The following is a 144,179-nucleotide window of genomic DNA, read 5'->3' on the forward strand; positions in this document are numbered from 1 at the left end:
TCCAAGTTTTTGAGACAGAATCATTTTATGTCGGCCAGGCTTGAGCCTCTAGCTGTCTAAGTGCTGGGATTACATGCATACACCATCACACCTAGTTTTCTTCAATTCTTTGTGGTATCTTTACAAAGCCTTAGTCTGGAGACATCAGGCTGAGGACTTTATCTCTTGATGACAGATACACTTTACCTTTGGTAAGGGAGAAAGGACAGAGAATAATCATTTCTGAATATTTATTCTGTGACAAAAATAGCCCTGGATGGCCTGGTATTTGCTATGTAAGCAGCTGGCCTCAAACTCAGAGATCCTCCTGTGTCTGCCTCTTGAGTGCTGGGATTAAAGGCACGCACCACTACATATGGCTGATTCATTTTATTTCTAAATACGTGTATGAATGTGTGTCTGTATGTTGTATGCACATATACTGGGTACAGGTGCCTATGGAGGCCAGATGAGGGTGTCAGATTCCCTGGATCCAGAGTTATAGTTGGTGGGTGTAATTCTCCTGGCATGGGTGTGGGAACTGAACACAGGTCCTCTGTAAGAGCGGTATGAACTCATACTGCTGAGTCATCTCTCTAGTCCCTAAAATCAATTTAAAAATGTAGTATCTCTTACATGCTTAAGCATGTGAGCTAAACCCTACTCTGGCAGGCCTCTCGTTTGAAGTTTTCATAACAAATTCTGTTCACCCTTTGGGATGTTTCATGAGTATCATTTATACAGTGCTTCCTGAACTGGATTAAAGTCCTTCTTAAGAACTCATCTGGTGGACAAAATGAAGTGGCTATCATAAACCCTATAAAAAATTTTAAAAGATTTACCTTAAAAAAAAGAGCTCATCTGTATGGTCTAACCCTAGATTGCAAAGAGGATGTGAAGACAAAGGGTCTCCAAACTCGTCAATCACTAATTCAGAATTTGAATACCTTCAGCCATCTGATCCAAAGAATTCACCTATCTAAATGAGGTACTTACTAAGATACAAAGAAATAATGAAATTTATGCCCTGGCAACACTGAAGCATGCATGGGCAGCCCATATATGGCGGTTCTGTTGAACTTGTCCATATTGGGTTTCATGGTCTAAGTTGATGAGGATGACTGACCAGGTCTCTTCCTCAAGATACAAAGACTCTATTCACTGAGCAATTCACATGTTCCATGCATGAGGGTTAAAAAGTGATAGTAATTAGGTAATAAGGTGCATAGAATTATCAACAAAACCCCTTTATTGTTTATGCAGGTCCTGCTGCTACTCTTCCTCTGTCCCTTAACCGAAAACAAGTGGAATTTTGGGAGGACTAATTAACATATAGTATGTTTAGTCATTGCACAATGGTCATACTGGAACTGGCTTCTACTACTGTCTGACAAATATACTGATAGAGCACCTAAAAGCATATTCACGCAAGTAACTTTCTGCCCATTACAAAAAGGCTGGTGGTAGGAAAGATTTTTATTTTGCTGGGCGGTGGTGGTGCATGCCTTTAATCCCAGCACTCAGGAGGCAGAAGCAGGTAGATCTCTGTGAGTTCAAGGCCAGTCTGGTCTACAGGGTGAGTTCCAGGACAGGCTCAAAAGCTAGAGAGACCCTGTCTCAAAAATCTTTTTTTTTAAAAAAAGGATATTATTTTAGAAATTCATATCTAAGGCTGCATATGGTGAGGAATGCCTTTAATCCTAAAATCTGGGAGGCAGAGACAGGCAGATCTCTGTTCTAGTTAGGATTACTATTGCTGTGAAAACCACGGCCAAAATCAAGTTGGAGAGGAAATGGTTTGTTTGCCTTACACTTCCACACTGAAGCCCATCATTTAAAGGAAGTGAGGACAGGAACTCGAGCAGGGCAATAATTTGGAGGCAGGGGCTGATGCAGAGGCCATGGAGGGGTGCTGCTTATTGGCTTGCTTAGGCTTCTTTCTTCTAGAACCCAGGACCATCAGTCCCACAATGTACTGGGCCCTTATCCATCGATCAGTAAGCAAAGGATCCACAGGCTTGTCCACAGTCAATCTATTTATAAAGGCGTGTTCTCAACTGAGGGTCCCATCTCTCAAATGACTTTAGCTCATTTAGTTGACAAAAAACTAGTCAGAACAATGGCCATCCTGGTCTACATGGCAAGTTTCATATCAACCAGGGCAACATAGAGAGATGCTGTCTCAAAACAATTTATGTCTAGGGTAAAGAAAGGCTACTTTTTAAAATTACCCTGTATTTTTAGCTTTATTTTCCTAGTCCATTATTACTCGTAGAAAAATAATTAAGGATACCAACTATGTGGCCTTCATATATGCTATGGATATATGAACATGCTATTGATATTATGACCAGGCTATTTTCATGTCTCACAACTTCCTCCATATTGCTTTACCATGAAGCTATTTAAATATTTATGTTCTTAAATCTACCCATTTTTGATGGACACTTTGCCAATCTTATATTCAGAAAGGGCGTATCTGAGTCATGATGATACAAACCTCTACTTTAGGGCAGCATCCTTTGGTTTCATTGATAAAATGTGAACCATTAATCCATTTAGAATGTACTTTATATAGTAAAATGTAATGCAAAGAACTCCCTCCCCAAACCACTCCCAGAAATATTTTCTCAAAATGTTTCTTGATTCTATTATTCTTTCACTGATTCATATGTCCCAACACATGAAATACACATATTCATTCATTCACTTATAATATTCTGTTCCTCTATTTTGGTGGCTAAAATACTGTTTTAGTTGAGTGCCACTTTATTCCAAATTTTGCTATGCAAAAACTTTTTAAAATATTTATTTTGTTTTCTGTGTTTTGCATGCATGTATGGTACTCAGAACTGAAGTTATACATGGCTGTGTGCTACCATGTAGGTGCTGGGAATAAAGCCCATGTCGTCTGCAAGAGCAAGAAGTGCTCTTACTGCTGAGCTGACTCTCTAGGCCTCTTCTTACTTTTCAAAATTTTCCCATTTGACATCTTATTTCCATTCACTCATTTTAAAACAATTAAAAAAAAAGAGACCATGAGTTTGACAGCAAGCAAGGAAGGGTATATGCGAAGGATCAAAAGGAAGAAAATGGAAATATTATAGTTCCAAAAATCTTAAAAGTAGCTTTGTAAAAATGGGAAGAGAAAAGCACCTGCCAAAGCCACAAAATATGAGTCCTTTTTATAACAATCTCAGGGACAAAAACACTTAAATTATATGTATATTCTGATCTCACCTTTAAAGCCACAAAATATGAGTCCTTTTTATAACAATCTCAGGGACAAAAACACTTAAATTATATGTATATTCTGATCTCACCTCTATTAAAATATGCATTCATAATTCTATGAATTAAGTAGTAATTATGGTTATTTCGTGTATGCTAGACAGCCCCATTATACCTCACCTCCTTCATCCATTTCTCTTTGCTCTTGTGTACCTCAGGCTTCCCAATATAGCCTACATGTAAAAGGTCTTCCTTCTCTGGCTTCCAGTTTGGTAAAAGGGAGGAGGCTATCTATATACTGGGAAGACGCAGAAGTAAAACAGAGTCATTTTTGAGCTTGGAATCTTTGTTTTCAGGATTCAAATGTACATCACAACTGCTGTCCGATGGCCCCTTCCCTCACAGCTGTATACCATTCCAGTAACCTTTGCCCCACGCCATCCCCCCCTAAGAAATTTCTGTTCACCAGTCTATAGCATTGTTATGCTTGTCCAAACTAAATATATGCCATGACTCTGCCTCTCTGCCAATGAGAAAAAAACCTCCAGGACTGCCTGATCTTATAGGACTCAGGAGTCTTTCAATTTGCCCTTAATCACATTTTCCAAATTTCAACAAAAATCCTATTAATACTTTTCCTGCTTAAAGTGTAAAAACAACCATATGAGGAAAAACATGACCAGGAACTTTTCCTAAGACTTAGAAAAGCAATCTAGCCCAGAGAAGCCACACTGAGGAGGGAAAGTTTCCCAACAGAACATAACCCTATCTCCTACAGCAAGCATTTTAAAAAGATTTTCACTTTTAATTATGTGTATGTGTGGGCCATGTTCATACAATTACCTGAGATGGCCAGAAGGTACCAGATCCCCTGGGGCTGGTGCTACAGGTGGTCATGAATTGCTAGGAACCAAACCTGGGTCCTCTGAAAGAGCAGTACAGGCTGAGCCATCTCTCCAGTCCAAGAAAGGGACTTTTCTTCTGGGAGACAAATTCTTCTGTGCCACCACTGCCCGGCTGAGCCTGCATTTGTTAGACTCAGTAATACAAAACGCACATCAGAAAAGTTTTTGCTTTGAAATTTAGAAACAAGTTTTATTTAAGATCTGAAATACAATTCCTAAAATATCAACTTTTCAGAAAACTGTGGCTACACAATAATGCATTGCCTCTATCATGTTAGAACGTGCATTAGACTCAAATACAAAAACCAGAAAACAAATCACCATCCTTCAACAATTTAAGCAAAGATAGAATGAATGCCTAAGCAACAACAAAGATGGATCGCAGAGGATGGGCTGTTTACGTCAAGCACGGTAAAAAAAAAAAAAGAAGCACAAATGCATGGGTTTTCAGGTATATACATTAAGTTGAACCTTTGGCACTAGGAACCAGGGCATCTTATCACGTAGCATTAACACATATTAGAAAACCGTGTAGTGTCAAAGGGATAGAACCACCAGCATTCAAGCAATGATGTCAACTAGGCAATAAAATGTTCTACTGAATTTCTTCTTTGTCTAATTACTGCATACACTGGTAGCAACTCTGAAATGAGGAAAGGAGTCGGGCACTCCTTTTATTTTCTGCTTACAACAGAACAGGAAACAAACTGAAACATAAGCCCTGTTTTACACTGACAGCTTTAAAGAACATCAATTATACACTGAAAGGACTAAACAGAAGTGTTTACAGATACCAGACAATAGTGAGCGGTCAGTAGACCTTCACAGGGCTTTGCGATGATACTCAGCAGAAGCCACTTTGTAATCACTGGCAGTAAACAGAGAGGCAGAATTCTTTGCCAGATACTTAAGGAAATCATGCAAATAGCCCAACAGTAACGCAAGGCTTTTCTCATCAAGGGGCGTATAAGCCAACATTGCCCCAATTCTCACAAATAATCTCAGTAGGTGTGGTGCCCCATAGATCTGCGACATTGGCGCATCGGGGTGAGCCAGAAGGATCTCAGCATATTGGGGCCTCTCAAACTTGTAGAGCAGCTGAGTGCCCAGCATCACATTGAAATACTCTTTTATCCCTCCCACCACTTCATTCACTGCGTACTCCTTATTATCAACATTTCCCTGCGATCTCTTACAATTGGCATACTCCTCAAGAATGGCATCTACATTCTTTTTAGCAGGGAGCTGGAACAACTGCTTCTGCCGAGTAACCAAGTCCCAGTCCTCCACCAGCCATGGTTTTAATTCTTCAGGAATCTTCACTTTCACCTCCATCCTATTCTTAAATGCCTCCTCACTCTCCACAGTGGGGTCAGCCCGTGCCCTTTTCTTACGTGGGGGCTGGGGCATTTCGCTGGTGCTGCCGCCATCGCCGTTACCAGGAGCCTTCTGCTTGTTCTTCCGTGTCTTCCGCACCGAACCAGAAGGGGGGTTCTCAGCAGAGCGACCGCCCCATCTTCCTGGGAGGGCTGGTTCAAGACTCTTGGGCTGTGAACCAGCTGACTTCTTTCCGGAGGCAGCTCCCCTCATCTTACTTCTCTGCATGTTGCCTCGAGTTGGCTTCTTAAAGTTGTCTTCTTCAGCAGATTGTTGTCCACGAGTTTGAGAAGCCTGCTTTCTGGAACTCATTCAACCCTGTTTTTATTCCAACCACTGTAATATATAAAGTATTTAATTTGATTGTTTACTATGGTGACTTCGAGGCCCATCAGAACACAACACATGCCCAAATCTGTTGGCTATGGATTCCAGGTCCTATTTCTGGACCATTTATAAGTGCATTTCTATCTTCTCCTTTCTCTAATCCTTACTACCACCCACAACCCTTGCCTCACTAAACAACTCATCAGACATGCCCATAAAATCGTTTCTTGATGCTATTTAAAAGAAGGGATTTAATTTTAGAAAAAGATATTGTGACAAAACCATAGAAGGAAGTAGAGTTGAAATTCAAGACTTTGGAACAAGAATTTCAAAGTATAAGGGAAGAATGGTTTAACAGGTTGTAGGTAAGATGAATTAACAGTAAAGGTTTGTGTGTACAAGTCTAGGTATGCCTTAAGTAGTATAATGGCAAAGAGAAACGACACACACGTATGCACACACAACTCACAGAGGAATACAATAATTGAAGGTTAGAGTCAAACTGGCAGAGGAGAACCTGGGGCAGGTGGGAGCCACAACTTTCAGGTTTTGAGGATGGATCATCTTATTTGTACCATCATATGAGATGTATGCACAAGTAAACTGCTCAGAGGAGAAAGATGCTCGGTTGGGACTTTTTATATTGGGGGTGTGCACTTGAACAGAGAATGTTCACACTCAGGTAAGAGGCCAGAGCAAAGAAGTGGAGATTTAAGTAGTTGTTGTACAGCTGGTAGCATATACTATGAACCAGTGAACCATTGCATTTGAGAACAGAGGAATTTCACACATAGAATTCTGGAAAACCTAAGGAAGAAAGGTATTAGGTATTAAAAAGAATTATCAAGAAAGAGACCACAGATAAAATGGTGAGATCTTCATTGGAGAGGAAGAATGTGATTTTGGAAGCCAAAGTTAGGTTTCAAGAGAAAGAATGTTCAGTGAAAATGAGTTAAAAAAATAAATCTCCTGCTACTCTTATAGCATGATTCATTAAACAATCCCCTTGACTTACACAATCTTCCTTCTTTCCCTTCCAAGGACTCCTAGTAATTTCCCAGATGGAATCTTAGAGATCTCCTAGGATGGTCTGGAAGGATGGAGTGAGAATACAACCTAAAAAGGAAAGTAGGTATCCGCAATGAAGATGAACTTTTGTGAAAACATTCAAAAAAATTACAAATGTGTCTTACACATATGAAGGAAAATATTAAAGATTTTTTGATCTGCCAAATGGAGTTGGAAGAACTCAAACAAATGATACATGACAAACGATTTCCTGGTCTGTTACAGGCTGCTCTAAGCATGTCATGTTATGGCTGAACAGCTTAGCATAGCACGTCACACAAACATTTCCACATGTGAATGTGGATACAAGGATTTCACTCAAGTGGCTGTACATTTACATATTCAACAGGCAGAGAGTAATATGAACTACATACTACAGAATACAGGTTCATATACTGACACTTAAAACTCCATTGGTTAAATAGAAAAGAAGCACAGAAAGGGACCCTAAAATGGACAGATAGCACAGAAAGAACGAAGCCCAATTCTTATGACCAATGCAATCCCATTTGTTTTAAACAGGCGTTTAAATGTGTAAAACACGGCTGTTACACATACATTCATGGCAACCTCTGAGAATAGGACGACAGCCCATCTTTAATTAAAGCCAGATTTAGCCAATCATGTGGGTAGGTATCATGGAATTCCTGTGGGGGGGGGGGGAATTCAGACTTAAAGACTTGCTTAGAAATGAAAGCCACAGGTGCTTAGAATATTAGGCAGTTCAAGGAAATACCATTTAATTCAAAAGACACGAAGGAAGCTCCATGCAGATAGTGAAAGGTGATACCAGCCCTTTAAGCACTGAAATTGGTGAATACAGAGGTTAATAGTATGGGAATAAAAATCATTATGCTGAGATAAAAATATGCCCTGTATGTTTGGTTGTGATAGTAGCTAGAAATGCTATCTTTTTGTAAACTCTCATCATCACAAAATGCTGCTGCTAGGTTTTTTTTTCTACTTTAAAATGGAGATCTGTGAGTAGGAAAGAGTGAAATCCAGAAAGCTCAGTCTGGGACTATTTAACTAAAAAAAAAAAAAAAAAAAAAAAACAAAACAAAAAAAAAAAAAAAAACAAAAAAAAAAAAAAAAAAAAAAAAACACTCAGGAACCATTTTGGAAGCCACAGTAATCAGCACTTCTTTACCAATGAACTTGAGAATGACAGCTGAACTTACTACATTGCTATTGATTATATTCTATTATCCATACATATTCATATGCTAAATGCAATGGTTTGACATTTGTGATGTCAAATGATTTGACATTTCTATAGGAAAATTCATACAACATTCAGGCCAAGCTTATATGGCCAGAGTAAATAAAGGCAAGGATACAATAAAATTAAAAGTTCTAATGCAGTTAATCTTGGATCTTTTGCAGTAGTTAGAAAACAGGTCTTAGACCAGTACAACACTTTCCCACTAAATCCCTGCATACTAGCTCTAGAATAATTTTCTGTTTGCCCCTACTTGTGTACTGGAGTAGAGGTGAGCACATGTTATCTAATCTTGCATCTCATCCTCTAAAAAAAATAATCTTTTAAAGAAAATCATGTCCCCATGTTAAGGTTATACTATGCACCTTTTAGGCTATGTTCAGACATTTTTTCTTATATTTCTTCCAACACTCCAAGCTGCTTTATTTAGTGGACCAAGGTGCAACATATTTAAGGTGTTTTACCTGGTGCTAAATTGTTTTCCCTTAAAAAACTGTATGAATTTACAAGCCTGAGTAAAAATGATCAGTTATACACTACATTCTCTGGTAAACACCAGAAAATCTTTTTATTTTTGCCCTGCACGTAAGGCAAGTCTTCTACTGCCGAGTTATATTCCCGAACCTTAACACCTTTAATTCAGGGCCTCCCACACCTTAGGCAAGCACTCAACTGCTAAGGTAACTAGATCCCAAGCTGCAAACATTATTTGCTTTTTGCCAATCTAACTTATATAGTGGGGTATCTTCATTTGAAATGTATGATCTCAAGCCATCTTTTCTTATTTCGCTGGTCAGACCTCTTTTTCTCACATGGGCATTTTTATTTCCTTTTCTTCTAGGGTGCTTTTTGTTTCACATTGATCACACCACCATGTTTTTTTGTTAAGATCCCGGCTGGCTTTTCCTTTGCAACCTTTGGCTTTGTTATGCTCAGGGGAAATGATGCTAAACAAATTTTGTAAATTAGTTCCTCTATTATTTTTTTATGTTTTTAGGTTCTCCCAAATTTACAGATATATTTTCTCAATGTTCATTACTGATGAGCCCATTCTTTTCTCAATGAGAAGTGCTATTCTATAAATATAGGTATCCATAAGTATAAGTGACTTGACTTTTAAGGGGCTCTTTTCCCAAGCCCAGGCTAGCCTGGAATTTGCATCAAACCTCTGGCCTTTGCTTTCCAGCCACTGAAATTACAGGCCCAAGATGCCACACCCATTTGTAGGTCCTATCAGTGGTAATTCTGGTTGTGCTTGTAACAGTATTATGGCTTAAGGGCATAAATGTTGCTTTAGAATATTATCTGTAAATGGATATAAAAGGTAGTTTATGTGTTATTATTTTAACAGCAAAGTACTGGGGATAACCTTAGTGATCTGAGGAAAGGTGATACATTTGTAATGTGGAATATCATGTCAGATAAAGGAATGTCACTGTGAAAGAAATACCATGAAAGAAGTTAGACAAGAGATCTGTGAATGGAAAAAAAGACACTTAACGACTATTTGTTAAATAAATATAGGTAGTTAATAGTATCTACATTGAAACCAGTCTGTACAATAAAAACCATAAAATATTCTTGTGCATATCTGAACACATTTTAGATTGTAATTAGGTAATCTAGAAGGAAATGAAGAAAGCTGGTAAGTGATTGACTGTAGAGAGAAGGGTTAGTGAGAAAAAAAAAACAAAACCTGAGCCATACACATTATTCATGACTTTGCGATGTGCTCATCCATGGATTTTACATATATTTTCATTTCATTACCACTGCACACTGTACGCTTCATAGGCACACTACTCAGATGGTTCCCAAATGCCCAAGTCAAGAGCCTTTTCGTCTGCGAGGTTTCCCTATTTCTGAGCTCTCTGGCCCTTGCTTTGTCAGTCCCTATTGATCCACTTTCAGCCCCCAATCATTCTCTAAATTGCTCTCTTCTACCAGGGAAGCGCTCTCCACGGAAACCTAGCTTTACAAAGGAGAAAAATTAAAGAGAATTATGTAACTCCTTTAAAAAATGTCGCCTTGAATAGACTGGGACACACCCCTTCCTTTCACTGCTTCATGCAATCCGACTCCAAATGCAGTTTCGTGTGTGCATGTGTCACAAACACATCAGTTATAAACCTCGACAATTCACCGGCAGAAACCTTTATCGATTACACCATTTTTTCCATCTCTTGGTCTCTGTATAAAATCAGGCATATATAAACCTTCTCATTTGGAACACAAAACATTTCTTATGCTTAAAACCTTTTCTTTTTTTGAGAAAGGGTCTCATCTCAAGTGCCCCAGGCTAGACTCAAACTCACTATAAAGCTGAGGGTAACTCTGAGCCTCTGAAATCCCTGCCTCCACCCCCCCCCAAATATTTGATTGCAGGCATGTGCTCCCACAGTTGGCTTGTGCACAGCTGGGGATTCAAACGTGGAACTTCATATATGCTAGGGAAGTACTCATTCCCAACCCAACAGATCATTTGCAGTCTGAACAAAAGAGGAAAATGATATTAAAGAAAATGGTTAGCTGATGGATATGGTAGCTAAAATTATAGCTCTGGGAAATTTCCTCAAAAGTAATTGTACTTAAAACTTTGATCAGATAAAGCCAGAAGTCTTAATTTCAGAATTCAGTTCTAGTAGTAAATTGCTGTTTCTGGAAAATGAGAGAAACCAAAAATATTAATTAAAAAAATTCCACGAAAATTATATTCATCATTTCACAAAAATGTGTTCTTGTATGCGTGTATAAAATGTTTCATGACTACTAAAGCCAGAAGTATTATTCCATCAAATACTTGTATGAGGACATTCTGGAACAAAGGAAGTTTCTTGTTCACGATTACACAGTAAGTGGCAGAGCCGGTAATCAAATCCATCAAGCCCTCATTTGCTCTTGAGAAAAATATTCCATTATTTGAATCTGTGAAACCATTACATAGCACTAATTTTCAGATTTTTTTTTAAGAGATGAAGATTACATGGGCTTATATCTAATGTGTATCCTTACCCTTTCAGAATTTAGAGCACTTTCTCAGATGGGAGCTTATTAATTTTCAAAATATTCCTAGCCATTTAGGAAGGTTATGTGATATGATCTTGTTTGTGAACCGAGGCCAGAAGGAAAGCACTTACCCTGTATTCTGCAAACAGGAATGGTTCTGCAACCAGGGTCAGATCTCCTGATCCTTATTGTGTAGCAAACTGAGCTTTTCAGATGACCTAGAAGGTCAAACAAAGAGATGGAAAAGGACAGAAAAGATGTGAGACGGTGATTTTCTTTTCCAGCTGTCAACGCAATTTTATCTCACACAAAGGATATCAAAGCTGATAAATGCACAATTTTTATTTCCCCGTGGTTATTATTTTCAAATGTACTTTATTGTTTATCAATTTTTGAAAAAAAATGAATAATTTCTCTCAAGGATAATGTGAAATAAATAAAACTGTAACGGAACACCATTACAAATGGATGCGAATCCATCATCCAGCTTCAACAATTACTAACTGAAGGCCATCTTGTTTCATCTGTAACCCCACCCACTGCTCCCCCCCCCATTTTTTTAAGCTACCGAAAAAATGACTTAAGGATTATGAAAAATTTCAAATATATACCAGGGGGAAAAGACAAATACAGGAAGCCCCATCGGCCTACCCCTCAGCTTAAAAACGATTATTAATCGAAGGTCCCAGTTATACCCCTCCCATCTCTCTCCACCGCTGAAATTATTCTGAAGCAAATCCTAGTCATCCACGTATTTTGAAGCCATTTTCAGACATTATTTAATCTTTACGCAAATATATAAATATACATAGATTTCCACAAAATAAAGCAATCTGAAAACATAACCACATTGCTACCAGAAACGTCTAAAAAAATCTGACACCCGATTTCATTAAAGAATATTAATTCCGCATTTAAAAATTCCCGATGAATCTTAAAAGAAAATTTTACAATTGGCGTGCTCGAATCAGGATTCAAACAAGGCCTACTCATCGCATGTGCTTCACATCTAGCTTGTTCTCATTCTCCTTCCCCTACCTCCTTTCTCTCTCGCTCGCTCCTTTTTTTTTTTTTTGCTTTAATGTGGGAAAATTCCAATCCCCAGCTATTCTAAAGCGATTCTCGGCTAGCAAATTTTATCCGTAAAATAATTTAAAAAAAAAAAGGATGCGCCGAAAAAGAGTATATCGAGCGAATCTGCGTAATTTATAATTTTCTTTGGATAAGCAAATATCTATCTTTAATAACAACTGCTAATACCTTCCGAGAGACAGGCTTCACAATTAAAGCCGTACACGCACTATTTTACCGTGCACATTTGAATCTACGGCTCTGATATGGATACTATTATCGCCGTTTCACAAACATGGAAACCGAAACACAGAAAGGAGCCTTGCTCGAGTTGGGCGTTGGCGAGCAGGAATACGAATCCAGCTTTGCCTGAATGTGAAGCCACTAGCTAATCCTGTCTAAAGACGCGGAGAAAAGAGGAAATCATCGACCCTTCCTCCCCACCCCCACCCCGAAACCTGAAGCGAGAAGCCAGTTCTTTCCAGCAGCCGACGTGTGATCACCGCTGCTCCTCCAACCGCCATAGTAAAGCCAGGTTTCTCTGGCAACTGATATCCATAGGCAGACACGTCACCCTGGGGGCGGGCTTAGCCTTTCAGCCAATCACAGTCGTCTTGTCTCCGTTTTAGAATGTTCCATAACCAAATGATTGGCCCGCCGCCCCCACGTCAGCAGTGACGCTCCGCCGCAGTAAAGGCGGGTGCTAGCAACCTGCTTCTTCATGGTTCGGGCCGAAATCAAACCAATTACCGTCCTTCTTTAGTGCGATTCCGGCCAATGACAGTCGCCCTTTTAGGCTCTTAGCCCGCCCTCCAAATGCGCTACAGCCGTTGGGTCAGAAGTCTATAGGGCAGCGTGTTCACGTGGCCCGTTTTCAGGACCCAGAGTTCCCCTGACCGTGGTTTTTTTTTTTTTTTTTACCCCCACCTCCTTTCCCTCGCTCTCCCTTTTTCTCCTGCAGGGAGGCATTATGGGTTGGTGGGTCCGTTCCCCTCCCCCGCCCCCGCACCACTGGGAAAGGAAGTGTGTACGTGGCTTGCGGAAATAGGATAGGCGGAAATGAGCTAAGGTTCCCGCGAGTGGGAAGAGCGAGGTCAAAGCGAGGGCCACGCCCCCGAGCCTGTTGCGCAACTCTCGGAACAGGAGAGAAAAAAAGGAATAATGAAGGTTTTGATGTTTGTGTGTGAGGGTGGTGAGTGCCACAGGCGGATGGCGTGAGAACCTGGGTGTAGGTGCACGGGCACGCTCGCGTGGCCGTGGACTGTGGGTGTGGGCGCCCACCAGCCCTCGTGGCGCCGGAGGTGGTGGGTGTGCGCAGGCGTGCACTCCCTGCGGTGGCGGGAGGGGCCCGATTGTGTGTTGTAGATGAGATGCTTTATATTGGTGGATTGCTGCTTTTTTATGTTGGCAAACTGCATTAATGAAAAGGAAGATAATTAAGGCTAAGTACTAGTAACAGAGGTAAAGGGCTTTTGTTAGAAAAGGCCTGCGATTTAATTTGTTATTTACTCCCCTCCCCCCCTTTTTTTCTTTGAGACCCGGTCTCACTACGGGTCTTGGCTGGCCTGGAACAAGTAGAGACCCACCCACCAGTCTCTTTTTCTTCCTCTCGAGTACCTGGGATAAAGGCATGCGGCATTCCACTCAGTCTGATTTAATTTTAGACCATATAAATGCCCTTTATTCCCAGATACAAAACTAAATTAGCTACTTAAAAGGGCGCGTCTTTAAAATTTTCAAGTATACTCCCCTCCTCGCCATCACCCAGACCTCCCCTTTGCAGCTCACGCATTTTACTGCATAATTGGCAGAAATAATTTGTAACGAGAACATATGGAATTAAATTCCCCTCTGATAGAGACACCTCACAATTTTTGCGGGCTCTAAGCTTCACCTACCTTTTGTCCTAGTCTCCAAGCGTAGTGATCCTCAGGCAAATAGGCTTTCCGTCAGTTTTCCAGAAAGTTCACTGGGTGAGGTTTATATCTCTTGAATCTGCCGCTAGATGTCACCAAATTCCAGCAAAGGATTTGCTGTTTGGTTCCCGGGGATTGTGAGATTTATTTCTTTTTGCCCCACCCACTTCTTATTTGATGAACTCAATAACCTCTGGTTGTTTCATATATATCATAAATCCCCAAAGAAGAATGAAATCAAGTTTTGTAAAGTAACAACACTAGGCAGGGAATTATATATCCAGATATTTTTCTTATTTTCTTTCCTTACAAAGAAAAAAAGTCATCTGTTCTTCCAGATTTTCTTTCTCCCTTATATATATTTTTTGAACTCAAGAGTTGATAGGAGCCTAAACACGGATGCTAAAGTTCTCTGTGGGCTTTGGTGGTGCATCTGTACTAACAGCTCTCAGGAGGCAGAAGGACCCCAAGTTGAAAACCAGTTTAGATTATATGTTGAGAACCTGTCTCTACATTAAAAAAAAAAACCTAATGAAAGAATATCCTTTTGGGGTTTTGCCCACTTTATTTTTAAATACTGACTGTTCCTCCCAATGTTAATTGCAGACGACTATAGTCAGTCTGTAAAGATAACCTGGAGGTAAAGTTAGACTTCAGTATTGAAAATTATCGTCCTTTCCTCTTGAAATTTTTAGCAAATATGCGTGTTTGCTCCCTGATTTTATGCGATATTTCCGTGTTGCTAACAATAAGGTAGGTATGCTTAGTCGGCTTAAGAAAGTTCTATTTTCTTATGCGGAGGGCCATCACACAAAGTTCATACTTTTAAGTCTCTAATTATAGTCTTAAGCCTTTCTCCCCAAGGTTGCTCACCTGTGCGGTGTATCTTCGAAGATCAGATCCAGTCTCTGAGTAGAGGGACAGGATCCCGGGGAGACGCTCCAGCCGAAGGCTAGATCTAGGTGCCGTCTCCAGGTGCACAGAGGAAGAACAATGCTCCTGGTCTCTTTTTATATACTGCTCAGAGGGCGTCAGAGGATTCTAGTCCTGTGTCTGGTTATCTTGAAAGTGATGTCACTGGGTTCTGGTTATCAGGTATAGCCTTGGGTGTAGTGGACTTCCTGACGAAGCTGTTTTTGTGTGTCTAAAAGGCGTTTTTTTTTCTATGCTCATTGCATTTTGCATAACTTGATTGTGTCTTTAAAAATCAGATTGTAGATAGTGAAACATATTTCACACTTAATTGTGCTATGTTTCAGGGCAACTGATGAGGTAGCCCTGTGGGTTTTTTTTTTTTTGCTTTCTGTGTATGCACATGTGTGTAGAAGTGTTTGTGCATGTGCATGTTGGGGCTAAAGGTACACTTCATTTTAGGTCTCTTCCTCTATTTCTGTCCACCTTATATTTTGAGAGGCAGGGTCTCTCAGTGAACTTAGGCTGTTCTACATGGGCTATACTGGCTTGTCGGTGAACTCCTAGGATCTGCCTGTCTCCACCAATAGTCCCATTAAAACACTGGGCTTACAGATACGTGCCCCATGTTAGCTTTTATGTAGGTACTAGGGAATTGAACTGAGGTTCTCATGCTTGAGCAACAGACACACTTTACCCCCTGAGACATCTCCCCAGCCAGACCCTCAATTTTTAAATATTTTCTATATTTTAGATGTTGAAGTAAATGCTTTTTCTTAACAAAATGTATTCCATTTTCAACCAGCAAATATCTGCTCCAGTTATCAATGATATGTGCTTGTGCACATGTCGGTGAAGTTTTTTTTTTAGGATTTTAATTTTATTGTTTTTAATTATGTGTAGGTGTATATATCTACATATGGGTATGTGACATGAGTTCCGAGATCAGAGGCTTTGGATCCCCTGGAGCTGGAATTGCAGACTGTTCTGAGACACCTGGCATGCATGACGGGAACCTAACTCGGGTCTTCCAGAAGAGCAGTGAGTGGACCTCCTTTCTGAGCCCTCTCTCCAGCCACAATGGTGAAAGGTTTTTTACAGCAGCCTGCAGCTATATTTCCCAGGCCTACCGGAAGCATCAGTATCACCTGGTAAGTGGTCAGAAAATTAGACTCGTAGGCCAGACCTCAAATCTCATAAACCAAAGATTTTCTGGATGGAGTTTGGCAATCCATACCACTACAAATTGTTCCACTGAATCCAAGGCTCTCTAAAATTTAAGAACCACGGCTTTGTAGGGCAAAAATGCATCCCTTACATTTGTACACCACTAGAGGGCGCCATAGAATGCAAAGCAGAATAAAAAGGACCTCTGTGTTTGGACATACCCTGCATAGTATCAGTCTTGTTTTGCAGATTAAGGAATGTAGAAGTGTCACCATAAGTGTTTATCTTTCAGAGACTGAAGCAATCTTTGCATTACAGATTGTTCTTTGCTTTGACTAATGTTGACTGAACCGTTAAGAAGATAGTAGAAAAGCAAACTAAGTATGTAGAAATAAATAGCTTGGTGATTTTCATATCTTTCCTCCTCTCCCTTCTATAATATAACACAAAAGTCTAGGAGTAGCCTCCTTGCTATTGCTTATTTCTCAATGATCTTTCTGTTCTGTAGTTGCCTGTTTTAGCGTGCGTCATACTATTTTATATATAATAAAGGCCTGAGGGTGGTGAGTAAAACAGAAATTTGAAAACCCAATACAGTGGCTCACCTACTGTATGGCCCTATACACAGAAGTCCCAATAATAAGCTTATAACTTAGGTGAAACTTAACATCTTTTTATAGTGATGAGAGTGAGTTCTGGGGTCCAGTTGCTTTCATGCATCATATAATTTACAGGTGATAAAATATGAATAATCCCTGCATTTGTAATTCTAATATTCAGTTAAGCTTTCTAGTTCTCTGGTTTAGTTTCTGTTTAAGTGATTTTCCTTCTTTCTTATTTGTGAGACATTGATACTTTTTGACCCAAGAGAAAAATGTAGAGAAGTATCTCTCTTATGTTTTGGCCAGGTTTGATCTGACCCCAGATATGCACTCTCTGGGCCCCCTCCTCTCAGCCACTCCAATGGCAGGATTTTGGCTCATCCAAGCACTTTTTAGAAACATCGAGTGAGGCTGACCAAGTATTATGACACACCACATTGGGGTGCTTTGTAGAATAACAGTGTATTCAAGACAGAAGTGTTTCAGGCTTCAAAGTTAGTCAAATTTAAGTGATTTTTAAAAAAGTTTTAGATTTTATAAGTTTTAGTGTCATACCACCCATTAGATGGAAACAAACATTTGATTTCGTGATCTTAGAGCCACCTTGTATAATACAGTATCCAAGTAGCATATGTGACGATTAAAGTCACAATTCATTAGACCACGAAAAAGATCGGTTCAGTTGGTTGCTCTGACTGTATTCCGAAGGTGGCCACATAGTGTTCCTAGCTGTCGTGTAAAATGGAATGTAGACCGTTTCCACCGTCATGGCATGTTCTGCCGTACAGTGCTGGTGCAGATGACAAAAGGGATGGAAAAGGGTCGCATATATATAGCACGTGCCTTTTGACAGCTGTCCTCCAACGGTGATTTTTTTTCCCCTGCTCTTCTCAGGATCAGAGCTGGGGCGCTCCATCATGTTGACAGGGTCAGGAGAGGGAAGTAAGGTAGCCGAGGTACTTTAACAAGGGGTGTCCTGGTGCCAGAAGCTGTATTTGTGGCTGCTGTTGTAGTTTTCTCATAGGTCTGTCCTTGTGCTTTCCTGGGTAGGGTTGCAAGAGCAAGACCATGAATAATGTGAACCAGTTTTAGAATCAGAGTAGTAGCAAAAAAAAAAAAAAAAGTCCTAGAAACAATGTTTTCTGTATTCCAGGTAGCACAGGACTCAGCTCTTTCCAGCTGTTATCTTCGCAAATCCTCACGGAAGCTTGGGGAAGTTAAACAGTCACCTAAAGTTGCTCAACCAGTAAATTGCAGAGCAAGACCAGACTTGTTCCTGACTTCAAAGCCCAGGCTTTTTCGTGTTAGGCTGTGTTAGCCCCTCAATGTGACCATTCCCCTGCACCCTTAACATTCTAGTGGGATGGAGCCACAAGTAGATTCCTCACTTAGAGTTGGTTCTCAGAAAATGAGAAACTTTCTTTAGAATTTTCAGCTGCACCATTGTCTTTACATGATTTCAACTCTAAGAGAAAGATAGCTTAATTCTATTTGGTTCCAAGGCCCAAGGCCACACAGAAAGTATTTAAGGTCTTAGCCATCATAGGATATTCATTGGCTCCATGAACCCTATATTAATTTGCAAGAACAACGTTAGCTTATATAATGCCTTTGTGGTAATCAGAAGCATAGGCCACCTAAGGGCAGGCAAATTGCAGAGATACGTGCACTCCAGTGGAACAATGAGAAAATGCCCCTTTCCTTGCTGACAGCTTCAACCTCAACAAGGTAGTTAGCTGAAAAAGACATTCCAGTCAGGAGTTTTGTCCTTTTAGTTGAGTACAATTGTAACCTTAGTTATAGTGCTTAGTTGAGTAAGCATGTAACCTGCCTGCTGTTGTATGTAGTCCTTGCTTGTAGTACCTTGTGAAGAACAAAACCGTCCTTGGTCCAAAAAGTAGTGATCCGTAGTAGTCAGACTATTCTGTTGTCTATCCCCAGTGGCCTCCCATGTCTCATGCGTAGTAAACAAAATTGCTCTATCCTAAGCTTTGTTTGATATCATATATAATTTTATTTTTTGTATGGACACTTCATCTACACGCATGTGTGTGCAATGTGTATGTGCCTGGTACCTCTGGAGGCCAGAAGAGGGCATTGGATCCCTTGGGACTGGTAGTACATACAGTTGTAAGCCAATATGTGAGTGCACCAGCCCTAAATCAGAACCAAACTTTAAAAATATCAAGGAGAAGCAGGAGAAATGGCTCAACATTTACAAGCACTCACTGCTCTTACAGAAGACTACAGTTCAGTTCCCAGCACTTATCTGGTGGCTCAGAATCATCTATAACTTCAATTCCAGGGGATGTGACATTTTTTTAACCCCTGTGAACACCAGGCACACATGTGATGTACTTACTTATATGCAGACAAAATAGTCATGCAATACAATTAGATAAATAAATCCTAAAGTGTTTAAAAATTGGTTCTGATTATCTTATTTAATATTTCTTAAAATAATAATTGTTTAATATAGAAGTTGAAACCAAATCCTAATATTTCAAGGTAAAGCAAAAATTGCATTTCTACGATAAAGATGTCTTTCTATTTATACCACCTCATTCCGTAGCAATTTCAAAAAGCCATTCCTGCAAATTTCTCTGGATAAGTCTAGTTTTTTCGTCCATGACAAAGCAAATGGAAATAGTCTGGGGGGAAAATTGTCCTTTTAGTGATATCTGTTTTCTCTTCTGTAATTAAACTAACACCTCATGGCTCCGTTTGACGTAAAAAAGCTTATTTCAAATGACCAAACCATTGAGAATTGAACCTAGTCAGCGATGACCTTAGATGACCTTGAGATGCCAGAGTTGCACATGATCCCTTGTTTTTCTCCTTCTGAGTTAATAGTTTAGCTTGGAGCGTGCCAAAATTCATGGTTCTGTCAGCAGCACTCTTTACTTGGAAGGATCACTTTAAGCCACCCATGGTATACATTAACTCAGAAAGATAAAGACTGCTTCTCGCCCATGATTGCTTCTGTCTGTAGTTCGAACTTTGCATCAAGTGCTTGCTTTGAATCATTTTTCTCTAGCTAAGTTTGTTTGTAATTTCCTCAGAGTCTACATTTGACTAGAAGTGATAAAAATTACGACTTTTGAAACTATTAACTGCCATATTTAAAAGTACATGCCTAAACTGTTTTATGGTAGCTATAGGGTTGCTTGTACTATTTCCCTACTTTTGTGTAGTGCTGAATGTTTCCTTAATAATTCTTTAAAGAAGAAAAAATTGAAAAATACTTCATCAATCATGGATTAGAGTACAAACATGGCTTTCTCTTTAGCCAAGACATTGAGTATAATTTATACTCTTTAGTAGGGATGGACCATATCAAAGTTAGAGAAAGAATTAAATTGAAAAACTAAAAGAAAACCTCTTTAGTAGAACTTGATAAGGTCTCCTGAATGTACAGTCCCTTCCTACCTCTTCCCCTCCACCAGACGCCATAGGAAGCCTTGCTGTAATGAGCTGCGTAAGTGGCCTCTTCCAATCCCTCAGGCAATTAGGACCAGAGAGGTTGAAAGCCACAGGAAGAACCATGCACTCAGTGGTGAAACTATTAGCCAGAAGGCAGAAAAACACAGGAATGGAAGCTAGAGGCAAGAGAGAGCCCTGAGGAGTGCTGCGGAAGGCAGAGCTGCTATGGAAACAGGAGACAAGATGGTGGAATATGTGACAGAGTTCGTCTTATCTCTTTGGGGAAGATGCCTTTCCTACCTTATTTCCAGTTTTGAAGAGCAGGAAGACCATCTGAAAGCAAAATATTTGATCTCGCACATGTGCGTGAAAATGTAAGCATTTAAAGAAAAGGTGTCTTACCGCCCTGCTTAGAATGACAGGTTCGACAAACTATACATTGAAACAGTGCATTTGATCTATTTGTGGCAGTGTTTTACCATATGGGGAAGCAAATGAGACTGTTTATGCACTACTGTGACAGAGTAGATAGGGCTTAGGGTGTGGGGCCCTTGGAGGACATGTTCCTTCAAGGCCCTGAGGTTGAGGTAAAATGATTGGTCACAGAACAGAGAAGAGAGTAAGAGCAGCTCCTAAAAGGTACAAAGCTGAGGTACACCCAGCTGCTCCCAGCCTAGCGTTCTTGGAGGGACGTCAGTGGGACCCAGGAGGCTACAGCCAGCTTTCAATAAAGCTGGTCTGTGAAAGCTGGCTAAGAGGACAGAGGAAAATTGATGTTTGCTCCAGAGTGGGGCTGTCAGCTGTGCTCACCACCTCCCCAGGCTCCCAGCTGTAAACAAAAGTCCTGGCCCTTCATGGCACTGCAGAGCAGTCCAGGCTGGTGTAAGTCTCTGAGGACAGCTAGACCATTTTCTCATCCTGGCTGACAACCAGGAGACAGAAGAAACAATAGAAGGTAGAGAGGGGGAAGGGGCGGAATGCAAGGGAGCAGAGACCATTGGGAGGGATTTGTGTATTTCAGACCTTAGGTCTTTGGATGAAAGTAGTAGAGATATTGTAGGCAAACCAGACCCCCTTCCTTGTGTAACTATCCCAGATAATAGTGAATTACAGAGGGGCTTCAGAGCCTCCAGTGTATCACCCACTCCTTCAGTTGCAAGCATATGTGGTCCTCACCATGCTAGCTATTCTGGGTGTTGCTAAAGTAATCCATGATAGCTTACACATTCAAGGGTCTTATAAGGAGTTTAGGGACATGTGTGACATTGAGTCTTAACAATACCAAATAGACTATTTATTTATTTGTTAGTTTGTTTTGAGACAGGGTCTCATGTAACGCAGGCTACCTTTGAAATTTCTATGTAGCCAAAGATGGCCTTGAACTCTTCAGTGACCTGCTTCCTCCCTCCACAGTGCTGAGATTACAGACACATAATACTATGCTCAGCAAATAATAGACCTTTTAAAATACTAAGCGACTAACTTGGAATAGAAATATCGGAGCAACATGTCTGGCTGTGGTCACAGAAGGTGGGATTTGAGAGCACTGCAGTAAGTTAGACATGGTTTGGCTATGAAGAAAAGGCATCTGGAATTTCCGGTAGAACAACATTATTAGTAAAGTTGAGACTGGTTTTGGTTGAAGTAGTTGATTAGAGTGCCACAGACTCTGTTCATTTCTTACCTCCTTGCACTCCTCATCATGTCTGATCCAGTATTCAAGTCTCCCTTTAGTGTCACTTCCTGCCAGTGTTCCTACCTTATCTCTAGGAGCAAGTTAAGTACCTTGTTCTATGTTCCTATAGTCCCCGCTGGCTTTGCCTTTCCAAGATACCACCATTTTCATTTGATGAACTAATCATATTTCTCTGTATTATCAAGTAGGAAGATTTGATTGTTATTCCTCCTCTTTGCAAAATTTAAATCTGTTCTTTCCCATGTCCTTAAACTGTCTTGCTCCTGATCAGCTCTGGCAGCAGAGGCAGGCAGATCTCTGTGATTCCCAGTCGAGCATGGTCCACATAGTGAGTTCCAGGACAGCCAGGGCTTATAGAAAAGCCCTGTCTCAAAACAAACAGTAGCAGCAGCAGCAGCAGCAGCAGCAAAACCCCATCGTACTCCTGACATCTTTATTTCTTTGGACGTTTCTGTTCCTTTCTCTTGAGGTCACAAGTCAATGTCCTAGGAAAGACTTCTAGGACATCTTTCCCAGCTTCCACCACAGACAGCTTGTCCATAACACTTACATATTTTCTCCATTTTTCTCCTTCCTAACGACTTAGTTGAATTTTCCCTCTCCTGCCATGCTGTAGGACGTCTGAGGGCAGGAGCGTTTTTCTTCACTGTAGTCTATGTACCTAGTATAGTACCTGGATGTGATGGGAAGTGCTCCATGCACATTTGTGAAGGAATCCAAAGGAAATGACACAATATTGGTAGGTGAAAGGCAGCCGAAAGGTTGATTATACTCCTGTGCATGAGAAAAATCTTTAGAAGTTTTCAACTATAAGAGGAAAGAATTATTTTAAAATCACCGTTTTCACTTTTAATCCCAGTGCTCAGGAGGCGGAGGCAGCCAGATCCCTGTGAGTTTGATGGCAGCCTGGTCTGCAAAGTGAGTTCCAAGACAACCAGTGCTACACAGAGAAACCCTGTCTCAACTCCCCCGCCCCCAAGAAAAATAAACTCACCCTTTGGTTTTGATACTAGAAATGAAATTTTGATATATGTTAGGCAAGCACTAGTCTACATTTCTAGCCCCTGAAGGACCACTGACCTCTGTAAAAATAGCATAGAGAACGCAAACCTTAGCCTACCCTTGATTCTTGCTTTCCCATTGTCTTGTGGTTTCATGTTCTCTACCTCCCTCTTACCCCTATGACCCTCACTCACCTCCACAAACCTAAGATTTCGATATCAGTCCACCTAAACAGACAGACACTCATGTCTGGACAGGTGCACTTGCTCACTCAGTTGCTGGTATTGCCCACCTTCATGTCCCAAGGCTGCTACTGATAGCGGCACACGAAGAGCTTCTGTCTGTCTTAATGAAGCTCCTAACTGCATGAATACCTTACACTGGTCACTCACTGGTAGCTTTAAATTCCTGGTGAAGGAATTCACCTTATCTGGGCTCAGTGAGGGAGACTTTATAATACTAGGGCCTGAAAAGTAATTCAGTCTCCTAAGTAGACCTTCTATGTACCTGGGGACCCAGAGATTGGATGCTTATGCCAGTTTATGCCAAACTTTCCTTCTCCCCTGTAGATCTAAAATAGCATAGTAGAGAATGCCTAGAAGGGCATTCAGGTGGTAGCCATTACTTATTCTTTTCAGAGTGGTCTTATTCAGGCCAATAGTCCAATAAGTTTCATCTCTTAAATCAAGCGCAGTAGAGGAACTTACACGAAAATTGCCTGGGTTTCACAATATGCTAGAGGATCTCCCCTGAGTGGGCCTAAAGTAAGAATACCTTTAAGATAACTTCTGAGGCCACTTAGACATCATCCTCACATTGGGGTAGGTCTTAATGCCAGGGGATTGGCTTGTTTTCATCTTTGATTCGGGTCCCAAGCGGTTGGAAGGCTAGTGAATGAGAATGTCGGTAGGGCAATGCACACCTACCTATCACTGTCGGCGACAGACCACAGTGACTTATAATAATTCAGCACGTGACACAACAGGAGGGTCTTCTCTAATCAGTCACTCTTGTCTCCTTATCAGACATAAGGTTATTGAGGGCTTGCCTGAAAGCTCAAGCCCTCCTTTTACTTTCCCCAAAGATGAATAAAAAGAAACAGTAATATTGTAGCTAAACTAGTATCACTCGGTTGAAGAATAACATCAGACTGTGACATTTTTCAATACATATTTGTTAGTTTTGATCCCCCCCCTTTTCTTTTACTTGACTCTTTTTCTCCACCACCAGGATATTTTAAAGAAAGTTTGTGGATTTCACAGGTCGATGTGAAAGCACACCTGTGATTAATTGCTTTTCTCTCTTAGGTCTCTGTTGGGTCAGGACAGTTCGTCCTGAATCTCAGGCCCATCAAGTGGCCTAGGAACAGATCAAGTGATAGGAACAGATTCGGTTCCTATCATAGGGAAAGCTAAATGAAATAGAAATCTAATGGATCCCTAAACTCATGAAGAACCTCTGGTGAGCCGGGCGGTGGTGGCGCACGCCTTTAATCCCAGCACTCGGGAGGCAGAGGCAGGCGGATCTCTGTGAGTTCGAGACCAGCCTGGTCTACAAGAGCTAGTTCCAGGACAGGCTCCAAAGCCACAGAGAAACCCTGTCTCAAAAAACCAAAAAAAAAAGAAAAGAAAAAAGAACCTCTGGTGAAGGAAACTCAGAATTTCTTCAAGCAGAGCTCAGCATGATCCCTGGAATATTGCCCTAGATCAACCCAAAATTTGTGCTCTCAGGAAATGTGGCTATTTGGCTTTTATTTTTGTTTTTTGAGGCAGGGTTTCTCTGCGTTGTCCTGGAGCCTGTCCGAACTTGCTTGTGAACCAGGCTGGCTTCGAACAGAACTGTGGCAAAAGATAAGGAAAGCAGGGGCTGAGGACTAAGTGGTTACAATCCATCCCCACAAATTACCATTAGTATGACTCTGTTACAGACTAAGCCAGGGCAGTCCCCAAATGAATGTGTATAGCTAATAAGTGACACTTTGTTAGGGAACAAAGGGAAGTTAAGACAAGGGCCTGAGCTTTCAGTCCAGCCCTCAATAACCTTATGTTTGCTAAAGAGACGAGATTGAATGATGAGAGAAGACCCTTCTGTTGTGTCAGCTGCTAGGATTATAAGACATGGGGTTTCTTGACAGATGTCTTATGGGAAAGCCTATGAGATAGTAGTTTTCCAAAAGAGTCAAATATTTGTTACTCTGTATGAGAATGAGATGAGCATTAAATGCACTCAAGATAACCAATGTATTGCTGTGAGCAGTGTCTCAAACAGTCTTGCTCTTCTTAGTGGTTCAAGTCGTATATCTAACAATGAATCTCCTATCTGAAGTGGTTCAGGAATTGTGAAAAACTGGGCAGACAGTGGTGGTACACACATGTAATCCCAGCACTCAGGAGGTATAGGCAGATGAATCTCTGAGTTCTAGGCAGCCTGCTCTACAGAAAAAGTTCCAGGAGAGTCAGGGCTACACAGAGAAACCCTGTCTCGAAAGAACGGCAACAACAAAATTGTGAGACACTGAGGACTGATATGACAGAGATCAGCCAGTGGACATTGTTCGCAAGTGTAAAGGGAAGTCCGTTAGTACATCTTTTTAGACTTCTATAGGTTGATCGCTTGAAAAGGGAATTACAGTAAGAAAGATAACCTAATTATTAGTTTTTGTAACAGCTATTTTTTTTTTTCGCTTTCGTCTGTTTGCTCCTATGATGATTAATCTTTGTTGTCAACTTGGCTGGATTTAGGATCACCTAGGAAATTACTGAGGGCACATCTGGGAATATTTCCATGAAGGAATTCCCAGGGAGGATTAACTGGAGGGAAGATCTACTTGTAATGTGGGTGACACCATCCCCTGCTTAAACTGCAAGAGAAGAAAACCAGCATCAAGAGTTCCCTCTAGAGCTCTGCTTCCCATGCGCCATCCAGTGAAAAGCTCCCATTCTGGTCAGCCATGAAGTGGGTGGGTACTCTCATTCTTACCCCCAGGCACATGGGGTCAGGAGACCATGGACGGGAGCCATTGAAGTTGTGAGGCAGTATTACTCTTTCCTCCCTCAGCTTGTTTGTGTCAGAGATTCTGGTCATGGGATTAACAAGCCAGTTAATATGCCCCCAAGCAAGGCTTTCATATATCAGCCAAATGTATAACTGGAGCAGCCTTTGATATTAAATGGCTTATATCTGAAAGTCATAGACAGTACAGTTTAGATTTTTCAAAAATTTCAAAGCACCAGTAAAAGCAATAAACTATCTCCTCATCTCCACCAAACAAAATGCTGTAGTAAAGCAATTCTATGAGCTAAAAGTAGGGTTACTCTGCTTGAATATGTGCATCAGTGTGTGTGTGTGTGTGTGTGTGTGTGTGTGTGTGTGTGCGCAGATGTGGGAGGGTGCCTGCTTTTTCTTCCCATAAGACCATGGAGTCTGTTGAAGATGATGTGAAAATCTCTTGCCCCGCTGATAAGGCAATGTACTGAGAAACAGTAAACTTGAGTTTTGCTTCTGTTGTGAGACTAGAGTAAGTTACTTCAATTTTTTTTGTTCCCCACCCTCACTTCTTGCCTGGATACCTCAAAGGTTTATCTTCATGGTGAAATGCTACTGAAATGTTGGCAACTCCCCCACCCAAAACAAAACACGCAAAAATGCATGGCAGTCGAAGAATATGGCCCTTTTCAAGGGAAATATATTTGGAAAGAACTAGCATTGCAATTCAGTGGTTGAAAAAAAAATAAGAGCTACAGTGTCCATTACTTAAAATATTATATTGCAAACACTAATTCCTTTTATATATATATAATGATACATACATTTTAATTCCTAGCTTTAAACTCAGATTTCTGTGTGAGACACAGGCAAAACAGCATATATAATCTTACATATATAGAGCTACATACAGAGCATTATTGGTGAGTCTAAATCTGTCTGAATATTGGGCTTGAGCATACTTCACAGAAAACATGATTTCTGGGTAGGTTTCGACAGATTGAAAAAAATCCCTGAGGTGACAGAAGTCAAGGCAAGTATTTCAACACTAGCGTGCACAAAAGCATGGCGTGTGAGACAGGCTCTGTTTGGTATCTGTGGCGGGATTCAAGCTTCTATAGCTAGATCACCATGATTAAATGGAGAACACAATTTAGAGACAGGAGTGGTAAATGAGTAGACACGCTGGTGGGGCCCAGAAGAAAAAATCCAGGGTAGGCCATTTGAGGAGCATGGGCTTTTTCCTGAGGTGTGGAGGAAGCTGCTGATGGCTTGAAAGCTCAGATGTGTGAGAGATAGACCGTCTGGTGAAATTGACAACGCTGTGGAAGGTAGGACAACCATGGACTCAGTGCTTGAAGAAAATGCAGTCAGGGAAGATAGGGGAAAGGGGGCTATTTTAAAAGTAGAGTATTCAGTAGGAGTTGGTGATTGCTGTATTTGTGGGCAATGGAAGGAGTTGTTAAAGATCTTTGACTCTAAGATGTCTCGCTTTGGTGACTGGGTAGGTAGCCTCCTTCCCTACTTGTTAGGATTATTCAAGCCCCCCTTGTCAGGATTGAGAGGACTGGGCAAGAATGGCCAAGTTGGAAGGACATTATAAGTTGTTCAGTTCTGGGAATGTTGAATTTGGGATATTTGTGGAATGGAGTTAGTAATTAAGAACCATTAAGCATATTGGTTGTCCTAGCCATGAAAATGGTTACAAACATTGAAGCTTTAGTATACAGTGAAGATTTGTGAACTCGGGAATGAATAGAATGTCTGAAGAGTAAGAACTCAAGGGGCTGGGAAGATGGCTCAGTATGGAATACCACTAACTGCGTAATAGGAGGAGCTGAGTTAAATACCTCCAACAGCCATGATAAAAATCCCAGAATGGACAGGGTGGTGGTGGTGCTCACCTTTAATCCCAGTACCTGGGAGGCCGAGGCAGATGGATCTCTGAGTTTTTGGCCAGCATAGTCAACAGAGGGAGTTCCAGGACAGCCAGTGCTACACAGAGAAACCCTGTCTTGAAAAACAAGAGAACGGAACAAATTCAAGAATGTCTGGCTATAAATGCCTGTAAGCCCAGCATTTGTGGGGCTGAGATGGGCAGATCTTGGGAGCTGCTGGGCAGCCTGTCTAGTCAAAACAGTGAGCTCTCAGTTTAGTGGGAAACCTGGTGCCAAGGAAGTAAGGCAGAGAGTGATAGAGGAAGACACTTGACATCCTCTTCTGGCCTTCACATGCGTGCATATAGGTGTGCATACCTGCATAGTCATGTATATGCTCTATACACACACACACGCACGCTCCACACTCACACAACTAACAAATGGTCAGAGAAGCAAGAGATGGAACTGGAGACTGAAAGCCATGGCAGAAAAGATGTGGCAAAGCAGATGTGGCAGCTCTGACAAATGTGAGAGAGTGAAGCATGACAGATTAGAAAAGCTTTGACTTAATATAGCAATTATGAAGGCAGTATAAGGAATACGGAGAGAGCATTTGCAGATTGGGTAGGAGGAAGAAGCAAGAGATTACAACATAATAAGGAGTAATTGGTGAGGTAGCGTGTGGGAATCATAGTGAAGGCATTCATTTGAAGGAACTTGATGGTAACTGGAAGTGGGGCACTAGAATAAATACTTATAGAAAAATCCAAAGGCAGATTGATAGTAGTTTTTTGTTCCCTTTGGTTTTTTGAGACAGGGTTTCTCTGTAGCTTTTGGAGCCTGTCCTGGAACTAGTTCTTGTAGACCAGGTTGGCCTCGAACTCACAGAGATCCACTGGCCTTTGCCTCCTGAGTGCTGGGATTAAAAATGTGCACCACTGCTGCCCAGCGGATAGTAGTTTCTGTTCTTCATTTTGAGAGAAATTCATTTTCATCCCCCCATTTCTCTGTTATTTGACATTGGCAGCATGGTGTTGTGGTCTACAAATGTGTTGTCGAAATTTATGCCTATCCTGTGACATAGGCAGACTATTAGCTGCAGGTTGTACATGCCTGAAACCAAACAAAGCATAAAGAAACTGACTAAAACTCAGAGATTTTCAGCAATTTCCCATGGACAGTTTTTTAAAGCATGCTGTATCTTAGTGTCTGGTGCCACCGAAAAGACTGATAATGTAAGAGAAGTGATTTTTAGCCAGGTTTTTCTTGTGAGTGTGGATTTAGAGAAAAGCCCATACTTAATTTGGAAATGTGAAGTCCCAAACAGGTCCAAGTATTTGAAATTTGACAGGTGTAGAAGAGAGACTTTTAGGCAATAGCTAATTTTTATTGAGCAATTTACCGTGTGCTACATTCTGAGTTAAATACTTGCATTGTCGAATTTCCACAGTGACACTCCGAGGTAGTTACTGTTATCTTCCACTAACAGATGCGAGGACCGAAGTGCAGAATAGTTCAGTCATTTGGTCAAGGTTATGTAGTTACTGTGTCGTGGATTTCTTCAAGCATTGTAGAAGAAACTGAGGCTGAGGGAATTGTCGTTCAGATCTAGGCTCTGTCTGGTACTAAAGTACCGTACTGTCTTAGACATCAAACTGTCATGAAAGGAAGCTAGTAAAATAGAGACTTTGCTTGTATTTTTCCAGATCCATTCTGTAAGACAAGAATGGTCACCGGATTCAGGTGATGACAAAAATTTCCCGTTATTCTAGGAAATGAATAGTGAGACCATTTTTTTTTAAGTAACACACCACAAAGCATAACACAGCAGGGCATTTGTATAAAGCTTTACAGTGACAACAGGGGACAGAAAAGAGCTACTCAGTTGAGTTCTCATGTGGCTTCTTCCGGTGGCTTCATGTCAGCAGACTTTGCTTTCCACAGGGAAGATCGTTTGTGAGGGAGAATTGGCCCAGAGACTGTTTCTCCCTCAGCTTAAGGCCTGCTAACAAGCTGATCTGACTAATAAGCCATCAGCCTGCATTTGTAGACTATAAACATTCTAGCTGGAGACTGTGGGAGAACAGAATGTGAGGCTGGGAGGAACATCTTAATTGCTTTCCCTTCCAAGATGACTGTCTCCTAAACAGAAACAACATGTAGAACAGGCGGAAGCAGATGGTTGTGCTGCCTAAATTCCCACTACTCTACTCACGTGTCACTGACAGTGTTTATCTAGTGATTGGGATTTTAATTATAGCTTGATCCAAGTTTTAATATATGATATAGTATTAATGTTTAATAAGAACATTATAATTCTTTTTTTCAGTGATGAACCTCCAAGGTTTTAGTGTCTTCTTAATTTTGTTTCTGTTATACCTGGACATTGCATTGTGTACATATCTATATGAATTCTGATTTTGTAGGATTTCTTCCAGATCTCTTTTTCTGTGCTCGATAAATTAATGGAAAGGGAGCGAACAGAAACATATATGATATAGCAAGTGGAAAGAGGCTTTTATTCTAATTGCAGATATTGTGTATTACTAGGTACCAAGAGCTATGCAGGCTACCAAGTTATATAAAATGCATCTCTTGCCTTCAACCATTGAACTCATGAGTGGAACCTTGCTTTCTAATCCCTTGGGTGCTCCTGAACTAGATTGGTAAGTGTTCCTTAACAGTGCAGACTAACAAAATTAGTCCCAAAGTAGTGAAGTCCAGTTTTTGAGATTTTGGTAGCCAGAATAATGAGATAAGACTAATAATACCAACACTGATACAGACCATCGAGTGGTGGGAGGACGCATAAAAAAATTCAAAAAAAGTAATATATTCTGGATAAAGTTGAGGGAGGCATTTCACAACTCAGCACAAAAAAAGTAAATTTGAATCAGTCTAACACTTTAAACAGAAGGGTGCCTGTTCTTTTTCGATAGGTGGGGAAATGCTTAGATAAAGGGGGGATATATTTTATTCAGTACATTTCTTCCTATTAGAAAGCTCCTTTTTCCTTGGCCTGTGAATTTGGAGAGAGCAAAAGGACCTACTAGTAGATTAAAGGAAAGAAGAGGCTAAACCACCGGCAATTCTACAAGGCAGAACAAGCTGGAAGGAAGGTGGAGGTACCAATAGCCTTAACAACTGAATAAAGCCTTTCCTCTTAATATATATATATATATATATATATATATATATATATATATATATATATTTGGTTTTTCAAGACAGGGTTTCTCTGTGGCTTTGGAGCCTGTCCTGGAACTAGCTCTTGTAGACCAGGCTGGTCTCGAACTCACAGAGATCCGCCTGCCTCTGCCTCCCGAGTGCTGGGATTAAAGGCGTGCGCCACCACCGCCCGGCCCTTAAAATATATTTATGAAATATTTATCCAACATTAAATATTAACAAAGAATTAATGAAAATATCCCAAACACTTTATCTTCAAAGGAAGCTCCCATTTTCGTTTAAAAATGTTGTTTAAATCTCAGAATCACATCAGATGTGACTCAGGCATAAATTAGTATTGGTCTGGGGGTGAGTACTGCAAGAAAGCTGATAAAGTGGGCATGACCTCCAAGTGAGACTCTTCTGTCACCTTTTCTCAATTCATTGGTAAGAAGGACCAAAAATTTAGCAATTTTGTTATTGAACAGATTGCTAAATGTCAAACCCCCTCAGTGAGACCTGTACATATGTGGGAAGAATAAAAAAATTAAAATCCGTTTGCACTGGATCCGATGTTGGCATTATGCAAATACTTCCTCTGCTTAGGGCCTCTAGTGAGAAGGATAATACCTTCCACCTGGCATTGACTGAGTGGCTTTGTGAATTCCTTTGGTCTATTATGTTGTTGGTACTTTGGCTTCTTCAGCACCCAGCACCAGCTGATGCCCTGATCTGAGTCCCAGTTGGACAGCCTTGATTGCTCAGTACTGTAGCTGTCTCCAGGGCATTGTTCTTGAGACTTCCAACAGGGCAGATTTGTGTAGTTGGCCCATCTGGACAAGATCTGTAACAAGTAGAGCTCTGTGCAGTAAGCTCATCTCCATAGTCCACCCCCACCAGCCCCGCCTCCGGGCTGCAGCAGCCTGACACCCCAGCCCCTTTAGGGACAGTATCAAAGAGATACTCTCTGCTCCTTTCAAAGGGGTATTGCTTGTGGCTTCTCATTGATTGGCACTACCTGGGCAGAAATAGGAACACAGGAGCTCTCTTTTCCCTTTTCAATTTAATCTCCTCATATAATAATGAGTTCTTATATTTGATTCTTAGTATGTGAGTGCTAACGTGTCCGGTAAAAGTAATTTCTAGATCTGAATATGGTGATACATACTGTTAATCCTAACACCAGGAAGGCCGAGACAGGCGGATTATGAGTTCAAGGCTAGCCTGGGCTGCAAATAAGTTCCAGGATATCTTAAGATATACAGAAAGACCTTGTCTCAAAGAGAGAGAGAGGGGGGGGGGGGGAGGGGAGAGGGGAGAGAGAGAGAGAGGAAAAAGAAAGGAATCTAGGCCAGCTACCTTGGTCATTCCAAAGTACTGTCTCCCAAATCAAGGGAGGTCAAAGGGTGTCTCAATGAATAAGATAAATTCATATGAAAATGGAGAAAGAAGGCTGGTCTTGTCTGTGTACTACAGAATTTACATTGACCATTGGACTTAATTGACTTGAATTAGGAATGTATGTAGAATGGAGAAACAAGGAAGAGCTGAGATAGAAGAGAGGGAGATGGGGAGAAAGGTGGGGAGTTGGAAGGGAGGGAAGAGAACTCATATTACGTAGTTAATTATTATTCTGGACCCAGAGAAAACGACACAGTATTTTAAGAGGTTATTTGTCTGTGTGTTCCAACTGCTATCCTCATATCTGTATTTTTCTCATTTCATTTCTGTGTTCTTCATAGATCACTTCAACAAACACATTGTACTAGACCAATGCATCCCTATGACACAGAGCAACACACCAACCCACTCTAGGCTGACCTTTCTTGTAGCCTTATCTGAATCCTATGGACGAAGAAAGGGAAGGACAAAAGGGTAAAGAAACAACCCAGACTATGACTCTCTAAGTTGTACAACTACAACCCGAGGTAGGTTGAGTTCTCTAGATAGGGACACCCTCTGCATGCCTGATTTCTCCTCAGGAACATTGAAGCCTACGTGATCCAGAACAAGGTTTCATGGTGCCATTATTCACTTGCCAAGAGGAGGTGAAGTTAGAAATTCCTAGAAATTAAGAGACTTCAGAGAAAAAGAAGAAACAAATGTAAGCATCTCTCTAAAGATTGCTTCTGAACTCTACTCTTCCTAGGTTTTAGTACCTTTCATCTCCCCTTTCCTAGATCATCAAATGCATTTCTTAAAGACTCCCCCCCCACCCTTTTCCTACCCAGCAGCATAACAAAGCCTGTGGCTTCCCTAATTAAGGACTAGAGCAAATACTTTTGGGACAAGGAAGTTTAGTTATATCTGGAAGAGTAAACTTTCTGAGAGTCCTAGGTTCTTGCCCCAGTTCTAAAAATGGTAGCTTTTCTAGAAGTGAACCTCTCTGCTGGACCAGTCCCCTAGCCCAGAGCAGCCAGTGACTGCCACATCCTTGTTAAGTGGTGGGAACACGTGCCTTTGTCTCTCTCTCAGTAAGGGCCTCTCACTAGGTCATTCAGAGCAGTACTTGTGGACTAAAAGAACTCCATATTTGAGCTTGCAGTGGGAGGGAGAGAAGTGCTAAATAAAGGGCAGGCTCTGCATGGGAGTAGGAAAGATGAAGATGGCCAAACCCAGAGTCCAGTCTAAATATTCTTCACAGAGGGTCCCCAGCAATGACAGTCACTCTGGCATCAGGCACATGGACAAACTGAGAAATGCAGAGTAAGCAGGAAATCTGGATTGAGTAGATAAGCTGTGTTTGTAGTATAACCACCGTTGGCACTAGGCAGTTCTAGTATAACTTGGGAACTGGTGATTGCAGTTATGAGGGGGAAGTCAAGCAGAAACTGTTGAAGCTCCCGATAGAGTTTGATGGAAGGGAAAAGCCCACCCGGCTAAAAGCAGGAAGCCAGCAGCTGTATACTATAGCCCCCACCCTGTTCACAGTGCCTGGTGGATGTCTTCTGACCTTAGAACTTTATAGACAACCCAATAGAAGATATTGAAGACAAGAAAAGTAAAGGGAAAGACAGCCCTGGAGATGGTGTCGATTCTCTTGGCTCGGTCCACATAGAGTTTCCTCATAGTTTCTCCCTCCTTTTGAAGAGGAGCTGGAGGTTGGGGACTATAAATGCTGGAACCTTCCACTGGACCTCCATCCCTTGCTTGTAGGCAGTGTCCGAGGCCATAGCCACGAAAATAGAAGCGGCTTTCTCGTATGATGTCTTCTTCCTATAATTGCAAGAGATAAAAGGTGGTATTTGAAGCCAGAGTAAAAGCCAGACCACCCATAAATGCCTCATATCCAGTGTCATACAGACAAATGGCTTACTAAACTGGCCACTATATGCTTTTTGTTTACCACAAAATTATATGCTAAGCAGCTATATGTTGTGCATAAGTGATATGATTTCATTTAGAGACATGTACCTAGTTACCTTTTGAAAATGTGTAACATCATTTGGAGTCATCTAAAACCACCTAAGTGTCAGCATCTCAATGTCAGATTATTTTTGACAGGGAAACAGAACAACAGCCACAGTGAAGCTGAGATATTTTGACTTGATGAAATTGACTTCGATGAATTTAAAAAGCTTTAGAATTAGATTGTTTTGTATATAGTATTTTTAAAAGTGATTTTGACTTAAAGCTAAGAATTCTAAAAGTTGTAAGTGACCACCAAATGAGCTAGACAAAGTAGGTTACAGTTGATCACTCGTCGAAAGCTGGATGATTCTTTACAAATTAGCTGATCTGAAAAGGGAACCAGTAAATCTATAACACTTAGTACCCAATATGCATTACATTTCTGTAGAATGCATGTCTTTTGATAGACACATTAACAGAGAGGAGGTGTGTTTTATACATGTAGTAAGCAGTGTGTTGTAGACAGCAGAAAGTCTATTAATACAACCACTGACTTACAACATTGAGTAGCTGTGCCACAGCTGGGAAGCAGAAAGTAGGGACAGAAAGAGATAAAAGAAATAGATGGGGTGTGGGGGAGAAGAGGGAAGAAATACCCATATGAGAAATATGTCCTTCAGATAGAAGATGATTATATAAATGAAAAGTATTGAATTCTCTGCAGGAACAGCTTCAGCTAAGAGATTACCTGAAATAAAATCTCCTTTCTTAGGATGTTTTCACCTACCAACTCAGGTTTGCCCAGAACTGAGGAGGCCCCAGAGACTGGTAGTCTCTCATCACTAACACTGGAGAAGTTCAAGGTAAAACAGGAGGAGTAAGTCACCCTAGTTACCTGATGTAATTCTGTAAATTGATAAGAACAAGATACATGTATATTGTGTGGGCTTGCCACTTGTGTGTATATGTATGTGCTAAACATTTTGCACAATTCAAGGGACATTGAGGGATCTTTATAACAAGGACTGCAGCTACAGAACCCAACTGAAGAGTTGTTTTGTAGATGAGATATTGGTATGGCTGGTCATAGTAACTCCTAACTATTACATCACCCAAAAGTGAACTGTTAGGAGGGCAAGTCTGCTACTGGGCTTCAGTGGCACACAAACTCAGGCCAGACAATTCACAAACAAACCCTATCCCTTCCTCTGCCATCTGTTAACTCATATATAGACTTGTTCACTACTGGATTCCCAGTGACAGGTGCCATGCTTGGAACCTAATAGATACTCAGTAGATATCTGTTGAATGGATAACTGGGCTAATGAGCCATGCGCTTCAGGACATAAGGTATGGAGTAACCTTTTGTTTTGTGATGCCCATATCTTGTCAGGGTCCCAAACTAAAGAGTCTGCTCAGAAAGGATTCTCACTCAGTTATGAAATACTTGACAGGAAATGCAATTACTATTTGCCCCACTACAGTGGCTCCATAGCCTTTGGCTTCTCCAAAGGGAATAGCACTTTGAACATAGGAAAAAATTAAAGTCTGCGAATCAGAGAGTTTTGCTGTCCTATTCTTGATTTATCAGGGTCTTCATGGAGAGTTGTATGTGTGTGTATGTTGTATGTATGTATGTACGTCAGAGTGAGTTCACTATCCTACTCTTCAATTTGGAACGGTTACAGTTTTGCGGCCTGAAGGCTTTGCTCACCATTTTATCCTCTTTGTTATCAAAGATGTTGATTCATCTCATGCATTCTACAATTAATTTTCACACTCTTCCTACAGGGGAGGTTTGCTGGGTCCATTATACAGATAAAGAACCAGAGGCAAACAGAGTATCTCAGAAGGAATTGAAAAGTGAGAGTGGTAAGTAAAGTTTTTAAAAAAATCTTCGTAGTGATCTAGTTCAGGACCTTGTACCCCACTCTTCACCTAAGCCGCCAACTAGAAGAAACAACTACAGAATAGAGTTATTGAGAAAAAACTTTTAAAGGAGAAAGATCAAACTGCTAGTTCTGTTTTTATAAATCCTATTTTTCTCCTTTTATCCAGTAAATCTGAGGGAAATTATTTGGAAACATTTCCTAGGCTTAAAAATATATCCAGTAAAGTAAGCTGCTCTTGGCTCTTTTTAATTTTAATATGTATATTTTATGGCTGGCCCAGGAAAGATGAATAGCCTAAAATTCAAGGATAAAGGGGCCTGGGTTTGGATATTAGCTATTTACGACAGATTCTGAGTGGTAAGTATATATGTGTTGGGTCGTGTCAATGTGCCATTCAATATTACTTTGCGATTTCCATGGTTATTGAAATAGAATTGAATTTTTCTGCATATCTAGGAGCAGAGTGCTGAGAGGCTAGAGAAGGAAGCTAGACCCTAGCCAGCCTGGGAAATAAATGCCCAGTGGAGAAGGGGTATGAAGATAAGGAGTGATAAATGTCAAGGGAGACAAGCAGGGTAAGAAATTGGACATGGGGGGCTAGAGAGATGGCTCAGAGGTTAAGAGCACCGCCTGCTCTTCCAAAGGTCCTGAGTTCAATTCCCGCAACCACATGGTGGCTCACAACCATCTGTAATGACGTCTGGTGCCCCCTTCTGGCCTGCAGACATACACACAGACAGAATATTGTATACATAATAAATAAATAAATAAAAAGAAATTGGAGATGGGGTGGAGTACTCAATAGCAGATGGAAAGGTGAACAAGCTTCTGAAAGTAAGTCCCCGAGAGGATTTGCTGCTATTTTGTAATTTTTCTAGTTCTCAAGTTATTATTGTATTAATAATAGCAAGAAGTTTTGTCTGCAGTTTGATAGCCTTTGCCTTTAGCTGCTGTGTTCAGAGCCAGGGGCTTACCCTGCATGGATGGTGAGAATCCATCCTTTCCTCTGAATCATTTAGACCATCTGGGAAGACAAAGCAAAAGTGTGTGCAAAACACCCACTATTTTCGGCAGTGCTGCAGAAGAAGACCACTATGTAGGGGAGACAAGTGGTTGAGGAGAGGTTAGGAAGACAATGACTAGCCCTAGAGCTGGATGGACAGTTGACTGGCTCCCGAAGAACCCTGTCGTGACCTTGACTCTGGGCTCCTGAGAATTATAGTATTTCTCTCCTCTTCCATTGGGTTTTCTGAGGCTGAAGGTTTCTAGTTCTTTTACTGGAACATCAAAGCCCCAAAAGAAGGTCTAGACAAACATGAGCTCTCTGTCAAACTTCTTTAGCCAGTTTAGGGCCTCCAGGATTCCTGGATAGCCCACTGGGGTCACATTAGCTTTAGGAAACTTAAGAAAGGGATATTATTGATGGCACAAATTTCGGTTTCAGGCTTTATTCACATTAATAATAAGCCACAGCCCACTTTTAGGCAAGCCACAATGTCCTATTTAGGCACCAAGCAACTACTAAGTAACTTTGTAATAACTGTACGGTGGCACACTTCGTTTTAAGCACATGCCAACCTGCATATAAACACGAGCAGACAAAATGTGGGCAGTAGCTGGTTGAATGGGTACAGAATAGCAGGTGGGACTGAGGTCAAGCTGAGTAGCTCTGTGGTAACTGTAGCAGTCTTTGTTACTGGGACATCAACACAGGCATTTTAGGTAGAAAAGGGACTCGACTATTTGATGACCTGCTGTTCATTCCTAGGAAGGCAATGTTAAAATACATCAAAAACTCCCATGAATGATTTTGGTACCTGCAGACAAGTTTCACACAACTAAAGAATAGGTCAAGATAGTCTAAAATAATAAAGATATTATTTTAGAAAAGGGATAATTCTGTTTTATTTCCCTCTGCTAACTCTGTACATGTTTTCCTGTCCCCACTATGAGGCAAGACATCTTAAAAAAAAACAAACAACTTTTTTCATCATAATACCCAACCCAAATTCCCACTCCCTCCGCTCTTCGCATTCCCTCCACTCCAACCCACCCACCTTCCATCCACTCCCCAGAGAGAACAAGGCACACTGTGGCCCTGGGGAAGGTCCAAGGCCCTCTCCACTATATCTAGGCTGAGCAAGGTGTCGATCCAAAGAGAACAGCCTCCCAAAAAGCCAGCGCAAGCAGCAGAGGCAAATCCTGTTGGCAATTACAGTGGCCCCTTAGTCTGCCCCAGTCATGCAACTGTCAACCTCATTCAGAGGGACTGGTTCCATCCCATGCTTGTTCCTTCCCAGGCCAGCTGGTGTTATAAGAGTACTACTCAGCAGTAAAAACAATGACATCTTGAATTTTGCATGCAAATGGGTGGAATAGAAAACACCATCCTGAGTGAGGTAACCCATACCCAAAAAGATAAAGATGGTATGTACTCACTCATTAGTGGATACTAGCTGTAAACAAAGGATAGTGAGCCTATAGTTCATGATCCTAGAGAAGCTAAGTAACAAGGTGAACCCTAAGAAAAACATACATAGATCCACCTGGAAATTCAAAATAGACAAGATCACCTGGCAAAATTGGGAACATAATGGTGGGGTCGAAGTGGGGAGTTGAGGAGGGAACCATTATGGGGTTAGCAAGAAACCTGGCTCTAGAGAAATTCCCAGAGATCCACAAGGAAGACCCCAGCTAAGACCCTAAGCAATAGAGGAGAGGGTGCCCAAACTGGCCTTGCCCTGTGGTCAGACTGATGAATATCTTAAATATCACCATAGAACCTTCATCCAGCAACTGATGGAAACAGAGGCAGAGACCTGCATTAGAACACTGGACTGAGCTCCCAAGGTCCAGTTGAAGAGTGGGAGGAGTGAGAATATGAGCAAAGAGATCAAGACCATGATGGAGTCACCCACTGAAGCAGTCTACCGGATTTAATGAGGCAAGAAGTCTTATGGGCCAGTCTCTGGACGAATATATTCAAAGAGATGCAGTTGTAAATCCATCCACTAGAGGGCTCACTATTTAGGAACCGTGAATAAACTAAAGAGCAAAGAATTGGTATTCAGAAAAATATACATGAGATAGGAGCCATTTTCCCCAGAAAGAAATGTGAAATCATGCAGTTTGTGTGATCATTAGAAGTCATATGGGAGGGGTGCTCTAAGAGCAACCGAGGTGGGAGTTGGGTGTTAGGAAGGACAAAGTATTAGTATGTCTCAGATAGGCTAGAGTCAGAATTTGTGTGTGTATGTGTCTGTGTGACCCTATGGATCAAATTCAAGATTTATGTATATGCTAGGAAAGTACTTTGCCCCTGAACTACATCTGCTAACCCCCCCCCCCCCCAGAGTCAAGATTTTTAACAGTAGGCTTGGTTAATTTGTTTTTTGTCCTCCAAAAGTAATCATGTGCTTGGCTTTTTGGTTTTGAAGCCTCTGGATTAGGCAGAAAACAAGGAGTCAAAGCTTGAGACATTGTGCTTCTAAAGATTAAGCAACCAGGAGCAAGATTTTCGATTTTGCTGTAATTGGAGCTTGCTTTTCTCTGGGTAGCTCAGACATCTCTGTTGTCATGACAACTTACCTAGTGCCTATTGTCTGGGCAATTGAGGAAAAACTGCTTCTGTTGTCATGACAACTTCCTCTTCTATCTTCCCCCCCCCTTGGTGATCACTCTGCTATAGAAGGAATGGGGCTAACAAACAGGAGTGAGGAAGGACACCACTCAAGCCTAACAACTCCGAAGTGCCCGTTGAAGATCAGCACACATCCCACCAGTCAGAAGAGGCAAGTAGTTCTTTCATTTGCAATTCAAATATGGGGACCGTCTTACAGTACTCCTCTTGAAAGGTACTAGTGTCTGACTCTGAGTTCTTGCCAGTAGGACAACTTAGAGTACCTTTCTTCTTGATGTGAGGAAAACCAGAAACAACTATTATTATTACAACCAGAAACTGAGGATTGCAGCTCAGATGGAAAGGGATCCTGGCATTTGGGAGCCCAGGAGTACCACAGAGTCACCTGAAGTGTAGCAGCTTATAGTCCTGCCCCAGGAAAAGATTTGCCCAATGTAATAACTCTGCTCTGGCAAGGGAAGGTTTCCCCAGCAAAGTTGTTACAGTTCTTCTCAACTTCGTTCTGCTCCAGCCACTCCATTTTGGTGAAAGAAGGTCTCACCCAAACCTCATTCAAGAGATTTATTGGGAGGGAAGAATCCAGGAGGGTGGCTGCCTCTGCCAGGGTGGGAAAAGAGCAACAGCAAACTGAACAGGCACAGGGCTTATGGCTTCATAGGGGTGAAGATTTTCCAGGGTGGGAATTAGATTTCAATCCCTGAGTTTGGACAAGCTCAGATATTGGTTGGATTTCATGTTCAGGGATTGGTTGGTTTTTGTGCTGAGTTGGTCAGGGACAGAGTATGTTTCTTTGGCTCCTATTTTAGGACCAAAGTGTGTTTTTTTTTTCACTGACCCTTTTTAACCCTTTGGCTCTGGATTCAGGGCCAGGGTGTGTTTCTCTCACTGCTCTGGTTTCAGGGTCAGGGTGTGTGTTTTGGCTGGCCCTTTTTACCCTACAATTACTTCTGAAAGCAATAGCATTTGTGCTAAGTCAATAAGGATCTAATACTGGCAAATATGCTTTTGTTTATTTATTTTTTGAGACAGGATTTGTATGTAGTCCTGGCTGCCCTGGAACTCTCTTTGTAGATCAGGCTGATCCCAGACTCAGAGATCCTCTTGCCTCTCCCTCCCAAGTGCTGGGATTAAAGGCATGCAGCATAATCTTGGCTAACATGTTTTAAGTGCTTACTATATGCCATACTCTTAATCCCTCCACTACCTTGTAGGGGTTAATGTCCCATTGGATAGATAAAACAAACAAGTATTTAATTTTACTGTCACTAGCCTGGGACTAGAATCTGGGATTCCTGGTTGCCCAGTACTAGAGCCCTAGATTGGGACTTGGTTTGTGGGAGGGGTAATAAGGAGGAAGGAGTTCAAAGGAGAAAGGAAGTAGAACCCTCCCTGTTGGTACTCACCATGCGTTGCCGTCTCTGCCTTCTACGAAGTCTCATAAATTCCTTGTGCTGACGAGAGACAAAATTGACGGCAGCATACTCAAGCAGGGCAGCAAATACAAAGAGTAGACATACAGCCATCCAGATGTCAATTGCCTTCACATAGGATACCTGCAATATCCATCAATAGAGTGGTTATCCCTTCTGGAGTCGTTCCATGGACTATTCAGTGGATTTCCAGTCTATATCAATTGCTTGTTATTGTTCAGTTTTATCCTGAAACTTCTGTGATTTAAATAAGTCTGTCATGATATGTATGCCTACCTAAAGGCCATATCAATGAGCCTGGGCTCATCCTTTCTCAGCAGCCTCCGCCCTTCGTTTCTATGAGCCTTTCCTCCCTACTCTTCCTGTATTTATTCTTCCTGCATTCCTCTTTTGCCTTCTGATTCTTCCCTTGCAGTGAATAGCAATCATCAAAAATCATATTTGTTGGCTCTCTGGTGTCCGCTGAGTTTCTCATTGCCACAGTGATAATTAAGGAGAGTTCATAATTCCCATGTGAGGTGTGTGAACATTTAATACTCAGAGAGAAATGGTCTTAACAGAGATCATTTAGTTAGAAAGGCAGTTTTAGGACTGGGAAATTCTGAGCTTTCAAATCAATGACCTTGACAGTTACCTAGGTACAGGTTCACTGGCAGACTAGGAGCTCCTCCATTCCCTTTCTCTGTTGACCCTGTGAAGTTTGCTGCTGCCTTTTCAGGCCTCCCTGCTGAGGAGTGGAGTGCAATGGTAAGCTAAGCCTCCATCTCTCACCTTGTACAGAATGGCAGAATCCTGAGGGAGTGCCACCTAGCCTTTGTCATGACCTTCAGTAACTGCAAGGCACCCACCTGGTTCCAGCTGTGCTCCTCTCGTCCCTGCCCTCGGCAGCTTTTAAGAGTGGTTGACCACCAACCTCTCCAGGATCATGTTACAGCTAGGTGGGTCTAAGAGGAGGGACAGAACTTTAGTATATTAAGATCCTTTCACTTCCTTAACCAGGGGGATTCCCTGTTTAGTTTTGAGCTCTCTCCATATAGCTTCCTGTCAGGAGCAGAATTTCTGAAGAGTAACTTCTTTCTATCAGCTTCTGCATTATACGGCACTGAGGGTGCTGCAGATCCTGGGGAAGGAAAAGGTTCCATTGGGTAGGTTCTCTACTTACTAACTTTCTGTGGTAGTGGAGATTGAACCATGATTTCATGCATTATATGCATAGTGCTTTACCAGTAAGCTGTATCCCTAACCTCCTGTCTTAGTGGTTCTTAACTGGAAAAGACTGCTCCACCCACAAGAGCATTTAGCAATGTTTACCAAAAATTTTGGCAACGTGATTTTAGAGTGGTGCTAGCTACTTTTGCATCATGGGTAGAGGACAAGGATACTGTTAAGCATTCTAAAGTGCATACCATTTCTCCCTCTAAAGCATACACACACCAGAACTATCTGCTCCAACTGAGGTGTTAAAGTTGGTAAACGCTGCTTTCATTTCTGAACAGTTCCACAGAAAGAGTGAGTAGTATTGTGTTACTGGCTAACTCTGATTAAGAGTTCCTTGGTGCTGTCTTCGCTCTGCCACCTATGAAGACAGCATCTCGTTTAACTGTCTATCTGCCCAGGTCCACTGGGATCTCAGGGTTTTTAAAGACCTTCTATGAAGATCAGTAATGAGGAAGTTATAAGGGACAGTCATGAAGGGCTTTAGACTGTTAATAAAAGGTGCACCTATGTGTTTATGGCTTATTAATAACAAATGTGTCATTAATACATTTTAAAAAATCTCTGTGATCATATCACAACCCCCCAAGACCCTTTGGAGGTTCTCTATAACCCTTGTGATCTAGATGTGTCACACTTACTGCCTTTGATCTCTGCCTACCTCTTCAGCCTCAATGTGCCCCTTATAACCTATGATCCTGCAACAGTGAAATATTTCACTGTTTTTAAAGAAGCCAGTCTCCTCTCCTCTCTGTGATTCGGGTATCTTATTCTTTAGCTTCCACATAAGATGCCCTATTTTTGAGAGGCCTTCCACGATCATCCTAGTGTGTATTTTTCTCCTATATGGACTGGCTTACCTAAGCCTCTTTAGCATCCATCACATACCCAAGCAGTTCTTCCACTAGCCTGAGCTTTTCCATGTCAGGAACTATTTTTACGGTGTTCAGTGTTCTATCCCCAATACCTGAGTGCTTGGCACACAATAGGTAGTTTTTGAATGAGTGGATAGAAGATGTAGCCATGTGTTTGTCTTTGCCGGCTCCTACTTGCTGTCTCTTCTTTCCTTTCTTTGTCTCATGAGCTAAAGGCAAGATATAGAGAATTTTATCTTCCCTCCCTAGTGTAATTTTATATCATATCTTTCATTTAGCTTTTCCTCTTGCAGCTATGGATATCAAGAACCTGGCAAAGAGATGGAAATCGGTGCCTTTAGGGTGCTGCACAAAGCAATGAAGGGATGGTTTCTGGAGACCATGGAGAAAGACTACCCCAGCTGAGTTTCCTTTCAAAGAAATCTCTTTTGCTCTCATCCTAGATAATATAGTTATGTTTTGGGTGGGAGTGTTGTTGCTATCAGATGCCTCTGGCATCTCCTTTGTCTAATGTTGCACAGACTCAGGGTGAGCAAGAGCTCCATGGCTTGCTGATGCTTTGACTCCATGGATCTGGTTAGCAAGACTAGTCATTTTAGGGTTAATGGATCTGGTTAGCAAGACTAGTCATTTTAGGGTCCACGCCTGAATATTTTGCCTACTGGCTAATGAAGCTATTCAGAAGTCACAAAAATATGACAAGTAGTAGTCACGGTTGTAAACAAATAACCTCTTAGCAAAGTTATTTCTCTGCATGAGGAAGCTATGACACCTTGGAGCAGAGATGGATAGTGCTCACTTGCAAGGGGGAACCAGAAAGGAAATTCTTTTCAAAAGAAGGCATAATTACGGTATCTTTCTGGGTTATAAAGAATCTTCTTACTTGACAGAGATAAAAAATTGGGGCAGGGCTCATAATGCAGTGATCCCCATATAAGGCTATTATAATAATTATCATAGCCCAGGCTGGCCCAGTGGCTCTCCTCTAGAGATGGATGTAGTGTTTTTTTCATTTGTGTTTTAATAAATAAAACTTGCCTGATGATCAGAGAGTAAAACAGCCCCACTGGTCAGCCTTAGACCAGGCAGTGGTGACACACAACTTTAATTCCAGTAGCCACACTAGTTTGCCATAGAAACTGGGTAGTGCATGCCTTTAATCCCAGCCCTAGAGAAGAATATAAGACTGGAGGAGACAGCTCACAGACACAGTCTTATTCTGAGATTCCTGGAGGCAGGACCACTATTTCAGACTGAGGTAAGAGCCAGTGGCTGGCTGTTTTACTCTCTAATCTTCAGGCAAGCTTTATTTATTAAAATACAGATAGGCTGCCTCTAAGAACCTCATTAATACCCCAGTCCATTTAGGAAACACATATAGGAAAGGATTCCTGACAACTTCTTCTCAGGCGCTTGGTCCTAATCTGAACTTGATCCCTGTTTATCTCTATAGGGGCTTTGAGTAAATCAAAGGTTTCTTAGCAAATAAAAAATCAGTAGAAGAAATACCATCTGCTTTATTCCTAGATCCAATACTCATTCTTTTTTAACACTGACACCTGATAATTAATAAAACAATTAGCATTTATTAATTATTATGTGCCAAACACTGTCCTTGTATATTAAATCATACTTTATTTTTCATAATAACCTCATGGAGGGGGTAGAATTCTTACTTTGATATTATAGGCAAGGCAACTGAGAGATACTTTTAAGGTCATACTATTAGTAAATAATGAGGCTGGGATTTAAACCTAAATGTATCTGCCTGACTCTGTTCTTCTATTTAAATGCCCTATAGCAGTTTCATAAACATGCCATCAATATCCATATTACACATTACTTAAGTCTCCAATAAAAAAGTTGTATTTGGGGCAACCAATGAGAGATAGCATTTCTCAGGGCCAGATTCCCAACAAATCGGAATAAGAGTGAATGTGAATATATTTAAGGTAAGAGTTATTATTCTTCCATGACCTGGTCCGTAGTATGTGTTCAACAACTATTTATTGAATGAAACAAATGACTTCACTTCCTGATTTGCTCTGAGCCTTGCTGACCATAAGGACTTTGAGGTGACCTTTAACTTCCCTACATGATTACACATTGCAGGGAGAACTGTTCTTAGTCCTATCAGCACAATTTTTTTCTGCATAGTCAAAACATTAACAGGCCCCAGATGATCAGAGTCTACTGTCTTTAATTGCTATTATATTTGCAACCTCAAAATATTCTCCTACCCCCAAAATAAACACTATATTTAGAATACTTTGTAATAGTACCTTACTTGTTAAAGAAAGAGGACAGAATTTGGTTCAAAACGCAGCTATTTCTTTGGTTGTTTCTGGTCAGAATTGACCTTGAGGAAGTCATCTAACCTCTCTGATCTTCATTCTCACCTGTACTCTGTGAGAATGGGACTTTCTATGTGAGAAGGGTCTTTTGATATGGAGCATGCTAGTATTTCCCAAAAAAGATTAAGTAAGGCACTGACTCTGCTCATTCCCAAGCCAGCAACATTCACACTGTTATGCTGTTATTAATAGTACGTTATGGAGAAGAGGAAATGTTGGATGCCAGCTATTGCTTATCCCCAGTTATAACCATAAATTCAGTGCAGAGCATGCGATGCATGGGAAATCAGGGCTTGGTGTCAAGCAGGCTCTCTTGCATATCTCTTCACCTTGGGCAAAGAGGCCCTCGATCCAGAGCTCTGGGTTGTCATGGTGAGGACAGTGGTGATGCCGAGGCCTACACGGGCAGGGGCAGCATCCATGTTGATCCAGAAGGAGACCCAGGACAGGATAACAATGAGTAGGCTGGGAATGTACATCTGAATCAGATAGTAGCCCATCTGCCGCTCCAGGTGAAACTTCACTTCTATGCAGGTGAATTTTCCTGTAAGCAAAGAAATGAAGTATTAGGATGAGTCCCCAGACTGCAGCTTAGCCTGAGGGAGTGTGGGTCAGGAATAGGGCAGCTCTGCTGAACCAACCTCTGGGATCCTCAGCTGGCCAATAAATGATACTTTCAAAATGGCCCTAGGTAATGCCAGATACTGTACTATGAAGGCTCTCAAATCAGCCATAAAGATTGCCTTCTTGTTCCCGGAATTTTAGCATAGAGCGTAAGATCTTTCAAGTAACAATTACAGAAAGAGGATAAAGAATAAGAGGGCTTTAGACTCAGACTCTGGGGTTGAATCTCAGGTTTTTGCTTAATAGCTATGTGATCTTGAATAATTCACCCAAGCCTTTTGATTGTTATGCCTTTTGTTTTTGAGACAAGGTCTTTTTATGTAGCCCAGGGTAACATCAAATTTGGAATTCTCTGCTGTACCACCATGCCAAGTTCCACCCAAGCTTTTTAAACTAGTTTCCTTGCCTGGAAAGCAGAGTAATTAGCAATATCAACTCCATCATTGGGCTGTTAGAAAAGTTAAATGAAATATTGTAGTCGAGGTGCTGAGCACAGAAGCTGTTTCTATCATTAAATCATCGTTATGAAAGAACTAGTTTGAACTTCATTTGTATCTCACCATCCTTCCTTGTACTTGCTCATATCCCTGAATCTCTAGTAACAGCTGGAATAAACACTCCCTGTGTCTTAAGCAAGTGAGAGCAAGCTAGTATACAATGGGAAAGGATTTGCAACAGAGATCAGCTTTGGATACTGGAAAGCAGGTTCCCATAGAGGATAAGGAAGCACTATTCTGTTCCACCATAAAAAATGCATTGGTTCTAGGCACATATCTCACTGTTCTTCCTTTTCGCATGCCAGCCCTCTTTAATTTATCCTGCTTCCCACGCCTCTGAAGCTAAGAAAACAATCATTAACAGCTTTTCTCAAAGCTAGAGACTTGGGATAACACAAGAGGAAAAGCAGATTTGTACAGCCATCTCTAAATATTCACTGGGAGATGGCTTTCAAGACCCCCCCCCCACAGATACTAAAATCTGTAGATACCCAAATCCCTTATAGCAAGTGACATCACATTTGTATTTAAATTATGCATACCCTTCTATATACTTTAAATTACATCTGTATTGTTCATTTTAAACAATTATTCGTGTGTGTATGTGTGCATCATGTGTGTTGAAGTTGGAGGACAACTTTTATTAGTCAGTTTTCTCCTTCTACCATGTGGAACTGGTGGGAACTGAACTCAGCTCATTTATCCTCTGGCCGTCTTTTCAGCTCTAGATTACTTACTGTATAACACAATGTATGTTCTATGTCAATGATTGTTACACTGAATTTTTAGGTACTAATGATAAGGAAAAGGCTCTATATGTTCAGCACAGATGAAATTTATCATTAATGCTTGTGTTCTGAGGTTGGATGGACCCTTAGACATAGAACATGTAAACATGGAAAACCAACTCTGTGCTTTGATGTTATTCTGACTAAGGCTTAACTCTTATCTGATTACTCAAGACCAGTGATTTGAACTGTTACTGCTTCGGGCTTTGGCATGCTATATGATTCTATGACCTCCTACTCATTCCTGAGCCCACCGTGGGCTTCTTCCTGTGACATGCCTTTATTATATATTCATATTCTCTTCCCATGCTTTCCTTCATTCTCTATTGTAATAATAGTGTGGGTTTTAATTATAAGATTAACATTTATTTAATATAGAAGAGTAAGAGAAGGAATAACATTCTTAAGCTTGTATTTATCAAATCACGACTAAGTGACTGGATTTTAATACTTTAAATCATGTACCACTTTTGGGGGGTGGGTAAAATGGTTATCTCTCATATTACAGATAAGGCTACTAAAGCATAAAGAGATTAAACTAAATTTCTCAAGGGTACCCAGTCAGTATTTAAAGAAGCTAGAATCTAAACTCAGGTTTATATTACTGAAAAGTTCTTGCTTTATACATTGTATCATACTGCTTTAGAAACATTTAGTAGTAGTATTTCCTTTCAGGGTTTTTAACTACATATTTTTGCTTTATTTTTATCACAGTATAACCATGTTTTTTATGCAGCATTATATCGTATCCCTTTTGTAATTTTTGCTTTCCCATGAAGATCTGAGAACTGTGAAAGTATGTTCATGATGCCATACTATTTTACCCAGTAGGTACACTATTTAATTTGCTTCTACCGTATGGGTGGATATTTAGAACAATTCCACATTTTTGTTAGTACTAAAAGTGGCAGAGAAACCTTAGTGACTAAAGCCAGTGAGATATTTTGTAATTTCTTAAAATACATTCTAAGGGTAGAATTCTTGTATTAAATAAGTAGGGAAAAATTAGCTTCTAGACTAACATTTCTCAAAATATAGTGTTTCTTAAACTACCTGTATTACAGGCCTCATGATACTTGTTAACATGCAAATTTCTAGACATTTCCTCTAGTATATGTGATCAGAATCTCAGAGTTAGCGCATAAGAATCAGTGTTTTTAAAAGACTCCCAGGTGAATATATTGAGTACAAAAGCTTGAAAACAATTCCCCTGCATACAAACTGCCATTCTCCCACCTAAGTTTCTACCAGTTTTAGCTGTGGTTTCTAAATTCAAGGAACTCTTCCTCCCCTGCTCCCGCACAGCTAAGTTGCTAAAGGATATGAGGAGCCAGCAACTCTTAAGAAAACCAAAGGATTGATCTGTCCAGTGAGGGAAAAAAAAACAGTTCCTCTCCGCTTCCCATGCTCCACATTCAGGAAAAGAAGTTAGCTCAGGAGAGCCAGGCAGTGGATGTGACTGCAGAAAGTGTGCCTGGTCAGCTGCCTGCTCCCTCTGGCCTGGTTCCTCTCTATTTGTGCACAGCTCTTGACACCTCCTAAATGTAGACTGCCCAGCTTTCACAGGAAATTGGCCCTAAGAAAAATGAGACCCTTTGGCTGCTCATTGTCACAGCCTCTTTACTCTGCAGCATATGAGAGAGATACAAGCATGGGGTTTGGGATTGGATCTGGATTTGAATTTTAAATTTGACATCTTGTAATTGTGTGACAACTGATTCAATCTCTACCCCCTTCATAACTTTCTTTTTAAAATTTATTTTATATTTATTTATTGTTTTCTACATGCATATGTGCAAGTGTGTGGCTGTCAGAGAACAGCTTGTGGGAGTCAGTTTTCTCTTTCCACAATGTGGGTTCTGGGGATGAAACTCAGGTTGTCAGTTAACCTGCTGAGCCATCTCTCTGGCCTTTCTGTGTTCTCTTTATGAAAGTGATGCTGAAGCCGGGCGATGGTGGCGCACACCTTTAATCCCAGCACTCGGGAGGCAGAGGCAGGCGGATCTCTGTGAGTTCGAGGCCAGCCTGGTCTACAAGAGCTAGTTCCAGGACAGGCTCTAGAAACTACAGGGAAACCCTGTCTCAAAAATCAAAAAAAAAAAAAAAAAAAAAAGAAAGAAAGAAAGTGATGCTGACAGCCTCTGCCGCAGTGAAATAAGAAGTGTGTAGCATCGTATCTCTTCTATTCTATTGAGCCTCTAGTGGGACCTGGTTGCCTTGTCCCCTTGTCTCTCATTTTGAGACCCTCTAGTGCCTTATAAATGTAAAGACCTGCCTGAGTCTTACCTGTGTTGTAGTGCTTGGTACAATAACCTAGATCCTTCTCATCCCGCAAGATAAATTGGGGAAGAGTCAACCCGTCAGCCACTTGGACAGCAGGAGCATCTTCTAGCCACTCAAATACAAGGTCATTCATTGTGTAGCCAACTGCAAGTAACAAAGATATCAAAGAACTTCAGAGTGCATGTTTTAGCTGAGGACGGAGGTGCAGTTAAAGTTAGCAAGGGTGCGTAGTTGGGAAACAAGGTTTGAGGTTTAGAAATGGCACTCTAAATCTTGGAAAGGGGAATGTTTCTGAAGAGGGCATTTCCTTGGTTGTCTCACGGGCTTGAACTAAATGAGCAAGTCAGAAAGATCCTAGATTACCCTACTATGTACGTTTCAAGCTTGGTAAACGCCTAGAGAGAAATTACTATGTTAGACTTAGGAGACAGGCCAAGAAGTTTGGAAAGATGTCAAGGACCCCAGCTGGGAACCTCCTGGCACTTCTTAAACCCAGAGGAGTAAGCATGTGTACCAACCACATGTCCTGAGCTGAGCCTCAGAGCCAGGGCTTCTGCCACTTCACCTCAGGGAAGAGAGAGCTATTTCTGTCCCTCTAGTCATGCATGGGAGAATGTGGTCACAGACTCCTAGCCAGGGACTTGAATTGGAAAAAAAATTGAGACTTAATAGCTGAGCGTGCCAAATTGCTCACAGATTACCGGCAGTTCATGAAGGCTCCCGTCACAGACCTGACTGTGTTCTCACATGTAAGGACTGACTGAGGGTTACAGTATCTAGAGAGGTCTACTGTAACTCTGTGGCTTCAGATGGGTCATCTCAGACTGAATTCCCACAACATCTACTCTTCTGTCAAATGAGGCTAGCGAAGGCTGCTCCACTAGGTTTTAAAATTGTGAGGAATGATGGGAACCCGCCTGGAAAGATGGTGTATGAATTCTAGAGGGTGGACCATGGGGGTACTTTCTTTCCATCACTGTTCCCATGTGCTAGAAACAGTACAACATGTTTTCTTCTCTGAGGGATGTCTCCTGATCTCAGTTTTATCTCACCCAGGTGACAGATGAAGAGTGAAAGTAAATGATGACCCATCCTTGCCATCCTTTGGCTTTCTGCACATTTGCCTGCCCGTATAGGCTGACACCTTTGCATAGAGGACAGTGGCTGACTTGGCCACTCTAGACACTGTCCTATCTGTGTGCCTGAAGCTGCCGTCTCATTCTTCGCAATCAGTCTCTGTATTCATGGAGACTCAGAGCTCCTAGTGTATCTCCATCTTGCCCCAAGCTGGCATATATGGGCATCTTCAGTGTCTTAATCCTGGGAGGGTCAGGTAAAGTTACTTCAGAGACTGCAGGAGGAAATAGGAACAGAGGAAGTACCCTTCAGAGAGTGCCCATGGCCAGTTCAAGCACGTTTCTTCAGAAGGCTGGGAGTCATTATGTTCCCCAGCTTTATGGAATGATCAGCCCAGAAAGTAATGTGGGAACACAGAAACCATACTGGGCTAGGTGTCAAGGAACCTTGGCTTCTAGTCTCATCCATGACAAGAATTGATGGCATGTGCTTGGGCAAGTCCCTCTCCTGTCTGAAACATTATTGGAGAATATTGACTAGCTGTTAATCTAGGCCTTGCCTTGCTGTTCACTAGAGACACTTACAGCTTTCCAGCTGCATCGTGCAGGTCTGGATGTCCATTGGGAAGTTCTTGAGGTCCATTGGGCAGGACAAAATGAGGGTCAATCTGGTGGGAACAGTAAAAAAGTACATCAGTTTACTGGGCTGGCATATTGTATAGCACAAACTATCTTCCTACTCCTCTATCTCCATCTGGTTGCTGCTTCTTACTACAAAATCCTCTTGCTATATACTAGGTGTACCTGATGCTGTAGAGCACATTCCCATTCTTGAAGATGCGTAGTAACTTGTTGTCTGTGGTCACCTCATGGAAGTTGGCCCCCTTCTCGTTGGCAAAGAAGAGGTCTGGCTTCCAGATAGAGTCAAGCATGGAGGGGTCTAGGTCCAGAGAGTCATCAGGATATTCTCGGTAGGCCAGACGTGGGTCATTCCACTGTTGCCGTAAGAAGACATTTACCCTGTAGTCCTGGAAGGATGGCAAGGAGGGCCTATCAGAGGCGGTGGTTTTCCCAGGGGTCCAGTAAGACCAACATGAGCAGATGGGCCATGAAGAGGAAATGCTGGAGATACAGCTTGGGGCCAGTAGATATTTTCCAGTGGAAAAAGCCCACTTTGGCCAAATATGGCAAAGATGGGAAAGGAAATACATTCATTTAAGTATCTATTATATACCAGACTCTCAACTAAGTGCTTTTTTTTTTGTAGGACTGGAGGTTGAACCCAGGTTTGTGAGCATGCTAGGCAAATGCTGTATCACCGAACTTCTTCCTCAGCTCTAAGTGCTTTCCTCATAAGCATCGTCTTATTTAAGCCTCTCATCTTTCTTGCATAGAGAATGGTTTCATGATCTGCAGTTTGCATATAGATACAAAGACCAGGAAAGATTGAAGTCAACTTGCTTAACATGTCGGTGGCAGAATTAGAATTTGAACTCAGGTTTTTCTGATTGAAAAGCCTACACTCTGCATTGGGTTACTTCACATATTTGATGAACTGTTCTTTGACGAGTTTGCATTTAGTTAGGGGCAACCCTGGACTAAGAGTAACCTCTCAGTCATCAATTCCAATCTCCTGTGGCTTAAGCTGTGATCACGAAGCAGGAAGAGGGCAATAGAAAGGAAATGCCTGCTATCTGGTGAGCTTCTCCCATTCACACTGAAATGGAAGTGGGGAATGGGAAGACCCCTTACCATGGTGGTCTCAGTGACGGAGCCAAAACTGTTGATGAAGATGTTGCAGGTCACATTCACAGGTGGGCCTAAGGGTAGCAAAGCACAGCCCATTGGCAGGGCATTCCAGAAAGCTGAGCCCAGGTTCCAAAACTCCCACTCCGAGCTGCATGTGAGCTCACTGCTGAGAAAAGACTGACAGCTACCTGAACCCAAGGGCAGTAGGAAGCAGAGGCTCTTTCTGGGCTCGGAGATCTAGCCTCGGACTTCCAGTCTTCTTCCTTAAGGCTGACCACCAAGTACTGGCTAAGCAGTGTGCCACCCAAAGTAGGAAGCATGGAGGAGATTTAGTAGATGGCTGTTTCTTACCTTTGAAATTAGGCCTAATCCTGGCATCATATCCAGATGTTCGTCCCATCAGCTTATCCAAGAAATCTGAAGGGGACATGAGCTGGGACCCTTTGGGCCCAGATTTGACATCCTCTTTTGCCAAAGCCACACTGGGGAACAGGAGAAGAAAAGAAGTTTGAGGATAGTTGTTTCCTACATTTTTCACAGAATTTGCTTTCCCATCTCCATCCCCCTTTGATGAATCTGCCCCTCAGTCAGGAACAGAAGAGAATGGGTCTCTGGTGTACTAAACGAGTAGACAAACAGTTATGAGCTAATATGGCTGCCCAGCAATAGTCCTGGGAAATGGCTTTCCCATAGATGGTATGTTTTCACCCTTAATTCTCAATAACATGGCATTAGGACTGTTATTTCCATTTTACAGGTGAGAAAACAGGCTTGAAAGGTAGTTACTTGCCCAAAGTCTCAGAACTTCTGAGTGACATAGTTAGGACTCAAACACCGGACTAAGAACCTACTTAGTGATCTTTTCCTGAAGGAGCTTTGAAAGCAGTCAGAGAAGAATAGCATCTCATCAGTGTGTTGCTAATGTAGCCTAGCCAAGGATTGGAGGGGCTTTAGGACAAACAGCTTCCCCGAGAGCTGGTGTCAGCTGCTTGGGCTTGCTGTGAGATTTGCAGGACTTAGGACCCAGCTTCTGGTGGGGGTTGGGGGAGGCTTGGTTTGTGCCATTTATTTTCTTTTGTGCATAGCAAGAAGCTATGTTTAAGTATAGGGTCGTGGCTACTACAGGCAGGTGCATATGATAAATAAACAGTAATCTATCAACATGGGAGAGTTTCCAAATAGAGTGATCATGCTGAGGTAAACTCATCTTTCTCTACCTCACAGCTAGCTTTGGGGGAAAATGTCACTATGTTTTGGACTGGCGTAGAATCTAGCCTCTTTCTTTGGTCAGTTTTCCTCTTAAGAGAGCCGAGGAGCTGGATCGATGGATACAATGCTTGTTGCACAGGCACAGGGAATAGCATGCAGACCCCCAACACCCAGGGAACAATCTTGTGGGCATGGCAGCACACTTGGAATTCTTTCCCTGGGGAGTCTAGCTCTCCCGTGGCAAGCTGATAAGTAGACAAGCTGAAACTGGCTAGATAGATACGGGTTCAGAAAATGACCCTGCCTCAATATATAAGGTAAAGAATGATCGAAGAAAACATTTGGCATCAACATCAGGCCTCTACACATGTATGTACACATGCATGTCATTGTATACCCATACATGTTTGTGCCCACACATGTGCAAACACTTATACACATATAAACACAAGTTTTCTTCAAGGAGCAGAAAAGTCCTTTCACATAACCGTTTACTTGTGTACTAGGCAACACATAGACTAGGCACCAGGGACTCAGCAAAAGCCGAGCAGGGGTAGACGTCATGACTAAACTCAGGCCAGACTCCTGGCTACAGCAGGTACTTTATTGACTTTATTGATGCATCTTACTACCATCCCCACAAGGTGCCACAGGTGCTGCACTATGGGACTGAGCAGCAGGATGACAGCTACCTTTCTGTGTCCTAGTCTCATTTAAGCCAGTGGCTCCCTTTCCCCAATAAGTCCGTGTTCTAGTCAGTGACTGATAGACTCATTAAAGGATCCAAGGCACCACATTAAAGGCCTCATAAGCCTTATCTAGGTTAATTCATACCTGTAATAGATAACTTCCTGATTATCTATTATTACAATTGGCTCTCTATATCCAAGGGACATTGGTTCTAGAACCCCTTTATAGGTAATCAAATTTTCAGATGTTAAAATAGTATAGTCTTTGGATATAACCTGTGAATATCTTCCTGTATACTAGTAAATCATTTCTGGGTTCTTACACCTGATGCACCATGAATGTTATACACATAGTTGTTTAGAAAATATGGACAAGGAAAATCCAAATCAGACCAGTAGAGGTACTATTATGTATTTTGTATCTGTGATGCTTGAATCTTTGAAGATTTGGAACTGATGGATATGAAAGTCTGACTGTACATAGATTAGGAGATATAGGGGACCAATAAGGGGAAGGTTGTAGTGTGGAGCTGCGGGCAGGCCTGCTTTTCATCCCACCCGGCTCCTGCATGGTTAGCTTTACACCCGAAATAACAACACACAAATTGTATTCTTTTAAACACTGTCTGGCCCATTAATTCCAGCCTCTTTCTCACATCTTGACTAACCCATATCTAATAATCTGTGTAATACCACAAATGGTATCTTACCGGGAAAGATTCAGCACGTCTGACCTGGCGGCTGGCTTCATCCCAACTCTCTCCCTGAGCAGAGGCATGGCAGTCTGTCTAACTCAGGAGAGGCGTGGCATCTGACTGAGCCATCTACCTCACTTCCTTCTTCCTGTTCTGTCTACTCCACCCACCTAAGGGCCGGTCTATCAGATGGGCCAGGCAGTTTCTTTATTAATTATCCAATGAAATCATCAGATAGATAGAAGACACACCTACATCAGAAGGTGAAGTGACATCTCTAGGAGCCTACAGCTAGTGAATTGTAAAGCCAAAATTCAGAGCCAGAGCCAGTAACTTCAAGCCTCAATGTGTCGGTCATAGAACTATTACAAGGCAAGTAGCCCAGGAGGATCTATCAAAGAACCAGAGTGAGGAACAGTCAAGACCTGTCCCACCGTGACTTTCTAGACTTCTGCCTTGAATCCCCAAAGCAGGCAAGAATCCCTTGCCCTGGAGACAGAGGCCACCCTGGCCCCCGGCAGGAGTAGCCAGAGCAGGTGGCTTAAGCAGGTTGGGGAAATCCAAGGAGGTTGGTAGTAATGCTGGAGCAGGCAGAAGTCTGCACCTTCACCATAGGATGTCCACACTAGCCAGGTGCGTTCTGCTGCTGCTGCTGTTGCTGCTCCTGTTGGCCATCTGCCACCTGCCTGCTGGGAGGCCATGTGGCCCTGCCTACAGAGCAGCCAGACCTCTCTACTGTCCTCAGCCTCACTCAGGTCACCTCCACTAGTCCCTGCCCTAGAACTCTAGGGTAGGCTATGAATCTTCTGTCTTTCATCCCAAACCTGTTTTGGTCCCCCATCTCCTGAGATCACCTTATTTAAGGAAACAAGACCAAGAGTTACTTCGTGAAACCACTCTATCCACTTTTTCACTCCTGAAAGTTCGCAAACACTGGCGGGAGCTAGACAGGTCAGGAACTCATACAAGGCCCTTGGTTGGTGTGAGGAGAGAACTTTGACTCAGCTCCTGGGTGGCTGAGCAACCTTGAGCAGGTCACTGCCCTTCTCTAGGCTTCAGCTTCCATCCGTGCAGTAAATGGCTTGAACTTAGGACTCTTTAGAGCCCCTCTTCCTCTAATGACCTCCAGTTTCTGAGTACACATGCTGCTTCTACCGCTTGTTCGTGGATCTTGAGGCAGTCTCCCCTCAACTAGGGTCAACTCCATGACCCCTTTATGTCTGTCATGTTTGTATCCTTTCAGCTCCTCTGAGCTGCCATTCTACTCTGAGCTGCTTTCACTTCCACACATACTTGCCCACTTTACACCCCTTCCTGCCTGCCATTGACTTTGTCCACAAGCAATGGGGCAGAAAGCGAAATGCTCCAGGCCACCCCTTGGGTGAAGAGGAGGAAAACAGTGCTCCGACACTCTTTCCACTTTGAGTTATTCCTTTGAAGAGCAGTTCAGCCAAGCCATAACCATCATTTCTACCCAGTGTACCCTGTCAGCCTCGACTAGCTCTTGTGATAATGGGAAGGGGCAAATGGTCAAGGGACGTTTACAAGGAGCCCCAAGAATTCCTTGCTTGCAAACCCAGGGAATGACTGCTACCTGGTTTCTCTAAAAGGACAGTGAGCAGCCATGTATACAAGGGCAGGGAGAGCACAGAAAGCTAAGGTTCAGGTAGCCCAGCTCCATCCTGCAGGGATCCTGTCACAAACCTGTGCCACCTGCAGCCTCATTGGCAGGCATCTGTCATATGTTCCTGTCATTTTAGGGATCTAGCTGGCAGGGAGATGATAGGGTTCAGTTACAGGACAAGCGACCTCCATTTTAGATTTTAGGACTCAGCTACCTAGCCCCTACCCAGGCTCATGCAATTTATTCATTCATACAGAAGAAACTCCACCCGCACGGCGGCCTGACATCTGTACTGGACAGCTCCTGGGTCCTGACTAAGGAGGGTGTGTCCTCCCCTGATGTCCTCCCGACTTTTTTTTTCAAACTTAGAAGAAAGTGTGACAGCTACCCCGTCTGTTAGCACCAGCCCCCAGTTAGTGTTTGCATGCACCTCCTTCTCAGCCCCACTGAGCTCACCTGAGGAGGACCTTCCCTGGCAGGGTCCAGAGAAGAAGGAAGAGGGTTGCAGGAACAAGAGTTGCCATTCTGCAGGACCTTGGAGTCTTTTCTCAGCCTGGCTGCCAAGGTGAGAGCAGGTATTCCTGTGGGAAAGGCAACAGTATAGCGCCCTCCTCCAACTTGGGCTAGAATAAGGAGCCTGTGTGGCTGGGTTAGGGGTTGAGCCCTCTTTCCTCTCCTGCCTCTTTTCTGCCCTATCCTTAGCAGTCAGGCTCTAGAACTATTATTCCCCTGGAACTGAACCTGACACGAAAAACCCTACCAGCTCCAGCTCCGGCTTGGACCTGTCTTGGACTGAGGAGGGCCTCAGCCTGCCGGTCAGGGAGCCAGAAAAGATTCTCTTTGGGTAGCAATCACCCTGCAAACCCTGGAGAGTCTTGGAGGGGAGGGAGGAAGGAGACGGGCAGAAAGATGTTTCCCTCCCTCCCACATCCCCCTAGATGCACCCTCCGAAAGCAGCAATTTAAAGGCACAGTCGCCAGCAGCTGGAGTGGGGTTCCCAGCTTGTCTGAATACTGGGGAGGAGCTTGGGCTGCTGAGCTGCCGCTTGGGGAGAGCCTGAGGTGTCAGGTCCAGCCTCCAACTCTCCAGGAGGAATGCACACATAGGCAACCTTGTTACCCCTATGCCCAACAGCTTTCTTTTCAGCCTGGAGTCAAGACGGGGCACTAAAGTAAAGTCTCAATGCTTTTTTTAAGGGGAAAAATACCCCAGAGGGGTCATGGGGGGAGGACCAGGGTATCCTAATGATGACAGCTTCGGGTCAAACAGAGATGTAGAGGGGTTGACTGTAGGGGCTGCCTCTCTGTACCCTCTGGATGGAGGTACAGATGATGGCAGCCCACAGCCTGCCCCTCTCTCTCTTTCTTCTTCCCTTTCAGCCTGGTAGCTGTGTATTCTCTCCTGCTTGGTTTCCCTCCCTCAGGTAATCTTTGTGGAGCCTGGCACCTGTTTGAGCTCTCAAAATCCTTCCTCCTCAGTATCTATCTCTAGGCTTGCTTGTGGGAAGGACAACTGTCCTAGGTGGAGGTAAGGGACGAGCCTGGCTGGGACATTGGCTTTGTAAGCTTTAGAGAAATCTGAAGTGGGAAGGACAAGTCTAGCAGCCCCACATCCCTGGGTGGAGGAAGAGAGATAGAGTGTGACCTAGCTTCCTCCCTGGCTTTCTACACATTTGCCCTTGCCATCCAGATACATAAGGAGCTCCATTTTCTCCTGTCTGCCTGTTTGTCCACTTTTCCCCATGCAGCGCCTAAAGAAAAGCAGGGACTTCTAGTGCCCTTCCCTCCCTGCTTCCCTCCCTTCTCGTCCCCTCCCTGAACTTTTCCATCATCCACCTTTTTTCCATCTCAGTTTTCCTTCCTTCCTTCTCTGTATCTCATCTATGTCAGTCTCCTCCTCTTTCCCCCTCTCTTTCGTTGTTTTCTTTCTCTAGCTCCCCTGTATCTTAAGTCTCTCACACTCTCTTCCTAAATCATAGCAGTGAAAACCCAAAGACTTCCTTTTCGTTAGTGGAAACTCTCCTCCCAGCTCTGCAGAGTTTGGGTGCATGCTGGGGGAAGGGATCAGTGCCACTTTATACTGATCAATTTGTCATCTGCCTGGCCGTAGCCTTTCCAGCCTCTCCAGAAGGAGATTTGGGAAGATTGGATGCTCTTGCCAGAGGGTCCTATTGCCTATATAGAGGGATTAATAACAAGGCATTTGTGTGTAGAGCGTGTAACAGCTCCTTTTTTTTTTTTGCTGTGTTATTATTAAGGAAGAGGATTTTTCAAATTACAGATGAAAAGCAAAGAAGAGAATTTTCAAGATTAAATGCTGAAATATTGATGAGTGAGCTGAGCTTTTGGAATTGGGACTGAGAATGTTATATGCTTCAGTGCTTATATGGTAGGTAAAAGCAAAATATTAATCATCCTGGTAGCATTTTTAGCCGCCCTTTTACCTGCTCACCCTTCTTCCTTGTTTCCCTTAAGTGTCACATAACCCACTTTTAGGCAGGAACAAAACCTGAAACCTTTCAGGGCAGAGCAGCAGGCTGGGAAGCTGAGAACAAGGTTGCACTGGTCCTCCTTTGTATAACTTCCCCAGCCTCTGACAACCCTGAGCCTGTCTCTTCCCTTGCCTCAACAGTACCCCCACTGCTCTCAGGTTGTGAGACAAGACCCTATAAAATTATCTAGTCATATTTTTCACTTCACTGATTTGTCTAACACTGTTCTGTCTTCTCAGTTGGGGGGTATTTTCACCGGTTGCCTACCAAGTATTCCTCCCTGTAGTCTTACCCGTCTGGACTTAGGTGTTCTTGTTGCTTTGTCAAGGAAGATGTATGGAACCACCGTCACTGCCCCTAGGTTTGAGTTAGGAGACCCTTTGTGCATTCTCTAGGGTCCCTCTCCTTCTATCTCCTCAGCATACCACACCCGCCGATTTCCTTCCCTCTCCCCAACTCTGTCAGGAGCTCCCAGAGAGCAGAGACACATTATCTGCCAAATCCACGGCACAGGAGAGGCAATGGGGGAACACATTTTAAAAGATGCACCCTTGGCACCCAGATCCTCAAGATTACCACCTATGAATCATTCTCTGTCGAGTTAGAACGATAAGTTCAACATCCAGAGAAAGGACCAGTGTGAGGCAATGGTGAGAAGGAGAAACGAGGAAGCAGGTTTTATTCCCTTGCCCCTTGGGCTCCTGGCCTCACAGTCAGTCATCTGTAATTCTTGGCTAATGGAAGGCATAGTCCCCTGGGGACTGATCCATTGTTGCAGGTCTCACCTCCTCTGTGCCTCATGGGATCCCTGCGAGCTGAAAGCGTGGCTGGGTCAGCTTCCTGGGAGGACAGGGTCTTTCTCATGAGAGGCTGCAGCAATGAGCAAATGTCTGGCTGGTCTGATGAAGAGGTCCAACCTTCCGAGGGTGCCCAGGGGCAGACTCTGAATAAAGAAGGAAGCAAAAAACTAAGGTTGCTGCTGCTTGGTATTGGCAAGAGTCAGCTGAGATGTTAATTTTGAAATTTACTGTACCAAAAGGGAAGCCGTTTTTCTGAAATGATGGTGGGGGAAGGATATAAAGTTATGTCCAGCCTTGACCTGTAGCTGTTTTGCCTTCTCACTACCACACTATGATGCATACCAATCTCCACATTCCAAAATGTACTCTATCTTTTCCAGTTTGGCGACTGGAAGCTACTTTGGCATGAAAACTGGCTTCCATGCGTTGCTGAGGTGGTACAGAAGTTACAATAAACAGTGTGGTTTTCACATTTTGTCTTGAAAAAAATCACTTCTTTAAGTGTAGTTTTATAAGTGCTAAAAGTGCATTAAACACGTTTTCACAAATGTTTAGTTCCACAAAGGGGAGCCATCAGTTTTGGTCCTATCCAGTGAAAATTGTAGCTGTACCCTGCTGACCAGCAGACTTCCAGAAACTTCCATGCGAGCAGCAGCATTTCATTATTAGAATGGGTATTATTTGCAAATTCTGTGACTTCTGGACTTCATTTGGGGTGGCAAAAATGGAGAATGGTTTGGCATAAGTTCCTGGACCTATCCCAATAACTGTGGATATTGTGGTCTGGATACTGCCCATCTCGCTTATTGAAGTAAAGAGTGAACTGAAACATACTTCAAAAAGTAGGCTGTATTCACAGCCTGAGAAAACTCTCAGGCGTAAGCAAGTTTTTGGAAGCAATGGGATAGGAAGTTGAAAGGGAATGTGTGTGGAAATGAAAAACACACCCTTTTAAGAAATCTGCTGCTGCCCATCAGAGTATTTCTGTTAGATCTCCAAGGAACATGGCTACATCATTTTTCTGTATGTGAAATTTTCTTTTCAGAATCATTTTTAACTTTCAGGAATGTGATAGTTTACGTAAAAGTAGAAGTTCCACTTGGTGCTTGGGAGCATTGGCAGCAGAGACAGGAGGCCATTTAGCCCTCCACATATTGGAAGATGGGACAAAGACTATGGCAGAGTACAGCATCAAAGATGCTGGGATTCTCACAGTGCTAGATTCAGGTGGGACAAGGGAGAACAAAGTTGTACATGTTGCATGTGTTCAACCAAGCTTTAGAGAGTGATTGGTTCAAGTTTGATGCTTTATTTGACCTGCTTTTCATGAAACATTTCAGGCATGGCCTTTGCAGGACTAATGTGGGATTATAAGCTTCTGAGAGGCTGGAGGTTAACGGAGATCCTTTCAGTCTTCAAGGACGGGCCAGATCTCAGCACCAGAACAACATGAGTGGACAACCCTGCCTTTATTGCTGGCTTCTGTACTCAGTGGCCAGACTAGGACAGTGTGCTCATGCTCTAGCTAGAGAATACGTATTGACGTGCACAAAGGTGTGCACAGAGGTGTGCACCGTCTCTCCCCCACTACATTCTCAGAATCATCATCCACTCCAGTATTCACTTGAGGGCAATTGACTGGCTGTGCAGAAGTTTCATTAAGGTTTCCCACAGAGTTTGCTTTGATTCTCCTCGACTCTTGGCTTTTACAACTCCTCCACATTCTTCTTGTTCGGAGTTGATAGGACCATATCATGACTCCCCTCGAAGCTAAGTCTTCTTTTGTTTTGTGGCCATGCTCGTGGATATCTTATATTCACTTGTTTGGACGTTGTTGATAATCTGTGGCTGTGGAAAGTGAGGAGCCCTTACATAGCAAAAGCAACAGAATTTAGGAAAGTAAGTATTTATTGTATCAAATGGATTTCGTTTCTACTAGTTCATGCATGTGGCATGCGTTTCACAAAGGTGTATTGAGGGCAAGTCATATGCAGATGTTCTAGATACCAGAGACATGATAGTGAACAAAGCAGAAGTCTGTGCTCTTCCGTAGCCTGTATTTTAGTGGGTAGTAATATAATTCCTTTCCAGGAGGGTTCCTGCATGGATTATCAGGTATAGACCTGAGCGCCTCTTATAGCATCTGAGCAGATTCCATATTACAGGGCCTAGAAAACAAGCATCTTTTCAACAGGCAATAGTGCATTTCCATCTATTGCAGGATCTACCTGCTCTTGATGACGTGGCTCATCATTCTCCAGACTCCCTGCCAAAGTGCTTATCCTCAGTCTAGTAATCCAGCCATAAACACATTCTCCTCACTGGGACAGTTAGGTGAGATTAGCAGCACTGTTTACTGTGGGACCTCTCTAAGTAGTTTCTCATCGTTTAGGATTGTGGTTGCCTTCCTTTCCCGTTCTTTTCCACCTTTATTTTAGTTTTTCTACCTTCCTTTTCCTTTTCATCATGATTTAATTAAATGCCCACTGTGTTAGTTAGGACACCAGATACTGAAGCACCAACAACTTTACTTGGTAACTACATAGAGTTATCTACAAAGTTGAATGCCAAGAGTTAGAAATTTAAGTGAATGAACATTGGATTAGCCTAACCTTGAACTCCCATAGGGCTCGTCATCTGTGCATGCACATATGTGTACATGCAGATAGCCTGAAGGTGATACTCCTGCTGCTAGCCACTATCATGCAAGAGTGACTAACTATAGCTGAAGAATTTGGATTTGATGAGTAAACTTTTGATTTCCTGCTGTGGTTTCTACATATACTGTGCTAATGAAGTCCTGTTGGCCAGAATAATTGGAATCCGTAGGTATGGTACCAAACGGAACCACTTATTTTTGTACCAGGGATGATTACTCATTTTTGTGACATTTGACTGCATATGGCCCCAAATAAAATATTCTAATCAATATCAAATACTTACCAAAGATGCTAGTCAGATAACAGGCTGCTCCAAACGTCAGCAGGTCACATCAGCGTTTGCTGCCACCTACTCCTGCAGTGTCAGCAGCAGCATCCTTCGACACTGAGTGTTGCTTTGAAAACTCTGACTTCTCTTTTCTCCCCATTGTCGGTTTCCTTCTGTAACCTTCACATTGCCTTTCTACCATGTATTACATCCCACGTGTTCTCTAATCCCCTCACTTTCCACAGCGGTGTGCCCACTGCTGAGTCAAAGGCAGGTGCTCTTCCACGACTGCACACCCAGTACAACTGCCTTCAATTATGGTCCAGTTTCAGGAGAGACAAATAGGATGCTGAGGTCTTGAGATTTTCAGGCAAGCAGTAGCACAGAGGCAGGAAGTCTGCTCAGCCATTTTACCGTAAGCAAAGGGACTTGGGGGACCATGTGTTCTCCATGTATTTCGCCAGGTCTACCTATGAAATAGTAAAATGGAATAGAAGACAACTGTTTAGAAAGCTCACTTAGCAGGGATGAGCATTATAACCCTGCGGAGAAGCACCCATTAGGAAACTTGGAATGAGAGCAGGGGAGTTCAGTCTAGGCAGGTGTGCTAGAAGGAGAGAATTTTCCTTGCTTTTTTTTTTTCTTTTTCTGCTTTTTTAATGGCTCTGATGCCAACAAAATGCTTGCTGTAAATCCATTCAAAATGAAATAGCAGTCAGCAGCAGTCAGAGGAGAAAGCTGAAGTGTTAAGCCTCGGATTGTCATGCATGCCTGCATTCTCAGCACTTGAGAGACAGCAGCAGCAGGAAGGTAGTATGTTTGAGGTCAACCTGGGATACATAGAGAGGATGAGGCCAATTTCAGCAAGGTAGCAAGACTCTGTTAACAAAGCAAAAAGATAATAAACATGTGCACAAACAAAACCCACAACAAAAAATACTCCACCACCACCAGAATGCCAGGATCCAGTCTCCCAGAGAAGCTTTTAACCAATGCTGAAATGTTTGCTGTCTGGGGATTCTCCATTCATGAGTCATGCTATAGAATTTAGTCTACTGTAGCCTCTAATGACTCCAAAGGATGCTCCCCGTGACACTGTCCTGAGTGGATTGATTACCTTATCCTGTAGAAACGAAAAAGGAAGCATAGTTATTATGAGAAGTTCCAGACATTCAAATGGGCTTAAATTGTTAGAGGTAAGGAAGTCATTGTTCCAAGTTGGTGGGGTACAGAACAATTATCTAATACATACCCCACTTTGATTTCCCCATACATAGCTATATAATATTTACAAATTGGCAAAAGAAATCAAGATAGACAATAGAAGATAGTATATAAAGCTTCTATTCTGTAGCTTGTGGCCAGGAAATATTTAGATACCTAATGTTTAGTTCTGTGCTCTGTCTCTCCACTGCTCTGTACCAGCAAGCTCTTTCAGAGTGTCATCTTCCAGAGATGGACTGAGTTCTTCTGATGCCCAGCAAGGGCTAAAGATAATCTTTTCATTAAGAAAATCAGGTAGTAGAAAGTATAAAATGTTTGATTCCACCATACATCTCCCGTGGTCTCAGGAGCTGAGTAGAAAGTGGAAAAGAGACAGCATTCAAGTTTTGAAGGAGTCTAAAGCCACCCTGGAGGCTTTTGTACGAAGAAACTACATCTTCCAGCCTGTGTTCCCCCGGAACGTGGTTGTAGAATAGGCCTTTTTCCTAAAATCAAACAAGTTGTCGTTACCTCAGGAGGTAAAGCCAGCCAGGCTTGACTAACTCTTCAAGGTCAAGTAAGACTAAACTGGATTCTTAATGTTTGCTTAAAGTATTACAGAGCAGTAGTCAGAACCAGTGTTTGCTTCCTTACCAAACTTTGCTGTGGTTAGTGATGAAGTTGTCTCAATCCCAGTGAAGATATCCTTTCTTCCACAAGATAAACCATGAAGAGAATAACTCGTTTTTCAAAAGGGCTTATTTCTTTTCTTTTCAACGTCTCGTCCCCACAATGCTAGTCCCCTTTAGTCCTGCCTAGTAGCTTGCCTTACACTAACCATGATCAGAAATGTCAGTAAAATTGACTGTCCTCTTAGGTGATTTAGACATGCCTTCTGACTTCTATTTAATGGTTGAAACATTTTTTTTAATGAAGAATGGGGAGAAAAAATAATATTTGACAGAAGAGGATTTTTTTTTCATGTGGCAAAAGAAAAAAGTTAGACTTTCCTATACTCTTTAAAATCTTACATAAAATTAAGTAAGGTGTGGCCAGATCTTTAAGCTCAAATGCAAGTCCTTCTTTGTGAAAGCCATGGGTGTGACCAGTAGAGTCACTGAGGTGAAAGGCTCAGGGTGACCCAAGGAAAGCTCCTCAACATAGTTTTGTAATGAGGTGCCATACTCCATCCATAGTGGGCAGAGAGGCTCTTCTTTATCCCCAAGAAGTAAGCAACCTGTAGTGAGGTGTTTCCTTCTCCAAGAGACAAGAAGTAGGTACATGATGTGGGGAACTGTTGAGCTCCCTGCTTTAAGAAAGCCCAACCTTACTGGGCATGGTGGTACAGGCCCATAATCCTAGCATTTTGGTGGTAGAATCAGGTGGATCAGGAGTTCTAAGCCAGCTTAGCTATATAACAATTTTGAGGCCAGCCTGGACTACATGAAACCTTGTCTCTAAATGCACAAAGCAAAACAAACAAAACCCATCCTAACAGTTGGTAGATGGCCTGGTAGCAGAAGATCCATTCTATCTCTGGGAGAATGTAGCATCAGGAACTTTTGTATGTAGAAGGGATTCTGGCCATACAAAGTTGACTGCTGTGTGCTAGACACTTTCTATGATACTTTTGTAGTCATCAATCATTTTGTTTGACTCATAAATATCCTTATTCCTAGAAACAAGCTCAGAAATGGCAACTGACCATCTAGATCTTATAGATAGGACTTTTGGCCCCTACCAACTTCTCAAGTGTATGTGGAAGTCTCTGACCACCAAAACCTGGCTTATAGGGCACAATAACTGTAAGTATGTTGGGTGAATGGGAATGAGTGTTTGCACGCACTGCCTGAAGAAAGAAGAGGCACACAGCTAGGGTTCCTCCACACCTTTTCTGCTCTACTTCTATGGACTTCAGCAAAAGACCTGTTGTTTTGTGCTGCTGCTGCTGCTGCTGCTGCTGCTGGTGGTGGTGGTGGTAGTGGTGGCATTGGCGGCAGTATTTGTGGTTTTTTGGGGGGGTATTCTTTCTTTTTACAATACTTTTTTATTGGCCAACACATACTTCGAATAGTGCCAATTAATGCATTTTATTTGACCCCCCATTATTCTCACTAAGTAAGTCAGAAAAGTATGTTCCTTAGTTCTCTTCAGAAAGTAGACAATGTGGCAGTCTTTGGGTAGCCTATTTGGGTTCAAATCTTTCTTTTGCTCTTTATTATGTGTCTTTTTACAAGAATTTTAACTCTCCTAAGTTTCTGTATTCCCAGTTTTTGTCTTGTTTGTTTTGTTTTGTTTTTAGACAGGATCTTGCTATGTAGTCCATGCTGCCCTGGAACTCTATGTATCCCAGACTGCCTTGGGCTCCTGACCCTCATGGCCTGGCCTCCCAAGTGCTAGAATTGCATGCACGCATCACCACACCCCATTCTCTACCCGTTTGTTAACTGAGCAAATCAGCTCCAGCAGGGCTGTTGTGAATATTAGGTGGACTGAGAGACATTGAGCACTAGAGCATGGTCAGATACACAGCAGTTCGTTAATAATGGTTATGACTTTCAACCCTGGGGCCCTTCTTTCCTTTCTTTTGCTCTGTGGTCTGAGATGGTTTTGCTATACTGTGTTTCTAGCTCAGTGGTGGGAATATATCAGAACAGAAAATGTGATCCTTACAAGAAATACCATTTAGAGCTCAGTTAGAACATCAGCCAATACTTACTAGGCCATTGGTGCTATGGCTGATAAAGCATCCTGAATGAAGGTGTGAATCTGAAAGAAGAGAGATAGAAATATTGCTAAGGGTACAGAGGACTGGAAATTGGGAGATCAGAGGGAAAAAGGCAAAGGAGACATAGTAGGGAAGGGAAAAATGGGGAGACAGGAAGAAAAGGATTGCAAAAGACAGTGACGGGGTAGAACTAAAGAGTCACTAAATTGCTCCTGGAACATTAAACACAAATGAGGGAAAATAAAATTAACATCTTTATTGAAGAGGAAAACAAGGAAGTAGGAAATATTCTTGTTTAGGGAAATCTCATATAGAAAGGAGCAGGTGCTGGGGGCCTTTGGAGGTTGGTTACCATGGTGATGCTATATGTCTTCTTTTCTATTACCTTGTAGTTCTGTCAGCAGATGGTTTCTTTCTGCTTTAGTTTCTCACACCAGGGCGTAGCCCTTATTGAAGCATTGGTGTTCCCCTCGACAGTGCTTTTGTTACACTGTGAGACGTACTGGCTGTTGTCTAGCTCCTTTTTGCTAAGTTGCAAGTGTAGGAAGACAATGGAGAAACTGCATACTAAGAAGCTGAGAGGCAGAAACTTGTGGGTACCTCTTTTCAGATGAGTGGAAAAGCACGTTTAGCAGGCCAAGAGCACTTCATGTCTATTGAGACTGAGAAAATTTTGTAGAAGCCTGTGTGTACCTCTTTTCAGATGAGTGGAAAGGCACATTTAGCAGGCCAAGAGCACTTCATGTCTGGGGAGACTGAGAAAATTTTGTAACGTCTCCATTTAAAAAAAAAAAACTTTTTATTGCTTTTTGTGATGGATTTTACCTTATGCATCCTGATCCCCTTCATCTTCCCATCCCTTCATATCTGCCTTCTACCCTTACAACCTCCCCTCAAAATAAAACAAAATAAAATTTAAAAGAAAAGCAACAAACAAACAAACAAGCAAACAGTCTCAGCAGGGAAGCTGTAGTGTGGCCCAGTGAGTCACATTCACCTTTACTTGCAGGTGTTCATTGCAATGAGTCATGGGTCTGGTTTGAGGCCTCTGGTCTCTGCTACACCACTGATAATGAGCTGTCACTGGGACTCCTCTTAGATATCCTGTTGTGCTGTGTCATGGAGATCCTGTAGCTTTGGATCTGAGGTCTGTCCCCTTCACATGCTCTAGCAGATCACAGATGAGGTGGATGCTGAGGTGGACTACTTCATAGCCCTGGTTCTGGGCCTGGGTGGTAGCTGGGTTGATCAGCCTGCCTACTTTCCCTTATCATCACCACCAGGGCAAGTTTTCCAGCACTGCCCTGGCCAGCTCACCCAGTGCAGTAGGTAGCAAGGAGCGGGGTCAATTCTCCTCTCATGCCTGGGGCAGGCTTAGCCATACCTACTCTACCAGGGCCAACTCTACTGTTTTCCCCAGGTGAGGGGCAGGAGAAGCTCTCATGCTGTGAGACTAGCTAGTTCTCCCTCCTGCCACAGGTAGCAAGGGTGGATGGGGAGGGCATCTTTCCCTCTCCCATGTCAACACATGGCAGACGGAGGTGGGCAGGGCCAGCTCTCCAGCTCACACCCTCATCGCCAGCTCACCTGTTCCCCCACTCTAGTGTGCTGCCTAGGTGAGATGCAGGATCCACTCTCCTATGTGCTGCAGCTGGTGAGGGGCAGTAGCATCTCTCTTTTAAAGATAAAGTAAGCACCTCCTTGGAAAACTTGGGTTAATAAACATCTTGGGTTGTTCAAGGCTAAGGGATTTCCGTGGAAACAGAATTTTCGATGTTGTTATAATACTGAGCAGATACTAGGCAAAGCAAGATGGTTGTCCCTACTTCCTTCTCTCCCCTATGGAAAAAAAACCCTAAGTTACAAATAGACACTGAAAGGTTAAAGAAGGCTCAGGAGACCAACTCACCATTTGCCTGTGGTACGCAAACATGGGTACTGATTTACTACTAGTTAATTACTGCTAGTTTAGATTTTGCTATCAGCTGATCATCCTCACAAGGTGATTCTCTGAGATCAAATATTGAAAGCAACTGAGACGTGGAAAAATGGAAACTTCAAGACCCCATTGTGATCTGCTTAATCAAAGTCACTGTCACAGTGCAACCCAGGCGTCTGTACTTTCTCAAGTTTTTATGATTTCCCCCAAATCTGATATGGGTTCAAATGGGAGGATGCTTTTTAGACAACTAACACCCAAAGGGCACACAGCCTTCAGAGAACTTAAGTCCTCCAATGCAAAAGCTCTGCAAACACCTTGGCCCCAGGGTGGATCCCTCCTACTCTTGCCATCTGCACTCACCTTCCCTCCACACTTACCTGAATGTTGCTTTGTTTTTCGTGGGAACGAGACTAAAATATCATGTTCTCAGTTCTTTCCTGGCCCCCTACTTTGTCTTCCACCATGTCACTTTGTGTCATTGCCCTTGTTGAATTTGTGATCCCACACATTACTGTATACATGAGTCTTGGTTCTCAACAGGGTCGAGACCAGGCCTGTTTCTCTCACTCCTGCGCATTTGCAGCATCTAGCATGGTAAACATGACAGCTAAGTATTGCTGAATCAGTACACACATGACCAAGTTGACAAAGAGGCACTGGGGTCCATCTTAGCCTGTGGAACAGTGCTAAAAGGCCATGTTTCCATAGGGCCAGTCCTACGTGGTCTCTTCGCAAGGCCTCTAGCAAAACTCCCTTGTCCAGATGGGAGGATGGCTACAAGCCATCTGTGCCCTCACATGGGAGAAGGAAACAAGAGAAAGAATGAGACCCCCAATTCTGTTCTCTTTCTCCCATTATGACACTAATCCCATTGGGAGGACCCCACATTCATCACCTCAGTGAACCTTATTAACCCCCAAAGTCGTCGGATTTAAATAATCGTCATGCTGAGTGGGGGCAAGGGCTTCAGCATATGAATTTTATGAACATCCAATCCTTAAAGTCATTAATAGGTGGAGAGATAGCTCAGTGGGTTAGAGTGCTTGCTTCACAAGCAGGAGAACCTGACTTCAGATCCGTAGCACCTACCTAAAACATATGGCCTGTCTGCACATTTCTGTAACCCCAACATTGAGGCAGGAAGGGGTGGAGAGAAGAGGATGCCTGGGTCTTGCTAGCTGCCAGCATAGCAAATAAAATCTCCAGGTTCAGTGAGAGACCTTTTCTCAAGAGGATAAGACAGAGAGCAATTGAGGACACTCTGGTTTCCACACTTGCACACCCATCCCCACACATACACAGACAAGTATGCACCACACACATAAATAGCAAAGTATAATGGGCTGAAAGGTGACTAAGCAAACAGTCAGAAGCAAAAGAGCCTTACATTGCACCCCAGAAGCATAGCAAGCAGCATAGCTAGTATCTTTGGAAAGAGAAAAGGGAACCCGCAGCTCCTGCTGACCAATACCTGAGAGCGGGAGAAGGGAATCTGCTGTTTCTTGCTGCATCTCTTGGCCTACCTGCTCCGCGTTCTTGGCCAACAGCCCTTGGCATTTATTGCCTGCAGTCTGGTGAGAGATGGGTGCACTGGTCCCCATGCAGTATTTCCAAGACTGAATATATTCTGAAGGGCCGCCTTAGGCAACTCGCCAGTGAATGTCATGTTCCTTCTGCAGAGACAGCTGAGAGCACCTTGCAAGGTGAAGCTCTAGGGATCAAGGGCTGAGGCCTCTAATGAGTAACCCACATTTCTGAGCATTCACCAGGGCCCAGCACTGACTGTGGTATTCATGTCTTCAGTAGTCTTCGAGATGGGTACTGCTGTTGTCCTTCCTTACGGATGAGAGGCAGAGAAGATGGGTTGTCACTGTCATGCACTCAGAGGAGCCAGAACTATACTGTGATCCTCGTGTCCTGTCCATAGAGCTCATGATCAGAATCCCCTTGCAAGAGTGTGTGCTATCTGCTATGTAAGGAGAGGACTCGGGCTAGGGGAGGCCAGACAGGCAGTTAATGCTAGCGCTGGAATCAGCAGTTAGGTCCATTCCCCTCTTCAGCTCTTCTCTATCTCAGGACCCCAGTGTCTCTAACTACAATAGTGATAACTTGTCCTGTGTTTCCAGCCACATAGGGTGCAGCCAGTCTAGACAGGGCACGGAGGTCTTGTAAGTCCCAGTGCTAGATCACCCGTGAGTGCTCAGTGCTCAGAAGACTCCGGAACTGTGAGTCCATGGTGAGAGTGGGCCCTTCAGGTCAGACCAAATTAGTGGAGAAGGATGTCAGCCCCAAGCACCACCATGGTCACCCCACAGTCACTCTGTGGATGGCAACTTCTAGAGGTTCCTTTCAGCCTTCCTTTTGTGCTAAGGTGACAGCTGCTGGCCTTGCTATCGGCCTTCCTCTTAGGCTCTCCCTCTGTCTAGCTGTGGGGGCTGGATGGAGTTGGTCACCCCCACCCAGGGCTTTTAATGAGAGGTATCTGGTTATGCCCTGGCAGCAAAAATGAATAATTCAGCAAAGGAAGCCCAGGAATGTTAGTGTTTTCGAGCGGATTCCCTTGACAATGGGAGAAGCAGAGAACCACAGCATCTTATGGGGGTGGGGTGACAGCCACCGAGGGAAGGAGCAGGAGGAGGGGACACACAGGAATCACTAGTGGAAATCGAGGAGAGCCTTGTCAAAATCTCTGTCATTTTGGAATTAAGCTGATTTAGGCTGGTATAAAATGCCCATTAAGCTGTAGCTTTTGCTTTGTCAAGGAGGGGTCTCTTAGTGGACATTGTCTGTCTCCAGAGAGCGGTGTCATCATCTCTGGGTGGGAGTTAACCTCTTTTCTTAATTCATTGGACTCTCCAACTGATTAAGATGATTGGAAAATTTTATACAATGTATTTTGAACTCCTCCTGGTACCACCTTCCCATGCCTTCCCACCCATCTTGGTGATTTTTTTTTTTGTTTTTACCATCTCCCTATTGAGTCTGGTTTGTGTTGCCCAGCTATTCTTAAAGTGGGGCCTGTCTTGGTCTGTGTCAACCTACCAGGGGTCACCTCATTAAAGAAAACCGACTCTCCCTCTCCCTGCAGCTATCAAATGCCAGTAGCTCCTCAACTAATGGTGGAATTGTATGCCTCCTTCCCCCCTCGTATGCTGCAATTCTTTCTGGCTGTAGCTGGTGTGGGTCTTGTCCATGCAGTCACAATACCTGAGAATTCATATAACTGCTCTGTCATGTCTGGAAAGCACTGCTTCTTTGATGGTGATGCCTCTTCTGGTCTTTTCACTCCCTGTTCCATGAAGGTTGATATGACAGCCCCTCCCCTGAGGTTCAATTTCTTGTTTAAGTACCAGGGCAGAAAAACAAATAGCACAGAAGCACTTTGCTACTCGTACTGTATCTGAGCATGAGCCCCTCCCCTGTTGTGCAGCTATTGGGGTCATTCTTAAACAGCACTGTTGAGGCTAAGACATAAACTGATTCTTCTACAAGGTGATGTGATTGTCATTCTGTTGGGGCATGGAGAGTTTCTTGCCATTAGGACAACGCACTGAAGCCTCAGCTGTTTGGATAAAAAGTGGCAGTCTCTTAGTGGGGAGTCAACATGACAAAGGCAGACTTTTCCAGGGCTTTTGGTGCCAGTCGCATAGGTTCTGGTGTTCTAGAATCAGAAAAGAATGATTTGACCCCAGCTCTCCGACTCTATTACTCCTTAACCAAGTGACCTAGGAAATCAGTGTACTCTTCCCAAACCTCAATGTTGTTATCTATAAAACAAGTAACAGCCGGGCGGTGGTGGTGCACGCCTTTAATCCAGCACTCGGGAGGCAGAGGCAGGCGGATCTCTGTGAGTTCTAGGCCAGCCTGGTCTACAAGAGCTAGTTCCAGAACAGGCTCTAAAAAAAAAGCTGCAGAGAAACCCTGTCTCGAAAAACAAAAAAAAAAAAAAAAAAAAAAAAAAAAACAAGTAACAGCGTAACAGCAGAGCACCCTTGGACTATTTGATAAAAGGGGTGGGGTGTGTGTGTGCGTGTGTATGTGCGCGCGCGCGTGCATGTGTATATGTATAAAACTAAGATGTGGCCCTTGTGTTTGGGATATTTATATAGGAAGAAAGGTGCAAAACCTGAGACCCTTTGGGCAGACTGGTTTGCTCGAGGTCAGAGCAAAGAATGTGGCTAACTAATACACATGTGCCAAGCTAACACACATGTCAAGGTGCCAGTTTAATAACTTTATTACTAGTGGTACTTCCTCATCACCAGAGAAACAGGAGAGGGAAACTTTAGAGTCTAAGGGACCTGAGTTTGGTGCCAGACGCTGCCATTTTTAGTCATGTGAGTTTGAAAAACAAATCCTTGACCCTCGTTGTTATTGATGCAATGGAAATAATAACACTTTCTACCTCATCATTTTTTTTCTGAGTGTTAAATTAGAGTGTGCATATACCCTGACACATAGTAATTGCTCAATAAATAAGAGTCCGTGTCTAGATGTTATTTCTATTTAAAGTGATCAGGCTTTATATGTGTAATAGGCTTAACTTTTTTTTTAAATTCATTGAATATTAAATGTGTACCTAGAAGTACTGGAGACAGAGGTGAACAAAATCATTTGCCGTCACAGAGTCTAATGACTCTCAACAAATGTTTGATGGATAAAAGCAGAATCCCACACATACTCAGAAAATAGTATGTGTAAGATATTAGGTACCAGGGGTTGAAAAGATGTTTATTTTTTTCAGATTGTGAGATTCCACCGTTCACTCAAGATATGAGAAGAGTATGCAGATTCTACCATGCACAGGGCGGGGCACAGAAGAAGGGAGATGCATTTTTCAGGAGGAAGCTATATCCATTTACAAATGTGGACATCAATTCCATTAAGAAAACAAAACAAGTAAGTAAGCTTTTACTGTCTTTGCAGATGAACAAAAATCCCAGCCCCCTATCCCTGAGTTTTTCCTCCACAACTTACAGCCTTCTTTGTTAAATCATTGGGTTTGGGAATGTTAGGGATTCATCCATACCTCTTCAATATAGGACTAATGGGGACTATTCAAGCATTAGCCTCATGTCTGATTTGTACATAAAAGCCTTGGTCATAGTGTTGGCTGCTGATTCTGCCTCTTACCCCATTTCTAGCTTCAGTCTCAATCTCTTGGGGTAAATAGTTAGGTAAGCAGTGAGAATAATACATCCTATGACATCTTGTTAAAGCAGTGGTTCTCAATTTGTGGATCGTGACTACCATGGAGATCACATATCAGATAATCTGTGTGTCAGGTATTTCCATTACAATTTATAACAGTAGCAGTGAAATAATTTTATGGTTGGAATCAACACAACGTGAGGAACTGAATTGAAGGGTCACAGTATTAGGAGAGTTGAGATCACTGCCTTAAAAACTGCCTACCATGGCACATGCCTGTCCATCCATGAGGCTCAGGGCCCTGTAATGGTCAGACAGAAGCAAATTAGTGTTGTGGCAATGGTGCCTTTGGGAAAGTTGGTGAGGAGAATTGGGGGTCAGAGAAACGAATTTCCTAAGGAATGTGCTGCTTCTTCATTTCTTAGTTTCTTTTACTCTATTTCCTTTGCTTGATCTTGGAAAAGGAAAGAACAAATGGCCATGTGTTGACTGGTCCCCACACACACTCCATTTTTTTCTTAGGCTGTAGAATCTTTTTTGGTGGCTTAGGGAAGAAAATGGTCAGGGTTGGCCTTTAGCAAGAGTATTGAATTTTTACACAAGTTGGCATTGGAGACCCTCACCATCCTCCGAAGAGATTTCCTTAGGGGTGCTATCTAGTAAAAACCTGCAGGTCCTAACCTCACTCTTCCCTTTGTTCTCTGGCGTTTCCCCTTTCAGTTTTCATACATCCCCAGAACTGGCTTAATTTACCACGTATTGAAATCATCCCAGGCAAGGCAAAGCAGTCAGCCTCTGTTCTTCACTATCGGCTGGGTTGAAGTCAACCTGGAAACGTACTGGTTGCCATGGTGAAGAGTAGGCCCTGGGAGTATTAAGCTGGAAGCTTGAGCTTTCTTGTTTGTTGGTTTTGATGAGTTCTGCTTTCTTTGCCCCCCCCCCATCTCCTTCTCTTCTGCTCCCCTTCTGCCTACTCCTCCAGAGTCTCAAATCACTAAAGCAGTAGGTGCTTACTAGGAGTAAAAGCAGGTCCCGATGCAGGTTATACTAAATACAGGCTGCCCTGCTGAGGATAATTGGGGTTTAGTTGACAATGCAGACTCCTGGGAGGGCCAGGTTTGGAATACAAGTTGTTATACCTTTGTGGCATGGTGCAGCATCCTAAGACAGGTAAGGACGCCTATGGAGAAAGGGAGACAGCTTAGTCCTGGAACTTTTGGCCTGTGTCTTCATACCCTGAGGGATTTGGGGTTTGGTTTGGTTTTGACAGGTTCAGGCATCCAGTCCTCACAATTTTCCCCAATTAGTTATATTCTCTCCCACTGCTGACCTGGGTAGAACATATCTGTAGAGAAAGTGTGGGTTCTGCAAGGACCATGCGCATATTATGTAATAATTATTGTTATCCCTATTATTATTATTTTATAAATAATTCCTTTCAGTTCCATCCATGCATCTGAAAAAAGGGAGACAGCTGACTCAGGAAGATTTTGTGAACTGGACTGCAGTGAAAACTGACCTCGCTTCCTATTTAATTGGTACCCTGGGGCTGAAGGAGGAGCAATCTGAAGGGAAGGAAACCCTGAGCACACCAGCAAAGGCAGATCATGGCATATGTAGGAGTTTCAGTGTCTGCTCTCTCTTGCACTTTCTGCTAATTGCATAATGCTACCTGAAATGGATGAGTGTAGCAGAGTAAAAGTTTCAAGCATTATTCTCATACCCTTAGTCCAGCGCTTTTAACCATCCCAGCCTAGGAATAATGGTGTTCCTTTTGTCTCTCCAAATATGTATTCTCAGATTCCAAGCTCTTTTTTTATCTTCACATATTTGTGAATTTATAACTATATATTCTCGAATCCTTTTCTTGTATCCGTGATTATTATTTCCAATAGATGGCCTGTTTCCTGGAGGCAGGTTCTGTACCGTAAAATCCACCAGAAATGCTCTTGAGGGATCTACATGCCATAGGAGCTCATGGAATGGATGTTAACTTTCTGCTTATGATCTGAGAGTCACAGGGAAGGTTTGTGCTACATATAATGTATGGTACTGGGAAAATTGATTTGTTATGTACATAAAATAAGATTAAATTCTTGTTACTTGCTCGATATAAAATCATCTCTGGAAATATTGAAGACTTTAGCATGAAAGGCAGAATTGTGCAATTATTAGTAGAAAATGTAGGGGAATTTCTTTACTATGTTAAAGTTCAGAGGTTTTCTTAAAGTGTAGAAAGCACAACCCATAAAGGAAAAGTAGATGTGTTTTTACTGTAGCCCATTAAAAGTGAAGATCTTTGTTCCACCGAGGAAATAAATGGGCAAGATAGAGGAAACCAAATAGAGAAAACAACACATGTACAGACAGACAACAGAAAAGGGAAGTTCAGGTAAGAAGTCAGTCAGTCTCATAAGCTATAAGGTGTTATTTTGTACACATCAGACTGGTGAAATAGTTAAAAAGAATAATGTAGTAAAGGTTGGCAACAAAATAGGGGGATCGGGATCCTCATAGTCCCCTAAGGATTATGCAAAGGAGCACAACCATTTTGGAGTGGAACTTGGAAGCTTGGGAGGATGGATTTGAGTTTTTATCTAACCTGTGACAAACCAAATCTATTTCTGGCTGTACACACCAAGAACTACACTCAGATTACACTAAGTGATTTGCATGAAAATATTTCTTAAAGTATTGTAATGAGGTAGTTTGGAATCTACCTAAATGTAGGAGGAGGATGCTTGTTTGTTCCTAGCTGCTTAGCCCAAAAATAACCACACAGAAACTGTATTATTTAAATCACTGCTTGGCCCATTAGCTCTAGCTTCTTATTGGCTAATCTCTTACATATCAATTTAACCCATTTCTAGTAATCTGTGTATTGCCATGCAGCTGTGGCTTACTGTCTAAAGTTCCATCTGTCTCCAGCAGGGCTCCATGGCTTCTCTCTGACTCCGCCTTCCTTCTCCCAGCATTCAGTTTACTTTTCCCCACCTAGCTCTGTTCCCCTATAGCTCTGTTATAGACCTAAAGCAGTTTCTTTATTCATTAACCAATAAAAGCAACACATAGAAAGACCTTCCACCTAAATATCCACACATGAGAATGGATGAGAATAAAATGTATAAAACATGGTATGCTATGCAGTAATTCAAACAAACACATTAAATCCATAGAAAACAGTACAATTAGTTCAATAGTGATTGTATTACATAAAATGAACAGCAAGAGATATACAGAATAATACTATGTATGTAATCCAGATAGATAAGCATACTTACCATAAAGTCAATGTGGCTAGGACTGATGATAAAGAGAGAAATAAATGAAATAAACTTAATTGAAAACTAACTAGAAATCAAATTCAATGAAATAGATTATCAGTGAGCTATTAGTAATAGTGTGACTCTACCAGAATTTCAGTAAAATTGCAAACCTTTGCCCCCGAGCAACAACCCCAATCCTGGAAGAAGGCAGGAAAGAAAGGAGGAAGGAAGGAAAAGATAAGCTTTAGTATGGAAAAGTATTCAAAACAGTATCTGCCTCCAGGCATTTGCTCAACAAGTGTTTCCTTTCTTCTCCTTCATTTCTTTCTTCTTACAACAGGAAGCGATAGTGAACAGAGAACCCTAAGGGACATGATACCAAACACCTGTGCTTAGTATATTTTCTGCTGCACTAACAGGATACCACAGACTGGAAAAGTAAAACCAAACAAAAACTCAGAAATTTCTCACTGTTTTCAAGACTAGGAAATTCAAGTTACAGCGGTGCAAATGGTTCAGTCTTCAGCTCCTAAGGTGTCGCCTTGCTGTTACTTCCTCCATAAAAGATAACTATTACTTCCTTCCTCATATAGAAGAAAGAAGAAGGGCAAGAAATGATGAATTCGCCCCAGCAATCTTACCACTCATGAATGCCACCTCCAAACATTGTTTCTTAGGCACCTAAGTTTCTAACACGTGTTTGTGTAGTACACATAGTCAGGCTAAAGAACCTGGGTATATGGACATGTCCTTGGATCCGTTTGGTCTTCCTGGTGGAAGTGTCTCTGCTCAAGGGCCCCTAAAGTGACATAAGGAAGATGCCTTAGCTAGAGACCTTTCAGGACGCTCCACATCCTCTGTGTCCCATTAGATGTAAGCTTTGCCTTTTTGGGTTCCAGTCTCCATTTTCAGTCTGAGAACTTGAGTCAAGGAGCCTAGCCTGTAGTGCTGTCTGTCCGACAGAACTAAGCCAGTCTTGTACAAACTAGGAAAACAGTGTCGACAGAAAAGGAACAGGTCCATTACATAGCGACATAAAAAGGAAAGCTTCTGGAAAGAGCACTTGTTTCTCTTTTCATTTCTTCTGAGTCAAGTCCTCTGGTTAGGATTCCCACTGAACCAGTGAAAGGACTGAATTTTAGTGGTATTAAGAGAAATGGGAGTCCTGGCCCACAAAGCCGGTCATCTTCGGGAAAGCAGACTCCATCATGTGATAAGCCCCCAAATTTGTGTACACATATCTCCTTGCTGTCGCTTTTTCTCTCCAGCTCCTCCCCCACTCCCAAGCTGGGGGCCCTTAGTCCTCCTGGCTCTACAGCTGTTGTCTTTCTGTCTGTCTTTGCCTCCAAGGTCAAACAATTGGGATTTGCTGATTTTAAAAAATTTGTAAATATTTTGTAGGCTGCCTGCCCAGGAACACAAATGGCACAGGGAGTACTGTCCACTTTGGATACTCTTGCCCAGTGTCCTTGGCAGATTAAGGGAGGAGGGAAGGGGGCTAGCACCAGATGACAAGGGAAACCTACCAGTTGTGTGTTGCAAAGTTCTGCATTTCAGTTTTTGTTATCAACTTCTCCTCGTCCTCCTCCTCCGGTTAGATTCTTCCTGGAGAGAGGCACCAAGGATAGGAGAGTGCAGAGAGGAAAAGGCCTATTGAGTAGAGGAACGACAATGTTTCTCTAACTGTGATAGGAACTTTATATCTGTTTTGCTTGATGCTCACCATGGCTCTAAGATGTCAATGGTATTATCTTTCCTTGGGTTACAATAAAGAAAGCTAAGCCTCATAGAGAATAAGCTACCTCCTCCAGGTTTCATGTGGAAGCTGCCATTCAAACCTAGCTGACTTTAGGTACATTGCTATTAATCACAGAGTTGCCACATTAGGAACATTAACTTATGCTTGTGGCCATGTCACAATGGCTAGTAATGGAAAAGTCTTCCTGGGCCTCAGTTTCTTCTGCATAAAATAGGAAAAACAACCTTTGCCTTCCCAAACTTGGGGTCAGTATTGGCTGGTGGATATGGAATAAGAGTAATTCCTTAGGATGGGGATGAGGGAGGAAAGTGAACACTGGTCCTAGATCTAGCTGCCTGAAGTTTAGTGATGGCATTGCCCTTCACCGTTTCTGTAGTGTTTGATGAGTCACCACAGGTTTCTGGGCCTCAGCATAAAGTCAAGAAAGGGACATTGAATGTACTGTCCAGTTCTGTGGCTTTCTGATCATTTCCCTTATTTTGATCAGCCTCTTTCTTTGGTATGCTTGTAATGACTGAGCCTCAAATGGTTTAGAATGAACAGGAAAGACTAAACATGCCCTATATTTGCTATTGTCCCTCTTATTGCCCTCGCCCATCAGAGTCTTGATCTTAAGAATTACTCATCCTCTTACCTTCTTGTTATTAATCAGGGAGAAAAACCTGTGCCTTCACTCAATCTTATAATTTAGTACCATTCCATTTGTCTCTACTCCCTATATTAGAATGAGTGTCATTGTCTTCATTCTTTGTATCTGATAGTGATCTTAGGGAGATGGGAAAGACCTAGTCCAAGGCTTGGGTTGTAAAATAGAGGCTCGACAGTTCTGGATAGTCCCAGTAAAATCTTTATATCATGCAACATGATTCTGTGGCAGATCTACTCTGTACAGAGTACTCAGTATTTGGCAGTAAGAAAGGAGTCATCAGACAGGTGAGAAGCTTGCTAGCTGGGGCTGAAACAAGTGAGTCTCTTAGCATAGTGTAGCACCCTGTGACCAGGCCCTTCAGAATTCCTTCTCATCCCCTTCTCAAAACCTTTTTTTGGAAATAGAAGAGTATCATCTTCATTTCTCAGATGAGGAAACTAAACCTTAAGTATAATCCTCGTGAAACGGTTTGCCTATGAAAGTAAGAGAGGAGCTTCAAAAAGTGTCATCTGCGAAGAGGTTTAATAGTGTGTGATCCGCAGATTCCAGACCCAAAGTGCTGATCTGCTGAAAGAAACACAGCGACAGTTTACTGTTGAGCTATCTTACTCTTCGGGAACTGGGGGATCGCTCACACACTGTGTGAGCACACACACAAGGAATGAAAGCTTGGAGAACTGATGGGGAGTGAGCAGGATGAGCAGAGTGAAGAAGGACTGGGACTTCTGGAACTGTCCATTGAGCCTGGCTTAGGGGACAATAGGAGTGCATCAGGCTTCCTACAAACTTCTGCTCACAGTGTCTTAAATGAACCAGTCATGCTGAGCAGCTGATGGTTTCCTCAGCATCGGTCCTCACAGGAGGTATCCTCTGAGCCTCAGGAGTTCTGCAGGTCACCCAGCCCCCAACACTCTGGCCTCTTTCAAAAAACATGGCTGGAGGGCGCATGTACCAAGCTCCCTGGCTAACAAGCAGTCTCTTCTCTGGTAGCCCTTGTGCTGGGGGAGTGGTGCAGAGCAGCTTGTGCATGCGATAATGTGCATGTACTCGTGTGTGGGCAAAGTGGGTTCAGCAGCTGCCTGCCTGCAATGACGTGAGGCTTCTTCCTGCTTCCCAGTTACCTGGCAAGCTGCTTCCTTCTCTAGATATTTGATTTTGCTCCCTTCCATTCTTTCATTTCCTGGTCCTCCTCATGGTCTTGTTAGGGGCTCCCTGTACCCTTAAGGGCACACTTTCCCAGAACCTTACCAGGGTAAACTCTAGGACTTTCTCTGAAATGGATGATGCTTCCAGGAAATGGGAAAAGATCCTGAGTGAAGAAGATTAAGACTAACTCAGGAGGTACAGGGCACGAAAGGGGCATTCTAGTCCGGTGATGTGCTAGTAGGGATGTAGGATTTAGAGGTAGATTGTTTAAGAAAAAATGTTTTATGTCCTCCTGGCTGTGTAACCTTATATAGCCCGAATTATCTCTGCCTTTAAGCTGAGAGATAATAACAATATCTTCCTTATACACCTTTCAGTGGATTTAAATAGGTTGGGTCTGCCTTCTAGGGGCAAGAATCAGGAGAATTTATTCCCAACTTCCAAGCTCCAGGAGCTCTCATTAGACACATTCCTGCCTAGGGGAAGATCCATGACAACTTCTAAAGGTTTCTGTCTAAGGATCAGACACTAGCTGCAACCCAGTGTAAGCAGCATTGAAGCTCTGGGGATCTCTAAGAAGTGCTTCCTGAGCCAGTTCCACTGCTGTCATTGTCTGAGGGACTTCTCCACTACAGCACAGAATAGTCTCAATTATGGAAGGGTCTGTAAGCCTTATAGTCAACAACAGCAGGGGGCAGGGTGGGGAGGTGACCATTGACTGTAGGAACTCGGGAGAGGTTGTCTCTTTCCCCAGTAAGAGCAAGCTCTGCGACACCACCTACCAATGTAGTTCATATGAAGTGGTTACCTCAGGAGGTTTACACAGCCTGGGGCATAAGGGAATGCCAGAGCCTCTAATCAAGGCTAATTCCAGTATAGAGGGAAGAGGAGAAAGATGAGAGATCCAGGCCAACTTCCAGAAACAGAATTTAAAATAGCTGAGCGCTCTCTCTCTCTCTCTCTCTCTCTCTCTCTCTCTCTCTGTGTGTGTGTGTGTGTGTGTGTGTGTGTGTGTGTGTGTGTGAGAGAGAGAGAGAGAGAGAGAGAGAGAGAGAGAGAGAGAGATTAGGAAAGGGAAAGCATTGGGGACTAAAGCTAGACAGTCACAGAACTTTTTCAGGTTGTAGCTATAGTGTAGTGGTACAGCATTTGCCTAATATGTAAGGCACCTTAGAGTTGATCCCCATCACCACAACAAATGTCATGCTCCCGTAGATGGCCAGTTATCCACATACTAGCAACACTAAGTGAACAGAGTGGGTTTTTTTTGGGGGGGGGGTGTTGAGACAGGGTTTCTCTGCAGCTTTGGAGCCTGTCCTGGAGCTAGCTCTTGTAGACCAGGCTGGTCGCGAACTCACAGAGATCCACCTGCCTCTGCCTCCCGAGTGCTGGGATTAAAGGCGTGCGCCACCACCGCCTGGCTCAGAGTGGGGTTTTTAAAAAGAGAGAGAAGAATGGTAGGGGGATCAGGAGGATTTGGAGGGGAGAGAATGGGGGGATAGGAATAAATTTAATAGCTTGTCTTTTAAAACATAAAACTTTAAAAAATCTTACAAGACAAGAAAATAAACATTTATTACGCTTTTTCCAGGAATAGGTAGATGAGTATGAATTCAACCTTTTTTTTTTTACCGCTGTACACAGCTGTCATGTAGCACCCTTGATCAATGATTCCCCTTGTTACCAGAATTGTTTTGCGGTAACCAGTCTCGCTCAGGCTCTCTGACTGTGGGAGTCGTGTAAGTTGTGTTCTTCGCAGACTTCTTGGGCATGTCTTTCTGCTCCACTCAGTGGCATTGTGTTGGCTGACACTCCGTCCACAGCTGATCCCCGAGCAGTGATGCTAGCATGAGATTGAACACTGAGAGTGGAAGAGAAGCAACAGAGCCCTGGCCTATTCCAGCCGTAGGAGTCAGCTCAGAGCATGCCAAAGGATGGGAAGCCAACAGCCTGTGTCTAGCAGACACACAATTAACCCTGCCAAGCCTTCTAAGGAGGCAGGTACTCAGTAGAGTGTAGCTTCACTTGGTTTTTTTGTATTGGTCTGGAACAAGAGGAGGATGGAACATTGAGTATCAACTAGTTCCTAAGGATGAGGTAAAGGAAGATGCTGCTTTAAAGACACTACCCAGGAGGGATCTGGAAAGGCAGTAATTGAGGCAAGTGCATGCCAAGTATATCACTTTGTTATCAGGATTTTGGAAGGAACTACAGAACTATTATTGTTATAAGCCTTAGTATTATTAGGCATCACTTAGCATGTCAGGGCTTCCTAGAAATGATAATCATTACTCTTCCAATGAGCAGCTGCTGTGTGCAAGGCACTTTCTGCATACAGTCTCATTCAGTCTTTCCACCAGCTCTGTGAGCGGGCCATTAACACCTTCACTTTTAAATCGAACAGCACAAACACAGTCGATTGCCTGCACAGCTGGGTGCATTGGGATTTGAATACAATTCGGTCTGACTTATATTTGCTCACTGTACTACACTACCATTCCTCAGGAAGGATAAACACTTCAAAAAGCTTTTTCCCAGGAGAAGCCACAGGAAAGAAACAGTGTCCTGATTGTATTGGCCATAGGTGAATAAGATATCGGTAGTGATTTCATAGTCTAGTCGCAGTCCAGTGCTGCCTAGAAAGGGAAGAGATGGGCGACATGGTAGGCCTTAATCTTCACACACATTCTGGGACCAAGGTCTTTCCATAGTATTGCTTGGCCATGTTTTATATCTTTGGGGTTCTTTGCTGTGTACTCCGAATTCTGACAGTGGATGAGAAAGAATTCAGAGGAGGCATACTGTTCTAGTTTCAACTCTGTGGCTGTGACAAACACGACTACTAAAAGGCAACTTAGGAGTGGAAAGGATTTTTTTTTTGGCTTGGTTTTCAGTCATAGTCTGTCATTGGGGGAAATCAAAACAGAAGTCCCAGAAGTCCAGCATTAACCTGAAGGCAGGCCTTCTTGCTATTCTGTACATCATTACCTACCTCTAATTGGGGAATGCAGAGCCAAGGAAGCACAGCTCAAATCATGGAGGACTGCCACTTGATGGCTCGTTCACATACCCACCTTAGCTAGCGTTCTCTTACAGCCCTTGTTCCTTTGTCCCACAGTGGGCTGGGTCCTCCTAGAGCAATTACCAATCAAGAAGCCCCCCACACCATGCCCACAAGTCAGATGATCTGGAAAATATGTCAGTTGAGAGTATCTTCTTGGGTGTGACTCAAGGCTGTGTCAAGTTTACAGTTAAAGGTAACCAAGACACGCACCCACTCTTAAATTTCCTTGGGCTGGACAGGAGTGAAATAATTCTACTCACATTCTGAAGATAAGCCAACCATCTCCTTAACAAGGGGGTCGCACCTTTTCCCTGTTCAATGGAAATGTCTGTTCTCTGAAACACACTTTGGGAATTCTTCTCCCTCCAGTGAGGGGCTCTGATAAAATTTATCAATGCTTTGGGAATATTCTCACTGGGTTTTGATTGACAATTTTTTTTCCTTTTTTTCATTTTTTTAAAGCAGGGTCTTGTTGTGTAACTCTGGTCATACTGGGCCAGGCTGGCCTTGAACTTACAGAGATCCACCTTTCTTTGCCTCCCCAGTATTGGGATTAAGGCCTGTCCCAATATGCCTTACCTAGGTTCCTTTTAAAATGCAGACTATCTTCACAAGAGCAAGCCAGCCAAATCCAGTATGGATGGGGAAGGGTCTCATGAGTCCCCAGGCCTAGCTGAAAAGCTATTGATAAATGAATGGTTGCTGAAGGGGAGAGTCCCCTTTCTTTGACAATGTGAACCTTTAAGTTACCTGTTCTCTAGTAGATGACCCCACACTCATATACATATAGGCAGCACTACATGAATTCAGTGGGTATTAAGTTTTATTTTCAAAAAAGCATCTGAGGTTGGAAGGGAAAAGTGATAGAAGGGATAGGAGAGGAATTAAAGGGAATGGAATTGGAGATGGGTGGATCAAAACACATTATATGCATATGTGAATATCAAATAAAATATTAAAAAATAAATGCAGACTGCATAGGCTGGGCTGCTGGAGAAGGACAATGAAGAATTGTGTCTTTGTTGAGGTTGGAGCTTTCCACTGGTAGGAGCAGAAACCACATTGGTAGCTGCATGTGGTGGCTCAGAGATAAACAATAGACTACTAGTCCAGATGGACAAAGTCAGCCCTCCACTCTAAACTTTGTGACTGAAGTCCAGAGGGTGAAATCTCTGGAACACACGGGACATCCTAGCTATCCCATGCCTCTCATTATCTGTGGTGCTCTCCGATTCTTTAATTAAAGAGCCATGCCAAGGAACGTACTAGTCTATGACCTTAAGAGGAGAGGATCTCCTATTAGAGCCTCTGCATGTGCGATTGGCCTAGCGCAGCCCCTGGCCCTACGACTACAGTGCCTTTATGGGAAGGTCCTGAGTATGGTCCTAGGGAGTCCACAACAGCCACTCACTCTCCCACCTGAGTCTCAAGACTGTATCTGAAATAATTCGGTCCCCAATGGCTCCCTCGTAACACCTGAAAGCATGGGTGGCTGGGGGCATCAGTTCTACCCTAGTGTAAGTGATCACCTGCTTACCAAGGCAAACCAAAGAATCCAAATAAGGGAGATCGAGATAAATGCAGCCCCTAGGCAGCCTGCCCCCCCTTCTCCTAATGCACATTTCAGATTACTGTCCCTGAGGCTTGCTGAATAGACTTTGTTCCTCTCCCCGTATTCCTCCCTGACTGTGGAAACTTTTGTGCACGGCAGTTACCCTAGGTCAGTGAGTCCTGACACCTAAGTAGGAACCCCATGCCTGGGTTTCATGCCTCGTCAGCCCGTACACCTTCCCTCCCTCTTACCAGGAGAGCTTCTTTCAGCATTTCAATACTGTTCCCAGTTGGGGAGGAGAGAAGAGAAAGTCTTTCCCCTGGGGCAGGCAGGAGTCTAAGGTAAGTTGCACAGAGCAGAAGTCATGTCGTACACTTCTTCCTAACCCCCGGTCCCCATGTCTATCACAAAGTGACCAGCAGCCTGACAGCAGAGGATTCACTCAGTCTTTGTTGCAAACCTAGCTGGAATTCTCCTCCATCAGCACTAAATAGACCTTCTGCAGTGGTAGCTCTGGCCCCTCCCTTCCTTCTCCCTGGAAAGTCCTGTGCTGAGCTAGCAGCGGCCTTACCATGGCCTGCAGAGCTCCTAACCTCTCTCAGCACCAGCCCCGAAGAGACCTAAAGCAAAGAGCTTTTCCTGTTTATGTACTGTGCAGACATGCTCACAGTAATTCTGTTAGCCAGATGAAATTCCCAAAGAAATCAGGCAACACATCAGTATGAATCACAAACCATAACACACATAACATGAATGCATATATGTACACACACATGCATATATGTATACACACAAGCCACTTTCCAGTTTTTTGATTAGCAAAACACACTAGGTTTATTGTAACATTTTCCTGATAAATGTTACTGTGGTTTTTTTTGTTGTTTTGTTTTGTTTTGTTTTGTTTTTTTGAGACAGGGTTTCTCTGTAGCTTTGGAGCCTGTCCTGGAACTAGCTCTTGTAGACCAGGCTGGCCTCGAACTCACAGAGATCCACCTGCCTCTGCCTCCCGAGTGCTGGGATTAAAGGCATGCACCACCACCCGGCCTGTGTTTTTTTCTTACTTGCCCCCTTTGCCCTTCCTACCTGTCTACCCCTTTGCTGGTCCCTTTCTCTCACAAGGTCCTCCCCTTGCGCTTTAATGTTCCATTCATTCCATTGCCTTCTCTTGTCTTCCTCTTCCTCCATTTAGTACTCTTTCTCCCCTCTCATAGTTCCCTTTCAGTCTCCATGTCCTAAACACACATGTTTGGAGCGGCTGGAAGGAGGTGCCTTTTTAAAGAATACGGACTGTATCCGTAGTATAGATTTAAACCTTAATTCTGCATCTGGAGAAGACACGCAGCGTTTGTCTTTTCACATTGTGCTTGTTTCATTCACTATGTTCTCCAGTCCCCTACATTTTCCTTCCAGTGTCATGATTCCATTTTCATTCACTGTTGAATAAAATTTCTTTGCGTTCATGTACCACATTTTCTGCATATGGATATATACATATATCCCACTTCTATGACTCACTGCTATGATCAAGGCTAATTTGAGCTTTTAAAATTGCTGAGGACAATCTTTTTTAAAGATTTATTTTTTATTATTACAAAATAGGTGGCGGTGTATATGGGAACAGAGCAGTTACCCACAGACGACAGAAGAATGTGTTGATTCTCTACAGTAGAGTTACAGGAAGTTGGGAGCCATCTGATCTAAGTGCTGAGGATTGAACTTGAGTCCTCTGGAAGAACAGTTTGCACTCTTAATCACCAAGACATCTTTCCAGCCCCTGGCAAGGCCATTCATTGAAGGTATAGTAGAAGCTTACCATGTAACTTGTCAGAAGGTGAAACTGTCTTTTGAGGAGCTGCCAGGAACATAATAGAATTTCTACTTATGCAGTCTTCTAAGGGCTATGTAACCTAGTGCAAAGAGCAAATCCTGAGTTTTTGCATGGGTTTCTTTGTTTATTTGCTGAATAATTTGAAGAAGATATTTAAATTTAGGGTCTTGTGTTTATTATCTGTAAAATGAGAAGCAGTAAAAATGAAGTAATAGATGTGTTACTCATTGCTGCAAAGGAGAATTAGGTTATACCTTAGTAAGATGGCATTAGGGATGTCATATAGGATTTGGGTTTGTCTTAATATAATGGTGAGGAGGGCCTCTGGGTAGGAACAGGACTTTTCTCTAGGTTGAGTGCTTTCAGGAAGCAGAGTCTCAAAACATGTCTATTCTCTTTCACCTCGCTCCCTTCTTCCTTCATCCCCCTGTGAATGTGTGCACTTTATGTTTGTCTATGTATGCATGGATGCACGTGTATGCATGGGTATACATATTGCGACCCACTTTATTTATACATTTGTGTGTGTCTCTGTATTTGTGTCTATGTTCACACGCATGCATGCATGTGCATATATGTGGTATATGCATGTGCATGGGTGTGCTCACTCACGTAAGTGTGTATGGAGGCCAGAAGCTGACGTCAGGATCTCTTCTTCAATTGCTTCCACACCTTAATCTTTGGGACAGGTTCTCTCACTAAACCAGCAGCCGACCATTTTGTCTAAGGTGGCTGGTTAGTAAGCCTCGGGATCTTCCTATGTCTGTTCCCTAGTGCTGGGGTTGCACGCATGTCTTACCATGCCCAACTTTTCCTTGGGTGCTGAGAATCCAAACAGTGTTCTTCACGTTTGCACAAAAGCACTTTACCTACTTTACCTCCCCAGACTTTAGTTTTTGAGGCAGGGTTTTTCAATGAACCTGGAGCTTATTGATTCAGTTAGGCTGGCAGGCTGATGAGCTGAAGGAATCCCCCGTCTCCACTCAGGAAGCAAGCATTTCCATAATAAGACATCTTAGTAATGTTCTGCTATGAGGAGAAATATGAAAGCCAAGATAAAGGAACACCCGTTCATATTAACAAAGGTAGCAGTTAGTTCAGTAATGTCTGTGGTTTAAATGTTGCTCATATTTGTCTGTGTTCAGGACTAGTTACACCATAGTCTTGATCTTTCATAGTCACTGAATGGCCTTATTTGATGTTGACATTTTGTGACTTTGTTTAGCAGGGGACAGCAAAGGCTAACTGGTATGCCTAGGGAAGTTCTAGCATTAGGAGCTGCTGCTTTTCTGTCCTAGTTCCTCATTTATGGCCTAGGGTAAACATAGGCAGTCTGCAGGACCAGAATTAGTGATAGACAAGCTTCAACACCACCAAGATCTTGTTTCAAGAACATAGTCTGTAGTTAGAATGACCTTAGTCTCTTCTGTTCCTTATGTTGCAGGATGAGATGTTGAGCCCCTTCATAAAACAGTGGGTATACAGCAGCATTTGAAAGTGAACAGCATATGTTAGTTCATCACTGCATAAGTTTTCAAAACTTTCAACTGTTTTGCTTATCTCTTAGCATCTAGGAATGGCAAGAATTATTTGTTACAACATATAATTCCCCTGACTAGTTAAGATGTTAAGTGAGGACAATGTGACTGCTCATACAAACCATAGGTTCTGGATTTAGAATAGTTTGCTGTGCTTTCAGAATAGAATGTTATTTATGACTTTTACTAGGGGTCAGAAGTAACCATTCCTGTTGGTTGTACTATTCCTACCATGAGATTCACAGCTCGTGTAGTGGGAATGAAGAAGAAATTGGGCTTCCCTTCTGGGAGTTCTAAAAAGAATCCCATGTGTGCCTCACTTTGCAAGTAATTGGATATTTGGGGGTAATTTTTTAAAAATATGAATATCCAGGTATGGTGACATATGCCTTTAATCCCAGCACTTGGGAAGCAGAGGCAGGCATACCTCCATGTACTTGAGGTAACCTGCTCTACACAGAGTTCACAGTGAAACTTCATAGTGACACCCTGTCTCAAGCAGCAGCAAAGGTTTTTGGAGACACTGTCCTCTGAAGGACTGAGTTTTAAAAATATCTAATAGTCTCTAAAAAGTATTCAGAACCTACAGGATGAAGTAGGATGTAGTATGTCTGATGGAATACATAAGGAAAGACATAGACTGTATTGGAAGTAAAAACATCATCTATAACAAATTGAGTGAGCCCTCAAAAATAATGTATTTTCCGTGCTAGGAATGGAACCCACAGCTTTGTATTTGCAACATCAGTGCTCTGCCTCCCCCAGTTACTTAAATTCTTAGTAGAGTTAAGCTGTTCCTGTGAAGCAGGCTGAAGTGTCTCTGAGGTTCTGCACAAGCTAACAGTAGTGGCTACGATGAGGACGCACTCATGTTTAAAGCACAGCAGAAAGAGTGGAAGGAGCACCAAGGAGTTTAATAAGTGTGCAACAAGCTGAGGAGTGATGAGGGTCAGTAGCACTGAATTTGTACAGCATAGAGAACCCATAGTTGAGTGGAAAGCTAGCCCTAAGCCAGTTCAAGATTTTACAGTTTGCTGTTGCTCTTATGACTCTTAGACAAAAGGAACTGTGTCTTTTCTCCTGCATCTCTTGAAAGCCTGAAATATGCGATGACTTCTGACCATTTTTATCAAATAAATACTCTTAGCACATATGCAGAAACTGTATAAATAGAAATGGAATAGAGGTTCTGATCTAAAATCCCAAGAAAGATTTTGGCACCCAGGTATTTTACAGTCTTTGTATTTACATTCTCAGTAAGGTTTTGCACAGTGTGCAGTCGCTGAAATCTGTTTCTATTTGCATACTTATAACTGCTTGATAAATTCTTCTAATTTGCCAGATTATTTTGAAACTAAATATGACAGATAAAATTCTTTTAATAGTTGTACTTAACTCAGAGAGAAGCTTAGATAACTCTAATTGACTTTCTACTCTTTCTTCTTTTTTTTTTTTTTTTTTGGTTTTTTCGAGACAGGGTTTCCCTGTAGTTTCTAGAGCCTGTCCTGGAGCTAGCTCTTGTAGACCAGGCTGGCCTCGAACTCAGAGATCCGCCTGCCTCTGCCTCCCGAGTGCTGGGATTAAAGGCGTGCGCCACCACCGCCCAGCCTCTACTCTTTCTTTTATAGGGTAAAGTGTTAAATCATTTTGTCATCGCAATGGCCACTTTAGAAAACCCAAAGAGAGCTAAGGCATGGAAAATACTGTAGTGATCGTATTATTCTTCAGTCAGAAAGGTGAATTAGCTACTTTCTGTTGCTGTGATAAAACACCATGATCAAACGCAATTTACAGAAGAAAGAGTTGATTTTGGCTCAAGCAGGCTAGAATCCATAGAATGGAGGGGAAGGGATGGCATGCTGACAGGAGCAGGAGCTACCCAATGTTTTTGTCCACGCACAGGAAGCAGTGAGAACAAACAGTAAATGAGGTGAGGCTCTAAACTTTCGAAATCTCCCTCTGCTGATGTTCTTTCTCCAAGAAGGAAGGGTCCACTTCTCAAGGTTCACTAGCCTCTCTCCAGCACTGCCACCAATAGCTGACCAAGTGTTCAAATATGTGACCTATCAGGGACATTGTCCCCGCAAACCACTTGAGGGATGTCAAATTAGGACTCGTTATTATAAGAGACAAGATATAGCACATAAATGCCATAAGAAAGATTTATAGTCAACATTGGAAAGTCATTCAGCAATAAACAGTGCTATCTTTATATCAATTTTTGGTTTACTAATCTGGATGTCAAATAATTCAATTACTTTGTGTAAAAGTGACACATGTTGAAATTTTACTTTCTATACTTTATTCTTATAAAATTTATAGGAAATTAATACTTACTATACCTTTATATGTATAAACTTATGCATACACAAATATATAAGCAAAATAGATTATAATCTTAAGGTTTTAACTATGTTTGAATATTAATGATGTTAATTGAAAATATTAGCCACATGAAGAACTTCAATGGGACATCACTTCAATTCACTGTGGACAGTTTTCCAATAAATGTGGTAGACTGTCATCTCAAAGAGGCAGATAGAAGGAATTTCAAGTGTGATCATTATTAGCTAGTGTTATGTTATAATGGCTATGAAAGATATTTACTATTGTTCTTTAACTGGACACTTACTGATTATCCCAGCAGTGGCCAATTTCAGAGTGAAAAGGGAAACCAGTTTCCTCCATGCCCCACTTCCAGACCCCTACTCCACCATGCAGGGCTGATCTCTCCTCAGAGTCACGCCATGTTTCTGTCTGTCTATAGCGTTTCCATTGCTTCTAATAAATCTCTAATAAAAAAAAATCAGTCTACCTCAGTGTTCTTCTTAAACTTTAAATGTGAAATCTTTTGGTCACAAAATGGAAGATGTGGGTCCAAGGTAGAGATAGTTCAGGTGAATGTTGCCCAACCTCCATTTCTGTCCATGGTTTCCAGCCAAAGATCACTAGTAGTACATTTGTGCTTGATACCGTTTAGTTTGTTGCTCACTACTTGAGGGGAAATGCAGACAGTGAATGAGAAAAGGATGTGTCCCTTTGCTGCAGTGAACAACAAACCTAGCTTTATCAACTCCAGGTGTATTCTTCGTCATCTTGACTGATGCTCACTGACAGACAGCACTCTTACTTCTGCCTCTTACTAGATGGGAAACATCACATTGAGTCTCTGGTGCTCAGATTTCTTCTGTTCATTACATATAGGAGCAACATCCACTTTAGACTGCTGGGAGACCTCAAAACAAAATTGGTTTCCAAACATGTAAAGTGGATCACTAGAGCTACAAAGTGGCATCTCCATGAAACAGCTCAAGAATGCTGTGACATAGTAGCTTTGTAGGGGTGGGATTTTGCTCTTCACAGAGAGTTTTGCAGTGCAAACTCTGGGAACTGGCCAGAGGAAGAGGCTGTAGACCACAGCAGGTAGACTCTTCCCTCACAAAGAGCTCTTCTACCAGGGGGCAGATCTCCTCCTACCATCTCTGGTGTGCAAAATATATATGTGTGTGTATATATTTATTTTTTCTCCAGTTATCTTTAATACATAATTTAGTACTTTCTGAAATAGTTTCTCCCCAGCAACATCTTTGGGTAATGGAAAGAACAGTAGACTTAAAGAACCAGGGTTGAATTTTATTTGGGTCTCCCAGGGTTACTTCAGAAGCTTAGCTTCAGGTTACTCATGTGTGAAATAGGTATAGCAACCCTGTCTTATATGTTGAAGATTGTAATAAAAACATGATTATTTCCTCAGCTCACATCAAGCTTTTGCTTAAGGAATTTCTTTCCTTGGGGGAATGATCATGCATGTCTGTGATTGTAGCACTTGGGCACTGAAACAGAAAGATCTCAAGTTCAAGGCCAACCTCTGAAAAACCAAGATACCCTGAAAAGAATGGGAGGAGGAATCTGGTGAAAACATGTGGAATATAGTAGATATGGAGCTGAGATGCTATTTGTTAAGAAGTGAGCGGGGATTAGTGGTGAGCCAGAGAAAAACCAAGAAATGAGAGATAAGAGGGAGGAGCAGGAATAAATCTAGACATAGACATTGGAGTTCGCAGAGAAATTTCAAGTGACAATGGAACATCTGGTAATCAATTTTAATTGTTTATATTGGTATAACATATGCCTCCACTTGTGTAAACCTTGATACAGTATGTAAGTTACAAAGGCCTTCATATGAATGAGTTTTTAAAAGTTATGAATCAGGGAAGAATGATGTTCCTGATAGTTCCTGTCATCTGAGTTGTGAAATCTGAAGTTTATTAGAAGTCCCAAACTGAACCTCATAGGATTCTGAGCCCTTGAGATTTCTGAGAAATAGCTAAGGGAGACACTTAACTTTCCTGACACAGTTAGGGTGGAGACTTAAACCAACTTTATTTGAAATCGAAAGGACAGGCTGATGCTGTGCTTACTTCTGCTCAAGTATTCACCTAACACAGGGCCAGCACAGGCATCCTCCTCTGTGGTAGCTGTATCTGGTTAAGTGTTTCTAATAGGTTTTCCAGATGGGGCCCTAAGCTCTCTATTGACAAAGCCTACATTTGCAGACCGTTCCATTTTTCTACACTTGACTCAATGGCTAATAAAATGACAAGTACAAGCCAAGAAGGGGAGAGAAAAGAGTAATGGTAGAAGATTGTAAATGGAGACTGTTCATCGGTTTCCCAGCTGCCCAGACCCAAATAATCACAGAGAAACTATATTAATAATTACAACAGTATTTGGCCAATGGCTCAAGCATGTTCCTATCTAGCCCTTCCATCTTAAATTAACCCATTTCTATTAATCTGTGTATCACTATGAGGCTGTGGTCTACCAGTAAGGTTCCAGTGTTCTTCTCCTTCAGCAGCTACATGGCATCTCTCTGACTCCGCCTACTTTCTATATCTCTTCCAGCCTGGCTGTATTCTGCCCTGCTATAGGCCAAAGCAGCTTCTTTATTAACCAATGGTAATAAAACATATTCACAGCATACAGAGGGGAATATCACATCAGAAGATTAGTATTAGCAGTAATTGCCACTTACTGTGCTATTGCCTAAGCTGGAGTGGGTTAGGAGCCCAGCTTGATTGACCACAAAGTCCAGTGTCCCAAGCATTGTGCAGCCTGTCTCTGGGCCCATCTTGACTTCTCTTACCCTGGAAGAGGTCTCCTAGATGAGATTAGGGCTGAGAGGCCAAAGGCAGGCCTATCAGATGAAGGAACTGGGGCTGAAATTCAGAGTAGAGCATCTGTCTATAGGAAACGATTTTTTTGTTTGAGGTTCCCTTAGCAGCATTTCTGGCACTTTCCCCAGAAGCCAGCTTGGCTTGCCATTGCCAGCTGACTGCCCTGACATGTAGAATTGCCAGATTAACAAATCAAAGAACACCCAGTTACACTGGATTTTTGGATAAATGATGGGTTTTAAAAATATGAGCATGTTCCATCCAGCATTTAGGACACACATATTAAACAATAATTCAGTTGATCCAGAATACCAATCCAATTGTGCCTTGTGCATTTAATCTGGCAGCCCTGCTTTGTCCAGACATAATGTTGGCTGGCAACTCTTGAGATAGCTGCTTAAAGTGTAGAGTTTGGGTAGTTCTCTGGCACTGGTGGAAGCTAACCAACCTGTCTTGGGTTTCCCACAAGGTGTACCCAGTTTTCACAATGAAAAACCTGCATCCTGGGAAATGGTTTTCTTGCTGGAAAATCGGGGGCTGGTGATGGCGTTCTGTTTCCTTGCTGGAAAATCGGCGGCTGATGATGGCATTCAGCTTAGAGGAGGTGGAGTCTTCAGGAAACAACCAGTGAATGGTGAAACTGGCCAGTGGGTCCTGAGGTATTTCACTGTTTCTACCAAGCAAAGTTGCTAATTGTCTCTTTTCAAGAGAGACAAGTTCTGGGGATCTCTAGAAGGCCTATATCTGAAAGGTGTTGGTGCCAGAGATCACTAAATTCAGCCTCTGCCTGTTGTTTAGGAAGCATTTGCAGGGTCCGTCCTCTGACCTGGTTGTTATTACTGTTGCTTTTGTACCATAGCAGAGCCAGTGGACTAAGAATTTCATGTTTGTTAGCTTGTATGGATCCTGATGGTCCCTGCACCCTGTAATAATAAAATAGAAGGGCGATCCACTGTGAAATCTGAAGTTAGTAACCATATCAGGTCCCCACTGTAATATCTTTTTAGGAATGAGAAAGCAAAGACTTAGAGTTCAATCATTGCCTAGTGTCACAGAGCTGATGTCCTAGCAGGTCTGACTCACCCAATAGATGGTTGTTTCGAAGGAAGGAAGCTGGAGTTTGGAGTTGTTTCTAGTGATAGGTTCTGAACCAGAAATTTTGCTATGCTTGGCAATGGTCACTGTGCTCCACCTTCAACCCCTCAACCTATGTTTTAAATCACTCTCCTGTCTGTTCATATAGATCCCTGAGCATGTGAAAGGCCACTTGATGGCTAGCTAAAATCCTGAATGTTGCCATGCAAAGACCTTTCTTTTTGCTCAGTTATCGTGGACAGAGGGATGACTACTAGGGAACCAAGAAAAGTCCATTTTTCCAAGTACAATTTTTGAGGAGGTCCCAGCCATCTCTCTGTTGTCCCTTTTATGACTGAACAGCTTCTAACCCCAAGATGGGTTTCTTTAAACTTAGGTCTGGTGCCTCTTTGTAAGGCCATGACTGTAAAGCAGTGTGCTGAATAGACTTTCTTAGGACAGGCCAAGATGGTAGACCCAGTAAAAAGTACATCGTGGTGAGGGTTTTCATGTCTTTCTAATGGTTAAGCTTCAGGCAGGCCTGAGGGGCTGCAGGAAACTACTGGAACTGTACTCTTTCTGAAAAGTCCTTCTGAAAACTTGCTGGATTCAGTCTGTAGAAGTAATTGCAATCCTTCCAACATTCTGAAGTATGTTGAAGGGTCACCTAAGGACCTAAGGTCCTCCAAGAGGAATGCTTCTTAGACTCTGCAGTTTTTGACAGTTACACTTTTAAAACAAAAGCATTTTCCCTCGAGGGCCAGGGTGGCCACAACCTCAAAAGTTAAGCCAGGGTAGAGGTTATATTAGCATTAGCACCTCCTGATTCAGGGGTTGGCCATCCACCTGGTGTGTCCCTGAGGTGACTTCAGCTCCAGTGGCCAGAGCCCCTCATCTTACTCCTGGTCTCACAGAAGAAACCCAGCAGCAGTGACGTCCCTAAGCAGCAGTAGTTTGAGAGTGGGGGAGCTTAACAAAGACGAAAGCCCGCCCCATCCTACCTAGACACAGAGGAGTTCTTGTCTTTCCCTGTACCAGCTCCTAGGCTGTCACTTCAGCCCAGGCGTCTGGGCAGAGCAGCTGCCCAGCCATGGCTTAGCTGGGGCATAGAGGAAGCTAGGAAAGCAAGGACGCTGTGGCGGGTGGCGTTGGGGGGGGCACTTGTCCTAAGCTCCAGCAGCATGGCATGCACTTACCTGAGGCATTTAGTTCTCAGCAGGGAAGACTGAGGTTTCCCCTGCTTATTTCTGCCTATTGACCTGGTTTCCCAGGAAAAGTCCATTAGCTTCAAGGTTGGACAGTCTGCTCTGTAGCACCCCAACTTGGAGCTGCAGCGTCACAGCTCAGACCCTTCAGCTGGAACTGCAGATGGATGCTTGACCACGTTCCTCTCTGAAAGGCCCAGAACATTTTCTTACTTGCTTTCGTTGTACCAGAAGGGATTGACTCATCTCTGGAGAGACTGCCCAGGGCTGTTGTAGCTAGAAGAGGTCTAGGCAGCTGCTAGATCCCGTCCCTCAAGGGACGGATGCAGCCTTCAGTGAAACCGGAGGGAGGCAGAAGGCTTTGTGCTTCTGGCTGGCTACCTCCTGGGTGAAGGGCTTCTTGGATAGCAGGGGCACATGTTTTCCCCCACGGAAAGCAGACCTAGGCAGCCACTCCTAACCCCAAGCAGCTATGCCCTAAGAAGGTTTCCTGAAGACCTCAGCTCACCATGCCATTTTCATAAGCTGTGTATCGGAATCCAGCAGGCAGAAGGGTGTAGGCAGGGTGAATGTCAGGTGGGACAGTGGAGGGCCAGCTGTACCACTGTGCTAAGGGCTACCTGAAAGCAGCGGAACAGACCTGAATGGCCTATGGGCTGTTGTCTGATGGAGTTTTCAGATGAAAATTTCACTAAAGTAGACATGAAATGTACGTAATTATCAATATAGCCATGATAAAGCACATCGAATAAAAAGGCTTCTCTTCAGCTCCAGATTTCCACCCCTTTCTCCAGGCTAGGTACACCCTTCCAGAAATAGACATCCCTATTGGGAACGGTTTCCTTTTTGTTTCTGGCTTAGTCTGAAGTTTAACAGTAATGACTCTTCTTTTTCCGACTTCATATTTTAGTCATACCCAGATAGCAAAAATAATAAGATAAACATCCATGTTTTTATGCAGGTGTAACAGTTATCAAATTTTGGCTGATGTTATTTCATCGAATGTTGCTACTATAATTTTCTGGAGTGGGCACAGCTCGGGGATTGTGACATTTGGCCATGAAGATTTCTAAAATAAAGACTCTTTAAAAAGCATCCCTGTACTTTAATCCCAGCACTCGGGAGGCAGCAGATCTCTGTGAGTTCGAGGCCAGCCTGGTCTACAAGAGCTAGTTTCAGGACAGGCTCCAAAGCCACAGAGAAACCCTGTCTTGAAAAAACAAACAACAAAAAAAGCATCCCTACAGCTGGGGATGCAACTTGGTAGTGTTTGCCTAGAATCCCGAGGCTCTGAATCAACCCTGAAGCAACACACACACATTCACACTCAGTCCTCCTGTTACGACCACACCTAACAAGCACCCAACAGTCTTTCTGTCATATGGCCCCTCCTGACTCCCACTTCCTTCAAATCCAACAAGATATATAAAAACCACTACATTTCGAACATTCACTTTGTACATTGCTTTGAGGAGTATGAAGGGTTAGAAACTTGGGCCATAGCAGCTAGAAGCCGCCCATCCTCCCCCTGGCTATTCTTGTTCAGGAAAGAGGCTCTGTATTCAAACATTCTTTCAGAGAAGAACAATTGTCCCAGCAAGTTCCAAGCAATGAATCTGGATAGAGGTATCTTCTAAAGGTAGTTTTGTCTCTTGCCTATTAGCTTTCTCTGGGAAAGCTGCTTCTGTGTCCCCCACCCCCCTCCCTCATTACTCAATTGGAAAAAAATAAAATATGTTCCTTAGAGTTAGGTGAGCATTGATAACCACAGAAATAATTTTAATTCTGCTGCTGTTATAACTCTATGCATCTTCTTTATAGGGGATGCCCCAGTAAAGATGGCCAAGTTTTCAGGATTCTAAGTGGGTCATGTGGACAACTGCTTTTTCTGCACTGCTGCTGGCTTCTTGGCATTCTTCGGGTGCTCTTTTCCTGAGTTTGTCTGAATATTTTGGCCTTTAAGCTACTTTCTTTACTCTATCCCAAGCTAGTAGCATCTCTCCCTGGTAAATACCCACACAATACCACACATTCCTGTCTATCCTTGCACTGCTCTTTCAATTACCAGAAAAAAAAGAGTAGCATCCTCCACCCCTGCTCCCTGCCCCCCACACCCTGCATGATCAAAGAATGTGACATCTCTGGCCCTCAGCCCTCATTTCTCTTGGCCAGAAAGGCATAGCCAAGCCAATTGGCATAAAGTTGGGTATGGAAAGTTCTATCTATCTGATGTGCACAGCACTTGATACATTGCCTGCCATTCTGCTAGGTTTCTGTGCCAGGACTGGGGGAAAAAACTGTTAAAAGTGGCCACTCACCTTCCAAATGTGGCCTATAATGACATGGTCTTGGGTAGGACCAGAAAAGGCTCAGCTCTAGATTCTCAAATAGCACCAGATGAACCCAGGAACTCTCTGGTACTGTGCCTTCTCTGTTTTCTTTTCCATTTCTTAGTGGACACGGAGAAGTGTCCCACCAGAGTAGGCACTTGTGTGCTTATCTAGTTTTCAGGGCGAATGCCCTAGCTCAGCAGAGCAAAGAAAAGTTGCCTTCTTTCTGACCTTCAAGATCTGGTACTGTGTGACAATACAGGAGAGAATGGAGGTGGTAGCCAAATATTTTATAGATAATTGAAGACAGTCACACAACTAAACCAAGCTGTGATCAAGGAGGGCCAGATTCTCTAGTGGCCCTACAAGAACAGTGTGAAACACGGTGTTTACCAGTTTAATACAATCCTGTTTTGTTCTTCCTCACAGGTCCCCAAAGCTGGCCGCCCACTACGACCATGAAGGCTGCTGGTGCCCTCTGGAGGAATTTTTGTGCATTGCAGAAGCCCAGCTGGAATGGAGAACATTTTGTTTCCCGTACTTAGGAGACTCCGTAAAAGCAGAACCGCAGGAATAGGTAGGGTAGATGGAGTTTATGGGGTCGGGAGCTTCTTTAAGACCTGAAAGAAATCCTCTAAGGATTGTATGGAGGACTTAGAACAAGGATGCAGAGGGAGTATCCAGGCAGAGTGTCAGATGGACAGAGCCACTACAACACACTTGGAACTGGGAACCTTAGGGCACTGGGGAGAGTTGACATAATCACCTGGCTGAGTGCCTTTCCTAGCCATTGGCATAAGAGCAAGGCAGAGACAGGAAGATCTGCCCCTGGGAAGGAGGTAGAGAGGGGGTGACAAGAGAAAGAACAGAGATGAACTGAACTGTAAGACAGTAGAACTGGTAGAAGAAGAAAAGAGAAGATGCCCCAGGAGAATATAGTGGATAAGGTGGTGTCTGGGAGTTTACTGGGGAATTACTTTCTTCTGAGGATATAGTCAGTCCCAGAGATGCTGTTGAGACTAGATAGGTGTAGAAGACGATTCAGGCTGAGTGATTTCTCCTGTACATAGATCTGCCTTGGCTATTTGGGCTACAAAGAATCTTGTTTCTTATGCCTCACATCAGAATGCCCAAGTTTAGGGTCAGTTACTTTTGCTATCATCCCCCTCCTCCAGGGCCATTACTACAACTGCACTGCCATGGCAGGCAAGTCTTTGGCTGGACAGCATGCCTCACAAGGCATGGGCTTGAGACCCTCAACAATCAGCCATGGCCTTAATCTGGTCTGCCCTGGGAAGCTGCTACTTTACTGTTCTGCAAGAGGAATATACAAGGCATATACAAGGATCCCTTCACATCGGGGCTTGTATAAGAGCAAAAGATTTATTCTGGAGCCAGTATTGTGTACTGTGCAGACTCCAGTGTAACCAGCCAGAAACACGGAAAATCACAACCACAAAAGACATTCATATTCACACATATATTTGATCTTTTCCTCCCCAGAAAATTTTAGGTTCTGCATAGTTTTCCCCCTCTGTTGTCTCTTATGACAAGACAGAAGAAGACCAGGTTCAGGAGGACATCCTTATTTCTTAGGAGGATAGAGAGGATAGTCTCTGCTCTTGTTATAGTCCGACGACTTGCCCTGGAGCCACTCAGGAAAAGACCCTTGCTTCTAGATCAAGAGGGTTGTAACTGTCTGAGGCTTCTGAACTGAGAGAGAAAATTGACAAAGAACCCACATCAGCACTTAAGGCTCACCTTTTCTAGAAAGTTAGAGAAAACTTTCCCCAGCTAACATCACCTTTTATATTTGGCACTCGGGTCCCTTCACAGTCTTCAGAAACCACTCTTACCAGTGTGGACATTTCATATATTATTCCCGTTTTCACTGTCTGCTCTTTTTTTATATAGACATTTCTCTGAGGCAAGGACTGTATTTTTTTCTCCACACCCCACACCCAACTGCTGCACCCCTTGCCTCCCTGTGCCTAGTCTTCACTGCCACACGAGAATGCTACATTTCCTGGGCAGAATTTTGACTAGCAGATTCCCAGATTGTGATAGCGTCTTGTTAATTCTCCATAGAAATCATCTACAACTTCACTCTGGCCTTTTTCTTTCTGAGAAAATGGTACAGCTCTTTCCCTCTCCTTTGTGTCTCTGTTATCAAGCTATATAATCATTATAATACTGGGAGGAGGAAGAATGCTTTCTGCTAACAAACAGAGGGACGGGAAAGGTTCCAGGGTCAAGGGCAGCTAGGAGTAAGGATTGTTTGGGGCATATTTGGTCTCGGAGCATGTAGGTCTTTGATCCAGACCCCATCATCAGGGCTACCATTTCACACAGCTTCAGCGTGCTCGACTGAGGTCTGGCACATCAGACAGACCCAAGGATTAGTTGAAGGATTGCAGGACCCCTCCATTTAATTCCCACCCCCAATTCACATCTCCAGATGCCTTTGTAGCAAAATGAAAGTCTAGAGAAGCTTTAGAAAAAAGGAAAAAAAATGAAACAACCGGAAGTAAAAGGCAGAAAGAGAAGATGGAGCCCTTAAAGAAGGGAGTATCCCAAAGGAGGAGGGGACAAGGGGAGGAGAAGGGGAGGAGGAGAGGAGGAGAAAGCAAGCCTGTCTCTTTAAGGGGCTTGGCTGTCAATCAGAGAGCCCTTTTCATTGCAGGAGGAGAGGACAAAGATACTCAGAGAGAAAAAGTAAAGGACAGAAGAAGGAGACTGGAGAGACCAGGATCCTTCCAGCTGAACAAAGTCAGCCGCAAAGCAGACTAGCCAGCAGGCTACAATTGGAGTCAGAGTGCCAAAGACATGGGTGAGTCTCAAAAACTTTAGTAGCAAAGATGCAGGCACGGGAATTCAAAAGAGAATTTCCAACTTTGGGGCTCTGGGTTTCCAGTGGTTTAATAAGTTGTGTTTTGGCACTTGTTTTCTGTTTTAATTCGTTAACATTTAATTGTATTAATTCCTTCTCTGCTGTACTGAGCATAATGCTTTATTGTCAACAAATTCCATCAAAGCACATGAAGTCCCACAGATCCTTGGATGGATGCGACCATGTGGCTTCTTACCCCTTCACTCCCTTCTGCTTTCTCCTTTCCACTGATCTTAAGGCCCTGGTTGTGGTGGGGTTATCTGGAACCCCTGGTTCCACTGGAGGCAACTTGAATATTGACTAATCCTCAGATGTATCAACTACGCACTTCTGCTATACAAACTTCAGAGCCTGTTTGGCATCAATAGGACGGAGGAATAGGGAAAATTGAACTCAGGCATGGCAGTGCCTATGGTGGGCATTCCAGGTTCAAAAAATGAAAATACAGTTCACAATAGTTTTACCATTGTGAATATATATGGATTATCTATTATCTATATCTAATCTATATCTGTCAGGAATAGGTAGGGATTGTATGTGTATATGTGCGTGTGCCTGTGCGTGTGCGTGTGCGTGTGCGTGTGCGTGTGTGTGTGTGTGTGTGTGTGTGTGTGTTTCCATGCAGCTCGACATTTCTAGTAAGTATCATGGACCTAGCCTGAATCCATGCTGTATCAAGAAGGTTTCTGTCTCAGGGCTCTTGTTGACTGAGACCGGAGGGCTTTTCTATGTTCCATAAGTATGGAAGCTGTGAAGTTCTGGTGTCCAGCAGTGTCTATTCAGAGAAAGGTGTGTGCAACATAAAGATCTTTGCCTAGGCAAGATGCTGCAGATAATGTACATTTTGCTCATGTTTGGGAAAGATAGAAGTAGCATCTTGAACACATCCTGAATGAAAAGAGGTTCAATTGCCCGGTGTAGTCACCATGCGACATAGTAGCCAGTAAATTGATAGGATCCACAGAAGTAGTTTTTCAGTTAGACTGAACTGTTGTTAACCTTGGCTTTTTCCCATCTTAAGTCACTGAGGGAGCTATTAGAAGTGTATATGTTGGTAGAATAGTTAAGAGGGTGGCATACTAGACTAGAAGTCGAAATAGCTCAGTCTCTAATGAACTCCACAAAATTGGGCATGTCACCATGAATCACCACTTCATCATCTGGAAGACAGGGGCAACAGTAACTGTTTTGTCTGCTTTCAGGGTGGAAGATGGAATAATAATGCTATGGCAGTCCTGTCGATGTAGACAAGTTCTAAATCCATTATAAATTCTCATGCACCACCTCTTATGGAACAATGCGTATCTAGGCTGGTGCTTCCTCTTTCCAAGGTTGTTGGGCTTTCTTTGTGCACACCCTGTATGTTTGTATAAGAACCATTTGATCACTTGAATGCAGCAAGCGGAGAAGAATGGTGGGAAGAAGTCAGTTTCTGCTCTGGACCGGGAACCCTATCTGTTGTAAGTGCAGCTGATTGAGTAAGTTGTTCCCTCCAAATAGAGAGGTAGTGCAAGTTGAATTTTACTTACTTGGGAGGTAAAGCCTTGAAGAAAAGACAAGAAGAAAGAAAATGACATAGGCCAGATGATTTCCTCTAGAGGAAGGTCAGCATGTGCGCGCGCACACACACAAGGTGCCACTAAGGATGTATATTTAGGTAAATAGTACATGTACTAGGGATACATGATGGGGGAGCAATCGCCTCCACAGTCACTCAGTAACACAGTATCTGAGACAGTGTGACTATTCAACCATATCTGACAAGACAGTGACGTGCTATTGCTTTGGATGTGGAGCGCACTGCTGTTTAACTATTAACAGTAGACAAGTCAAATCATAGAATCTGGAATTGAAAGGAACACTGGAACTTATCTGAGGTGAAGCCATGCCTATAACACCCTAGGAAGCTGAGGCAGTAGGATCACTAGAAATGGCCAGCTAGACAACATAGGGAGACTGTCATTCAGAAAGTTATGTGAGCCAGCCCTCAATGCAGAATTTATTTCTTTGACAATAAATTAAACATATATAAGTCTCTGCTTAATCACCACCAGAAACAGGCAGCTTATTACCTCAACCACAAAATTTCTTAGGATTGGAAATGAAGAGGACTGAATTGAGTGGTCTGAGCAAAAGGTTTACAGACATTGTAACGGCTTATTAAAACTTTGTTCAGACTTGGCAGGGAGATGCTTCAGATGAGTCTTTGGAATAACAGTGGAACTGAGAAAGAGCCAAAGAGCCATAGTGAATATTTTCTGCTCAGTAACAATGCCATCACTGAGCAGCAAAACATCCACTTCCTCAAGCTTGCTGTCATCTGAGAACAGTGCCTGTTACCCTGGCAACCAGACTGCAATGCTTCCCTCCAAGAGTGGAGGAGGCAGAGCAGAGGCTGAGTGCTGCCAGGTACTTGAAGACTATCTGAATCCCATGAAGGCACCACAGAATGCCCGCAGATTTCGACTCCTCCTAGAGACACTGAAATGGTAAAGCGTAGCCTTCACCACACCGCTTCTTATCTGGCTCTGCCTAGCCAGGAGCTCTTGAAAAGCTACAGAGATTAAGCCATTGCCCTGCTTTGAGGGGCTTCACCTTGGCCCTCAGCCAGGACACCAAGAAATCTAGTTCACATCCTGACAATAGTGTTCTCTCGGAGCTCTCAGTAGTAACATCTTTAACCTAGGGAGGGGGGTAGAAATATCTTCAGGTCCCACCTAAACCAGTGACGTATTTTTCCCTGTCCTTTGGGGTGTGTGTGTGTGTGTGAGAGAGAGAGAGAGAGAGAGAGAGAGAGAGAGAGAGAGAGAGAGAGAGAGAGAGAGAGAGAGAGAGAGATTGTATAGCTTTGAAAATCATCCCTTGGTTACAGTTCTTTAGTCTTAAAAAGATCATGTCAGGGCTGTAAGCTGGTAAGGAAAGGTCATACGCCATGGTCAGTGAACAGAGTTTTCTCATCTTTTCCCATTCACAGACGCTACCCAATGTCAAAGTTACATCAAAGGTTCAGCGAGTCCTTCTTTAGCCTTTGCCAAATACTTAAGCGTGATCTCTCAATGACCTCAGAACTCTTTGCTGTACAAAGCTTTGAAAAAGAGCCAACGGCATCCCAAAGAAGAGGGTGAGGTTCTGCAGGTCAACTTCACACTTTAACAAAGGAAAGAGGGTGATCTAGTAGCATACGGTATGGCTACCTTTGTCTCTAGTGACAGATCGTTCTTCATTTCCCCACATGGACAAGGTAGAGACTCTGTGTGTGTGTGTGTGTGTGTGTGTGTGTGTGTGTGTGTGTGTGTGTGTGTGTGTGTGTTGGTCTGTTTCTGAAAAAGAACATTCGAAGTAAGGCGGACCAGATGCGGTTCCTGGTGGTGGTAGTAGAAGTTACCACTAGTAGAAGCAGCAATGATAATAATACCTGTCCGATAAGGAGGTTGGAGTTCTTTTTTTTATTTAACTTTGTCTATATGACTTGACTATCAAGCAGGCTTGTGATCTCATGTCCCAGTGCTTATTGAGCTTTTGACTATGGTATAAATGCTAATATCATGCAGGAAAGACAAAGTCATAAGCAAGGCTTTGTCCTAACAAGATGAGACCAGAAGCAAAAGTCTTTGTCTCTGTCGCCTCCTAATAAATTGTTGTTTTACTTCTAGAACCCTACCCACTGATCGCCATCTATTCCTAGTACCAGTCACAGCTGTTCTAGCATCTTGGCCATGTTAATGGCTATAGGCGCTGATCAAGGAAACCTCTGTTTGTGGGTTGAGGTTAAGGGGTGGATTCTGGGAGGAGGGGAAAACTGCAGTGCAGATTAGAGACTTAGGGAGATGGGACCAGTTTCTCACTCAAAGAGCTTGCCTGTTGTTTAAGCTCTATTGTACAGGGTTCTTCTATCTCTCCCTTTGTCAGCTGGATTCAAGAGACAAGCTGGGAATTGTGCGGGCTACAATTGGTCTCTTTCTACCATTCCTTTCTATGAAAGCCCTTCCTCTCCTCCCTTTGATGAGTTCCCAGATTCACAATGAATTTCCATCATGGAGCTGGTCCTTGAGGTGTGCCCCGGGGCACGGGAAAGGAGGGAGTGCTTTAGAGCACTTGGCTCCTACTTAAAGAATCAGAATCAGGACAGTCACTGGGATGGGCCTTAATCTGAGAGTCACAATGGTACTGTTGATCTCTGACAGAGAACGCTGATGAGAAGGGACGTTCTTAATAGATTGCTCATGCTGGCTTGTTTGGAGGATTTGGAGATGAATATAACCCATTATTAACTAATGTCTTTACTTATATTTTTTCCACAGGATTTGGTTACATCCATTTTAACACTAGATAATAGGTAGCTTTGGTTTTCATTTAAGAAATTAATTTGATCTCCCAAACAAGAGTGGAAGCTTTCTGAGAAAAGGGACTTGTGTTCTTAGTTTCTTTCTATTTCTTGAAGCATCTGTGTTACTAGTAATGCATTTAATATTAGTGTTCTCAAGCTGCCCCAACACAAAGGAAAAGAAAGCATCATTAATTTTCTCTGTGATCAGTCATCAAAATGAGACATTTAAATCTCATTGAGTAGCAGTTGTATTATGTAATTCTTTTATACTGACTCCACTACATCACAATTTATACTTAGCTGGGAAATGATAGGATGCCTTTTAACATTCAAAACCCTCTTGACCCTGAGGTGTTCTGAAACAGAGAGCTTATGGTTTTAGGCTGTTGCTCACATGTTCCCAAGTTCATTTCTTGGATTGTGAAAAATCAAAATGAACCCAGTGGACTTTTATTGAGAATGCTTTGACTGGCAGCTACTGCTTTGATGAAAAGACAGTCTCTTATATGTTCTGAGTTTTTTCCTGTTGGAATTCAAATTTTGACTTTTGCTTGGGCAGATTAGCTGAGATTCTTCACTTCCGCTAAACTTGAATGCCCTTAGAACAAATATTTCATCTGAATTTTTGAGGACTTTTAACATGTGGTGCTTGTTTTGATGTTGTTGAACTATTTTATAACCTAACAGCAGTACATCTATCTCAGGGCATTTGTGTTGCATTCCACATTAGAGAGAGACTTTGCTAAAGTCTGTGTCCTTGTTTCCTGCTTTGAACATCAGTACAGCAGAAAGGGGGTGTTACATTATTATCTGAGATCTAAGAAAATAAAGAAAAATGGGTGTAAAAAGATAAAGTATCAGCTGGTGATTTCGAGTAGCTCCCAAAGTTTTCTCATCCAGTAAAAACACGGAATGTGACATTTTCTGGTTATTTTGATGACCACCAAATAATCATATGCCCAGGATGAGAAATCATTCTTTGTTTCATCACTTGATGATAAGAGGGGAAAACCATCCTAGTGTAGAGGATAGAGATTGGCATCGGCTAAAGCATTGAGTATATTTCTCTGTTTGCCTGGCAAGAGCTTGTGTTCCTGATCATACCTGCCTCACCATTAGGCCGTGCCCTGGTGAAAAAGCTGGGGTGAGTGAATGGGCACAGGATGACCACTTGCCAGGGTAGATAGCTCTCCTTACCCTGGGCTAAATAAACAGTCCTGCCATTGTTTACTGGATCTGACCCCCCTCCCCACCCCCAGGCATGCAGGGCCTTGCAGAATACCAATGAGGCTCCTGAGATCTCAGGAGAAAACAAGGCTTCTTTGTTTAGGGAAGTTATGGAGGGCTGTGTCCAAGGCTTGACCCTTTGCTGGAGAGAGAGGGAACAGTAGGGTCACTGACCTCCCCTCCCCCACCTCAGGCTTTAGAGACCTTCTTTACTAGAAGAGTCTAAGAGTCTGAGGGTGGAGAGGAGTTCAGAGGGCAGAGAATGAAAATGTTGGGGCTGTTTACTTCCAAGTGCTTTTCTTAACTTACTGGATACATGTAGTATCTTAACCTAATGATAAAAAGAAGATTCAATTTCTGGAATGTCTCCCCCAAGACAGTGATTGGTTTCAGCTGTTTTGCTTTTCTTTGGCATACTCACGCATGCATTGTACACACCTGTGCAAGTGTGCACGTGCACACATATCATAAGCCAGTAGTGCACATCCTCTCTTGCAAAGTTCACGTTGAGTAAACTCAGCATCTCCTCACAGCGGCAGAGCTACAAACCAATTGATTGTCTCTCATGGAGTGCTTGAGATTGGAGAAAGCAAAAGGAACCCAGTTCAGCTACATATTTTGGCTTGGGCTTCTGAGCCTTATCTCTAAAGTAAGGTGCAAGGATCTTCAAAGAAGACACTGTCTGAAGTCCAGGATAGGCTGTCTTTTCAGTGAATGGTGGGTAGTAGGGCTCACTTATTCTGTGGTTCTGATAAAAGAGACAAATGCCTCCATCCCAACTTTTCCGTGATACACGTAATTTGATCTTTCAACATCTGTTGACATTATTCAACTTAGCTGTGGAAATCACAGCATTTTAAAGTATTTTTAATAAAAAACTGAGCTCATATTAAGGGAACCAGGCAATGAACTTCTATTTCCCCTGGTACCCTACTGTAGATAATTGAACTTGGTGTGGAGAAATACATGAATATAAAAGTTCAAACTTTAAAAAATTATTTTCATTCTATAATGAGGTAAGAAGTTACAACATACTTATCACAGACTAGTACTTCCTCAGACACATGTCCTGATGATCTGTATGCACACTTAATATAGAAATAGATGCATAAAAGTCAATTGACCTATATATGTATGTATGTATATGCACACATTATTAAATATATGTGTGTATATATATTTTATATATCATATACATATGCAAATATTGAATTTATACTATGTCTACATACACTATCAATTAAAGACCTTAACATTTTCATCTTTCTACCTCTTGCAGATCTGGTCAAGAGGCCAGAGGGAACCACACGTCTCTCTGTCTAGTCAGCCATCTGCTTGGCATTTGGTCAGTTTTATTTCACATAACACCAGAACTCAGAACATAGCTGCTTCCAGAGTCTGTGACTACTTTATGTACCTTTCTTGTTTCTCAGCAGCACGGGCAAGGGCTTGAGAGGTACCTGGTCTGGGATCTCAGGTATTCTTAGTACTTTAAGGCACCTGTGTTTCTGTCGCCCAAGTTCCATACCAGGAAGCTTCTGTGGCCATTACAGAAAGTCTCTTTGTGGCCTTACCAACAGAATCTCAGTGTGATCTGGAGGGTACACAAACTGGACAAGCTTTGGTGGTGTGGAGCAAACAGGCAAAGCATTGAAAAATAATCAAGCCTTTATTAAAATATATTTTTGTAGAATAGGTTATTAAATACTCCAAAACTGAATTTACAGGCAGTTGTGAGCTGTCTGACATGGATTCTGTAGAAGAGCATCGAGCACTCTTAACCGCCAAGCCATCTTTCCAGCCCTGTCTGCAATCTTATTGTTATTATTATTTTTATTATTATTGTGTGCAAAAGCACCCTTCCCTGTCCTGTGCCGGTTTCTTCTCTGGGTTATTCCCTTCTATCTAGACTAAGAACTTGGCATTCCTCGCAACAAATATCCATGTGTGGGAATATACATGTGTGGGAATATACATGTGTGGGAATATCCATGTGTGGGAATATCCATGTGTGGGAATATCCAGAAACATGCAGTTTCCATCCTGCCTTCCACCTGGAATGCTCTTGCGGTTCAAATTGTGTCTGAAAATACTGACATCTATGGTTGGCACTCTTTCTTCTCAAATTCTAGATATATTTACTCTTGGGAACCATTTACTTGGTTTCCTGCAATTGTTGATGGAAAATATTACACTTCATTCATTTTTCTTCAGTAAAGTGGGGATTCCAAGCTGGCAGAGTTTGTAGCTTTTCTGTTTTCATATCCCATGGACAGTGCTGCGCACATTTATTCCATAGTTGGTGACTAATGAAGCTAAGTCAACGGACTCCAAAAGAAAGAAAAGAGGTTGCTCTTATCTCCTCCCTGGATTGTTACTTGAATTATTTTATTCCCTTTAAAAACCCATACAGTCTGTGTTCTGAAGGTAAGGGTTCATTTTTAAGAATGAGACCAAATAATGATTCTGGGTCAATCTCACATTCCAAAAGCTAAAACCTGCAGGTTCGCCTTTATAACTCCCCAGATAACCACTCTTGTGCTTGCCAGCATGGGCTGCTCGGCCCAGGGGTGGGTGTGAGTGTATGAGTTACCTGTTATGCATACCTGACTCCTGCTCTCCTTCCCTAGGCTTGTTAGAGTGCTGTGCAAGATGTCTGGTGGGGGCCCCCTTTGCTTCCCTGGTGGCCACTGGATTGTGTTTCTTTGGAGTGGCACTGTTCTGTGGATGTGGACATGAAGCTCTCACTGGTACAGAGAAGCTAATTGAGACCTATTTCTCCAAAAACTACCAGGACTATGAGTATCTCATTAATGTGTAAGTACCTTCCCACTCCCAGACCCATGTCTTTTCTTTCCTTCACCCTGTCTTGGAGGTACCAAACTCATCAGCATCTTAGTAACTAGGAGGGCACCAGTGTGGAGCCAGCTGGAATTCCTGACCAACCCTCTGCATACAGATTCTCCCGCACCATGTTGGAAGCTTGTAGTGAGGGGACAATGTCAGGTTCAGAAAAGAGGCCTTCCTCTTCTCGCTCCTCTGTGTTTGCTCACACAGGGTCCAGTTTAGTGGATGTTTAGTATGTTTAGTGTTGCTGGAATCATCTCCACAATGGCAGTTGGAGGTCCAGTGATGGGGCAGAGTGGAGCCCTGGTCTTGGTCTGACACTGTTTCATGTACTCAGGCTTAGTGATGTCTTCCCTACTCCTAGAGTTCTTCATGCATCTCCCTGCCCGTCTAGCTTATCTCTCCTTTGGAGTAGCACTTGTGAAGGGTCAGGCGAGAAGGGTCAAACTTGATCCTCTAGGGTGCAGGCTAACAAGGAATAGAAGGGAAAGAGAAGTGCGTGCTTTTGCCCACCTACTCTCTGTCTGGCTTCATTTACTTCAGTGAGGAAAAGGTGAAGGAACACAGGTGAAACCTAGTGGGTCCTCTGAAAAATATCTAGCTACCTAGGCATGTACCTTACTAACTGACAAGAAGACCTGTGCCCTCTGAATACGGTTGTCTGGCCTTTTCTGTCTGTCAATGCAGGATTCATGCTTTCCAGTATGTCATCTATGGAACTGCCTCTTTCTTCTTCCTTTATGGGGCCCTCCTGCTGGCTGAGGGCTTCTACACCACCGGCGCAGTCAGGCAGATCTTTGGCGACTACAAGACCACCATCTGCGGCAAGGGCCTGAGCGCAACGGTAACAGGGGGCCAGAAGGGGAGGGGTTCCAGAGGCCAACATCAAGCTCATTCTTTGGAGCGGGTGTGTCATTGTTTGGGAAAATGGCTAGGACATCCCGACAAGGTGATCATCCTCAGGATTTTGTGGCAATAACAAGGGGCGGGAGACAATTGGGCGTGAGTCTGTGGCCTCATCCCCACCCAAGGTTGGGTCCTCTTCAGAGGCCTGGCTTTTGAGTGAGGAAGAGACGGCTACAGCCGAACGATATGGTCAGGAAGAACGTGGTGCCTGGCCGGCTTAGCCTCACCTTTCAAAGGTTCCCTAGAAAATTTTATCTCAAAATGAAAAGCATGAATTTTGTAGGATGCTTTATACAATAAGACCATTTCTAACCAATCTGTTGGTATCCCTTTATTTTGTTCCTAGCAGGGACTACAAGAGTGGACCGGATATATAAGAATCTAAAATGCTAGACATGGAATTGAGACTTAGACACGTAACCTGAAATGGAGGGTGGACCATAGAAATGAAAGAATTGACTTCAAGTCACAATATTCTGGGATCCTCTAGTATTGAGGGTCCCAGAGAGGGTTAGGCTCAATCAGGATATTTCACACTTACTTTTGGCCTAGCCATGTTTTAGAAAGACATGCCTTGTTTTTTTCAAGAGTTAAAGATCTTTTGGGGTCTGAACATGTGTGTGGTATGCTGATGACCTTTTGTGACCAGCAGCTAGCTTAGAATGGTTTTAGCTCTGAAATTTAAATCTCCCATTGGCATTGTTCCGTGACTAGGGAACAAAACTCTTGTGGCAAAGAACGTCTTGTAAGCTCAGCCTAAGGCACAAAATGGCACAACTTTCTTTCAGGACTTTTTTTATTTTTACTTCTTTGCACCTTCTCTGCCCTCCAAATTCCTTGAAGCCCCTCTAACCCAGGGATCCGCCTCACTCCAACTCCCACCCACTCCCCCTACCCATCATCACACTCAGGGCCAGTTCTCTAAGAGACCCTGCCAATGACACTTGGCAAAACTGCCCTGCTCACTAATTTCATTTGAGGGGGATTCCTGGAATCTGACTTTATTGGCACATGCCACTCCAGGATCTCCCAGTTGGTGTTTCAGGATCTGCAAGCTGGTGCTGATTTTTAACTACCCTATGTCAATTGTTTTAGTTTGTGGGCATCACCTATGCCCTGACTGTTGTGTGGCTCCTGGTGTTTGCCTGCTCTGCTGTGCCTGTGTACATTTACTTCAACACCTGGACCACCTGCCAGTCTATTGCCTTCCCTAGCAAGACCTCTGCCAGTATAGGCACTCTCTGCGCTGATGCCAGAATGTACGGTGAGTTGGATGGGGGAGCTTTAGGTACCCTGGCATCTATAGAAGCAGCATGCACTTGTTTTGTGCTTAGGTGAGGAGGATGGTGATTCTGGAAATCTCGTGAGGTGATAAATAAATGCATCTTAGTTTATTAATCTCTTTCCACTGAAACTGAGGTTCCCCAACCCCAGAAAGGGAACTTTGGCAGTGTTCATTTGTTTGTTTGTTTCTTGGCTGTCCTTACTCCTTTTCTCTGATTGACTGCTGCTACCAGCCCCCAAAGTAGCACATTCCAGTCCTATAAGATTTCACCATTATTCAATACCACCTTTGCCTTTATGTGAATTTTAGAGAACAGGACCACACTTACTGTTGATCTCAGGCTTACTGCCAGGATAGAGAAGTGAGAGAGGCTCTGGAACAGGCCTCCACACGGCCTCTAGCCCTGTGAAGTTCACTCTGGTTCATCTTTGCACCTTAGGTGTTCTCCCATGGAATGCTTTCCCTGGCAAGGTTTGTGGCTCCAACCTTCTGTCCATCTGCAAAACAGCTGAGGTAAGTGAATGATCAGGGTTATTTTGAAATAGATTGGCTATTAACGCAGAACTTCCGGCCTATAGCAGAAGTTTCTCCTCGTGACCTTCAATTTCAAGGATTATAATAGCTCCTTGTTGAACTTTGAATAAGCGGATTTCCCTTCTACAAAATAATGGCTAAGTATGCCTGAGTCAGTGAGCATACTGATTAAAAGTAAAAGTACCTGTTTTCCCCAGAACTGCATTAGAAATCTTACTTTCCCAAACTCCCCTCATTAAAAGAAAAATATATAGCTTTAGTAAAATTTCCCAGATGAAAGTCTTCGTTTTGGTTAAAAAGTTAACAAGAGAATGGGCCGTGCACAAAGACACACATGGGCTCTATAAAATACTTTCAACGTGGAACTCCTTAATCTCCATTGAGAGGTGAAACCAGTACAATTGAAGAAAAGAAAATGTTCCATCGAGAACAGATATATGCCATGGAGGCAAGGGAATGAGAGCAAATCCTGGGGAGGGAGTCAGAAAAACAACATCTTTGAAAAGGAAGTACTGACTGTAGAATGTGGGATCCTGGGCACAACTGTAGGAAATGCGTTAGTTATGTGGGATCATTAATCTCGTTTCTGAGTCTTTGGGATACTGCAGGTGTGAGATGCACTGATAGACAGTGGCAAATGGGAGGTTGACGCTTAGGGAAGTGAAAACTTAGAGACACAAAATTAACATACAGGCAAGATGTCAACCTGTCCAGAAGACTTCATTCACTATTATAGTGGATCATGCTTTTATTTTCTGTTAGAAGAAATAATTCTCTCACACACATTTTCCTGCAGTTCCAAATGACCTTCCACCTGTTTATTGCTGCATTTGTGGGTGCTGCAGCCACACTAGTTTCCCTGGTAAGTTGTTTTAAAATAATATTAGAAAATAAGTGGTCCAGGGATAGCTTGAGTGCTATTAGGCTGAGGCTAGAAGAGATACTCCTTCCAACTTTGAAATTGGAGGGAAGCTCTGAGAAGGGACAGCAAAGTATGGGGCTCCATATTTATACCACGGGTTGTCCAGGCACTTACAGAGTATGGAACCATCTCTAAACAGGATTTGCTGTACACTGGGATCCTGTATAGTATAAACATCTTCTGTAGTCGCTAGTGGATTTAATTACTCAGGGAAACTGGAAGGACCTCCTCACGTTAGAATTGTTATGACTTGCTGCGGTCCTATGCCCCGGGTCCTGCAGGTAGTGTCACTACAATGCCAATGAAGTCTGCTTATTGCTAAGGCACTAAAGGGCAAGGTGATTTACCTCAAGTCTCTGAGGTAGCAGTTAGATACAAGGAGGATCTCCCAGAATCCTCCTCAGTACCTGGAGGATTTCACTTCTAGTTTATAAAATCAGTTGATGCATAAAACACGGGAGGGCTCTGCTGCATGAAGTAGCTGTGTGTGGATAGCAAACACTATGACTCCAAGTCAGACATGCTGATGTGACAGTATAGGCCCAGCTAAGTTCCTTAAGGAAAGGTCAGTGGTTAGCAGAACTGAGCTGTGGAATACGTTAGGTTATCTGGGAATGGGCTATTGTTTAAGTGTCTAGTAGAAGACTTCTATTCACATATGTAGAAAAAGCCAAGGATGTGATTTTTAGGGGCTTTTGTTTTCAGACCATTCCCTTTGATTTAGTTGTGATTTTACTTCAACTCTCCCTCGTTCACAAAAGGCTTTGAGTAGGGAGACTCCCTCTTTCTGCTCTCACTCGTCTTCTCTCTTCTGTTCCCCGCAGCTCACCTTCATGATTGCTGCCACTTACAACTTCGCCGTCCTTAAACTCATGGGCCGAGGCACCAAGTTCTGAGCTCCTGTAGAAACTCCCCTGTCTAATAGCGAGGCTCTAACCACACAGCCTACAAGTGTTGTGTCTCCTGTCTTAACTCTGCCTTTGTCACTGATTGGCCCTCTTCTTACTTGATGAGTATAACAAGAAAGGAGAGTCTTGCAGTGATTAATCTCTCTCTGGACTCTCCCTTTTATGTACCTCTTTTAGTCATTTTGCTCCACAGCTGGTTCCTGCTAGAAGTGGAGAGTGCCTGAGAAGGTGATTCTCCAGCTGCAAGTCACAGAGGAATGGAAGCTCTAATTTAATTTGGGAGCATCTCCTGAAGACCAGGATGTACTTCCTTCACAAAGGGCATTTCCATTGAGAAAAACAAAGCAGAAAGAAAGATTCTCAGGGAGAGAGCAGGAATGCCCTTGATCTCCTTGCCATCAATAGGAGCCAAAATATATTTTCCTTGATGCCCAAAACCAAGAACCCACTCTTATCTTCCTATCTCCATTGACAACAGAAGTAAAGGAAAGAATGCTAGCAAAGCAATGGCACTTGCCCCAATTTGCCTCCTGCAGCTGGGAGACAGGGGTCAAAGCAAGGATCTTTCACCCTTAGAAAGAGAGCTCTGACCCCAAAGGCAGTGGACTATGTAAGCCCTAACTCAGCCAACCTTACATAGGTGTCAGGGAGCACGGTGTAGACAAAGGGGCAAAGTCTGTCCTTACACCTCATTAGGAAGAGAAACAGGGCTGTCAGGCTCTGCTCACTCCCTTCTCCTTGATAACAGCTACCATGACAACCCGTGGTTTCCAAGGAGCTGAGAATAGAAGGAAACTAGCTTTCATGAAATAAGACTGTGACCTAAAGAGCAGCAGTTGGTGGAGGCTAAAGGTGTGGCTTAAGATGGCTCTCGGCTAGATGCAAGATAGTTAACTCTTTGGATAGAATATCTTTTTTTTCTGTCAGTTAATTGTGTCCTCTGGCCTCTGGCATATCTTCACAATGGTGCTCTTTTCCTGGGGTTTTAGCTATTCACTACAGCAAGTGATTTGAAGATCTTGATTAGTCTGAGAATGATTTATGTTTCACCTTTTCCAATTCTTTAGCTCTTGTTGGGAGTTAGATCAGAAAGATCTGGAGAATGAGTTTCGATTGCATTTCTTTTTGAAAAAAGAAACTTGGACAGTAAGCATCACAAAAATATTTCAAATTGTCTAGTCCCCATGAATTTATTTGGATTTTCTACAAGAATTATGGCATTTGTAGAAATAGGCTTGGTAAATTTGAGTCTCAATTTGAATAACCTGTCCAGCATTTTCTTTTCTAACAAATGACGGATGACTTTACTTGCTAATGTTACCTTGGCATTTTGAGAATTAGGCTTAGCATAGAGGTTATTGTCTCTTGGTATATATAGGTCACATAATAGATTATACTAGCTGTCAGCCGTTCATTTGGTAAGCTTCCATGGAGATCTGGAGACATGGAGAGGACAGACAGACCTTGAAACCTGAACGCCCACATTTCAAGTATCTGCTATTTGTTAACTTTGGGATTAAAATTAAAAAAAACTCCCATCTATTTTCATTGAAGGAAAGGTTATTATAGATCTTTTATTACAGACTCTGTCATCCTTATTCCCCACAGTGGTTTCTGCCATGTTGAAGGACTTGATAAGAACACAGTGAAGACTTGTTCTCGGGCCAGTATGTAAGATAACTAGGGTATACAAGAGTAAGGAGAGGGGAAAGGATCTGTGAGAAACCAATCAAGATCAAGGAAAGTGGAATAATCTCTGTCTTTTGTTTTGATTTAATAACATAACCAGCTGTTCCCTACAAACCTCACATGCGTACACACACACACACGTACAAAGAGAGTTAATCAACTGCAAGTGTTTCCTTCAATTCTGATATAGAATTTTGATCTTAACAACATAAAGAATAAACTTTTAGAAACTCATCTTACAAAATGTATTTTATAAAATTAAAGAAAATAAAATTAAGAATGTTCTCAATCAAACATGTTGTCCTTTGAATTGTTCTGTTTGACCTCACCAACAAGGAACTTAGTTATAGCTAAGGTGCTCGTGTATTTTTCAGGCCATGTAGTTTGTTCTTGCACTACTTCTATGAAAAATGTAATAGATGCATACATTACTTCTTTTTATACCTAAAGAGACTAAGAAATAGATGCAAACAGTTTGCCCAAAGAAACCCAATAAATGCTTGTCTGAACTTGAATATTGTTCTTTGAGACAGGATTTCACTATGATCTGTTCCTGTTCTGGAACTCTCCATGCAGACCAGGCTGGTCTTCAACTCATAGAGATCTGCCTGCCTTAAGTGCTAGGATTAAGGTGTGTACTACCCTACTGGGCTGAATTCAGGTCTCTATAAGAGTTCATTTCGTTTGTTTGTTTGTTTAACACTTTATTTTCTCTTGGGTTTCAGAGTGTTCTGCTTATGCTGAGTCAGTAAGATTTACTTTCCTAGTGTCATTGTGGTGCCCCAGCACCTGGTGTATTTAGTATTAAATTATTTTTTATCTTTTCTCAAAATTGTTCAGCTATTCCAATAGAGATACTGTGGTGGGTTTGAAGTTGAATGTTTATAGAGCTGGGGAGATAAACGAGGACAATATAAATTAAATACGCTGTGGCAGTTCAGAATTCAAACAAATTAATGGTACCCACTACCCTAGGGAGCTTAGGCCATGAGCTCACCTAACATAACATGGACAGCACTCTGATGACCAGCCGGAAGAAACCTAGCTTAAAATTAGCTGTAGGTTTGTCTTGTACATGTGGCTGATAAGGAACATGAGAAAGGAGACTTTAGCTGTAGGCAACATGTTAGTCGTCCATTAAGGAGCTCTATTCAAAAGTGGTTCAATTACAGCCCCTGATTTCTGCTTCGGCACAATTAATATTCTCCATGTAAGTCTGGTTGAATGAATTTAAGACAAAGAATAAAAAAAATCTGTGATTTATTTTTAGACACTAGAAACAAGGGCACAGCACCAGGTTTGGGAGAACTGACTGAGGGTGCCACAGAGTGAATATATTTTTGCCTCAGAGGAGCAAGAGCCAGTTCCCAAGAAAGCTGTGTTTTCCATCTATCCTTATTTAGTTCTGCCCTCTGGGATGGATCTATAGATGGAGTTCCAGGCTCTCAGAAGCTGAGAGCATCTCTAGTTTATCAATTGAGCCCATTGTTCTTAGCTGCTCTCCCACACACCATAACCCTTCTTTCTCTGAAATGAAAGAGCTCCCTTTGTACTCAGATCAGCTAAAAATTAAAATACAGCAGTATAAACAAGAAACATTTTCTTACAACACCAGGGTCAGTATTGAGTGCATTCTTACTGTGTGTGGAAGCCGCCCCTTTCTTTCAAAGAGACATGCTTTCATTCTCTATACATTCATTGAGAAAACAACTTTTTGCTAAACCCTGGGAAGTTCATGTTTGGGGGCTTTGTAGGTAGAACGATCATACCGACATGTCTTACACTCAAGGATCTCTCTCCCCTTCATGCATAGCAGACGGGTCTTCCAGAGTGGACTAGAGTAGAGGAAGGGAGCATGAAAAATCAATCTGGTTGGTTGACTGCGATGAGTATCTGATTCCCGCCTTCAGTATGTGGGAGAGGCAGTGGTTAAGGGTCATGACTTCATGTGGCTTTGGTTTTCTGGGACCTTGATAAAAACAAAACTTCAATTTAGAGTTCTTGACAACTTGTGACTTGCTTTATGTCACCCTGCTTCTTGCCTTACATGTGACAGCATTTATGCATACACTGGCACAATGCCTGTTCTTCCTTCCACCCACTTAGTTGTTTGAGGAGTCAGAGGGCACGTGGATCAGTATTTATGTGAACACGAGCTATTCAGCCTGCCTTTCTCTCAGTCAAGGCTAAATATGAGAAGCCAAGGAAGAAATGCCAGTGCATGTGTAGAAAAAAGGGTTGGTATAATATTTAGCATTGAAAACTATTTAATAGCCTTGAACTGTTTTGCCAACTAACATGAAAAGTATCTAGCTCCATTGATTGTGTATGTATTATGGAAGCACTGTCACCAAAAAGGAAAACCACAAAGTTGTATTCTAAGGGTTACAGTATTGAAAACAATCTAATTCATATGTGAAAACTCATAGCTTGTTTGAGTCCTAATATATGAATGAACTCACATGCAGAACAACTTTTTTAAATTAAGGGTAATATGACTTGTCTGCATTAACAAAAAATGAGAATGTCACATAAGTATCATCCTATATCAAGAACTAATGAACAAGCATCCTCTAACCTCCATAGGCATGCTATGCCATCTGCACATACCCACATGCATACAATATTCACATAAGCATATGAATATTATGTAAATTATTGCAAATAATTATGTAAATTATGTAAATATGAAAATAATAGAATCACTAATTTTATAATAATATAAATTATTAATAATATAAAAATTAAAAAGGAAATAAAAAGTTAAAAGGGGTCCAGAACAATAACTTGGCAAGTGAAACCATTAAGTGATGGAAGACTCTCATTGGTTAATAAAGAAACTGCCTTGTCTTTTTGATAGGGCAGGATTTAGATAGGTGGAGTAGGCAGAACAGAATGCTGGGAAGAAGGGAAGTTAGTCAATTGTCATGCCTCTCCTCTCTGGGTAAGATGCCATGGAGCCAGCCGCCAGGTCAGACATGCTGAATCTTTCCCGGTAAGCCACCACCTTGTGGTGCTACACACATTACTAAATATGGGTTAAAGCAAGATGTGAGAATTAGCTAATAAGAGGCTGAAACTAATGGGCCAGGCAGTGTTTAAATGAATACAGTTTCCGTGTAATTATTTTGGGTAAAGCTAGCCTTGCGGGAGCCAGGCAGGACAAAAAGCAGGCCTGCTAGCCTCATCACTGCAATTAAGTGTACAAGCCTAATGATCAGAGTTCAATCCCTAGTTCCCACATTAAGGTGGAAGAGGACAGACAACTGACCCCATAAAGTTGCCCTCTGACTTACCAGTATGCACCATGTCACATAAGTGTGCATACTCTGATATACATCACACATGTGCATGTGCACGCGCGCGCGCATACACACACACACACAATAATAACAAAGTTTAAAACTAAGAATTGCCAGGTGGTGGTGGCACATGCCTTTAATCCCAGCACTAGGGAGGCAGAGACAGGAGGATCTCTGTGAGTTCGAGGCCAGCCTGGTTTACAAGAGCTAGTTCTAGGACAGGCTGCAAAGCTACAGAGAAACTGTCTCAAAAAAACAAAACAAAAAACTCAAATAATTACTACTATGGGAATACCACATTGCCAGATACAAGTGGCTCTGCTAATTATTGATAGAAAGAGAACCTTACATATTATTTTTAAAACAAGTTTGTCATTTCAGTATTCTCTATTTCTTGTGTGAAAACATAAATAATTCTGTAGAGTAAGTCCCACTTACCTGGGAAAACACGAGTAATGATAAATCTCAAAGGAAGCTGTTGGGTGGGTGTTTACTGAATTTGTGTGTATGTATGTGTGTTTATTTTTAATAGCTGCAGTGATTTTAGACAGTTTTGATATTTTTCTTAGCCTAAAAATTTTAGTCATACTAAAAATTTAGTCATAATATTTTGATGGTTATTTGTCTTTGTGTCAAAGAAAACACAAAGTAATTGAAGATAATTATAACCCACTCCATAGGCAACCATTTCCAAGTATAATAACTGCCCTTGACCAGGTACTCGGTAAGATTCCATGCACACATATCACACCTTAGTAAGGCAGAAGCAACTTCTTGCTGGACTGTGTGTTTGTTTCAGTTATTTCTACTCCCACACAGGGATGGTGCTCTTACCCCAGCTCAGCCTACTAATAACTTCTCCATAGAACAGAGAACAGCTATATCAGGCATTTGTCAGTGTGTTACTTTTCTGTGGCTGGGTTAAAACACCCTGACCAAGGCAACTTACAGAAGGGGGAGTTGATTTGGGGCTCAGGTTACAGAGGTTTAGAGTTTGTAATGACGGGGACGGCTTGGCAGCAGGCAGCGGGCATGGCAAGCGGAACAGAAAGCTGAGAGCTCAGATTGTTGGCCGCAAGCATGGAGCAGAGAGAATGAGTGGTCCGGAAGTAGAGCGAGGCCATATAATCTCAAAGCTCCTTATCGGTGAAGTTCTCAAGCAAGGCTGCAGTACCTACGACTCCCCAAGAAGCACGGCCAGCTGGAAACTAAATGTTCAAGTACCGGAGCCTGTGGGGGACATTACTCATCCAAACCACAGCAGTTAAGAAGTAGAAAAGCAGTGACTGTAGCTCATTTCCTTCCAAAACTGCTGAGAGAAGCAAAGAACGGCTGTCAGCTCATTTTTCTAAGGAATCTCCAAACATCCTTTCAACTGTGCGACCCTACTAAACATGACTTTGCTGCTTTACAATGTGCTGTGTGGATAAGCAGCTGAACAGAAACCAAATTTTAGCAATATATATACCAGGATGACGTACATATACATTAAAATTTGGGGTTTTCTGGGTGTAATCTTACAAGATACATTGAAATATATATCTCACTAATCTTTCCAATAGTAACAGCATATACTGCTATACTAACTTTTAATACATACTATTTTAAAGTGTGAGATAAATGTGAAATTATTAAATATGTTCTCTTTGATGGTTATAGAATGTACTCTTAAACATGTTATTATTAGTATTTTAGTGAGGTCAGTATGACTGATTATGCTTCATTAACTATGAAACAATGCTTTATTATTCAAGAAGCCTGAGTTCATTTTAAACTGACATTTATCTTGAATGGTGTTATAGCTGAAAATGAAACCATATAAAAAGTCATGTATCTAAATAGATGCATGTTCTCAGAAAATTGTGTCATTGAATTTTCAGTCTTACTGCACATTTTAAAGATATTTTGCTGAACTTTGATTTATTAAATTTCATTCTCACCGGGCAGTGGTGGTGCATGCCTTTAATCCTAGCACTCAGGATGCAGAGGCAGGCAGATCTCCGTGAGTTCAAGACCAGCCTGATCTACAAGAACTAGTTCCAGGACAGGTTCCAAAGCTACGGAGAAACCATATCTCAAAAAACCAATAATGATGATGATGATGATGATGATGATGATGATGATGATTGATTCTCCCTAACATCTAATCAGTGACTCTTATAAAATAAAAAATAATAGTCAGTTTACTTCCCATAATCCTTGTGCTTCTAGAAAACTTTTGAAATTAATATACAAAGTATTAGATAACCATTATGACATTTTCAAGCAAAATCTGTTTTAGAAACCTGTCAAACACTATGAATTTGCATGTCATTCTTGGGCAGGGACCGTTTTAATCTTCTCTGTATCATTCCAGTTTTAGTATATGTACTGTCAAAGTGAGCACCAAAGTAAAATATTTATACAAATAAGTTTAAACTATTGTTATGGCTAAGTTTTAGGTGTGTAACTGGGAATCAATCTACCACAAGACCCAGAGCTATAGTGCCCTTGGGTATATACCCAAAGGATGCTCAATCCTACCACAAGGACACCTGCTCAGCTATGCTCATAGATACTTTATTCATAATAGCCAGAACCTAAAAACAACCTTGATGCCCCTCAACCGAGTAATGGATAAAGACAATGTGGTACATTTACACAGTGGAGTATTACTCAGGTGTTAAAAACAAGGACACCAGGAAATTTGAAGGCAAATGGCTGGAACTAGAAAGAAATCATCCTGAGTGAGGTAAGACAAACATAGCATCCACTCACTCATAAGAGAACATTAACTGTAAAGTAAAAGATAACTATACTACAATCCACAGACCCAAAGAGACTAGGTAACAAGGAGGGTTCATGGGGGTGGGGGACGCAAATTTCCCTGGGAAGAGGAAATAGAAGGCATTTTTTGAGTGGACTTAGGGTAGGTAGGGATGGAAACATGAGTGATCAGGTTGGGGGGAATGCTGAGGGAGACTGCTGGGGGGACATTTCAGGGTCAGGTGAAAGCCTGGTGCAGGGGAATCTACAGGGATGACCCCAGCTTAGACTCCTAGCAATAGCGAATAAGTAGCCTGAACTGTCTATCTCCTGGGACTAGATTGGTGCCAAGCCCAAATTGTCACCAGAGAGGCATCATCTAGCAACTGATGGAAACATGCAAACCACAGCCAAACATTAGGCAGAGTTTGGGAATCCTGCATAGGAGGAGAAGAAAGGATTGTAGGAGCCAGAGGGGTCAAGAACACCATGGGAAGGCTCACACAATCAACTAACCTGGGCTCATAGGGACTCACAGCGACTGAACTGATAACCAGGGAGCCTGCATGGGGCTCTGCTAGGTACTCTTTGCACATTTGTTACCATTGTGTAGCTTGGTCCTCTTGTAGGAATCCTAAAAGTGAGAACAGGTGCTTGTACAGGTTTTGGGGATACTACTCATACTGGGTCACCTTGTCCAGCCTTAATATATGGGGAGGTGCTTAGTCTTAACTGCAACTTGATATGCCATGTTTTATTGATACTCAGGGGAGACCAGCTCTTTCTTGGATGGAGACAGAAGTGGGGGGATTAAGGAGAGAGGAAACGGGGAGAAGGAATGGGGGGAACTGTGGAGGAGGGGAAAGGCTGTGGCTGAAATGTAAAAATCAATAGATGAATAAAAATAAATAAAAATAAAATTCACACACTTAGCAAAGAAATGCTCTATTATTTTTTTTTAAAAAAAGTTATGACAAATAAGAGATAGAAGGCTCGGTGGTTAAAAAGCACCAATTATTCTTAAAGATAGCCTGGGTTCAGTTTCCAGCACCCACATGATAGCTTACTGCAGCCCTTTACAGTTCTAGGAGATCTGGTGTTCTCTTCTGGCCTCCTTGGCACCAGGCACACAGATGGTGTACAGATACACATGCAAGACAAAACATTCATACACATAAACACATAAAATAAAAATAAAGTCTCTTTTAAAAAGTTGGGCAAATAGGTAACTCAGTTTTCAGCAACACAAGATAGTGAAAAACTTTTCAAATAGCCATTTTTTGTTTTATGTTTAAAACATTAATTTTTTACTTGTATTTGTGAGTGCTTGCTTGTATGTTTGTACACCATATGCATGCCTGGTGCCAGTAGAGGCCAGAAGAGGGCATCAGGTTTCTCAGAATTGGAGTTAGAGATGTAAGCCACCATGCAGATGCTGGAAACCATACCTAAATCATTTATAAGAACAGTAAGTACTCTCTAGACCCCAAATATCTGGTTTCTTTAAAGTTATTTATTTTTATTTTCTGTGTATGAGTGTTTTGACTGCATGTATATATGTGCTGTGTGTAGGAGAAGGGCCTTCTTGTTTGTCCTGGCTGCCTGGCTAGCTTAGCCCCGAAATAAAGACACAGAAATTGTATTCATTAAAACACTGCTTGGCCCATTAGCTCTAACTTCTTATTGGCTAACTCTTATATTAATTTAACCCATTTCTATTAATCTATATACCGTCACGTGACTGTGACTTACTGGGTAAAATTCCCAGCATCTGTCTCCTGTGGCTACATGGCTTTTTCCTGACTCTTCCCTTCTTCCTCCCAGCATTCAGTTCTGTCCTCACCGCCTACCTATGTTCTGCCCCACCAACAGGCCAAGGCAGTTTCTTTATTCATTAATTGTAATCTCAGCACACAGAGGGGACTCCCACATCAGCTGTGTGTGCCTGGTGGCCACCAAGGGCATCTGATTTTCTGGAACTGGAGTTACAGACAGTTTTGAGGCAACATGTGGTTAACTGGAGTGAAGATACCAGTCTTTATAGTTGACATTAATAAAGCAATTTTCTGATCATCTAAGACTAATATAAATACTACTTATAATGTATCATTGTTACAACTTCTGTAGAGTGCACATATCTCACATGAGGAACTACAATGTATCAAAAAATTTGAACCGTTTCAAGTATGAAAAATACCTTTCTAGCCAAGTGTGGAAGCACACATATGTAATTACAGCACTCTAAAAGCAGAGGTAGGAGTATCTCAAGTTAAAGATAATCTTGGTCTATATAGCAAGTTCCAGACCAGCCTGGAATACATAGCAAGACCTTATCTTAAGGAAAGAAAGGAAAGAAGCTAGGAAGGAAGGAACGAACGAACGAGTGGAAGAAAAGAATTCCACCTCTTTCCAACACCACTACTACAATGCTTATAATTCCAATCCACTGGTTGAGACCACATTTTAAAACTTCACTGAGTTTAATAACACACTTTAAAATTTTTACTTTAAACATTCACAAAAGAGAATCATGCAACAAGCCTAGTGTTACCCTTACTTAGCTTCAGTAACCATCAACATTCAGTAGCACTTTAAAATGAATTTGTATTTTAATATTGTCTGTGCACTCAGATATACATTGCCTTTTCAGTCTACTAATGGTCTTAGATTTTTAAATGGACCCAGAGACTCATCTTCATTTTATTTCCCCAGCCTCCAAAGGACTGAGGAGCAAAGCTTAGAGCCTTAGATACCTTCCTGGTTTAAGCCAGACTAACAAGTATTATCGTACTGTAATGGGTCCACAGTGGCTCTTATGCAATTTCTCTGTTTCGTGATATCAGTGACTTACAGGAAGGGTTATTTTCAGATGCAACCGTACACTCCAGAGGCTTTGCACACTGTGGTTTTGCAGATCACTCATACTCACCAAGGGGCAGCACAGGGGATGCGACTCTACAGTCTCCATAACAAAAAGGTTGTGCTTTGAACGGTAGGGTTCACTATGCATGCCATCAGGCCTGTTGACAGAGTTGTGCTTTGGAAATTGAGAGAAGGCACATCCATTGCTTTAGTAACAATCTGTTTCTGAGCTTGGTTCAGGCTAATTTTAAACAAGCTATTTTGTCAGATTCTTTTTCATTCTATCCTTTCTGTGATGGTGCTCAGGATGGTCAGAAGTGAAAGAAGACAGTTGCAGATCCCTTCTTCCTTAGCCTTGCTTCAAGCTCTGTAGTTCAGGACCCCTGAAAGTATTGGGCTTAGATGGGCTTGCCTGTGAGTTAATAAATGGACTTTCAAGCTTAGTGAGTCAATTTCTGTCAACCAGATGAGTGTGATTGATATTCCAGCCCTAAAAAAGAACTTCAGGAATTTTGTTCACTTTGTTATATCAACATGGAAGGAATTCTATCTGGGAAACATGTCTGAAATATTTGCAAAGTGGAGTTTAAAGACTAGACACCTCATATCTTTACTTGTGACTGACAAAGGCTTTTAGCATTGTTCATACCATTCTGCTTAGAGTAAAAGTTAATCTAATTCCCAAAGCTATTTTCAACATCTCGAACAACTTGAATTGTTTTAGGGAATATCAGGAAACATGATACATACAAGATTTTTAATACAATTCTATTTTAAAGTCATATAGTTTAGGTAAAATAAAACAAGTGATGATTTTCAATTTTAAAATACTTACATATTATAGTTTTAAAATATTTGCATATTGCAGTTACCACAAGCATGGATCCATTGTAGGCTCTGTCTCAGGTTTTCTACCTCTGCTTTTCTGAGCTTACACATGAGTATAATGTCCACAAGACTGGGTTTTACCATTATTTTTAACAGCCATGACCCCTCCACCATTATGTTTGGGATCACATTCTCCCAGCCTGAATTAGTACTAGGATTGTCCTTATTCCAACTAACATTCACACACACACACACACACACACACACACACACATACTCCTTGTTGTATGGTTCAGACTTGTTGATGGGGACTGCTCATTGTTTCCCGACCACTTAGACCTGAAATAATCACTCAGAAATTATATTATTTGCAATATTGTTTGGCCAATAGCTTAAGCGTATTTCTAGCTAGTTCTTACATCTTAAATCAACCCATTTCTATTAATCTGTGTATGGCCACCTAGCTGTGGCTTACCGGGTAAAGTTCCATCTGATGTCTGTCTCTGGCGGGGCTGCATGGCTTCTCCCTGACTCTGCCTACTCTCTCCTCCTCTATCTGCTTGGAACTCCCGCCTTGCTCTATTCTGCTAAGCCACTGGCTGAAACAGATTTATTCATTAACCAATAAAAGCAAAACATAGAAAGACTTCCCACACCACAGACTAGTCCTTACCCACTGGTCTTACCACTTGTCTAAATATATTATTCCTCTTAAATGCTTCCTAATGATCCCTGCTAACCTGCCTGAAAGTCTATAAATTTTGGTTATGGTTGGACCTGGCTCCTGCCATCTGTCCATATCACTGGGTGTGACTGAATCTGTTTTGCCAGATGATACTGGGATATGACTGACAACCCAGCATAAATAACAGCAAATGCTTTATGACCTCTACTATATACTGTTATTATTCTTATGACTTTGCAGATTTTCCTCATGATATGCCAGGGGTGAATACTATTATTACCATCATCATTCTGATTTTAAAAATAAGCAAAGCATATTGCCTCAAATTGAAAAAAATGACAGAACTATAACATAAACTAGGTAACTAGATACTCAGGAGAGAGAGAGAGAGAGAGAGAGAGAGAGAGAGAGAGAGAGAGATTCTTTTAACTACACAACTTCTTAATGATTTTCACAACATAAGGAAACACCATGGGGCACAGGGTGTTAAAATGAAATGGGGCTGGAAGGATTGCTTCTTTGGCAAAATGCTTGCCGCACAAGTGTGATGACCTGAGTTCAAGCCTCAGCACCCACATTAAAAGAAAAAGATAGGAGCCAAGCTGGTCTGTAATCTCAGTACTGGAAAAACAGAGAAGGGGAATTATGGGAACTCACCTTCCAGCCAGTTTAGTCGAGTCAGCAAACTTCAGGTTCATAAAGAGACTCTGTTTGAGAAAAAGTAAGTTGAAATGACTGAGGAAGACATCTGATGTTGGCATCTGGCTTGCACGTACATGTGTGCACTGTGCATGCACACCTGCACAAGTGCACACAGAGAGACACATTCACAAACATTCTGGGTCTGCAGAGATGGCCTGGCAGTTAAAAGAGCTTGCTGTGAAATCATGAAGACTAGGGTTTGGATTGTAGCATCCACATAACAAGCCAGATGTCCTGCAGAAACCTGTAATTCCTGCTCCAAGGGAGCCTCTGCAAACATGAACACGTACACACTAATGAATAAATTAAATAAATAAATAGTATAACAAAAATTTCCTGTTTGTAGTGAGAAAAAGCCCAACAAGGACAAACTGAGATTTGTACGAATAGAATGCTAAGGGCTAGAGAGATAGCACAGCAGGGAAGAGCACTGGCTGCTCCTGCAGAGGAAGCTATTTGATTCCCAGCTCCCACATGGTGGCTGACAGCCATATATAAGTCCAGTTCCAGGGACCCAGTGCCCTGTTCTGGTCTCTGTGGGTGCTGCACACATAAAGCACATAGACACCTACAGGCAAAACAACCATACGCATAAAATAAAACAAATAATTAAAAAATAAAATTAAGGATAGAATGCTGAGGGTCAGTAAATACTAATTAATACTTAGGTTACTCAGTCCTCAGTGAAAGAAAGAATGTCATAATATAAATGCCACTGTGCAGAGAAGAAGAAATGTTACTGCCTTGTGTGTGAAATAAAATAAACAAACAGTCGCCCTGGAATGGCATACTCTTCTCTAGGACTCTTCCCGATCACAACTGTGCTAGTTGGAAATGTAGAGCTTCTGTTACTCCTCAGGGATAAGAAGGACTAAGATACAGGAACTTTCTACACAGCAGCCAAACCTGATTTAGCTTTTGCTTTACTGGGAATTGACTTCTTAAGTTGTTCTTTGCAGTTAGATGTGACAGACTATTAGTGTGTGACAGATTAGCTTACGACGAGTTTATGGGAATAACACACACACACACAGTTGACCCCTTCTAAATGTCCATTTCAGCGGAGATTAGTATGTCCACGTGCCCACAATCAATTGTAGAACATTTCAGCCCCCTCTAAGAAACTCCATACCCATTACTAGATGCTTCTCATTATCTCACCCGACCCTCTCAGTCCAAGGCAAGCACTAATCTACTTTCTATTCCCATGGATTTACCTATTCTAAACAGCTCATATAAATAACAAGACATCATATATGATCTTTTGTGACTATCTTCTCCCTTGGCATATTTTTGAGGTTTATCCATGTCACACATTTATATCAATAGTTTATTGCCAAGGAATGCACCCCGAATCTTCTAAATAGTTTATATCCTACCGTATGGACACGCCACATTTTGTTTCTTCATTTGATGTATACTTGTGATTTTCCCAATTGCTCACTGTCGTGAGTAATGCAATAAACATTTCTGCACAAGGTTTTGTGAGAAAGTACTTTCCGTTCCCTTGGATTTTGTCCTAGCTTTATTTCTTTGCTGTGATAAAACACCCTAACCAAAAGCAGCTTAGGGGGATGTGCCGGCTAGTTTTATGTCAACTTCACACCAACTACAGTCATCAGAGGAGGGAGCCTCAACTGAAAAAAAATCTCTTAATTAGTGATCTGTGGATGAGGGCCCAGTTGTGAATGCTTCCACCCCTGGGCTGGTGGTCCTGGCTTCCATAAGAAAGCAGGCTGAGTAAGCCACAGGGAGCAAGTGAGTAAGCAGCATTTTCTATGACCTCTGCATCAGCTCCTGCCTCCAGGTTCCTGCCCTGTTTGAACTCCTGTCCTGACTTCCTCCAATGATGGACTATGATGTGGAAGTGTAAGCCAAACAAAAAACAAACCCTTTCCTCTGCAACTTACTTTTTGGTCATGATGTTTCATCACCCTAACTAAGACAGGGAGGAAAAGTTTTTTGACTTGTGACTCCAAACTTCAAAACGATGAAAATGTCATTATTTTTTCTGGAAGTCAAGGCAGAAACTCAAACAGCTAGTTACACTACATCCACATTTCAGAGCAGAGAGACAATAAATGCATTCTTTCTTGCTTGCTTCAGCTTCATTTGTGTGTGTCTGTGTGTGTGTGTGTGTGTGTGTGTGTGTGTGATATCCTGGCTGTCCTGGAACTTGCTCTGTAGACCAGGCTGGCCTCAGACTCAGAGATCCACCTGCCTCTACTAGAGTGCTGGGATAGCATGTGCCACCACCGCCTGGTGGGCTTTCTTCACTCTTAAACAGTTAGGCTCCCAGACATGATACTGTGGGCAGCACCATTTCAGGGACTGGGATTTTTCTACATCACATATCAATCAAGACATGCCCACGGTCTAGCCACCCTCTCTCATTGAGGCTGTCTTCTCAGGTGATTCTAGACTGTGGCGAGTTGACAGTAAGAACTATCACAGACACATACCCAAGAGTAGAACTGAACAGATATGTGCCCATTTTATGCTTAATGTTTTGAGAAACCATCAAGCCGTTTTTCTTCCACATTCTATAAGAGGATTCCAATTTCTCCATGTTCTCATTCACACTTACTAGTTGATTTTTTTTTAGTGAACTAATCTCTTTAAGGTTTTGACTGCATTTTCCTGATGACTAGTGTTGGATTTGAAGGTGTCCATGCATGTACTTATTGGACGTTTGTATATCTTTGAGAAATGTCTCATACTCGTTCATTAGTTTGTCTATTTTTAAGCTGGGTCATCAATATGTTTTGCCATGATTTTTAAAGTTTCCATTTTTGTTAAAAACCAGATTCTTTTCTCATATAAATTGTACTGATTATAGCTTTCCCTCCCTCTACTCTTCCCAGTTCCTTCACCTCCTCTTTCCCCTGAATGCACTCCATTTCTGTCTCTGACTATAAAAGAACTAGCTTCTAAGAGATAACAAGCAAATAGAGCAAAATAAAATAAGATGACACAAAAACCATCACTTCAAGGCTGGACAAGGCAACCCAACAGATGGAAAGAGCCCCAGAGAAAGCACAAGAATCAGAGACCCACTCGTTCACACTCAGGCGTCCCATACGAATGCTGAACAGTATCAGTTTAGCATATAAGTCTTTTTCTTTCTTGTTAAATTTTCAAGTATTTCCTTCTTTAGGTGTTATTATAAATGGAATTAAGGACTGGAGAGATAGTACAGCAATTAAGAGAACTTCCTGCCCTTCCAGAGGACCTGAATTTGATTCCCAGCACCCACATGGCTCATAACCACCTGTCACTCCAGTTTTAGGGGATATAACGCCCTCTTCTGGCCTCCACAGGGACCAGACATCCAAGTGTTGCACAGACATAGAAATAGGCAAAACACCCATACATACAAATTAAATTTTTTTTAAAAATGGAGTTGACTTAGACCATTTCAGTTATAGTATCAGTGTATAGGAATACAACTCATCTTATGTGTTTAATCTAATATCCTGTGTATATTAGCGCTCTTGGATTTTCTGATATTTAATTTTTTAATGTTTGATAACATGTGAATTAAAATGTTCCTATTATTCTTCTTTTTGAGTGCCTCTTGTTTCTTGCTCTGGCCTAATGAACATATTTAGGATGAATTACAGTGGCTTACAGGCTGTGGCCCAGCTAATCTAACAATGACTCCCAAGATCAAGAATCCAGCAGTTGTTCAGTCCACAAGGCTCGATGTCTCCGCTGGTCTTCAGTTTATATTGGAATCCCAACGAAGTAGGTTCTAATATCAGCGAAGGAAAGCCTCTGCAACAGGAGAGATGAGCTTGCCAGTGAGAGTAAGAATGAGGAGGCAAAAAGCAAAAGCTTCCTCCTTCCACGTCCTTTTATGTAGGCTGCTACCTAAGGCTTGGCCCATGTTTAGAGTGGTCTTCGCACCTCAAATGATACAATCAAGAAAAGTTCTCACAGGTGTGCCCAGGTGCTTGGGTTTTAGTTGAATCTAAATGTAGTCAAGTTGACAATCAAGATTAGGCATCAAACATGTCTAGGAAACCGCCCCGTTTGATCTTCTGTAAGATTTGGTGAAAGTGGTTATGATGAAGACTTGAGAAAATCCTAATGCCTGCCCGGGCTGTACTTCTCCAGAGACCTTGGTTAATGCGACCCTGATGAAGCCAAAAACTGTGCATTCTAGCGAGACCCTTACTTGATTCTGCTGTTCTGGTTTGTTCTTTCTTACCTCATTTTTAGAGTGGTTTGTTCTTTTTGTCTCATTTATTTTGCACGTTTTCTGCTTAAAATCTAAATATGTCAGTATAAGTTGCTTAGGCCTTTCTATTTTCCCATCGGTTGTTAGTTTCTTACTGGTCACTTGTGTATAGTATCTCCCTCTACTCGCAACAACACATCCTCCGCATCACTAGAGCATTCCCTCTGTAGCATGGACCTATGTCTCCCCTTCTCTTATTTAAAACACATTTTATTCCCCATTCTTTTATGTAGCATAAAATATTCTCTCTGCTTTTGCTTTTTCCACTTTCCCTTTATGTTCTTCATTGCTGTGCCTCAAGTAGCACCTGGTAGTATGTTTACATCCAAGAAATACTTCTTTTATTAGTAGCATAATATGGTTCTTAAATGTGTTGGGTTTCACTGAAGGGCTTGTACATAACACAAGGTATAAGAATACTGAATACTGTCTAAACCAGGCAAGGGAAATGCTGCAATTCCAGAATGAAGGAGACTGAGACAGGAGTGCCAAGAGTTTGATGTTAGCCTGGGCTACATAGTCATTTCTAGGCTAGCCTCAACTCCGAGTGAGATTATGACTAAAAAAATAATAGCAAAGATAGTGATGATGATGTCTAGGAAGGAAAAAGCTGTCTTGATTTGAGTGGCTAAAGTCAGATGGAACAAAAAAAGCAGCCATTACCGTTTTTGTAAAATGAGTTACTGTTTTGTAAAATGTGGTAATACACTTTGAAAGCATGTTTTTCTGTCACCTCAACCATTTCCTTATTGGTTGTACGACTAAGTGGCAGGAATGTAGTCAAAGTGTTCAAGAAATGGATAGAATTTGGACATTAAAATTTTTCCTTTCAGTTTTCTTTTCTTGTGCCCGCGGTTGAGCCCAGGGCCTTGAACATACAAGGCAAGCATTCTTGCCTGCATTCACAACCTGTAACCTACCATTTAAAAATAATTATGTCAAAGCCCTCAGAGAAGAGGCCAGAGAGACATGGAAGTCAATGGTGCTACCGGAGGAGTTCTTGCGGTGATCTCTACCGAGGTGAAAAGATTCTTTACTGCTGCAGAAAAGAATTCCAGGGCGAGCCATTAGGAAGCAAGGTTGAATTTTATTGGGAAGAACATTTAACACAGATTTAAACATGACAATTAATAGAAAGAGAGATCCTCAGAGAAAGATGAAGACAGGCTCAACTGTGGGTGTGGGCTTCTTCGAGAAGTCTTAGATGTAGCCAGCTATACATATGATTTTGATGTCTTTCAAGCTACATGTCGTAGAGTTGCTAAGAAACATATTTTTCCTTTCCTCCCTCATTTATGGACATCTCCATAGATGTCTTGGGTAGGATTGTAATCTAATAAGATGAAAGAGTGGGCCACAAGAGGTTAAAAGACATCTTTCTACTGTAAATGGGTTTTCTTGTGAGATGCCTAGAAAATTTTAAGTTTGGACTGGAAACATGGCTCAGGTGGTACAGTGACTGTACACATACAGCTCTGGTTTCAAAGTCCAGTTTGAGATAAATTGGACATAGTTGTACATGCATGTAATTCCAGAACTCATGAAATGGAGTCAAGAGGATCAGAAGTTCAAGGTCATTCTTACTAGGTAGTGAGTTCAAGACCAGTCTGGGTTGCACAATGAGACCTGAAGCAAAAAATAAAAGGAAAGTTTAAAGATTTATAGTTAAGAAAGGAGAAAGATTGTTATATGCCTTAACCATCTTCCTTACTATTTAACACGCTTTTTGAAATACCTCTTTGTAAAAGAAACATTGCATTTATGTTGTTAGCTGTGCTGAAATTATTGACTTCATTTTTATATTGTATATTTGTTTATTTATTTATTTTTATTTAAAATATTTTTCGTACACTCAGCTCTCAAGAGGCTTCAATCCAGATTTCAGCATGAGTGTGTCCTTTCCATCTACATGTTTCCTGAATTTTCCATCTTTCTGTCTTGCCCCAATAAGGTTATTGTCGTGGCATTTTATTTGTATTTTAATAAAAAAGCCTGCCTGACGATCAGAGAGTAAAACAGCCCCACTGGTCAGCCTTACAGACACACCTTTAACTCCAGTAGCCACCCTAGTTGCCATAGAAACTGGGCGGCACAAGCCACACTATCTTGCCATAGAAACCAGGCAGTAGTGGTGCATACCCTTAACCCCAGCCCTAGACAGGAGTATAAAACGGGAGAAAACAGCTCTCAGACACAGTCTCCTTCTGAGATTCCTGGAGGCAGGATTGCCATTTTCAGACTGAGGTGGAGGTAAGAGCCAGTGGCTGGTTGCTTTGCCTTTCTGGTCTCTAGGTTGAACCCCAATATTTGTCTCTGAGTTTTTATTATCAGGTTTTTTTTTTTTTTTTTGGTTTTTCGAGACAGGGTTTCCCTGTAGTTTCTAGAGCCTGTCCTGGATCTAGCTCTTGTAGACCAGGCTGGCCTCGAACTCAGTGTCTCTGAGTTTTTAAGTATTCATGCTACAGATTATATAGAGGAAATCAAAGTGAATTGGAAAAAATGAAAGAAAAATAAACTTTACGTTTCAGGGAAACAGAAATGTGGTTGTTGCAATACATACTTTATCCACATATACCATACATGGAATGTTCACTTTCCATACTACAGAATAGGTCTAAAAAATAATCTCTCTTATTGTTTCTTTAATAATTCAGAAAGCATTTTTGGCCATTAAAACATCCGGGGGTCAACATCATGAACATTAATTCTCTTCATAATAATGAAATATAAAATTCCCAGGAAAGTAGACCATGAAATAAGCCTATTCTCACTCTATAACTAAAAGGTATGACAAGAAAATGGAGCACCGTGTGTAGATATATTAACTTGCATACTTCATTCAAAGTGTAAAATATCTACTAAGACAAAGATCCCCCTGCATGGACCGGCTCTCTGGGAGCCTTCTCAGCTTGGTCGATCACCTTCCTGGACCTGGGGGGAGTTGGGAGGACCTTGGTCTTAACATAGAGTAGGGAACCCTGATGGCTCCTTGGCCTGGAGAGGGAGGGGGGGTATGGGTGGAGGGGAGGGGAGGGAAGGGGGAGGAGAAGGGGAGGAGATGGAAATTTTAAATATAAAAAAATAAACCATGAAAAAAAAAAAGACAAAGATCCCTAACAGTCTCGTCCATAGCATGCAGTGCTCCTGGAGGCTGGGGGTTGTCAGAGCAGTCAATGCAGTGGCAGACTCACGCCACGTCTAGTAAGAACCGCTTCTTCCTGGATAAATGAATGCCTTTTTCCTGTGCCGGCATTGATTGCTCTGACAACCTCAAGGTGGGGAAAGAGAGGAAACGGTGTATCTCTTCCTCTAGTTACAAGGCCCTGATGCCATTGTGAGGACTCGTCATGACCATTTTTAATCCAGAATGATCTTCCAAGCCTCCAGATATGGCCACATGAGGACCAATGTGAATTTCCGGTGTCGTTCACAGCACCCAAGAACTGCTGCATAGTCACTGCTTGTGCAGAAACGTTATGGCTGGTGGTCAATGGCCACTTTTCTTATTGTATCTCTTCATACAGTGCTGTATGACGGAATGTGGGCTAGGATCGTCGTAGTCATCCCCATCAGGGCTTTTGTCTGAAGCCTAAACCCTGCTTTGCTTAGAACTGAAAACTTCTTTGTCTCCCTTGTTTTACTTCCTTCCTGTTTTCATCCTTTCAAATACATTCTTAGTATCCTGGAGTTTCCCATTTAAAGTCTGCCCAACCTTTACTCTAAAATCATACACATATGGTCATGCTTTCTGTGGGACCACTTATCTCTTTTCAAAAGCTTCCTACGTAATGTATTTGTTTGAAAGTGAGCACTTTAGAACCACCAAATACTGCAAACCTTTTTTTTTTTGCCAACGTTTACAGGAACCTGTTTAATGGAACTTTTATGTCTGTTTTGTAGTCCTAGAGACTGAATCTAGGGTCTCCTCTATGTTGGGTATATGCTCCACTGCTAAGCTATAGCACTAGTTCTTTCGTTAGTTTTTGTTTTGAAACAAAGTGTTACTAAATTGACCAAGTTGACCTAAAACTCCCCCCATAACCCAGAGGCAGTCCTTGAACGTGAAAACCTCCTGCCTCAACCTCCCAAGTGTCCATGATTTCAGGCTTATGCTAAGAAGACCAAATGGAAGGAAGTTCTTTATAATAAAAGTCTACCTCTAAGTAGACTAAAATACAATATAGGATAGCAACAACCACAAGATGGGGAAAAAACATGGTCTGCTATCTTCAATTTTTATTTTGAATGTGAAAATACATTTACTAACACCAGTGAAGAGCAGGTGATAGACATTATTTTTCAGGGGTTATTATTATTATTATTATTATTTCCCTCTCATTTCCCCCACTCCCTCTCCCCCTCTCTCTCCAGTCCTAAGAGCAGTCAGGGTTCCCTGCCCTGTGGGAAGTCCAAGTTCCTCCCCCCTCCATCCAGGTCTAGGAAGGTGAGCATCCAAACAGACTAGGCTCCCACAAAGTCAGTACATACAGTAGAATCAAAACCCAGTGCCATTGTCCTTGGCTTCTCAGTCAGCCCTCACTGTCAGCCACATTCAGAGTCCGGTTTGATCACATGCTCCATCAGTCCCAGTCCAGCTGTCATGTTCTTTTTTTAAAAGAAGTTTTACTATTTAGCTCAGGCTGGTCCTATACTCATTATCTGCCTGCCTCAACTTCCTATGTGCTAAGATTTCAAGCATGCATTACCATACCTGGTTCAGATTAATATCTTCAAGGATAAGAAAATTGATGTCTCTCATGCCTATCATTTTTATTAATCCTCGTACCAAGTGGGTAAGAAGGACAGCGCTCTCTCAGGTTGAAAATGGTTATATAATTATCATAAGATAAATGACCCATTGAATGTCAGGATTGGATTTGAGCTGGGGAAATTGTGTCTCTACAACACTGAAAATAATAAATATAAATGAGCTGCGTATTTTAAGTATTTAATGCTTCTTGTGAGCTTCGCCTCCACAAAAAGGATAAAACAATTCTTACAAATCAGAAAAAAAACCAGTTGTGACTGTTCACAGTTTGAGTCATTTGAACCAAGCCATGGTACTGTAAATGGGAAATGCCTTGGACACAGGCATTTTGTTGGACTATTGGCCTAGTCCGGTGCTTCGTTTTCTATGTATGAACTAAGGGAAGGATGGGCGAGCTAGGCACTTTCTACGTGCCTCTTTGGTTCTAACAGTCTGGGTTCTAATTTCCATGTCAGAACACTGGAAAGTCTTTATTGTCTCCTTGTGGGTGAAAGTTGAAGTTACTCTGTATTTGTATGAGTTAAGAGCAATCTGTCTATTCCAGCGAAAACTAAACCAGTTCAAACCAGCTGTTTGGTACTTTGCAGTGAAGTATCTAGATGCAAGAGCATTTCGACTTCTACCTGTGCTTTTTATTATGTTGATAATACTAAGACCCACAGACTTTCTGAAAGAAAATAGTGCTTACACGCTCAATACGATCTGGAGCAAAGCAGAAATAAGATAGGAATTTCCCTAGTTCCCACCTAGCATAGTTTTATATTTTATCATAACATAAACTTTTCAAAAATTTTAACATACTTGAAATATACCATCTACAGAATTAAAAGGTGAGAATTATGGAGAGGAATTACAAAAAAGCAGGAATATGGATACTATCAAGGGTTTAAACCCACAATATAAAAAGGAATCCCTCAAATTCCATAAGAAACAAAAATGAGAACTGAACCTCAGAGCTAGAGCATTTGCTTAGTAGGCATAGACATGGATTCCATCCCCAGTGCAAAAACATATGACACAATAAGAGAGAAACAAAATGATGCCCCACATCCCAAATAAGCTAAGAAGCATAATGGTCCACTTACTTAGGAAAAAGAAAAATGATCAGTTTATATCTGCAAGTTATTACTCTCAGATAATAAATGCAAGTGCAAGCATGGGTTTTAGCTTTCAGTGACGGAAGTGAGTATGGTTTTGGAAGATGATTTGTGTGGGTGTTTGAGAAAAATCAGTCTCTTATTCTACTAGTGTCGATGTAATTTGGGACAACTTTCTAATGGACAATTTGTCATTACATATTAAAAGCCATAAAATATTCATATTCTTTGATCTAGAAGTGTTAACTCTAAGAAATAAGCACAGATCTGAAGTAAGCTTATTATCAATAACCTTCTTGTCCCCTTTAGCTTATAAAAGGACACAATCTGACTGCAAGTCTTACAGTGCATTCTTCAATAAGAAAGCATGAAAACATTAAATACAATCCCTAGAAGAAAAACCATGCCATGGAAATACTCACTGTCTATTAAGTGAAAAAGATTGCATAGTGTGTGTTCAGTATTACAATTAGTTTTCCCTTTATGTAAATATATTAAAAGCCCACATAACAAAGATAAATTTGCTTACCTTAGAATAATATTATTAGAAATGAATATTTTATTTATCCTGCTTGTCTATTTCCTTGGTTTTCTGTCTTTATAAGACAAGGTTCAAAATGTACACTGGTGGCGCCATTTTTAACCCAGGAACAAAGAAAGAGATGGTTTAAAGCTACCAACACACATCCATGTATCACAAGGCTGTTAGGCCGTATATCACAGGGCAAATGTGCTGTTTTTAAGACAGCCAGGAACAATGTAATGGACAACAGAAGATCTGAGACTGTCTCTTACTTCCCCACCAGTGCAACACAGGAAGTCATGATCCAAATATTTATTTCAATCAATATAGCTAATGTTCAATTCAGTTATTTCTTTCGTTAGCCAGTGCTTTCCAATTACTTTTTATCAACCAATTCTAAATACACAAGATGGCTTGGTTGTCAGGTTAAAATTCAGGAGTGCTAGAGTGAGACTCATTACACATTTATCAATGGTTGACAGGGCATGAAAGGAATTGACAGACTACCTAAAATATGCATTTGCACACACAAAGCACACTATTTTTTAAAATGTATTTTTATGTGGCTGAATCAAAATGCTCTGTGTTTCCTTTGAGCAGACAAAACAATTTGTGAAGATGCACAGTTTACTGCTTCCATTCCTGTATGATTAAAGATGACAGTTTCTCATATCCACATGTGGAGATGCTTATTCTCACAGGGAAAACACTAAGGAACCTCTCACACTGTAAGGAAAAAAACTTTGCCCCCAAATCACTGCAAATGCCACTAGCAGCTAACTAAAATATGCCATCAATGGTCAGTGTGTGTAAACTTATCAGTATATGTTATTGAATAGCCTTTAGCTTTTTAGGTTTCCTGTACTTTAAAAATTATTTGTGTGCATGTATATCTCTTTGTGGGTGTGTGCATGTGACTGCAGATGCCCATAGAATCCAGAGACTTTCAATAGCCAGGGAACTGGAGTTTGAGGTATTTGTGAGTTTCCTGACTCGGGTGCTGGAAGCCTCTGTAAGAGGAGCATGCACTTTTAACTGCTGAGTCATCTCTCCAAGCCCCTAATATTTCTTTTAAAATAATGTTTTTTTTTATTTTGTAAAACATGCCTAGCTTTTGCAATTCTCCTTTTACCCTCTTTAAAAGAGCAGATTAGCCAGGCGAGGGTGGCGCACGCCTTTAATCCCAGAACTCAGTAAGCAGAGGCAGGCAGATCTCCGTGAGTTCGAAGCCAGCTCAGTCAACAGAGTGAGTTCCAGGACAGACAGAAATACACAGAGAAACTGTCTCAAACTTCCCCACCCCACACGAAAAGAGTAGGTTAAATAGTAAAGGCTCCATTGGTGTGAAAAGCTAGGGTAATTAAAGATATTTGCTTGGAGGAAGGGAACATTAGTGACTACTCCAAAATAGACAGATATTAATATGTCTGCTGTGATCCTAATGTTTATGCTCACTCATGTAGTGAGGAGCTGCAGGCCTGCTTTTCATCCTGCCCGGCTCCCAGCCACCGGCTAGCTTAAAACCCAAAATAACAACACACAAATTGTATTCTTTTAAACACTGCTTGATCCATTAGTTTCAGCCTCTTACTCACATCTTGACTAACCCATATCTAATAATCCGTTTAGCACCACGAGTGGTGTCTTACCAGGAAAGATTCAGCATGTCTGACCTGGTGGCTGGCTTCATCGCATCTGGCTCCCTGAGGAGAGGCTCGTCAGTCTGACTAACTTAGGAGAGGCGTGGCATCTGACTGGAGCCATCTACCTCACTTCCTTCTTCCTGTTCTGTCTACTCCACCCACCTAAGGGCTGGCCAAGGCAGTTTCTTTATTAAAACAGAAGACCCTCCCACATCACACTCACCCCTAATTCATGTTGAAATCCTAACTTGCCAGATGATAGTATCAGGCAGTAGGGACTTGACGAGGTGAATTAGGCTGTGAAGACATTAACTCCATGAATAGGACCAGTGTTTTGATTAAAATGAGACCCCTTCTGCTCACCACACAATGAGAAAATGCCATTTGTAAATGAGAAATCGCCAGACACAGAATCTATCAGAATCTTGGTCTTAGACTCGCCAGCCTTCAGAACCGTGCGAAACAAAATTCTGTTGCTTGTAATCCGCTGGCCTTATGGCATTTTGTTGTGTGGACTATGGCAGTGCATCACAGTTTATCTTCCCTGAAATCAAGTATGAGAAAAATCACTCTGTGTCAAATCTTGTCTCTCCATAGCAAGGAAAGAAACATACGAAGGACTATCTAGATCGGTGACACTGAAAAAAAATATTGTTGCAGGATTTCCCTAAGTAGTTAATATTAAACAGATGTGCCAATCTCAAGTCCCATCATAAAATTATTCAGATACCTCAGTTTCCCAAAGTATTTTTAATATTCAATTTTAGGATAGAACAGAAACCATATCTTGTATACCCTCCATCTTTCTGGGAAAATCTCAGCTATTGTTCCCAAAATGAGACTTCATATTATGGCTTAAGACATCAAGAGGAGATTTTCCTATAAGCAATGATTAGGGCAGAAAAATGTCAGACAGAAAGGTAGTTTTCCGTTTTGAAAATATCAATTCTGGAAGACAAGATCCTTTCCTCTCCCCTCTTTTTGTTCAGTGATAGGGATCATGCCCAAGGCCTCAAGCATGTTACAAGAACTCTACTGTAAAAAAAAAAATTTAAGGTGATGAGAAATTTATGACTTTCCATAGTCTCAAAGTCATATCATTGTAGAATTTTAAGTATGATGTAATAATTCTGGAACAAGAAAAAATGAATATTTTTGGCTCTGCGAAGGTATAATAACCAAAAGTTTGTAGAATGGGTGGGACTGCTAAATCTGTAGCAGGTAGAAGCAACGTGATGAACCATGTATGCTAGAGAGCCTGACATTCATCATTTCAATGTCGCTGAACTGGCAATATGGCTCAGCTGGTAAAGGCACTTGCCACCAAGCCTGATGACCTGAGTTAGAAAGTTGTCCTCTGACCTCTGCACACCTACTATGGTGTGCGCACGTGTGCACGCATATAAACAAATAAACTGTCATATGTGTTTTAGCCATTTGATGCTTAGTGTAACATTAATGGCCCAAAGTGTGATGGTCCTGAGAAAAGAACATTTTTGTATAAAAACTATCTTTTGTGTTCTGACCTGGTTTGTCTACATTTTCATATTCTTTTAATGTCTAGGTAATTTATTAGCCAAAAAATAAAGAGAATGTGAATATTCTGTTTATATTTTATAATAGTTTAACATTTAAAATTATGATTAAAAATCAAGCAGATTAAGATCCATATTCTTCTGGTCCCAAAACTCTCCATGCGTGGCAGAAGGGTCTAAAATAAAATAAAAGGAATCCCCAACCTCCAATCTTTTGAGTTTGTTTCTCTATCACTATTGGATGATAAATAGGGAGCGCCACTTGGAGTATCACTTAAAAAATGATGCAGAAACCACATCAGGTACCATCTGAGAGAGGGGCTTGGCTGACAGGCATATCTGCTATACTGAAAAGGAGCGAAATAAAACCCTACAAGCATTGTATTTTGGTTATTCAAAATGCACTTTTTATTCACTTTGACACAGATGATTTTTTCAAACAACTGAAACAAAATATACACATTTTGAGATGTTTAGCAGCACCTGCAACAAGAGGATTGTGGAATACCTCAGGATAAAGTAGAGATGGCTGAGGCAGGTACAAAGACACCTGAAATTCACCAATCCACTGAAGACATGGAACCTGAGGCCCCCTGAAAGCCAACATGTGACAAGAAGCTAAATAAATATTCTGCATGGAGTTTTAATGGACTATTGAAAAACGGTATGCTTCCAATTACAAGTACATTGTTCCCAAAGTCTAGTGTTCAATAAAAAAAAAAAAACACCTACTGAAAATATTCCACTGCACATTCTACAGACACAGTCAATTTCAAAACGCATATGCACAGTTCCTGGTACCACAGATGTCAGGTTTTGGTGTGTTTTTTTCTAAAATCTTACCCAAACTACATGTCAGTACCCACTGAGTGTTACTCATCAAAATGCCACTGTTTTGTCACTTACTGCTAAGTGCTTGACATTGTGATGTAACTTGGTAGCGAAAACTAAAGGTGTATGTATGGCTACGAAGAAAGGGGCTTCAGCTTACCTGCCAATCAAATTAACACTTGCCTCAATGGACAGGTTGCCTAGGAATTGAATCCCCTTGTACTTTTATTTTTACTCAAATGACCACATGCCACTCTATAGAGACAAGTAGTTTTCGTGAGCTGATGGCGATCTTCATGAATGCCTGAGATCTACAAATAGAAACTAGTATAAGCAGAATGCAAGGAGAAAGAGAAGGCCCCAGGTCTCATGCACTTAAAAACAATTACCATTTGTCAGTTCTGACATACAGAGTTTCACCCTAACATGATTGTTGCAAAATGACTGGAGAACATTGAAACCAGTGTGGCTGGCTATAGGCATAGGCAGGATAGGGACCAATATTTAAGAGTTGTGGGGGTCCCAGCTCTGGCTTTGACTTCTGGCATCTAAATTAATTGGACAATAGGGTCAGGACTATACGAATAATTGGAAATACTGAGTAAGTCTGGGTTGAAATACTGTCCTCCTCTTGTTTGTGTGGCCAAAGAGTACCAGAGTTCTTAAAGCACATAAGGTCCCACATGTAAGGCTGATTCCGTGTGTGGCTACAATGGAGAATTCTGGGCTGTATTCCTGTGAATGCTCCCACCCCATCCCGGGCCTGAATCTCTTTTGGGGGGGCCTTATCTAACCGTCCCTCTCTACAGTGGGTCATAATTTTTATCATACCTGTTTTAAAGCACAGATTAAAATCTATGCAGATCAACCCAGAAAAACCAAATGGCACACTCATAATACATTAATATATATTAATTATATAATAATATAATTGGCAGTCGTGGTATTCAAAAATTGTCAAACCATTCTTTGACCATTGTGTCTTTGGAATATTTCTATTAGTGGTTGTTGTTAAAGGCTAATCCCAGAATGGCTTGAGGATTTTTATGGCCCTCTCTATAGTCTTAACTATTGTTTTCAGAGAAGTCCAAGCAGAACATGGCACTGACATAGTTTGTAAGTTCAGAACTTAAACCTGAAGGAACCTTATACCAAACATGTAGCCAGTACAGAAATTCTTTTTACAGTATTTTAACAGGTGGTCATGCAGTGACTACTTTTCCTGGGAGGGCGGTCACTATTAAGGCAGTCTATTTCACTTTTGAAGAAACCTAATAACGAGAAATTCATTCTAACCCAAAGTTTATAAACCTCTGCTCTTTTGCCAGTTTTAATGTCCGACTTTGGCCAGCTGAACCGTCCAGTGAGACATCATATCCTCCCCCTACAATGCACAACTGAGCGAAGGAAGCTGTGAGAAAAGCCCATTACTCTCCAATCTTTTCTGGAGCCTTCATGAGCCAGCATGGTGAACCATAGAATCGTCTAAGTTGCAGGCAGAGAGCACTGCACCCAAAGTCACATACCAAAGCAGCATCACTAAATTGATAAGCTGTCAAGGAAGCAACATCTCTATGCAGCAGCAGCAGCAGACTTAGGAAGGAAAAGCGGGCCAACCAAGTATTTGCAGACGGGGTTGGCATAGTTAAGCGTAATCCATTCACTAGTGTCCTGTGACTCAAACACATGGATTAGAACCAAACTCCAGTGTCATTAGCGCGATGCTTACTGAGATGATTTTGCTTACGTTCATATGAGAATAAACTGTAGGTAAGGATTTGAACATGTCAGTGTGTATTTTTATACATCTACATTTCTAATCATCATCACCTTTATCTAATTCATGCTTAGAAATCATCGCTTCCATTGTTGTTTTTGCTGTAATACAGCTCAGAATCTTATTTTTCCCTTTGGTAGAAATGTCATAAATTGCTTGGCAAGAGTCTGGTGGTGGCATCTGCTAGCTACTTAATGGAACACTTTAAGCTCTTTCACTCCTTCATGCGGCTGGGTTCTAGGTTTAAACTGTGATTTAAAAACACAAATCTCTCAGGACTAAAATCAGAAATGTCCTGAGACACACAAGAAGGGGAAAATAGCAGAACTCACGCATAATACACT

General features: G+C 42.2%; 3 protein-coding genes and 1 non-coding gene across 18 annotated transcripts; 1 reads left to right on the forward strand and 3 right to left on the reverse strand.

The window, feature by feature from the left end:
- Window positions 1-4,277: 4,277 nt before the first annotated feature.
- Morf4l2 (mortality factor 4 like 2) lies at window positions 4,278-14,156 on the reverse strand. Of its 2 annotated transcripts, none has more exons than XM_038317497.1 (4): window positions 14,085-14,156; window positions 11,247-11,333; window positions 6,835-6,935; window positions 4,278-5,828 (listed from the first exon to the last, which is right to left on the reverse strand). In XM_038317497.1, the coding sequence occupies exon 4, from the start codon at window positions 5,802-5,804 to the stop codon at window positions 4,938-4,940; it is 867 nt and encodes a 288-aa protein (XP_038173425.1). In that variant the 5' UTR covers window positions 5,805-5,828; window positions 6,835-6,935; window positions 11,247-11,333; window positions 14,085-14,156; the 3' UTR covers window positions 4,278-4,937. The 2 variants fall into 2 exon arrangements, with proteins under 2 accessions (XP_038173425.1, XP_038173424.1); XM_038317496.1 differs by lacking the exon at window positions 14,085-14,156 and adding an exon at window positions 12,645-12,777.
- On the forward strand, window positions 13,183-116,588 carry Plp1 (proteolipid protein 1). 14 transcript variants are annotated; one of them, XM_038317500.1, is made up of 19 exons: window positions 13,183-14,855; window positions 15,918-16,165; window positions 30,320-30,435; window positions 30,769-30,894; window positions 32,680-32,812; window positions 32,920-33,041; window positions 35,061-35,151; window positions 36,080-36,160; window positions 73,765-73,919; window positions 87,207-87,403; window positions 94,620-94,809; window positions 99,189-99,336; window positions 101,443-101,589; window positions 109,834-110,020; window positions 110,738-110,894; window positions 112,052-112,220; window positions 112,681-112,754; window positions 113,572-113,637; window positions 114,522-116,588. In XM_038317500.1, exons 13-19 carry the CDS (start codon window positions 101,586-101,588, stop codon window positions 114,591-114,593), a joined length of 729 nt encoding a protein of 242 aa, XP_038173428.1. In that variant the 5' UTR covers window positions 13,183-14,855; window positions 15,918-16,165; window positions 30,320-30,435; window positions 30,769-30,894; window positions 32,680-32,812; window positions 32,920-33,041; window positions 35,061-35,151; window positions 36,080-36,160; window positions 73,765-73,919; window positions 87,207-87,403; window positions 94,620-94,809; window positions 99,189-99,336; window positions 101,443-101,585; the 3' UTR covers window positions 114,594-116,588. The 14 variants fall into 14 exon arrangements, with proteins under 14 accessions (XP_038173428.1, XP_038173427.1, XP_038173433.1 ...); XM_038317499.1 differs by having other exon boundaries at window positions 13,183-13,378; XM_038317505.1 differs by having other exon boundaries at window positions 13,183-13,378; window positions 35,084-35,151.
- Window positions 33,863-57,452, reverse strand: LOC119805544 (glycine receptor subunit alpha-4). The gene is made up of 9 exons (XM_038317495.1): window positions 57,385-57,452; window positions 53,063-53,193; window positions 52,715-52,782; window positions 51,767-51,990; window positions 51,548-51,630; window positions 49,890-50,030; window positions 46,024-46,238; window positions 41,224-41,373; window positions 33,863-34,153 (listed from the first exon to the last, which is right to left on the reverse strand). Exons 1-9 carry the CDS (start codon window positions 57,450-57,452, stop codon window positions 33,863-33,865), a joined length of 1,371 nt encoding a protein of 456 aa, XP_038173423.1.
- A 5,287-nt stretch (window positions 116,589-121,875) lies between the features above and the next one.
- LOC119805598 lies at window positions 121,876-121,982 on the reverse strand. Its single transcript, XR_005283925.1, has one exon. It is a non-coding gene; the product is annotated as a U6 spliceosomal RNA (small nuclear RNA).
- Between the last annotated feature and the right edge of the window lie 22,197 nt (window positions 121,983-144,179).

The sequence above is a fragment of the Arvicola amphibius genome, chromosome X (assembly GCF_903992535.2).
Source record: "Arvicola amphibius chromosome X, mArvAmp1.2, whole genome shotgun sequence".
In the NCBI taxonomy this organism is placed as follows: domain Eukaryota; kingdom Metazoa; phylum Chordata; class Mammalia; order Rodentia; family Cricetidae; genus Arvicola; species Arvicola amphibius.

Excerpts from the sequence above, each read along its gene's own strand:
- Morf4l2 (XM_038317497.1), bottom strand. The coding sequence starts at position 5,804 with ATGAGTTCCAGAAAGCAGGCTTCTCAAACTCGTGGACAACAATCTGCT.
- LOC119805544 (XM_038317495.1), bottom strand. The coding sequence starts at position 57,452 with ATGGCAACTCTTGTTCCTGCAACCCTCTTCCTTCTTCTCTGGACCCTG. Across the intron at positions 52,783-53,062 it reads GATTAGGCCTAATTTCAAAG|GCCCACCTGTGAATGTGACC; the intron begins GTAAGAAACAGC and ends TGCTACCCTTAG. Across the intron at positions 51,631-51,766 it reads AATGTGCTCTACAGCATCAG|ATTGACCCTCATTTTGTCCT; the intron begins GTACACCTAGTA and ends TGTTCCCACCAG.
- Plp1 (XM_038317498.1), top strand. The coding sequence starts at position 103,061 with ATGGTGGGAAGAAGTCAGTTTCTGCTCTGGACCGGGAACCCTATCTGT. Across the intron at positions 103,110-109,833 it reads GACCGGGAACCCTATCTGTT|GCTTGTTAGAGTGCTGTGCA; the intron begins GTAAGTGCAGCT and ends CTCCTTCCCTAG. Across the intron at positions 110,895-112,051 it reads GCAAGGGCCTGAGCGCAACG|TTTGTGGGCATCACCTATGC; the intron begins GTAACAGGGGGC and ends CAATTGTTTTAG.